The sequence below is a fragment of the Patella vulgata genome, chromosome 5 (genome assembly GCF_932274485.2).
Source record: "Patella vulgata chromosome 5, xgPatVulg1.2, whole genome shotgun sequence".
In the NCBI taxonomy this organism is placed as follows: Eukaryota; Metazoa; Mollusca; class Gastropoda; family Patellidae; genus Patella; species Patella vulgata.
In genome coordinates this window covers 33,549,679-33,685,052 of record NC_065883.2, presented here as the reverse complement: position 1 = coordinate 33,685,052, position 135,374 = coordinate 33,549,679, and the positions used below count along the sequence as shown (strand labels likewise).

The 135,374-nt window shown below is 36.2% G+C and overlaps 2 protein-coding genes across 3 annotated transcripts; both read right to left on the bottom strand.

Moving 5' to 3' along the window:
- Positions 1–25,155: 25,155 nt before the first annotated feature.
- On the bottom strand, positions 25,156–95,737 carry LOC126822520 (transmembrane protein 151B). Its single transcript, XM_050551459.2, has 2 exons — positions 95,604–95,737; positions 25,156–27,200 (listed from the first exon to the last, which is right to left on the bottom strand). The coding sequence occupies exons 1-2, from the start codon at positions 95,634–95,636 to the stop codon at positions 25,476–25,478; spliced, it is 1,758 nt and encodes a 585-aa protein (XP_050407416.1). The 5' UTR covers positions 95,637–95,737; the 3' UTR covers positions 25,156–25,475.
- Positions 95,738–127,068: 31,331 nt separating this feature from the next.
- On the bottom strand, positions 127,069–135,201 carry LOC126821329 (uncharacterized). Of its 2 annotated transcripts, none has more exons than XM_050549734.2 (10): positions 134,820–135,201; positions 134,026–134,138; positions 133,770–133,835; positions 131,821–131,884; positions 131,266–131,357; positions 130,182–130,300; positions 129,628–129,720; positions 129,229–129,341; positions 128,750–128,827; positions 127,069–127,994 (listed from the first exon to the last, which is right to left on the bottom strand). In XM_050549734.2, the coding sequence occupies exons 1-10, from the start codon at positions 134,913–134,915 to the stop codon at positions 127,869–127,871; spliced, it is 960 nt and encodes a 319-aa protein (XP_050405691.1). In that variant the 5' UTR covers positions 134,916–135,201; the 3' UTR covers positions 127,069–127,868. The 2 variants fall into 2 exon arrangements, with proteins under 2 accessions (XP_050405691.1, XP_050405692.1); XM_050549735.2 differs by having other exon boundaries at positions 134,826–135,195.
- Between the last annotated feature and the right edge of the window lie 173 nt (positions 135,202–135,374).

Here is a 135,374-nt window from a genome sequence, read left to right as displayed (position 1 = left end):
TCCACCTCAACAACCAAAATAACAGAATAAAATTCACGATAGAAAAAGAACAGCACCAATCCCTCCCGTTCCTGGATGTCCTAGTTAAGAGATCTGCTGACAAACTAAATACCAGCGTATATAGAAAGCCCACACATACCAACCAGTACATCAATTATAAGTCGAATCATCCGCACAGCGTAAAGAAAGCTACTGTATCCACTTTAGCGCGCAGAGCCGTGAACATCTGCGACAAAGACTACATCAGAGCAGAACTTGATCACATTGAAACATCTCTAACCAACTTCAATAACTACCCCCGACAATTAGTGCAGAAAATCATCAAAGCAACCACCAATCCTCCTACAGATATAAGCCAACCTAAACCAGATAAACCACCAGTGAGAATAACAATACCTTTTCAAGGCAAACTATCGTACCACCTCAGAAGACTCCTAACCCCAACAGGCATCCAGGTAACATTTTCCAAAGGAAGAACTCTCAAAGATCTCCTGAAGGCCAGTGGCAAACTTCCCCCAACCAAACAACTGAACCCAAAAGAATGTGTTTATGAAATAACCTGCACGTGTGACAAAAAATACATTGGAGAAACTAGACAGCCTTTAGACAAGAGAATCAGTCAGCATAAATCTAAATCCTCTACTACCAATTCAGCTGTGGCCCAACACACACAATCCAACCCAGGACACAGAATTAAAATGTATAGAACCCTGGCGGCCAACCTACCGATAGAAAAAACCCGCAAAATTATTGAGGCCATACACATTAAAAGAAACAGTCCAGACCTCAACCGCGACACAGGGATATTCCTGCCTAGTGCTTATGATGAACTTATTAAATATACCTAAATTATGTGTTTTCCATCACCCCCACTCATTCTACAGTACAGTGGATAAGAAACCTTTGAATTTTTATGAGTTTTATTATTTTTCATTTTTCTAATATTATTATCAATTTATCAGTTATATCCACTCTATTTCTTAGAATTATTACACATATAGGTTACTCTAGTCTAATTGTACATTTAATCACACAGACATATAAAGTTAATTACCATTATCTAAACAAACCATGGTATATCATAATTGTATTGTAGGTACTATCCCATTCTGCCGGTAGTAATGTATCTATCATCATAGCTACCTAATTGCTAAACTATACTCAATGGCTACTCTTCACACTTAATTAGTTTTTGTAGAATAAACCCCTTTGATCTTGTTGTTGTCCTGTATGGTTTCGTGAATTGTTGTTACAGTTTTCTGTATATATTGATCTCATTATTCTTGTATTACTGTATTAGCTTGATAACGTTGAGAGAATACTCTTCGAAACGTCGCCCAAATAAATAAGTAGCTGTTTTTCCATAAGTATGTGTTTTTTGTGTATTGCTCTACCCAGTTACTAAATGCCTCTTAAAGATTATGATAGTACTCTTAGGTCATTCTGTTATCTAATTGTATCAGGAAATCAAAAATTTGCCTTCTTCTGCTTTGGTCTGAAATGCTTGGAAAATGGGTTTGCAGTTGACAATTTTCAAAATTTTCCTGGGGAGAGAACACCCCAGATCCCCCTTGGACGCCTTCGGTGCGCACGTGACGCGCCTTCGGCGTGTACTTGTGTGGGACTTGGTCAATGGCCTGACAGATGGGCCGAAGTCCGGCACTGTATGAATCCCAAACAACTAATAAATTGTCGAAGGGTATGGGGGCCTCGCGCTCCCCGAGAAAAATTTGAAAATTTAACCACCGCCCGTGAGTTAAGCAACTTCATAGTTTCCAATCGTTTTGTAACCGAAATCCCAATCTGTGCCGACCTGAATTCCAATCATCCAATCGGACTGTTGCAGCTGCATTCACAAATAATAATCGATGCCCGAAAAATGTCGCACTAATTAGATTGGCTCCAGGCAAAATGTTTTAATCCATAGTCAATCCAGTACAAATTCGTGGTATTCAATTAAAAGAAAAGTAAAATTAGTGTTTTATTAGATTTCGGGCAGATTGCCCGAAAGTTAGGGGGCAGCTGCCCCCCCCACCCTCTCTGCCCCCTGGCTCATACGCCTATGCTGTGTTCACCATTAAACAGAAATAGTTGCTCTGGTGATACAGCACTGCGCCGGTCCACCCGAGACCCATTTTGTGCCCCGGTGCCCGACGACTATATAAAGGGAACAACCGCACAATCCGCACATTTGTCTACGACATCACCTTAGGTAGAAGTGGACGTAAAACTCCAGGAACGAACGTTCGAACTGAACGAAACTTGTCGCTTCATGACAGAAATCTCGGACGGCGACTCGCCACTCATAAGATTTCTAATTTTTGTTTTTTCTTTTATGTTTTGCAGTGTTGGTCTAGAAAAACTCATATGTTCAAGCCTGACTTACCGACAGGGGATGGAATGATAAACCGAGGTCACATGCATATAAACAGTCATGTGGCAGTTGGAAGTTTCCCTGTTACATTGAACATAAATATTCTTTTTTTAAACAATCAAGTGATGGTTATACTCCCTTTATAATTTAGCTTTCGACCAATGGGTCTAACAATATAAGGGTAATTTTACTTGGACAGCGGGACTACGGTCTACTCTTATATCGAATTCCAACTGCCAACGGATCATTTACGTGCACACCAACTTGGTTTTCGTCTCATACAAACGACTAGACAGGTGTCCTTGCCAGGTCCTCCGTCCTGCACACTGACAAGGGGAAACAACGCCGAAAAAATATTGCGGTAAACACCTTTGAATCTCTGTTGGTTGGTCGGTCGGTCTACAAATCTTGCAAACGTTATAAACACTTGCTGGGATAGTTCAGCTCTATATTTCCGTGGTTCAGCTAGTCTTGAGAGAGAGAGAGAGAAATGGGGTTCAACATCCACTCGACACAAACTATCTATATCTTGCAAAATGTGGGCGTATCCTGCCTGGCAGCCGCTGGTTAGGGGCATATTTTTATACGCCCACATTTTCATGTGGACGTATTATGTCATCGCCCCTGTTATGCCGTCGCCCCTTGAAATATAGGTTTAACTCCCTAAGATCTAGGTTCCTTTCGATATTGGCATGTATCGGACCGTAACATCATGGATTAAGGCCCCTGATTGTATGAAAAATCGCGTTTTTAGCTTGTGGACCTTATAGAGGTCACAATTTTTATCCGATTTTGTTGAAACATGAAATGTAAGTTTATTACCCAAAGATCTCAGTCCCTTTCGATATTCGCGCATATCTGACCGTAACTTCCCGAATTATGGCCCCTGATTGTGCGAAAAATCGCGTTTTACCTTGTGGACCCTATAGAGGTCATAATTCTTATCCGATTAAAAACCGTTTCAATATATCACCGTTACACCCTAAGGATGGCAGAATTCGAATTTCGTGAAAATCGGCCCAAAACTGACAGACAAAATGGCCGCCCCTCGTACTCAAATAGCATAAAAATATGGTATATCAAAGTTGTGGAACCTCTAAAGGTCACAATTGTCTTCTGATTTTGATGAAACTTGAAATGTAAGTTTATAACCCAAAGATCTCGATTCCTTTCGATATTCGCGCATATCGGACCACCGTAATTTCCTGAATTATGGACCCTGATTGTACGAAAAATCACGTTTTTAGCTTGATGTCTCTCTAGATGTCACAATTATTATCCGATTTTAAAAAAAAAACCCGTTCAAATATATCACCGTTACACCGAAATGTTTGTTGAGTTCGAATTTCGTGAAAATATGGTCAAAACTGCCGGACAAAATGTCCGCCCCTCGTACGCAAATAGTGCATAACATCTGGTATATCAAGGTTGTGGACCCTATAGAGGTCACAATTTTAATCCTATCAATATTCGCGCATATCGGACCGTAACTTCCTGAATTATGGCCCCTGATTGTACGAAAAATCGCGTTTTTAGCTTGTGGACCCTATAGAGGTCACAATTTTAATCCTATTTTTAAAAAAAAACCTTTGATTATATCACCGTTACACTGTAATGAAGGTTGAGTTCGAATTTCGTGAAAATCGGACCAAAATTGCCGGACAACATGGCCGCCGCTTGTACGCGAATATTGTGAAAATATGATTTATCAAGGTTATGGACTCTGTAGAGGTAACAATTTTAATCCTATTTTGATGAAACTTGAAATGCATGTTTATAACCCAAAGATCTTGGTTCCTTTCGATATTTGCGCATATCGGACCGTAACTTCCTGAATTATGGCCCTTAATTATACGAAAACTTAAAAAAATATTTATATCCCAAAGATCTCAGTCCCTTTTGATAGTTGCGCATTTCAGACCATATTTCTGGATTATTGCCCCTGATTGTACAAAAAATCCTGTTTGTTTTTAGCTTGTTCTCTATCCATCTCTTGCAAAATGTGGGCGTATCCTGCCCGGTAGCCGCTGGTTCTTTTGCCAAGCAGATGCCAACGATTCCATTTTGAAAAGTGGATATTGATTATTTTTTGGTTATCTATTTGAATTAATTAGCCGGTTTCATTAGTAAAAATATAAGTCAAACTGGAAAATCGTCGAGATTGGAAACGGGTACATATTCCTAATGGGTTGCTTTGAGCCAGGGATAGTTTTCACACTGCAGTAATACACACCTTAATAATTCGTCAACTCGCCAATCTTTCGATACGGCTTTTTAAATCGATTATAAATAGCGTAATGTTGCGAGAAGGAAATTAATATTTTGCTTAGTGTCAGTTCATGGTTCCTGCTGTCAATTTCTTCTGGTCTTGTAATATGTCAAAATGATACATTCTTATTGTTTTTCTCTAGTCGGCATTCCAGATTTTTATTTACAAATCATATTTAGTTTTAGCGATTATCAATGATTTTTACCATGACAGAATAAATGATATTCACAAACAAAAATCTACCTTTACATATCTGTTCAAAAAATGATTCAAATCGACTACCCTCTCCCTTTCATTAAACTGACAAAAGTTGTTTCTTTAACTTATATGAGAGAGCGAGAAATGGGGTTTAACGTCCACTCGACACAAACTAGGTCATTTCGGGACTAACACATGGTTCAATTTTATTTCAATCATTCGCTTGCGCGTAGGGGTCTTTAGCAGTGGGGGGGAACCGGATGACCCAGAGAAAACCCACGAGGTTGGACAGGCGACCCTAGTCCTTGTCACGTACAACCGGGGAATCGAAACCCCGCCAGTTGACTCAATGACAGACCGTATGATACAGCGCGCGCGTGCTAACCATTCGGCCATCCAACCCCCCTTAACTTATATGGTCTAGTGTAAGATAAAAGGAATTAAGAAGACTATTATATACTCACGATACCCGTAAGAAATGATTTCAGATTTTATCATAAAATCAGCACAAATTTATTTAATTTCGTTGTAGCATTATTTGACTTATTGACTCCCGATCCAATCAGACATATTGTTGTCTGCGAATAGTGAAATATTGTATGATTTAAACATGTATTTGATTTTCTAGACTGTAAAACCAAATTCCATATAGATATATAAAATATTATTCCATAAAATACAAACTGCACACAATTCTCATTATATGAAAATTGATCGCAGATGATTACGTTGGTTCACGCCAAGTACAATTTGCAAAATAAGTTTTGACATTCTTCCAAAAACATTCGATACACATATAATTTGAATGTATTGTGGCATGGTATGGGTTAAAATTATACAAATAAATCGAATCTGACCAAAACACTGACTTTATTTATGAATTTGTTGTGTCTAGATCATAATTTGGTCGTTACAACCAGGAATCCCAATGAATAACCGAGGAGAACTGATTAGGGGGGATTTCAGTATAGTATAATTATGTTATATTTTGTCCATAAAAGCAAGCGAATTTCCTATGGAAGACCAAACAGATCTTTATTCAGTGTTCTTAATTCGAGTTCTTAATTCATAGTCCTTAATTCTAGTTCTTAATTCACTGTCCTTAATTCTTATTTCTTCATTTGTTGTCGTGTTTGGACATTTGTACACTAAAATTAACATTTGTATCTTAAAATCAACATTTGTTTTACAAATCAGACATTTGTCATATCAGATTTGTAAAATGTATTTTTGTTTAATTTAATTTTATTTTAATATAAAGATAAAATTTATTTTAGTAAATCATAGACATACAATGAAAAACAAATCTCGAACAACAAATTTCTAAATACAAATCTCCAAATACAAATCTTGCAAAACATTTCTTCAAAAACATTTCTTCAATAACATTTCTCCAAAAACATTTCTCGAAATTCATCGAACAACCGGAACTCGACACGGCGAATGTGCACGCTTCAGTGGCTTGTCTCGAAGTGATTTCTGGCTAGTCCCGCTGTACGTTTACATTCGGCGCTAGAGTCTATGAGTCTATAAATAGCCATCGCACTTGAAATTCTCTACACATCTATCAACTATTACAACCGTAAAAAATCGATTATTGACGATTCTGAATAGCAGTAATATTTATCTTTTTTGTTATTACAGCAGCTTTAGAAATTACGTTCGTTTTATTTTTTTAAATTGCTGTATCATTAACTATACCGTTAGGAGCGACATCTTTTGGTTCAGTACAAATAATATCTCTGAAACACTCGGGTTAGGCAAGAACATGATACTAGCAGTAGTTTTATTTTACTTTTACAAGGTTCTTAAAACAATTGTTGAGTTGCCTAACGGGCGTGTTTCTAAATTCAATTTGTTGTTCCAGCTTTCTGTTATGTTTCGTAAAAAAAGTAGTCTTGATTATCCCGACCTGTCAATTAGACGGAGAATGGTCGGTAGACTGGTTTCAAAACGAGAGTGGACCAATTTACTTAAATTTTCAGCAAATACCCTTTACACTATCTAGTTTTTAACTATTATTGTGAGAAATGTCAGCTCTTTATCTAATCTCCCATAATTTATCGCCCGAGCTAGCTAGTGTAACGCCCGATACAGGATATGTTTACGCATTCAAGGACAGTTAATGTCTTTTACATTTAAACCATTGGACTTGTCATGGCTGCCTTTGTGTCTGTGGTTGCCTTCTACCCTGTAGCATTCAGCTTTTGTAATCCACGTCCAAAGCATCGCCCCATTAAGCTATAAGTAGTGACAGCAGGGTATACTTACGTCATGACACCTCTTCTCGTCTGAACAGTTCCGTAATTAACACTCTTTTATTGTACTTTTGCATTTGATCTACCGAAATGGTGACCATATTTTGGTAATCGGATTTTCAGTTTCATTAAAATATATGGACCTTCTGAAATATGAATGAAAGACACAAATGTGCTCGTTCGGTCACCATGTCCATTGGTTTCAATTTGTGGATTATGCTTTTTTCGAAATCAAACGAATGCTGCTGATGAGTATATGTCATGTACTATGCTGAGACACAATATCAAAGGTGAACCCGGTAGCACTTAAAAGTTTGATAAGGAGTCGCAGACAATGGGTGATAATTGAACTAAACCAGTTGAATGATATAAACTGTAGTTAAACTGTAATCCAAGATAAATCCCACTTGTCCATTGATATATAACAGAAGCAATGCGTTTAGAAATTGATATGATTATAAGCTACGTATAATGTTATTATCTTGCTTGCTAGTATCAATTTGTTTAAATAATATATAACACACAGACTAATATCATTATACTAATGTAATTACCTCCCTTCAGCTCGTGTTGATGTATAACAATGTACGTACATGAATGTTGGACTTCATTTATTTATTGGCCAAACCATGGGCGGAGAACAGCTATTTATGTAAACTGGGGTAAATCATAATCGTTCCAGAGTACTCTTAACGGATGCTAATTCTCGGGAAGTCATGTAAGCGTACCACGAATTCTAATTTGTATACGGGACGCACTGATAATCGAGTTTGATAAAAATGACCGCGTATACTCAACCGACCATATACCATCCGTGCTATATATAGACATGATCGAACCCACGCCCCCCCCCCCATCGTCAACGTTACGCCACTCAATACACAGGACTTGCATGACAACCCTGGTTAAAAATGTCACAGTGAAAAGAAGACATATTGTGGTCATTGGCGGTCACACTCACACAAATGCAATTTGTATGTCGGTATCCCAGAAAGCAGATTTATTTGGCATAAACATAATAAATAAAATCACAAAATTATTAACTATATGTTGTATATAATAGTGCAAAGATAACACAACAGTTTGTAAACGGTCAATTTCCACTGTGGTCCCTTTAAATATGGCACAAAAATGTTTTTAGAAATAATTTGGGGGCGCCTTTAATATCAAAGGGCCCCCTTGCTGCCGCCCAGTCAGTGCCCCTCCACCCTTTACTCGGGCCCTGTTCATACACCTGTCCTCCATTATAGTTATGCAACTTTCTAGATCAGGACAGGAGACACTTTATCCAACTACCTACGTCAGGACAGGAGACATTTTATACCAACTCCCTGACAATTCCTCTCACTGAATCTTTTGATGACAACGAAATAGCCTTGACAACAGATCTACCACCTTTTGTATAGTTTATAATATTATGTGACTGCACGTATACCTATGATATTTGACATTTATAACTTAAATATGGCTCCGAATAAAACAATTTCAAATATTATTTTATGCGTTTAGTAACATAAGTTACACATATCTCTGGAGCCTCTGTTATTTTCCCGATTTGTTTGCGTTCGATTCCACTTCTAGAAGAGTATCGTGTGTAAATTGATAATTCGTGCCTTTTTAGCTGTTTTTAAGAATTATCTGTTTAGATTAATGCGTTTGTTATTATATTTCGTGTTCCATATTTGAAACCCAAGTAGACTTATCAATATTGATGCATTGAAAAACTAAATGGAGATACAACATCAAAGCGTTCATGTGTATTTTGAAAGTCAGTTATGAGAAATGGGGTTAAAGGCAACCACACATTGTTTTCGCTAGATTTGCTACCATTTTAGAAATAAACGCTCATTGTGAGAAACGTTAATATATCAAAGCGGGTGATGGATTGTAATAATAAACGATCATCTCCAATCTGATAACCCTTGATTGAAAGTCACAAGGGGGCGGGGCACATAGATAAGTAAAATTTTGGTTTCTTAGGGGTCCACCAACCAACATTATTTTAAGAGTGAAGACAAAAACCTTGATACCGTTTATGTTCTTGGCTTAAAGGTTATTTAAGCACAACAGTAGCTCCCAAGTGCAACACTATATATATAAATCGCTGGATAAAGAACAAAGGCTACAAAGTTGGGAAGTTGATTCCTAGCCAGGAAACTCGTCTCAAATTCCACCGTAAAAATGGATGTTGAAAATGTATCACCAGGTATTTTCATTGAGATATATCTGGGATGCATCCTTTAACAATCTAGAATAACTATTGGATATTGAAAAAACATGCTGAATAGGAAATAGGTTTCTTTTCCCCGAACAATATTGACACCATACAGTTTCTGGTTCACTGTTGGCGCCTTCTAAAGAAAATAGTGCTTAATCTTCGCGATCACAAAATGTTTATAAATATCAATACAGACATCATCATGTACGATAGATTTTATAGCCGTGTAATTAAATATCGTTAATTAAGTCTGTTATCTAATGTAATGTAAGAAAAATAACATCTTGGTTGTGTGACTGATAGGTCAATTAGATATTCAATTTATCTGTATTCACTCCACCCGTAATACAACCATACCCACCTGATCAATCAGCATAAGTAATAGGTTTGTTGGTCTTCTGTTTACTACAGCCATTGTAATTACTGTACTTGAAAATAATTTGGTGGCTTTCCTCCACATTTTCAATTATAAATATTTTCTTTTTGCTTTACCATTAATATTAAATTCTAAAACAAATTGCCGATTTTAAAAATGTAAGTTATTTTGGTTGACCTTATTAGGGGCATTCATGCATCGACTTCTATACGCCAAAGAATCCCACAAAACTGTAATTAAATTTTATGGATAAATTACAAAATATGCCCCTTCCACCTTGCCCCTCCCCGCCCTCCCCCGCCTCCTGGACCTTCTCATCGAGAATAAGTGACCACCGATTTCAAATGTTAATTGAAATTGATCATCACATTTCGTGTAACATCAATGTGATCACAGCATTTCACGTTTTATGGTATCGTACGAATCGAGCCCACGAACGATTTACGTTTTTATAATATCATACGAATCGAGTCCATGGAAGATTTAATGGTACCGTACGAATGTTTAAAATGCAAAAACGAAATCGGACGCTAGTCTCATATTTCATCATTATAGGACAATTTCATACTAATCAACACCCTTGCGTTTTTACTATGTCTTTACCATGTAGTAATTTCTGCTTAATATTCGATTATTCGTGCAGCTTCAAATTAACCGTCACAAACACATCTTAAGACGGAAATAGATGTCACCAGCAACCATTGATCCATCAGTTTGAGAAAGGATGGTGGAATGTTTTTAGGTCTGACGTACTGTCACCTGTCTTATTTATTGTTATTGACACGTCTATTGTTCTTATCTTTGGTCATTTATTAACACAATAGATCTATGTCTAGATGTAGATTAACATGACAGAATACTAATAGCAGATTTAATCCGAACCATATTATTTCGAAGGCCATATTATGGTATTGTTCCTGATGTTTTTGATGTTCCTCCAATTACAGGTCAATTCAGCTTGTTGACCACTCTCTGAGGCCAGTCTAATTTTTCAGTAGAATATACTACACAATAGGCTACAGGATATATACTAATATAAGAAATAATCTAAATCATATTATTTCGAAGGCCATGTAATGGTATTTTCCTTGCAGTTTTTAGAGAACCGCCAATTTCAGACCAATTTTGGCTGCTGATCACTCACTGTAAAAAGACTTCACTGGTAACAAACTGTGTTGTTTACAGAATATCAAACACCATTTCCTATTAACCGCTTAAGTTATTTGTCATTAAAAGTCACCGTCCTTTTTTTTGAACACCTTGAACTTAAATTTCCAAAACAAACAAACATAAACAAAAGTAATCAAATCATTCTTAGAAGTTATTTGTGGGTTAAACACCCGTATTAGGTTAATATTTGATATACCTTTAAGAGTAATTGACAGGAAATAGGGACGCGTTACGCGCTCTGAATTCCAAATCACCATTACCATTATAAAAGTCCTTAGAGACGCGACAACCCATACCTTTAAGTGCAACGAAAATTGCCAATTTTACAGTTGGAATAGCTTATTGTGACCATTAGTACGACCACGGAACGGACTTTTGGTAGAAATATATAGAATAGACATTATTTATGTCATCACGCAGAGTCAGTAAATGCTGATATATTAATCAAGCAAAAGATTCCGATGTGGTGGATTGGTTCGGTACCTGGATTGGGATAGGGTGAAAAGGCACCAGTTAGTTATCTATTTGGTTTCCTGTTTTCATATGGAATCTATTGATAAGAATCGAAATTTGATGTATCATGTTGCTTCACATTTTCCACACTGTCTTTATGAAACACGCCGCTAAAGATTTTTAGCTTTTTCCACAACCCAAATAATGTTTATTATTAATATAAAATCCCTTGATTGGTGCCGTGTTTCTTAAATACTTACATGTATATCTTTTTTAACCGAGATATAGTGTTTTGCACAGTATGCATGCCTACCATACCAAACCGATACCGAGTAATTGAAATAGATTTGAAAGTCCAGTCTACATCAACTGATTCGTGTGCTTTATAATATGTAGTGACCAAGCCAGCTTGGCAAATGAATTTAGATCATCTCATATTCACACAAAGGTATTTCAAACGTGTGTTGTAGGGTTCACATTTAATACCAAATTACTAAATTGCTCGGTGAAACACAATGTTACATGTTACAATAATTCGTTTCTACAGAATTTGTTGGGAAGATGACTCTTTAGATCAACTCAGAAATTCCAAAATCACACATTTCGGCCCATTCATTTCTTCGGCATGTTTATTAAACTGAACATTTCAAGATTGAATCAATACTTTCCTACATAACGTCAGATAAATTTTCATCTACTCTAAGAACAATAATAAATGGAAGTTGATGTCGGGTGTACACATAAACATTCATTGTGACAGGGTCATTAATTGAATTCAATTTACTAGTACCCATCCCCCCAACCGCTAAGTTTTCGTACCAATCCATCAAATCATTCATCTTGAAGGGGAAATAATTGATCAGTGCCCTTTGTTGAATTCTTGGGGTCGTTAAAAGTAAAAATTACACCCTTCGCGAATAACACGACTCTTCTCAAATAATCATGAAACAAGTCAACAGTGAGTCTGATAAATAGATGACACATATTAATTAATCGCACATTCATTTTTTTTTTCAAAAGAATCGTGCAATCAAACTATACACTAAGTTTCATCACTCTCTATCAGATAGAATCAAGATTATCTTGTCCAAAGCATCGGTCAAAGAAATTGCTTAGCTCTGCTTAGCTTTAGCTCGAAATGTTAATCATTGAACTCAGTCAAGACATTCATCTAATGAACATCTACATCAAGTTTAAACATTCTACCTCAATTAAAAGCAGAGTTGTTATGTCCCAAAGTCTTGACCAATCAAATTGCTTATCGCTCCTTAGCATAAGCAGAAAATTCGCACCATCGAACTTAGGTAAGGTAATGATAATAAAATAAAACCAAGTATGAACAATCCAAAACATTAGACAGAATTCGAACTCCTAAAAACGTTATAGGCAAAATAGTTTATTAAAGCGAAATAAATCTATCTTCGGAGTTTCCTCGCTCTCACTTCATTATAAACAAAGTTATCGTGCCCCAAACCCAAAGCATCAACCAATCAGATTGCTTATCTCCGCTTACCATAAGCAGACAATGTTCATCATCGAACTCCGTCAATGCATTCAACTAATGAACGCCTACACCAAGTTTGAACATTCTACCTCAATTAGAAGGAGAGTTATTGTGTTCCAAAGTCTCGACCAATCAAATTGCTTATCGCTCTGCTTACCCTGAGCAGAACATGCTCATTATCATTATCGTGTCCCAAAGCATCAACCAACCAAATTGCTTATCTCTGCTTACCCTAAGCAGAAAATGCTCATCTTCGAACCCCATCAAGGCATTGACCTAATAAACACCTACACCAAGTTTGAACATTCTAGCTCAATTAGAAACAGAGGTATTGTGTCCCAAAAAGTGTGACAGACAGAAAGACAGACGGATGGACGGACGGGCAGACAGACAGACAGACAGACAGACGAACCCATTTTTATAGTCCCCTGTTTTCTTTGAAAGGCGGGGGACAATAATCAGATCAATAGAACATTCAATAAAAAAAAGTGAAATTTATTTCCACACAACACTAAGGCATGCTTTAATATTTTTGACACGCCCACATTTCAATGTTATCGTATATATTCTCTGGTCCTAGGCGCCCGCACTTACTTCTACCCACCCTATAGTAATATTGGAGTAAAGATGACCCCTATCTACAATTTATGCTTATAAATTGCTGTCCCTCGGCTCCTAGATTCGAGACCCAAACCGTCTGTTATGCTTTTTCAAGATGACATGACTCATCTGAGGAGTGCACACACATTAAACACATTTCGTTCGTTCGTTCGTAGGGTTTTACGTTCGCTTCCACCTTGTTTGATATCGCAGACAAAACACATTTTGTTGTACCATTTTATTTATACTTACTGAAACAAATATGAACAGGCAAATAGATTATAATAAATATTGCTATTGAAACCATGGCTAAAAAATAAAACGCAATTTCGTAGAAATGTGCCCTGATTATATCCAGTTCAAGTACTAAATGCCATTATTAAACAGGTTGAACAAACATTCACACCACATTACACGGTTGTTGACTTCACAATCCTGGGTTTTAACTAAGATTTTAAAATAAACTTGATCTTCAGTACGGCAGCATTATTTAGAAATTTACAATGTAATGTTCATATTAGATTTAACTATAAGACCATATCATTTCAACCTGTCATAGCATAATGTCCACGTTCTGAAAGGTAATTGCCTTTAGCACCACGATCCTAAGAACTACAAAAGGATTGTGGTTGTCTTGGGGATATAAGATAATTCTTAAATCCCCTAAAAAATAATGAAAAGAGGCGATTTCAGAATAAATATGGCTTCTAATGTTGGCCATTTACAAAGGAAGATAATGGGGCCATGACATGTGATGGCAAAAAATATTTTTTAAATGACGATTTAATGGAAGTCATTACATGTGTGTCCGCTGAGAGCTGGGTCACGACCAGTAGAGGAAATAATTCTTATAAATATTCATAGACTTTAGAATACGAGAGACATATTTGACAGACATTTTACTGGTGATGTGTTTTGGCCCAAAGGTTTTATGTAATTATACAGCTCCAAGATAAATAACTAGAAAAAAAAATAAAATAAAAGTTGTTGTTTAGAATTTAGCGGGTGCCTCTCAATTGTTCTCAGAGATATATCAAATATAGAAGTTATACGCCTGGTAGTTACATACAAGGCTCGTGTTAGAACAACTGCTACCCAGAGAAGAAACAGATTCCTCTTTTTTGCTCGAATATCAGATCTTTGAGTGAAGAAATGTCTTATTAAAGAAGAAATTGACATATTTTAGGTCGAAATTGACTTACTTTGTCCGAGACGATTGTGAAGAGAATCCAAAGCACTGGGGCATAGGTGGACCCGCCGTGTTGGAAGTGAAGAGGTGGATGTGCATGGAAGCCTATAACTACCATTCCTAATTTCTACTTTTCGCCCCTTCAGAACACGAAAGTAGAAAAGTAGAAGTTACGATAAAATATGAGGCAACAGCACGCTATACAAGCCAAAATCGACTTATATAGCTGCAAGTCGCCAAAAGGAACCATTTCTTACCACATCTGACACAAATTTATAATAATTCAAATGAAATGAAATGAGTTTAATGGCACGTCAGCTCCAACAATCTATATTGTGCCAAAATATAATTAAAAACAAATATCATGATAAAATATATACAATTAAAATTTATTATAAAAATTTGTCTCCTTTAAAAATATTAGCACTTTGTCATATAGCTCTGGTTGAGCAAATAACTGACGCACTGACTGACAACGAGAGATAGATAGAGAGAGAGAGAGAGAGAGAGAGAGAGAGAGACACACACACACACACACACACACAAACCAGGTCATTCCGGGACTAACATATGGTTCAATTTTATTTCAATAATTTGCTTGTGCGTAGGGGTTTTAGCAGTGGGAGGAAACCGAAGGACCCAGAGAAAACCCAAGAGGTTGGACAACTAGGCGACCCTACCCCTTGTCACGTTCAACCGGGGAATCGAAACCACGCCAGTTGACTCAATGACAGACCGACGCAGTACATAACAAATGGCAAATTTTGTCTTGTGGTGTATTTTGTACCATCATCATATTATGGTTCTAAATAGTGCACAAAGCACATTGTCTAGTTGCATGGTGTAGCCTACGAAGTTTATGTAGTTATCTATCTTTTGACTAGTAGAAAGTTGACCAACGTGTCACAAAATGTATAAAATACTCTGCGTTGGTAGTTAGAAATCAACCTCGTCCCACAATGTCATGATTCAACATAGAAGCATTATAATCTCACTTGCTATTCATTGTTTTGGGACGCAAACGCCCTTCACTTTGTTTTACAACTGTTATCAGAGGCGTAGCCGTGAAATATATATTGGGGGGGGGGGGGCGCAAATGAAATTGTATAAAATGTTGACAATCTGTGACGCCGGAGGCACGAGGAGGATCCAAATGAAACAAAACTTGATCACATAACTGTAGTTTATGAGGATGCATATTTGACAATCACCTTGTTAACTACAATACTATATACATATACACATTGACATTTACAAGAAAGTTGTACAGATATTTAAAGTATTTTGTACATTTTGTGTATTATAAATGGATTTCAAAAAGTAAAAATGTGTGACACCCATGACTGTTACTTTCCTTCTGTCAAATATTACCAACAATATCATTGATATTGACATACTGCTTCTTTATCAGTTTACAAAGCAGCAGACAATTATTGTCAGCACTGGGGCATTTGCTCCACTATTTACTATACAAGTAGAAAACAAACACGGTTTCTTTACAAGCATAGTTTACCCTCGCCTTTCGGAGAAAGCAGGGGACTATTCAAATGGGCCCGTTCGTCCGTCAGTCCGTCCTCGGGCGTTTGGCATTGTAGATTAACCCGACTAAACTCAACTTGTGACTTTTGTGTCGTAGCCCTTGAAGTTACTAGGCTGCAGATTTAAAAACAAGTATGGAGCTTCTATTTGTGGACCATGAACTAGCCCAAAGCGCTATCCATCTTGTTGTTGTTAGGGGTGACACTCTTCGACAAAATCCTAAGATTTCACCAATTCAACATGAAATTTGACATGGCTATTCCTTGGAAAATGCGCATCGATTGACGGACTAAGATGGTGGCGATGACGTCATGCTCGGTTACTAGTCTATACAAAAATATCGTACTTGTTTTGTTTTAATTTCTTCGTCAAAAACACGATTATTGTTCCCGACCAATGAGGTGTTGGGGCTATATTATGGTATCAATATGGACATATCTAGGAGGGACAAACTCATTATATAACTGAGTTTTTGCACAATGTCCCTTTTCAATCTCTGCTAAAGAGATATAGATGGATTTTACTTCTGGCGTTTTACAGAATATAACTACGCAGTTTCATTCGAAATTATTCATAAAATATATTCTTTCTAAAAGAGGAGAGGAAAGCTAGCTGAATATATATATAATATCTTTGTCTATAAAAGACTGTCAACAGCAAACACATGTATGATAAACGAGTCTATATTTTATACTCTTGTTTTTATATATGATATTTAATATAATAAAATGGCCAGATAAAATGGCGTCAAGGGAAATTTTACATAATATTTTACTATTAGACTAATTCAATATCCTAAGCAACATATTTCATAGGACCCAAAGCTTCCACCGACATGATATTGGTCGAGCTTGAAATCATCAAAGGCAGGGAATGGATGAAATTGAATCACTGGCAGCCCAGACTCACTAGCGGGAGAATGCCAATGTTGACGACCACCAAGTCATCTAGATTGGCAATTTAATTAAAACCTATAGCCTAATTATCGTTTTATAATCATATTTACCCCTGGATTCCCCGGGCAATGTTTATACGATGTTACAAATCTTAATAACCTTATTTGCGAGACAATAATTCGTTTTTTCTATCTCCTTCTCGATCCCCAATCTCATGTACGACAAGCTTTTAAATAGATGAAAGATGAAAGTCAAGTCAGAGGGAAAGAAAACATTATCTTGATCTACTTTCAATATTTTCTGTTTAAAGAAACCAAACCTCATTTTCGAATGGATCAGCTTATTAGCTGATGTTAGAGTTTTACGCTTTGACTTCATCATGACTTGCTATTTGAAATCTATGATAGTTGTTGATTTAAAAAAACCAATGGTCGTGTGTCTTCTTCAGTAATGTTTTCTTTTGGCTTTTTGTAGTTGTTCAGACACATCTTCACATTGTCAAGTGTAAAAAGAAAGGCCCGCGATGACGAAATATTAAAGTAACAGGTCCATATTTCACAGAGATAGCATATACTGATGCAATGGCTTACCAATCCAGATAAGGAATTCGCTTCCATTGTTAAACTGGATGCCTTGAGAAGCACAGCCATCCTTATTTCTTTCGAGATCGTATTACAAAGCTTCAATTTGTTGCACAAGGCCAATACAATGGTTTCTAAGAGCACATAATAAAACAGCTTTATTTATACTAATACGACGTATTTACCGTTTGTCATAACAAATGTGAAGATGGTTGAAAATATAATAAAGAGTAATCCAAACAAACCGTTGGGCTCAATAACTATAAAATCTTTACCTTTAGCTAATGCGTACAGACCAGACGCGTAAAAATGTCTACCATTGGGAATTCGATGTCCGACATAATTATCTAAAGATCTTCAGATCCCAATAAAGTTATACATGAATTAAGACACAATTATTTCAAGATTCTGAGTTTTAGACTGGGGTTGAGACCACATTATCTCGAGATCAATCTTAATCACAGCAAGATCTGGTTTTCACAATATCGGATCTTGTCATATTTACCTTGAGAACCTGAAATTTCGACATTGATATATCTCATAAATTTCGGAAGTCAGCCTATCGGGATATCGATGGGTTTAAATGGGAAGCTCAGGATTTTAAACTTGGAATATTGAATATTAAGTCAGGACCGGGGATCTGGAGATGTTATGTTAGTATCTCGTATATGAATCAGAATCCCAGATTCTCGAAATGAGGATCACTAGAAAGCGGTCGGGTACTTAATATACGTTCAGTGAGTATATTTTGACCATAGGGACCCAATCTCTGCATTTAACTGGATGACAAGAAAGACAAAACTGCCCTTTGCATCATATAATGTTTAAAACCTAATCCCTGGGTTAAATCATTCCCAGACTTTAAAATAATGTTCTTTCTGGACTACTGGGTCGGGTCATATTAGTCTGTCGTTGACACCACTTAAAGTAAAACCGTGTGACCATGTGTGAATTTATAGAAGAAATTGGCTCAGAATTCAATTTAGTTGAACTGACTATAAATTACGTAGAATTAAAGTCAAGAAAACGATAAATCAGCGGCACTTTAATTGAATTAGACATCAACGGAGAGATAAATTGGCTGAAGTAGAGTTATTACATTAACGGTATATGGCTATAAAGTAAAAAAAAAAAGCCAACTTTAGTCTTTATATAAAAAAACCGAATCGAAATCTCTAATCTAAAGAACCAGCTGATGCTTCTCGACACTTAGCTTAACGAAACACTGGGCAATGTAACCACGTCTTGATGACGTTATACATTTATGGGTACAGAATGGTCTCGTTGAACAACAATGGGGATTGTGATAATCGACCATAAATAACCATTTGATAAATCTACTTGGTTCACAGAAATTATTCCGGTTTATTGAATAAAAGTTTTCAATTTGCAATCTGTTACGGTATTCTGTTTTCTCGCTTGAGATGTCAATACTGTACCAACCTCAAAATACTACAAAACGAAAAACAAACCCAACAGAAATCTAAATAAACTGGAAACAAACAAGATTCTAATGTCAAAGAATTGCATAATATACAATGTTTTCATTATGAAAAAAAATGTAATATATTGCTAGCAAAGAAAATAACCACCTCTGTAAAAACAAAACAAAACAAAAAAAAAAACTCCAAAAAAAAAAAATGTATTTGCAGTTTTTCAGTAATTTCCTATTTCGTCATCATGAACACTGTGACACTGATACACTATTGCAAAATTCATTAATTTGCCGGAACCGTATAAATCTACTAGTTTATTTGTCACCGATAGATCATTCCACTCAGATCTTTTGCACACCCCAACTAATAGAAATTAATTTGATGCATGAAAACAAGCACGACAACAGAGTTATTGCGTAGGGATACATCACATGAATAGTATTTCGCGAATTCTGTTTACGGCCATTTCTTTTGTGGGTCTATAAAGCAATTATATACATGGCCTCCAAGAAAGAATGTTTCGCTGTTGTGCCCGTTTAAAGACATGAGTATTGAGTACTGGGGTCAATAGGAAGAGATAATTATATTATTGCCACAAACAGACTATTCCTGCAGACAAAAACACTCAGAGACGCCAAGGGAACGTGCCGTGATTTCAAAACATGATACAATTACTCAGTTCAGTGATCGTAGAAATTTAATGCAAATTACAATTATGGTTGTGTGTGTGTGTACTTAAATAGACTGGAATAAGATACGGTCATATTAATTTCATTGTTACACGCAACAGTTCGACTGACACTTAACATGTAACACTTTGAGAAAAACGTCCAGAAGATATTCACATTGAACATCTCATGGGATGCACAGTAGGTTATGTATCGTAGAGGATTATCAATGAAACGACGAATTAAATAGGTGGTCACGACGCGTAAGGAAGGACACATGAAAGAAGAACTAAGGTACTTTGACCCCCCCCCCCCCCATGTACAATCCATGGCACCATTTATGCGGTTATATGTTTAAACAGATACTATCAGAATCCATTAGGGACTAAACATATCGCACCCCTTTTCTGCCATGAGATGCCATATTATCATGCTACATATTCGAACTACATTCACATATAGCTTGAATATGGACAATGACCAATCTAGACAATGGTACGAATCCCATTTGCAATCAAGTGCCGTGTTTATATTATAAAGGTGCATAATTTATTTATTTTAGAACATCTTTGCATCCGCATTTGAAGTTATATAACTGAAATGTTTTATTCTGGGGATTCTGTATCTTATATACCACCAACTAGTCTGTTGAACGAAGAGTGAGTAATGTTACCAACATGCTAATTCCGTACAGTTAAATATAACAGAATTTCCCCTTCGCGTGTATTTTATCTCTATATATACTCACTATGTATTCATACAGTTGACGAAATCGACTCATGTCAAAGAAGAATGAATGATTCTAATATACATTTAATGAAAATAAACATTTATCCCAATTTAAAGAAACATATTATAAGCCCTTTGATGTATTTTTACAGCATGGAGCAATAAAGACAATATCGATCATTCTGGAAGTAAGTGAAATTGATAAATTAAAGATAGAATGTTAATGACAATCCAGTTCCTTTTATCAGATACAATTGTCATCATCTTCAACTCAATCAGATAAATCTTGAGCTGGTGTAATATCTTGCTATATATTCCATTCTATGTAATATATTCTAAAGAGAATCATATTTAACCCACGGCATTGGAAAAGGTATTTTATTATAAGAACCGAAGCTCTTGTAGGCCGTGCATACAAATCCAAGCTTCTAACTCTCCTGATCAGCGGTGAATATCCGCTAGGCCGTTACAATCACTGAGAGGAATGACATCGGTGCGGCTTAATGAACTCGCGATATTAACTTTTTTCCATCAGCAAATTAAATTCTAGAACATTTTTTTTTGAGAGAGAGAGAGAGAGAGATAGAGAGAGAGAGAGAGAGAGAGAGAGAAATGGGGTTTAACGTCCACTCGACACAAACTAGGTCATTTCGGGACTAACACATTGTTTAATCTTATTTCAATAATTCGCTTGCGCGTAGGGGTCTTTAGCAGTGGGAGGAAACCGGAGGACCCGGAGAAAACCCACGAGGTTGGACAGGCGACCCTACTCCTTGTCACATTCAACCGGGGATTCGAAACCACGCCAGTTGACTCAATGACAGGCTTTATGATACAGCGCGCACGTGCTAACCATTCGGCCATCCACCCTCATCCCCTTTTTTTTCTTTTTTTTTGAAGTATTAGAAAAATAAATATAGGTGTTTGAAGTATATGTAGAAAAAAAAATCCTCTTTAGTGTAATTGGGTATATAAAATGAGTAAAAAGCTGCACCATTCTGCCCGGACGAGTTAATGCAGCAACGTCTAAGTAAAAAATGCACGCGCCATAGAGCCAATGATGGACGCCTCGTGATATGACGTCAACTGTAGAAGGGAAACTTGAACTTATAAAAGTCAGTCATCTAATACTAGGTATAAGAAGGCTTTCACAATACCCCTGTAAAACAGATTGCGATCAACTATGTCTAAACAACCGGGCGGATTATCTCCAGCAAAATTCCAGCATTATCCAAACTTTCCAAATATTCTGTTTCAGATCACATCGAACGAGCAACTATTTCTAAACCGACAGTGATGGTTGTTATTTCATTATTTTCATTTTTAGGTGATATCCGAAAGGGGGGGGGGGGGCTACACAATTTGATAAACAGTCCCGCATTTTGACTATTTTAATTCAAAACAAGTTAAAACTTGGAGGGACTTTGTTTTGAAATTTAAATATTTAACAGCCCAAATGTGCATGCCCCACATAGCTCGAGAATTAGTAACGGATATTCACTAACCACGTCAGTAGCTTTGTTTTTTCAGTGACGAAACAAATCCAAATCAGTGATCACTGTTTTTATATACACTTACATTTGATGTATTGCGTTCTATCAGGACGCCCTTGACCTTGTTGTTTAGCGGTGTTAACCTTCAGTACCTTTGAATTCAAACCTCTCACGACTTCCTTAGGTCTTCTGAACTCTGCAAGCGACTCTACTATGCTAATTATTGAATTCTGCTGGGTAAAGCACTATTTTTATTACTGTTCCCGATTGGCCTATCAATGTTTTCTAAATTAGATACATAACGGAAAAACCAATCTCCAGGGGGGGTATATTTGCGAGACAGGATAGCGGTCAATTTTATAATATAAATTTAGATCTAAAGCATCAATTCTATTTGTTATTTTAGAACCTTTGCTCATCTTCCCTGATCTTAATTGATCGAAGTGATTCGATAACAAAATAAAAAGAGCATTCTGGAGGAGGGGGTGGATTAGTTTATATATGTAATCGCATTAAAGTAATATACTATTTGCTACCATATACAATCCTGTGTTTTATTAATTAATTTATTTTTGAAACATTCTTAAATCTTTCCCGGGAAGAAGGAATGGTAATGACTTGGTAAGCTGTGCGAGTGCCGATAGGTTGTGTTTTTTTTGGCGTCTTATATCTGCCTAGTACCATATGATATGTCATTGACTATTGTAAAATATCTGAATTTTAAAATAATGCTTAATCTGATAATCAACAATAACTGAAAACAGGGGTTCCTGATTTGTGGTGCTGGAAGTGGAATTATCAAACAGACTTCAGTTGTGTATATCGTGTTTTAATTTTCATTAGTTTGAAACAAATTAACTATATTTTATAGTACAGAGAAAGAGAGAGAGAGAGAGAGAGAGAGAGTGAAAAGGAGAAGCATGTGTTTTTTCTGCGATATAGCTTTAAAACTGATTGTGGTTCCATTTAATATGTTGAGATGCAGGGAAGAGGCACATAAACACGAATGAAATACAAACAATGGACAATTGAAGGGAAAGTTTGTTGTAGAAGACATATTGATTTTTCAAGGATAAAAGTGGGTAATCTAAGATTAAAGTAAAGATTCAAATCAATAAGCTTCTCAAGAAAGGGGGATTAATGTAGTTCACAAACTTGATTTATAAATCTGAAGTCAGGTCAACAGGAGAGTATAATTGTTAAACGTAGCATCTGATAATATAAGTCAAATCTGAATTTCTCTAGCATACTCATGGATAGTTTAGGTGTCGATGAGAAGATGCTAAAACCATTCTACTAAAATGAAATTACCACCCGATTATCGTCCACCGAAAGGAGTATTTCATTTGGTTAGCTGGCAAATATGGAATTTTCTAGGTCCAATTGAAATTTTTTCTCGCCACTAATTATCTCCTGCCTTAGTCTGTTCTACGACCAAGTAAATGGATTATGTTTATTATGTTTTTATGTTTATTCCCCAAAACACCCAATGTCAACAAACATAAACAAGATTACGATGTGCGACAACAATTTTTGAAGTATACATATACAAGTCCTGATGGACACCAAATCCAGGAATGACGGCCATAAGAAACTAGTGACAGCTTAACAAAAATAGAGATTACAGCCAGAGTCAATCGGGGAATACAGCCGGTCTGGGACATCGAATCTTTACCTTATTTTCGGCCTGCCACTACTAGTTGTCATTGGTAAAGATATGATCATTACTGTCGCATAACTAGAAAATTGCGACCAAGCACCATAAGAACTTCCGGTCTAAGTTTGACATCAATCAAATATTAAGTTTTCTTATGTTGTCATTGATACAATAAAAGCACAACCCTTGCTGGTATAACATCAAACAAAACAGAAGAGGAAACTGGAGAACCCAGAGATAACATGAGGCTTGAAATGAGCTCGTACACCTTGTCGTGTGCAACCACGCCATTTGCATGGGTGACATACGTTATGATCTAACGCTCAATTGTTAAACCCCTTGGCCACCCGGACCTTGACTTGGAATCATTATTACTTATTTCAGCTTTCAATGTCTTAGCAGATTCCCACACTAGTCATGCGATTGGTTTCATTTCCTTAAGTATTTTGACAATGCACTGTTTGTAAGAAGACAAAAAAATATTATGTATACATATTCAATTTATCTATCAAATATAATACAAATCATGAAATATTATGCAAATTATATAAATGATAATAACATGATGAATTTTTTATAAAAACAGACAATAGAAATTATTATTATTTAATACTGAATTCTTTTGATTTTTAACTTTATATTAAAGGTGCATTATGTAAAAGCCAAACCTGCCTATTGCAGGTCTTTTTATTCAGGCTTCAAATGTTATATAAATTATAATATACAGTTTATTAACATGCCAAGCCCATAGTCATAATCAACTCTCTGGGAACATCGGATAGCTTAGATAATGAATGGATTAGAACACATTATACATTTCATTTAATATTTTAACGACAAAATGAATAACAGAGACTTTGTTTAATATCGTAACAATGGAGACAACCTTGTCTAAATTTCGCACGGAATAACGTAATTTGACTGAAATTTTCAATATATTCATTTTTGAACTGACAGGAATGGTCAGCTCTTTATCCAAATCTTACACAAATTGCCTACAATTAGCAAATATGAACAAGATAGACGACGATGATTCCCGTTGCTCAGAAAGATGATATTATTTAATAATGTTGATCCCCGTCTAATACAAAAGTGTTAATATAACATACTTTGATTGTAGAAAACATATCTGTTTAAAATTCTATATAAAATGTTTTAGCAAATTATTTATATTTCACAAAATAAGAATGAACCATTCCATTTTGCCTATAATCCAGTTTTCTAAAGATTTTGTTTTGTTATTAAATTTGCTGATGTTTTTGAAGAAGTTATTTCCATAAATATTGGTCTAAATGGTAATTGTATGTTTCCTATAAAATATCGTTTTGTACTGTATACGATTGCCGTATATGCACCTTTAAAGAAAACGCCTACCAAAACCATTAAAGCTTCTAGATCAAAACAAATATACCAATCCCGCCAATAATCATGTACCGGTACCATGGAAAATAATTTAATTTTGGGACCAGCAACATGTTTCTTGGGAATAAGGGTTTAGGTCAAATAGTGTAAATACGTTATACACATATGAAATCTTTGTACTGTTTGTATAACCAACATATAGACACTTGTTTGGACCTGGAGAGTGAATAGACAGCAAATGTAGCCCAAATTCTCAGGTGGATTATAGCAATTCCGCTAACAAAATCGTCCAATCAAATACGTACTGTCGATAGAAACATCAATGAAGTCAGTGGTAGACAAAACATCCCAAGGGTGTATATATATCACAATCATCCAGGCCATCATATAGTCAATCTTTATATAAACAATTACTAACATTTCGTTCACTAACATTTTTATCACTTGATTTCGCCGGAGACGAATAGAACATATTTTCAAATAGTTCAGACATACATAAACACAATTATAACGACGTCTCCATGCATGGGAATGTTAGATATTGTCTAGAACTCGATGCAGCAGGTATTAATTGAGAATGTTCTGTTTCATTCTCGTTTGCTTCCTCCCCGAGTCGCACCGGATCCTGTATCTGGAGATTCGATTCACTGACAACCAGTACCGCGTCTTCATAGCATGGCGGTGCATCTCGTGCTAATGATACGGAAGTTTCACTGTCCTCATGGCGTATTGGAGGCCTAACGGATGGAAGAGGTCGCGGCCTCGTGATATTTGCATAAATATTTTCCGTGGAACGTGGATTATAGATTGTATTTGTTCGTGCTGGAACTCTTGATGACAACGTAGCTGTGGAGGCTGCTGGGTCAATAGTGACGTAATATTCGTCTTGCGAGGTCGGGGAAGTCGTGTTAATGTCATTTCTGGTGCTTGAGGATGACCCTGTTCCCCTTTTTCTACGAACACGCCTTCTCCAACGTTTTGCAAAATTAAATATTTCACTAGTGCCACGATTTTCAGAACGAATATAAGTCCTAGCTATATTTTCACCAAGACCAGAATAGCTATTTGAACGCCGATGAGATGTACCCAGATTGTTCGACGAAAAAAAGCTCCGTAGAAAGCCTGTACTTCGAGATGGAGGGAATGCTGAAAAAGTAAAACTTCTTGGGGTTTCATTGCCCGAACTTGTTCCAGTCACTGTGTCCGACATATACCTTGAACGCGACAAGTCCATTAGAATTGCTTCTGAATAACTTGGAACTAATGCATTATTGTTTCTGATGTTCATTTCAATATCTGTGCTATTAATAGTTACACGAGATATAGGACGAGGCATGGTTCCTGTATTCACGTAATTTACACCAAAGAGTTTATGTACATGATAATGAAGATGCGCCGTTTTGAACTCTATGATAACTCTCAATGGCCATGATAACAAAAGGAAAGATGCTACCCAGAAAATAACATGGGACACGTACCACGGGAGATTATCAGGATCCGCGAAGGCTATCATATATTCTTTAAAATTCACATTTAATAAATCCATACCCTCACGGCCTTCCATATAATCATCTCGTGATTCGTAATCCTGGAAGAATTGAGCGCGTTGGTCCTCGAATTCACACTCCGCTTCAATAGTTGCAAAAGAAAATCCTTTAGAAAAGCGAATCTTAGTAGCCGGATAGTCAGCTAATCCACATAGTTTTTTAGAAATATCTTTTACACCACACTGAGAAAAATTAAAGGCCGAGCCAGCCGTGCATGAATTCACTCGTTCATAATAAATCTGAGTGGAAGTGAAAGCGTCGCCATTACGGTATCTGGTCACTTGACGAGTTCGACGGATGTAATGGTAGCAAATGGCTTTCCACCAAATAATAGGAATTGCTTCTTTCATGCTAGTAACACGATCATATACAGAATTAATATCCACTTTATACTGTAGTTCTATACGTGTATGACTATGCCAGCACTCCACTAGATACACCAAATACAACATGATGACAAAGGCTACAGGGATATAGATGTAGCCGTCGTTACAGGGACTTGTTTTGTCTTGTATATAAGCTGCTGGTAAAGAATAATAATCCACAACCACAGTTTCCACCACAGCAAAACGACACCAAGCAACAGATGCAAGACAACCACAGATGAGCAATGTTAGGATCAGGCACTTCCAATGAGCGTCACGACGCAGAGAGCCACAGAACGACTGTTTGATTGGTCTTTGCTGAAAATAGAAAGAAATTGAATGTTTAAAATGATTGTATTATTGAACAAAAAAGAAAAATATCCCATCAATCTAAAACTATATATTCTCTGAAAATCTTAGTACATAATCATATAACCTACATCATTATAACATTAATTATTCATTCAATATCAATGATTCAGTGTCGAGGTCGTATACTTTTGATCAAAATGAAATCGAATTCTCGGCATCACTACACTCCATGTATTCTTTAATGTTCAAAATTGAGGTATTGGTTGAATAATTAAAAAAAAACCTGATCATTTTATTCTGAACATGGATTGGGGAACAGGCTTATGCATATCTAGCATAGAATTGTGAATTAGTATTAATATGATCGGATTAGGACTTCTATATGGTTTTCTATTCTTACTCTTATCCATATCCAGATAGCCTTAAAGCAGTTAGGCTGGTTACCATTTATTGAACGGTTATAATTTAAACTGTTATGCCTACACTGTATCTTATCTGTGTTTAAAGGATGCCACTAAACCTATATGTCCCTAAGTATATGATCTTTTTATTGTCGTAAATTTCACTTTTAAAGTAATCATAATCCAGCATGGGTTTTAAAACTCCCTTAATTCACGACGTGATCTGAATACCAGCTTCAAAGACAATATGTGAGATATCTGACAGCCCCTTTTGGATACTATATAACCATATAATGTAATACCATATCAAACTAAGTTCTAGAATCGCTCAAGGCCAAATAGAGCAGTATTGCTTTCGAGATTTTAACAAAAAACAGAACGCCTCGGTCGTTACTAAATCAGATTTCTTTGACAGTAGAAACGGAAATCATATTACAATATGTTCTTCTAATCTCTTTATTGGATTTCTACGACCTGCAGTGATGCAGATTTTCTTCTAGGTTTGTGAAGAATAGAATCAATTTAGCAAGCATGCCCAATCCGTTATATGATGATTGCATCGCCTATTCTCTCGTAATATATTGATTGCAATTTCTTTTAAGGGACTTGTACTTTTTTCTCCCTACCAATTTCCACAGATTTATTTCAACCATCCAAAGAGAATACAATACCACCTTCATCGTGACAATTAACACGATTATATCGCATGACTCCTTCTATTCTATGCAGCCGAGATTGGCCTGGTAGTCTTAACAGCGTAAGCTAGATCTTAGAAAACTCATTGAACCATCTTCAATTTACTTTTATGTTTAATGTATTGGTTCGTTACTAGTTCATTAAGCTATAAACCCTTTTTATTGTCACGCTCATATTTCGAAAGACAATGAGCTAAATATACACTAAAATGTATGTATTATATTATTTTATTTGGAATGATAAAATTCTTAATGTCTCATGGTAGCAATTCTGAATAGAAACTAGAAATCATTGACCTTTCTTTTGAATATAAGAAAACATATTTTGGTCAAATTCTCTAGATTGAAAAATCCAAGATTCCTGATAGATACCGAACTTGTAAAAGATATAGATGGCTATACATGTAGGTCCGTTCAATGCAGTGTATGCGTACTCTTTTAGATTACTTTGTCTTGGGAGTCCCAGTTTCTTTGGCACGTTCCTCTGATATACATCAATTTGTATTTTGTTTTCAGGAACATTGAATTTGAATGCCCTTTATAACTGATGATACTATATTATACACATGTTATGACTACGTCCGTTTGGAATATGACTCTGAACACCACTGAGCTTTATGAACACATGTTATAAACTATTGAAATTCAATTCATAGCAGGCAGGAACATCGGCTGTTGAACAAAACTATTTAAAAATACTAGCTTGGTTTTAATAAAAAAAATTTGGAGTAATCTTTATCAAACTTCATTTCAGAGGGTATTTCAATGCTCCAAAATCTATGGCGGGGATCACTATTAAACAAGCCTTAAATACATTTTTTTTGTGTTTGACAGCTTTATTTGCTTTTTTTCGGAATTTGTGTAGCTATTAACTGTTTTCTGAATGTTAATTCGCCAGTCTACGAGCTTTTTGAATTTAAGGGTTTAATTTAGGCTAAATTTGATCCAAATAATATGTATACAATATAAGCTTATGCTGTCATTAATTGGCTCTTAAATACCTGATTACAACCTATATGATGTGTTCTTATTTTCAAAATTATTCGCATATGAGTTGATAGTTTCGCCATGTCAATTGTGCAGGAACAATGTCCCACAAAGAACAACGGCAGTTCAAATTCGACTAAGTTAGGCGAATTTATTCAGGATAGGCTTACGCTGTCGTTTAATTAGCTCTCAAATAGTTCATTACAACCTAAATGATGTGTTCATATTTGCAGAAGTATTCGCATTTAAGTTGATAGTTTCACCAGGTCAGTGATTGTCAGTTGTGCAGGAACAATGTCCCGACAAAGATTAAGTGTAGGCGAAAACGAAGCTGTTCTGGAAAATTTTCCCTCATTGCACACTACATAGCATATGCCGGATTTCATTAGTCCGATGCAGGAAACTAATTTTATTTTTCATTTCATTTTATTTCATAACTTCTACTTTAAATGTCATGTATGCGGTAATCAAACGACCCACTTTCCATAATAGCTTTTACAGTTGTGTTAATAGAAGTCAGTGTAATCATCTGGGAGGGAAATCAATCTGTTACCTAATAACTACACATTCATTTCCATCTAAAGATGAAATAAAAAGTTTCGGAAATTGCAGAACATGTATTTTGTATAATTGGCTTCGAGGGTGAAGATTATTGCTATTTGGTGTTGTTTCTTTTTACTTTTGCAGACTTAAAAATTTAGAATCAATTTAGAATCAAAATTGTTGTCCACCGTGTTTACCACGTTACTGTTCATTTAAACAGAAATTGATACTGTGGGTTGTATTCATCCTGCTTAAGGCTTAGATTGTGCTATTTCTATGATAGTATGTTTGAGTAGGTCATGTTCATGCACTCTTGATGAACGAGGTGGAAGGTGGTTATTAACATTGATAAAATAGCTAATGATATATTCCTTTAAATTGATCTGGGACTTAAGATAGACTATACAATAAAAAGAAATCCCCAAAGAATTATCGCCATTTAATTTTACCTGGAATACATCCATCAGGTACGAGATCAAGCAGACCATTTTTCGGATAAGCAAAGACTATCAGTAAGACTTATCTATTTTAAATCGATGACCCCGATGATGTCGCTGTGGCAGCAATATTTTAAACACAAAATCTCCTGGTACTTAATAACATCAACGAACTTCCTAACACCAACGGAACACTAAACTACCTTAAAACCAAGCCTTAAATTCTGTTACTTTTAACAGATGAAATCGAGTGATGCAAAATATCAACTACAATATTCATCGTGTGTTGTGATCAATATTAAAATCGATCTCCAGCAATCTGTCCTTTTGTACCGGTTGCCCTTTAGGGACTGGGTTGTCTGTCAGACTATCACGTACATAAACAACAACGGGTTCATAAGGTACATAGATATCTAGAAGACGTAGACGATACAAAGTTTCAGATTGTCCATGTTTACGTAAATCTAATATGGCAGGGTTGGTAGCCAGGGTCAAGTGTCGTGGTTTCGATCCCAGGTTGCTAAGATAAAGACAACCACACACAAGCAAATTCTTGAAATAAAATACACTATATACAGTAAGTTCAGGGGGACTGCACCACACAAAATTTACACAAAAACAAATACACGGACAAGCCATCATACTCAGAAAAACACAAACCGACAAACAACTTAAAAAAAGTTAATGGATCCGGGGGCTAGCCGTAAGCATCCACTGCGCTGTACAGTCCCGGGTCTGTAGTGACACAGACTTCACTCAAATTTGAAAACAATCAGCAATACAACCCAAAGAAACCATTGTGCAATGCCAGCACGAGTCATGATCTGCCATATGCTACAAGAAATACGAATGTAAACATATGTAGTAAAATTCAACTATACAAGCAACCACATCGGTGAAACGTATAAAAAAATGTTAGTTCCGAAAGGACTTGTTTAGTGTCAAGTTAGCGGTAAGTCCCACGTCTCTCCCTCACGACTTCGTCACAACTGTGGCTGTAAGTATAGTTTAGGATCATACTAAAATCTTAAAATATTCTTTTTGTTCCCCGCCTTTCGAAGAAAGCAGGGGACTATTAAAATGGGTTCGTCCGTCTGTCTATCTGTCTGCCCGTCTGTGTGTCCGTCCACCCGTATGCCCGTCACACTTTTTGGGGACACAATAACTCTCCTTCTATTTAAGCTAGAATGTTCAAACTTGGCGTAGGTGTTTATTAGGGCAATGCCTTGATAGAGTTCAAAGATGAGCATTGTCTGCTTAGGGTAAGCCGAGATAAGCAATTTGATTGGCTGATGCTTTGGGACACGATAACTTTAGTTCCAATTAAGTGAGAGTAATGAAACTTGGTGTATAGTTTCACTACATCAATACCTTGCCTAAGTTTGATAATGAGCATGTTCTGCTCGGGGTAAGCAGAGCGATAAGCAATTTGATTGGCCGAGACTTTGGAACACAATAACTCTCATTCTAATTGTGTTAGAATGTTCACACTTGGCTTAGGTGTCCATTAGGCGAATGCCTTGATGGAGTTCGAAGATGAACATTGTCTGCTTAAGGTAAGCACAGATAAGCACTCTGACTGGTTGATGCTTTGGGGCACGATAACTTTGGTTATAATTAAGTGAGAGCGATGAAACTCCGAGTATAGATTCATTATATCATTACCTTGACTAAGTTCGATGATGAGAATTTTCTGCTTAGGCTAAGGAGCGATAAGCAATTTGATTGGTCAAGACATTGAAACATAACAACTCTGCTTTTAATTGAGGTAGAATGTTTAAACCTGATGTAGATGTGCATTAGGTGAATGTCTTGACTGAGTTCAATGATTAACATTTCGAGCTAAAGTTAAGCAGAGCTACGCAATTTCATTGGTCGATGCTTTGGGGGTAAGATATCTTTGATTCTACCCGAAAGAAAGTTGTGAAACTGTATAGTTGAGAAACAGTTTGATTGTTCGATACTTTTGAAAAAAATAAATGTGCGATTAATTAATATGTGACATGTATTTATTTGGGGATTTGTAGAATTCATTTACTGGGGAGTATGTTTTGTAGAAGTCATTTACTGGAGGGAGTGTTTTGTAAAATTCATTTACTGGAAGGTGTGTTTTGTAGAAGTCATTTACCGGAGAATGTATTTTGTAGTAGTCATTTAAAGGAGGGGGTGTTTTGTAGAACTAATTTACAGGAGGGTGTTAAGATCGATTGCACATGCCTTCTTTCTGCCATTTAAAAAGGGTTGCATTAAGTCGTCGATAATAGTTTCATATGAGACGATCCACTTCCTAGATGGGCATCAATGAATAATTCTTTAGTGTAATCTCCCTTACCAATCTCGTTATCCAACTGGATTAATATAAATTGATTACTGCAAGTTAAACCATTGTTTATTTAGGGAACAAAAGGATAAGGCAATATCACGTAGTAAAGAAATTTGCTTTATCAATAATGGTCATGATCAATGTTTGACCTGAAATCGTATAAGTTTTTCCCCTTTAATAATTGGATTATCTTGGATGTAATTATTGTAAGTTATAGAATTTTGCTTAGTGGTTCCTGACATTCGCCAAGTTTAGGAAACAAAATGGTCAGCGACTCGCCACACGTCAAACTGGTTGATATATCGACAAACGAGGTGGACAAAGGTCACTTCTCACTTAATACGATCATAATTAAAGAATTTACCGTGCTGGTGTCCCTGACTGATTCGCTCACTCAAACACAATTACCAGCAACTTGTAGACGAATAATTGATGAGCAAACGAATCGTGACTAATGAGTAATCAAAACATGAGTCGATTGTCAATCTATTTGTCAATGACATAACAGGCCAATCTACTTTAGAAAGCAGGCCCACAGAAAAAAATGGTATTAGGGAATTAGTAGAGAGGGTTTGATTTACATGCAATATGTTATTTTGTTATGCACATTGCACACTACGTTAATAAATATTTATTGTACTGTGACACAGATTTCCTGCTGCTTAACAACAAATTAAGATTCAGCACTATGGACGGCAATAGAATTGGAGAGTTGATTCAGCGGTGTTGATTTATTTACATCGTGTTATGCAAGTTTATGAATATTTATTTACGTAACGCAAAACCTTGATTAATGATTATCTTCCGAGAATCAATAGCGACAATATTTACAATGTTATCCAATTTGCTATGGCTGTAACGTGCGTCTTAAGTATGTCAATTATCAGGAATTATGTATTGAATATTAAAGTGGTTCCGGGTATTTAACAGATGACAGTAAATTGGCCAATTATACCGTCTACATTATAGAGATGGCGAAATAAAGGACATGTATTTCGTTCATTACTCCATTGAACTAATAGCAGTCTAACTTCTTTGGAATAAAAAACTTTTGATCTTGACAGAATATACATTAAATAATTTCTTCTCCAGACGGTAAATGTAGATTTTATTTAGATGTAATCAAATTATATATAGTATATGTGTCTACTCAGGGCTAATTTTACTATACTTTATTCATAAAGTAGCCAATGTGATTTATGTCAAAAGAGACTATTTTCAGCAGTATCTAAACTCCGATACACATTTAGGCTCATTACAGAGACGGTAGACTTGTATGTTAAATCCTATGAATTTGACGTCCATACAATTACGATAGTTTTTCTTTATTTTGAGCCCAAATATTCTCGGTAGGGAGAGCACATAAGGCCTTTTTAAATACAAAACTGGTTTAAGTAAAAATATAAACCAGAGATGCAATGTATCAGGTATGTGAAGTGTTATTGAAGAATCTAGAAATAACACATTGCTTCGTCCACGACACCTATCAGTTCTTATAAGTATAACTAAATGTGGCCTTATATTTAGGGGCAATTATTTCATTAATGCCAAAGCACACATCAAAATTTTTGTAGGCCATATGAACAATTCAAACGAACGGTGTAAGTTTCAAAAGTCAATTCAAGTCTTCAGTAAAATATTACAGCCAGGTATAGCAACCATTACTACCAGATCGTTTAATGTAAAGAACATGTTGACACAACAAGAACAATTTCCAATTTTCCAACAATCAAGTGATGAAATGCAAGATACAAATCGAAATCTCATTATTAAAATATCAGACTCAATTCACTTTGCTACATCAAGCTGATGTTTATATTTTTTGCTTTTATTTCTTTTTCCTCGCTCATTTCTCGTAGACAATACAATTAGTATTATTAGTCACGTTATCGTTGGCTGAAGAAGATGTTGTTGAATGAGGGAAGCTTCTAGTCAAAACATGTCAATACAATACTGCACGTGGTATAGTAATTCGTCTTGGTCCAGATGATCACAGGGTCGCTGTGGAATGAAAAGCGGTTCATAACGCAATTTTGCGTTTCCAAGGCGATCAAATCAACTCTAATAATATGAGATGTGTGCCTGATCTGTTGGTCAAAATTGAGCTGGAGATAATTTAGTGACGGCTGAGGAAATCTGCAGAAAACAGCGATACTCTACCAGATTTAGGTGACTGGGCAAGTGATCACATAAATAACGCCGGATTGACCAACGCAATATAACACTGTACGTGTAGGTCTTCCCATAAACAATCTGACTCAAGAACCACGCAATGGTTACAACAGTCAATATTTCAAGATGCGTACACGTAATTACATGGAATTTCTCTTTTAAATCAATGTAATTAAAGACACATTTTTTTTACTTGAAACATTAACCTAAGGTAAAAGATCTTTACTTGATTAGGAAAATAAAGTAAAAACGGTTATGTGGTAATATTTGCAGATACAGTGTTTGTGTGTTAATCTTTTTTTAAAATCTCAGATAAATGAAAGAATAAAACAAATCATCAAACGCCGGTTAAATCCACTTATTGGCAACAAGAATTGTAGAATACAAATGCTTGAAGAAAACAGAAAGGGGCTTCTTCGGCAAGAAATAACATGGCTCTGGTGGGACGAACAACCAGTGTACGCATTGCCTAAACCTAAACAATACGATAACAGTCGGTGAAATTCTCCCCCCTACACGTTCCCAGAATCAAACGTTTTAGTTCCATTCCAGCTCACAAGTTCCTATAAAAAGAGAGGCCATAGAACCGATCACAAGGGCTTTACCTTTTAATTTAAAAAAGGGGATGCTGAATGCATCTGGGTGTCCAAACAATTGAAGTACAATTGAAAAATAATCAGGACACAAACATTAAAAGACAGAAAATAACCAAAGCGCGTGGAAACGCAAACCAATTAGATTTCATCATAAATCCAAGTCTTTTTCAGTTTATAGTCTTTAAGATGCAATGAACCTAATGCTCAAAACTGATACATTATAATGTGTCTACTTTTGATATCGACAAGTAACAAAATGACATTGCGTCTATTCCCATAAAAGCTAAAATTACCAAACATTGTATCAGATGTGGGCATAAAAATCTAATATAGCGTAATGCATCAAATCCATGACTCATTTAAATAAGCAGGGGGTTGAGGGATATGGATTATGTCACCTCGAAATACCCCCAATCATTGGAAAAAGCACCGGGAATTCACACACAGAAGAATATAGAAGACATGATTTAATGTCGGTTTGGGGATTATATGGGATTCAAAGAATGTTTCTTGCGCAAAATTAAACTCAAACTGGACCCTTAAAACCACGCTCATATTCGCGTTTTGGAATCTTCAGAAGTATTAGCTATTGTAAAAAGTAATACGACGATCCGACAAAATGATCGCTTTTTAAATTTGAAACCAATTTTTCGGTATTAATAAGAACCCAATAGTAACAGTAAGTTACCTGATACAATATCTGGCAATGCTACAATTTTTAGGTTTATAATCTGTACTGTCTAGATCGAGACAATAAAACAAATTTATTGCTATATAAATTCTCGACACAAACCGAGAAACTGTTAAAGACACAAATTAATTTGTGTACGTCTTGTGTATGTAGCTAATTGAAATAATTTTAATCGCGAAACGCAGACTTTTTATTGGTCTAGCATGAAGGGGAAGGGAAGTAGGGAATCTATGAGCAGACAATTAATAACGAATGTGGCGGGAAAAGATCATTTACTTTATTAGACCTTCAAAATTGATCCTCTAGAAATGTCTCAAGAAGCTAATTAATTGGGGAAGAGAAATTGAAAAGTATTGGGATTAACCTCAGTCCATCCTTTGGTAGGTCGTAATGTTTGTCACGGAAATAAAAATCTATTTAGTGCCTGTCCCAAGTTAACCATAAATAGTAAAACAGAACTTGTTGGCCATGTGAAATTTAAAAAATGGAAATAATAAACCACTAATGTTTATTAAAAGGACCAGGTTTCAAAGATTGGAATCCATATATAACTTGTTAATGATATATTTCATAGCCAAATTGACAAATTATTCGTAGATAGTTACGTTTTTTTGGAGGGAAATTTATTGGACAGACTATAGTTGCTGAGAGCTGAGAAGTTATGTTTTTGCGACACTGACAACTAGTTTAGTGATTATTTTTTTGTATATCTTATTTGATGAAAATATTATCCCTTCCTTAGACAGGGGATTTAAAAATGTATTCTTTATGCAACGCAAAATACAAGGCTCGTCGCTAGTCAATGTTTATACATGAGCTTTAAAAAAATGTGTGCCGTTTAAGAAGAAAGGTCAAAAAACACATCACTGTTTGCTTTTGGTACATGCAGTTTGTCTCGTGATTAATTCACAGACGATCGTTTTCCAGCAAGACTCAATTCATTAACTTCTCGTTAGTCGCGAATGTTTATTCATCGAGATTTATGAAGCCATGTAAAGAGCGATTAGTAATTTGGAATAATTTATAACCTTTTTCATTCGACGCAACGTAAATATACATCATTTTCCGACGTGGAAATTCATCGGTTGCTTCGTGGACTTAATTACATACACGGTGAAAGTCAGAAGTCGTCTCTTGTCTGGTTCCGATCAGTATCGCTTATAATGAAAGTTAAACAGACCTTCCATAATTACACATCATCGATCCCTGCCCACAAGTTGAACGATGAATTTGAGATGCGTCCTTTCTACTGAGTATAATTACTTGAGTGAGGGAACATCCCTTCCAGTTTGGGGCATTGTGAAAAGTAACAAAACAAGCCATCAAATGATATATAATTAGAGCGACGTTTAGTGGAATGGAAATAGTGGATGTTATTATATGCATTGTCAATACTATCGATGGAAAGATGTGAAGCTACTATTTCATATACTCAACCATGTGATAAATTACACACATCAAGCAGAATTATTATGTACGCACCCTTTTCTATTTTCAGTTACCAACATTGAATATGTCCGTCGGTCATTCTGTTACTTTCTTGTAAGTGTCCCACGGCGCCGAGTTCTATCACCCTATATTTGTAGATTGCAAATTATGCACCCACGTCGGATTCACCCAATCAAATACTTTTATTTGTTTTCGAAGTCAAAGGGGTTCAGCTTCTTTAAACCATCTTGACGCTATGTAGGATTTTAATGTCATTAGCCTCCTAAGACGAAAGAAATAAAAGAAAAATCTATCCCGGCTTTCTTAACAACATTGTTTCTTTACATTCCACTTTCTGGTCGTAGATTTCTCCTCGAAATCAAAATTTCAGTGTTCTTTTTTTGGCATTTAAGCTTATCAAAATGTTTAAAACCAAACCTGTAATAAATAAATCCCAGGTTTTAAAGGTTGATATTCAGCCGGAAGGAACATGATCTATATACAAGCACCCAGCATGTCGACAATGAACTGAAGCAAATAAATTAGATTGATGGATGTTCTTTAAAAATCTCAATTCATAAGATTTTCCCATCACCCGTATTATTTTTTGATGTGTCTGGTAAAAAGTAAAATCAATATCTCCGATATTAAAATCTTTCAGCTACCAAAATATTATGTTTACGTATGATGTTTTATCAGTACCATGTTTAGTTAAAGTAATATCCATTGTATACAAAAGATAGAGAAAACAAATTAAGCAAAATAAAAACATCAACATCAAAAGAGAAATAGATAATTGGATTTGTGGAGTATTTGACTTCACCATTACGCAGAGCATGTTCATTTTAGATTAGAGGTATTTGCGAGATTCGAGACCTGTACATTATAGTTCGTGATTTACTTGTCTTGGCAGTAAATCACTGAAATTAATTACTGATATAGCTATATTAACGTTTATGAATAGTAAATAACGAGAACGTAGTGGTCTACCTTTCTGGATAGTAAACCACAGATGTGTGTCACTGGTATAGCAATATTTGAGTTTCTATAGGGTGTTACAGATATTAGGCAGTGGTTTAGCTATATTTACGTTGCTAGATAGTAAATAGCCTACGACCAGATCATTTAGAATTACGGTCACCAATACAAACAGTAATTTATTTGGTATAATTGTTAACTTATGTACACTCAAAGCCATTAAAAACGCAATGCCAAATTCAAAGTTTATTTACTGCAACAACTTTTAACAAATGTACATAACAATTGACAAAATCGAGATAACAAGCATCTGTGGGTAATTTCATGAAAGAATTCACTACAAATGCACAAAACCGAAACGTCAGACTGGAACCTGTTGCGCAAATGCTGTAGTCGGATGTGGCGATCTTGAGCAGCGGTTGTTACAGGTGGCGTTTCAGGTCGGGGTCCATCGGCAACTCTTCCAGTGGCGTGGAAGAGTTGTCTGGGGCGAGCAATGGTCGATGGGTGGACATTAAAATGTCTGGCGACGGCTACCTGTGAAGCCCCCTGATCCAGCATGCCAATAGCTCTGTTCCTGTTTTCTTGTGTAAGGCGTGACATTTTTCCGAAGTGATGAATGTTGAAATTTTAATCTGTATTTAAAGGGTCAGAGTGCAAGGAATGCACGTGCAAAACGTGTGACAAGGGACTGCTTAAAATCGTGAAAAAAGACAAGTGGTGCGTCTGCAGGAACAAAGTTCATTACCGAGAACTGATATTGGGTTCAAACCCAGAACTCCACAAAAAGAGATCCATCACAAGTTTGACCTATGTGCCATAAGATAGGAAAGTCCAAGAAAACGTTTACTAGAAATATTTCGCGAATTAGGCATTGCGTTTTTAGTGGCTTTGAATATATTCATTTATTTACTCAAACTATAAATGCAATCAAAAATTAATTCTCTAAAACATTAAGATTAAGTCACCACAAATTTAAATTATAGGTTGGTCAAAATATTAAAAAGATATCAAATACTGTAACCATTGTTAAAAATTTTATTATCGAACTCATTATTATATGATTACAACGATTTAAACGTTTTTATATCATTACAATAACTAAAAACTTACTCCAAGTAGACTTATATTCTTATAAAAACTGTAAAGTAATCTTTGTCACCTGTCTATACAGCTCATTAATTAACGATATTGTTGATTGTATATATTTCACCCATGATATGTCTCATTTGTACATTAGGTATTTGCTTGAAAACGACTGGTGAAATCTTGTTGAAACGTTGCAGTATATTGTATCCAAACTAAGTGTTCTAGTATTATATCATAAATCAATTTCTAAATGCCCCTCAAGGATTATAAATAGCAGAACTTACTCACTAGTATGTAGCTATATTTACGTTTTTGAAGGGTAAATCACAGAAATAGCTGTAGTTGTGTTTCTGGAGAGTAATTCATACAAATTGGTCACTGGTATAGATAAATGTACTTTTGTGGATAGCAAATCACAGTGATGAGTCACATAGTTGCCTGATATGTATTTGTATTTGTTTCCCTATTTTTTTTCTTATAAACTTGGCAATGAATTTAGACTTAATAATTCTGCCATTGTAAAAAATCTAAAGATTAATCAATGAACTGTTGATTTCCCTGAATTAAATGTTTGGACCTCCAATGTATAAAAAAAATCCAACCTACTTTATAGATGAAGTATCCTTGGTGTTCGCACTTATTTTTGAAATTAAAACAGAAACATGACTGAGCACAAATGGCCAAGAGCATGTGAAGGATAAATCAATGCCAAGTTAGATTTAAATCGCCTGGAAGTGATCTTGTATGTGGATTGAGGCTGCTTCACTGTCGATTTGAGAGTCCAAAGAGAAAAATCTCTGAATTTAAAAAAAAAAAAAAACCCAAAAAAAACAAACGATTCGTGATCAAGATACAAACGTGACAGCGTCATTTAGCACAGAAATATTTACTGGATGGTAAAATAGGTTTTTTAAACCCAGAATAAGAAAGGGTAGGGTAAAAACAAATTCACCATTCGATTTCCTGAAAAAGGCAAGTGCTTTCGATCCCCCTTTCTTTGATGAATCAAGTGGGATTGTTCATTCGAAGTCCTATTTTAAACTCGACTCTAATATACCTAGAGCCACTAAAATAGCCGTGTCACAGATAAATAGTGGCCAATTATCTGTATTAATTTGCAATGTCAATATTTTACCAGATTCATGGTCAACAGAAAACCTAGAATATTTGGATTAGTGTAGAATAGTCCCCTTTTTTATACATGAATATACAGTGCCCTGTATTTTGAATTATCTGATTGTTTTTTAATCCTTATGGACAGCTTCGTCGCCCGTATGATTGGATTCCGGCTGCCGATGTTCAGTTGATAGCAACGGACGAAAACTAAGGGAATGTGATAATAAAGTAATTAGTAACTTATTGTAAATAATTATCTACTGTGTGACAGCCTTGAACATTGTGCTGTTATTGCGGTAGATTGTGTGCTTAGGGCGTAAAGGGATTGAGAGTAATTGAGAGCCAACTTGTGTACTGGAAAAAAGTTATGGTTTAGTTTAAAGGACAATATTGGTGCCAGCCATTATCACATATGTGATAGAACTTTTTAAATACATTCCAAATATTATTTTATCACAGAGATCATTGCTACGATATAAGCGCAATCAATGCTTCAACAATCGGAAATGACGAACGCAAAAGGAAAACACGAGTTATCCCTCTATATAACTGACTGAAGTGACGAGTGGGCGAATTTCTGCTCACTAATAATTCCTTCGAAGACCAAAAGTTGTTATATAAGACTGTAATAGTATATCTGACAAGTCAAAAAAGTAATTAAATGTCATTAGATAAGAGAACACGAATAAAATAGACACAGTCCGTACATTCATGCGTGTTTATTCATTCTATCCTTATAAAAACATGGTAATGCACGGACTTTTTCTATTTTTCTTATATGTTCTCTTATCTAGTAACATTCAATTTTTTTATGAATTGTCAGATATCCTTTCACAGTCTCACACAACAAGTTTTGATTTTCGAAGGAATTATTAGTGGGCAGAAATTCGCCCATGTACCTGTTATCACCCGTCAATTCAATTAGTTATATAGATGGATAACTCGTGTTTTCCTTTTGCGTTCGTCACTTCCGTTTGTTGAAACATTGATTCCACATCTATCGTAGCAATGATCTCTGTGATAAAATAATATTTGGAACGTGTTTAACCAGTTCTATCATCTATATGATAATGACTGGCGCCAATATTGTCCTTTAAGTAGGTTAGCTGGGAGTAAGCATCTTATTGATGGTTGGTATCTTGGTTTAGATTTTACAAAGACATTGTTGAATACTGTTTTCTTGTTTTTGTGGGTGAGAGTAAAGTTTATGACTGGTGGCAGGTGGACAAGTGTATTTATCTTACTAATAGAATATTCATATTTGGTATAATTATGGTCACGGTGTCGGTAACGTACCACCTTATACCACCTGTATAGAGGAAGTTCTCACATATAATTAACAATTTCTGGTGTCGTTTTTTTATCGAAAATTTAATAGCAAAAACCTCAAGTTTCAGGATCGTTCTTGCATATATGCGATTAGCTTACCTTGTTTTATCTTCAGTACAACTCATTAGATAGTCATCGTTAGACCTGCGGCGAAATCGCCTATCTTTGCAATAAAAAGTTTTCACAATAACAAACCACTTGACGGCAAGTTTGTTTAAACATAATGAAATGAAAAAGACTTTAAAGGCAACGTTGAGATCACAGGAAAAGATCAGAATAGATCAATACTTCCAATTCCTTGAAACTAAATATACAATGGACAATTTGATTACATTTGACATCAAAGAAGATTCAAAGACCTTAAAAAGTGTAATCGGTTCATTAAGGAAGGAAAATTGTCTTCATTTAGATAATGATTTAAACACTTTTGACATGGAGGAATATTATCGAATTATTCTCAGATTACTGATTCTAAATAACTCGTTGTAAAGCAATTGAAATATAGAGAAGATAAAACTCTGAAGAGATATTTCCAGATAAAGAACATTAAACTTTACAGTTAAAACATATTTTTGCTTGATTTAGATATCACAAAAATATAATCTTTAAAAATAGCAAGTCTAATCGATACGCTTATACTCTTTCTATACTATCGTTTCATTTAGTTACCAGAAATGATGGGTGTCGTGTACGAGACAGGGTGTACTTTGGGAGTTCACATAATTCAAACAGGATATGCTATACTGTTTAGTAATACATGTCCTATAAGCGTTATGGGGGGGGGGGGGCTGACATAAACATTATACATGTAGACCTTCCGTTATACCTAACACCCAGAACATATTAATCAATTTCTGAAATGTAATATCTTAAACTAAAGCCTATAAATCTTATATTTCTTTGCTGTAAACATAATGTCTTTTACAATCCCCCAGACATTCATTTACATATAGAAATACTTATACCATTTGATATTAGCATATACAAAGCCAAAGGTAGAGATTTTTTCTAAAATATATAATATTACAAGTTTGTGTTCACGCCGTATATATATATATGTGGGTTTAATTCGTATAACATATAATACATAGATACCAAATTCATAGTTCTGGCATACCAAGATATGACAGTTTATATAGTTTAGTGGCTGTTTGGTTTTAATGGAATGCTGGCTATCTTTGCAGCCATCTTGAATTTCACCCTTCCATTCTATGATTTCACCCAAGATTTGTGTTACTCCCACAAGGGGTCTCCAACATAACACAAGAGTCAAATTGAGGGACATACGGACATAACGGCACACGTCAAACCCCTGAACTAGCGTTGTCGGCGAAACGTCTTGGACGACAATACTCACCTTTATCACAGTTTGTTATTCCAACCTAAGAACATCCTTACTATTTACTTTTAAACAATAATCATACATCTGGAAAGATCAATTCCGAAGGAGACCCCAATATTGAGCAAATGCTTGCTTTATTGGACGGTGTATGACTTGAAATAGCACATGTCATGAATTAACTAAAGTTACTCAATATTGATTGACATTTAATCTGTTTCTATCGAGAGAGGTGTCAAATAACAAACAGTAGACGTCAACAATTCCCATATTTTTTGGCAACTGATGTGTAGAATCAAGTAGGATTTGCTTTAATTTTATGACTGCATCGTCAATTATATGACACAATAATTTAAAACCCCCTTTTTTAAAACCAGATAGTGAAAGCCGTAACTTTGCAAGAAAAACAGTTAAAGGCCATGAAAAATTATCTTATTTCGTTGTCATTTAGTTAAAGCTGAATACAGTTCTTCATGCTGTTCATCCAAAAGTGGAACATAAATATGGAGAAACCTAGAATATTACCACTACAATCATAATGGTCTGTACCGAAATTCATCATCAGACATCTATGGCCTATCCCATCATTTGGGGGTGATCTGGCGATATTACACATCCAATTTACACAAACTCAAGAACAACAGAACTAGCTAATTTTTTGAAGCTTGTATATTTAGAATAATGAGAAATAATAAAAGGTTTTGTGAATAATAAGAAATAAAAAAAAAGACTTTGTGAATAATAAGAAGTAATATAAGATTTTTAGAAGAAAAAGGCGTAATAAAAGGTTTTCTGGAAAAACCCAAGATACTTGCGACGTGTACGACATCGGTTCCTGTGAAAATAAGGACACAGTCTCAAATAATAAGCTATGGTATCCTATCTATTATAACAGTAAGCATACACGTTGTACAACATTTGACAATATGTGTTACATAGCGCTATGTGATCAGTCCCTTAAAATGTAATATCTAGAGTTCTAAGCTTTCTAAGCATCCCGTGCATTAGACAATGTTTAATCCCAAAAGCATATATTTGCAGATACATTCTTAATTTTATTACAGCTATTAATATAAAGCATCGGAGAAACTTTTACAACGAACCATATTTTTTCAACCATATAAAATCTGAATTTCCTGTGGGAGAAAGACAACGTAATATATTGCTCCCTGGGTGATCCCTCAACTTACTTCAACAATGTAAGATTTGCCTATCTAAAAACCCCATACGGTATAAGCCAGATCATTGCTTTCCATATTGATGATCTCAACAATTTATATCCAAATGTCAAAATAAACCTCGCGAGTAGAAGGGGCTTAAATATTATTACGGAACAGAAAATCTCATTTTGCTTAAATAGGAAATAGGATGACTTACGTTATATTATCATCCCCCTTGGTTCGACAAACATGTCTTAATTATACACTTGGTAATGGTATGTTTTATGTGCAGCACTTTCACCGACTTGTTTTATAGCACATGGATGAAGAGATGGCATCCTTTGGGAGCCGAGATGCTATTACAGGGGTATTAATCATAAGATTATCCAACGTTGCTTGGCTTGTGTTCTGATTTCAGCAGTCTACGCTCAATCTCATCTGATAACCAGTGAGGCCAGGAAAGTCAAGTCCTTTAAGAGCAAAAGACCGAATTCTTATTTTATGGTATCTGCTTGTATGTGTTACTTTTCCGAATACACATCTTTGCACTTAGTTTGTTTTCGTGCAGACAACATGTAGAATTTCATAATCGTTTAATAATATTACTTAATGTATCTCATTTCAGCCTTCATCTTAAATATGGCACGTGACGATTGCACAATTATACCATACTCCCAAGAAAATAGAAATTCAAAAGGAAATAACAATAATATTATGTGGTATCTGATCTTAATGCTATTCTAGATCTCTAACGTGGGTCAGATTTGAGGAGTGTGTATTTACATTATCATGTAAACAGTACCATTAAAACGTGACATTTGGAAATTGTATTTCAAGATACTTTTTCAGTAATTATGTCACATTAAAACTGTACAGTAAAAATCTAGAAGAACATGCAACACGCTTCTGACATCCGGTTTTCAAACTACGAAAAATACATTTGTATTTTTCTCCATCAGCTACAAAATATGACAGAAATAATTACTTTACTGAAGAATGTGAAAGGTGTGGGGCTACTTTTCAGGTATAACGATAATATTTAGAATATTTGATAACTCATTGTCCTTATACAGAATGTATCATGCAGTGCACATTCAAAAGTGATTCATCTTGCAGAATTTGTCATCCACCCACACATCGACATAATAAATAAATAATGTATATTGCAAAAAGGTAACTGAAGTACGCTGGGGTTTAGTTTGCAATTCTTTGACATTTCAGTTACCGTCTTATCAACAGATACATCTAATTAGGTTTTTTTTTGATCATAGCAAAACTAATATATGGTTTTGTCAATATAATGAATATCAGGCATTGCTGAACTAGAATAACTGACAAGTCGTTGATGACCATCAGTCTGTCTAGACCAGCACTTTTCATGGATGGTCAAAGAGGTTTGACAAATCCAAGAAATAGAAATAATCTGTTTCGATACGCGAACTTTGGGTCAATCTGTGAGAAGTAGAAGCCTTTGCTTTTTACCATTTGATAGAAAAGACTAGACAGAAAAGCATTAACGGTAAACATCAAATGACGATTTGTCTAGACGAAGAAGTTTTACACAGTTGAATTGTCTGACAGTGATTTTGAAAGTGATATGTAAAATCTTCAAGTTCCGAACTCATTTGGAAGCTACACTAAACAACTGAGTTAGTCACAGTAGTCTGTCGCGATGACTCCTAACATGAGAAAGATGTCTATTTTCTGGAAACATTTCTATAATGCTACAAACATGGGTGAAATGTGTTCAAGATATTTAGTTAAAACCATCAACGTCAATTCTTCTTTTCTACTTCACACGACACAAACTTTATTAAATACATACTTCACTTGTGCGTAAGGGTCCTTAGCAGTGGGAGAAAACAGGAGAACCATCGCTTACTAAAACAAAGCTCATATAAGGCCTGTCATTGAGTCAAATGGCGTGGTTTCGAATCCCCGGTTGTACGTGACAAGGAGTGGGGTCACCTGTCCAACCTCGTGGGTTTTCTTCGGGTCCTCCAGTTTCCTACCACTGCTAAAGACCTCTACGCGCAAGCGAATTATTGAAATAAAATTGAACCATATGTTAGTCCCGAAATGACCTAGTTTGTGTCGAGTGGACGTCAAACCCTATTCTCTCTGTCTCTCTAAAACAAAGCAGCACGCCTTTTGTATACTTTTAGAAAAATATTGAGATATATCTGTAATTACTATAGATCAGCCACAACTAAGTATCAGAATGAGAATTATTATTATTATTAATTTAACCCCCCCCCCCCCAAAAAAAAAACAACAACAAAAGCTTCTTTCCAGCTGATCAGAACTTTCCCAACTATCTATTTTCAATTCCCAATTCAAATATGTCCAAGGTAATATCTAAACAATTACTAAATCTAACTGCTTAAGCAAGTTTTTCCTTTGAACTAATCGTAACAACTTCCTTATTATATATATTTGTATGTTTTATGATATTTCCAGGTTATGTGTATTTTATCACCATATGGTAAATCAATGTCACATCATTTTAAAACACACGAGAATACTAAGTGCGCAGTTAAGATTTATAACAAACACGAATTAAATTCTTTATTTTAAGTTGTCATGGGCAATCTGAGAATATGCCTCGCTAATGATTTCTATTAACGAGTTACGTCTTTTCACGCAAACCAAAGTATTCTACCTTTGACAATAACACAAATTCTAACTGTGATTGTCTTTGACATCGATGAATGGTAGTCAATGGCCTAGACTTGGTGCCCATGGAGCTAATAGTTAAACATTTTTCCCGGAAGACGCCATCAAAAGAGCTAATTACCTCTAATAACAAGCCATAAAGCCGCAGAGAATTACAGTTCTCTGACGTTTAGTTTCCCATGAGTTGTTTCCTAAAGCGGTTATATCATGAAATATATAGATAACAACTTAAAGGCTTTTATCCCATTATTGTTACAACAGTCATAAGTATTATATATATATACACTTGCTTGGACAGACTTCTATCCGTTTTCCTGAGAATAAACTTGACCAAGCAGAACGAATAAAAGATAGAGAGGAAAAAACCTTTTAGCGCGAAAAACCTGGTTGTTCGATCATCGATAAGGCACATGGTGTGATTACTTAGCAAAGGAGAAAGAGAAATGCTCGTAGACAATATAGAAGAGGAAAACAGAGTCTAATGGAGATCTACCTATTCTAATACATGACGCCATTACCCATAATCTATCTAATGGCATATAACATTGATAAAACGTTGACAAATGATCATTGAAGACGTGACTAATGTTATCTCCGGCTCTGCCTATCATCTGCTTAGTAATACAAGTTGACAGAAAGTAGACATGGGTCTGATAATTCAAGTTACGACACGCATATGCAGAATCGATATACACACACTTTGTTATTTCACATTCTGTCACTCGCCGTTATTCAATGGTAAAATACAATGTAATTTAAGTTAAACAATTTTCATGGAATTAAGCATTCATTTCCCTTGTGCCAAACATTGTATTTACACCTATATTAACGGAAATTCTCGAAGATTTCATTGGAAATTAACACTAAAGCTCAAGATTAGGATTTTGCAGATGATCTTTATATCTTATTTTCAAGCCCTCTATAAAATGCTGAAATTAAGATCCATGAATGCCAAATTGGATGAACCATTATGATCCATAAAAACGTTGTACAAGCATTGGACATGTTTCCATATCTGGGTAGTACCCCCCCCCCCCCCCACACACACACACAAACACACATACACGTCTGCCTACAAACACAAAAACACAAAGATCCATGAATGCCAAATTGGATGAACCATTATGATCCATAAAAACGTTGTACAAGCATTGGACATGTTTCCATATCTGGGTAGTACCCCCCCCCCCCCCACACACACACACACAAACACACATACACGTCTGCCTACAAACACAAAAACACAAAGGTTGCCCAAGTTCGAAACATTAACCTGGTTCTACAAATACAAATGACACACAATAAATGATATGATTCTACAAAAGGCAAATGATTTCCAACACAAACGACTAACCCCTTGACATCATTTTACAAACGAAAGATTTCAAACTCAATGACAAGATTCCTCAAACGACTCTAATAGAATGACATGATTTAATCACTTCACTGGTTAGTATTCAACAAATACATTCAACACATACCCAATCAAATTACCAACAGGCACCAATTGGTATCTTATATTATCACAACTAGAGGACATCTTACACAATGGCCGACTCTTAATCCATGTCATTCTTCACATGATTCTTAACTTAAAGGCATTTCCTTTAATTCGTGCACTGTGACATTGTATGAATGGTAACACAGTGCCGTCCCACATGACTAAACAATCTAATCATTAACATCGAGCATGCCTCTAAAATTTGACATTTACACATGACTTAAACACAGTATCCAACATGAATCTTAACACGAAGACCAAATTACACATGATTCTAACCCAATCAATTTTCATATTCTTACCCAGTAATATGTATCTTAATATAGTGACATCACATGTAAATCTTAACCTAATGAAATCAAACATGCTGCTAGTCCAATGATATCTCAGTTGATTCCAGCCCAGATCCTTCACAAGCTATTCTAACTCAATGACACTTTAACACAATGATAGTTCACATGACTCCTAACAAATAACATGTGCGACATTTAACATGATTATAACACAATAATACTACACATGACTCTTAATATAATATTTCACATGACTGTTAATATAACTTTTCACATAACTAGAAAATAATAACAGCGTCTCGGAGATAAAATGTATTATTTAAGGCTGAAATCAATCAGACTTAAATTGTTATTTATAACAAATAGTCTAGATTTTACATCCTTTTTTTTAAAACGTGATTGATGTTTCTTTAAAAAACACTTTTATATTGAATATGCCAACCCGTCTACAACGGTAGATCCGACCTCATTGATCATTTTTTGTGTCAAGTCTCATGGGACCCAGTTTATTAGACGGAAGGTGTTGATGTCATTATTCAACAACTGTAATTGCTGTAATTTCTGTAATTCCTGTCTTATCTATCCATTAAACCATGAATAGCGACCACTTGTTTCCTCTATGCTGTCTGTATAAATGATCGTTCATCATAAACATGTCGGCTGAATGATTTCTTACCCTGCTCTCAGACTTTCTCGGTCCCATCTGGTGCTTTATGAAATGACGGACGTAATCAGATGAGAACCTGGGAATTTGTACACATGTGTTTTCAGGATGACTAATTAATATAACAGCATCGTTTTTATATTATGAGATTTGTTCTTAAGGTCTTTGGAAAATAAATCATAATATTCATTACGCATTAATCTCCATTCGAGAAATCACCATACCGTCCTTCAGGCGCCATTTCTACTGTTTTCAAGCACGTTTGCTACAACTGTATACTCAGGGTATATGTAATTAATTAAAAACATATGAATTCATTTATAGAACGGTGAAATACCTTTTGTTCAGATGGACCAATTTAGACATGAGTATGCCATTACAGTAAAAGACATAAATACTAGATTTTATATTCTAAATAGCAGCTAGAAAATATTATTAAATAATTAAAACATAAATGCACGAATAAAGTAATGGGTCTAAGAAAAGATTTACTCATAAATCAGTCATGAAAAGGAGGTATATTTTGGAAATAAATGTTATCACATGAAAGGTATAAATCCACTTTATTAGTATTCTTAATAAAAGCCAAAAGCGTCTTTTTAGTCAATAATCAAAACATAAAGATTAATGAACGATTAAAATAATGGGTCTAAGAAAAATAAGTGATAATGGAATCATTTTTCGCATTAAGATTTAATCAGGAATTAGTCATGAAGTGGAGAGAATAGATGAAGGAGTTATTTCTAAATATGAACATGTTATTACATTGTTAAAAAAGTACATGTCCCTTTATAAAAAGACAGAACCAACAATAATCTTTCTCGTAACGAAATAATAAAACCATTGAATTTATCGATACACAGACAAAAACTACCAGAAACTATAAGTGACAGATACAAAAAGTGCACGTAATTGGCGTTATTCTACGATCTGAAGCATGTGATAAAAAATATTTCTTGTATAAAAATGATTTGAAGATCAGTTGGGGAAAGTAGACGTTAGGTCGATATAACATCAGTATAGTGGTTAATCCCGTAGTAAAGATCATCGTGTGGAAGCAAAAATTATCCCACTTAAAGAAATCAGCACAATATTTAACGAAGAAGTTAACTTGAAGTGATCGATAGTACGTGGAGAAAATAGCCTTCTTACAGTAGGTAGAAAATTGGGGCTTAAAATAAATATGTTCCATCAGACTTAATTGTGTCAAAAATCAGTATAAAAAGATATCGAGAGCGATTGACAAAACAAGCTTACATTATCATATCATGTATTTTAACATTATAGCGCAATGTTATGCATCACAACATGCCAATGCATCACAACATTCTAGCGCCAAAGCATGCGTTACAACATTCCAGCATCATATCATGCATCACCTAGCGTCATGTCATGCACCACAACATTCCAGTATCATATCATGCATAACAGCATTCCAGCATTCCAGCATCATATCATGCATCACAACATTCCAGTGCCATATCAACATCCATCATGACATTTCAGTATCATATCATGCAATGCATCACAACGTTCCACATTCGAGTGTTCGTGCTTGTCAAAAGTCAGAAAAAATATACCAAATGTAGAACTAACATTCCAATTACCTACCACAAAGTGGCGTAATGCTGTTAATCCTGGTATTTTTAGAATAACAAAGGAAAGGAATACCTTTCACATCCAGCTGGTTTCATTTCGGAACTAAATGTTAAATATTTATTTGTTTATATGTGAAAGGAAACCGAGAAGCACCACTACAAAGCTATGGAACGACGGGGCCGGTGTAAAATGCCTTCCTCGGTGTTGAACATTGTCTTATGTCTACCGATTTGATCACGTCTATGTGTGGCGTGATAGAATAACATAAGGTCTGTATTCAACATTCCAATATTCAGAACTGAACATTACAGATTGAAGCAAAGAAACAGCAGTGGCGCGGCTGTAAATCTTAACGCCCAATTTATCTGTACCGACTAAATATAAAATAAAAATATATATATTACTAAAAATTTGTTGGCTTTCTTTCTGTTCTTTGCCATTTATAAGCAGTAATTACTAGAATTAATTCTGTTAGAAACATTATCACTTTGGACTGCAACAGAAATAATTTCTGTTTAAATTAGCAACCGATTATCAGACACGCACAATCCATCATAGAACATACGACGTATATCACAACAGAGCAATCCAAACCTATGATTCATCTCCCCTTTTCTGGTAATTTAAGAAGTTAAAGCGTTTAGTCCCTAATAACTATAACTTACGTTCGATAATACTAATCTATCCTAAAGGTCCCGTCGCGTAAACAGTGACACTTAATTTCCCACACTCGTGCAATTGCTCTATAAATCACAAGACAAAAATTAATTTCGATTTTCATATTGGTTAATCCATTAGCTAAATCGACTCGATAATTTGTCGAACTTATTTAGGCACCATATGTTATTGAAGTCATAAATCTAGAGCGATTTGTAAACATGGTCGAGTAAATATATTTTCGACGTGTTTATGAATTTATTAGGTTAGTTTATAAGATGAGTAGAAGCACTAATGGAGCAAAAGTCTTCTTGGTTGACATTAAGTGGTTAGAGATCAATATTAAAGCAGATCCACGACAGACTGAACATAAAGGTTTAAAGCCTTACAAGATTACAGATATGTACTGTAAATGCTAAAAATGTTTATATCTCTATAAAGTTTAGTTTTACATTAAAAGGGAAATAGTTCTAGTATTTAAATTGACAGATAGTTAATGTATCTTTTATTTAAAACAAAGATACATTAGCCTCTTAGCGTATGTACTTTATTCAAATTGACAGCTTAATTAAAGTATTATTAAATCTGATAATCCCACGAATGTGATCTTGTCTTAAATAATGGACTCAGTATCACTTACTGACAGTATTTAAGTATTCAAATTAACTCAGTATTAGATTTAACTGTATAAAGCAATGTTCAAACAAAGCAGAATTTAAAGATATTTGATACCATAATACAAATTACTCTACATAATTTGTGCATCATTAACTTATTTTTTTCTTAAAGTGGCATTAGCGAATCCGACTTGTCGTGATTTGACTATACATTTATATCGGGCATTTGAGTCTGGCAAATTATCGCCCAGATATACACGTTTTGTTATCGAGTTACAAAACGTACACAGTAGTTATTATGGAGTTTAGCCAAGACACTTACCCCTTACTCTAAGTTGGCCAGGGCTTGTTTTTCTTTAATTAGGTTAGTCTTAGTTTATTTTGAATATGGTGTCATTCAATTTTTTTTGCAGAAGTGATACTGTCTCCATAAATAATAATATTGCTTTGTTGATCTGTAGTGGTGCTGACACTTCCGTCTCTACAAAGTGATGCGTTGCATTTTGTAAAGGATGTTGGCAGGTACATTCTCTGTTAGGAGTGGTATGAGTTCAGCAGAGAAGTTAACATTCCAGTCCCGTGAAAGGAGTAACGTTTGGATTGAAAGAGAGTTGACACTACGAGGGCTGGCTAAAAGACCTATACAAAGTCGATGGTTTCCATTTATTTTTCTACATAGCCCCCTACACTTTTGCCAACGACGTTGCAGGGCCTGGATGCCAGTCAGAAAGAAATTTTCTTCATCCGCCCTAAAAAAAAGTCGTTCACAGCTGGCATTATTAAGAAAATTACGGCCGGCTAATTCTTTTTACATTTCTGTAAACAGGTTTCATCCACACTTACCAATATGGCCCTAAAATTATCAGGATCTGCTTCAAAACGGCGCAAATTGTCACGGGATGTAGTCAAAGGTTTTGGCATGCATATGTGTTGGGGTTAGTTCTTTCAGTTGCAGGTACTTGATGACGGTCATATATCCAGTTTTGTCTATTTCTGGTGATTTCAATGGGTAGGGTCACAAGATGGTCTGGTACAGCGATCTGCCTTGTTGTGCCTTTAAAATTGGCAAGACTATTCAATGATCATTTCACTTGCATCTTGTGTGCATTTTATGAAAAGAGATCATTAATAAATTTTGTATGATTCGTTCTGACATAAATCTATTCAAATGGAAATATGCCGCGACCAAGTACGGCGACCTATCTCTAAGATCTGTGTTTTATCTTACTAACAGGGCGCCCAGACACCAGGCATTAGAAAAAAGTTGGAATAATCGGTACTTAAAAGGACGACTAGAGAATCGGAAATTGATGGAAAGAGAACGGCACCCAGACAAATTACGGATTATTCATTGAGCGTTAAAAAACTTCCTCTTATAAAATAGTTGTTAATTGCTGGCTTGGATATTTGAATAATACATACGAAGAAATAGCATCTAGGATAATGATTCTTGAACAGATCAAAATTAGGATAATTTAAAGTAACAACCTTCAATATACTTTAAAGAGTAAATTTTCGTCACTGATTTTAATCATGAGGCTTACAGCCATTGAAGAATAACATGAGTTCTAAGAGGTAGTTTGGGGACAATAGCAAAAGTATTACCATATCACTAAACGGCCAATACCCGTCACCCGCAAACGGAAATGAAAGAACTTGATTTAATCTCACGCATGGACATCAGAGACTAATCTAGTAAAACGAAGTCTGGTTATGAAGATACAATTTCCTTCACTGGATCAAGCCAATGTTCTTGTACAATGTGTAAGAACTGTGTCAATCCGAATCCTTCGTCTCTTTTCATGTTGTGTTGTGTTCAATGTAGGATTAATTCAAGTGTACTGAATGATTTATGCACTGTGTCAGATCTGGTCACTGAGAATACATACAGATCTCTAGTGATAGATCGCAGTACATAATAAGAACACGCTTAATATTTATTGAGTTTAACCGTGAATTGGCATGAGTACGAAACTATCGTTGGAAAACTAAATTTCTCCGTAGCGTGTCGCTGTGTTCAGAATGGTAGTTAACAGGTTGGTGTGGATTAACATAGCTTTTTTTTACTTACACAATCTTTTCCACTCAAAACGTCGAGATTTTTTGAGAGTTACTATATTAAATATGAACTTCATGGACTTTTTTTGTAACCAGAGAATTGTACAGATCACATATTCTGCATTTTTCAGATAACCAAACTGGGGTACATAAACTAACGAACGTATTATTTCTGTGAAACAAAATTCGGATTAATTTGAATTCAGGCTATCTGATATAACTATGTCATTCAAGCTTGGTTATTTGTTTTCGTATTTAGTTGATTAATGATTATGCGCTTTGTATATGTTATACAACCATTCTTTGCAATTAAGATAACAAAAGCAAACAAACAAACGATTTTATCATATATTTCAAACAAAGGGAGAACGTTTTTTTTAATGGATTGACATAGTACACACAGACAAAGAAATAAAAGCAGCATACGTTATCACACGACTTTGGGTGTGCACTGCAACATATAAACGCTTGGTGCCATTACCAGCTGTCAATAAAATAAACCCTTTATTCATCATATGGCAAAAGAAAAATATCATAACCTAGTTAAAGATGACATTTTAGACGTCCTCACTAGGGTTCCCTAGAATAAGGCATCGGGTGTACCCATACATCATGGTCAGTCGCCCAGCGAACCATTGTTGTTGGCTGCCAAATTTCATTTTAGCAAGTATGGTTCCAGTTTCACAAGCAGTGTACTTTTACTTCCAACAGTGCATTTCCACACGACTGCCTTGCATGTAGTAAGTGTATTCAGGAACAAGGACATACTCCGTCATTTCATGAACAGATAATATACATCAAGAAAAGACTGATTACAGCATTAATGCCACACGTTTTAACAATTAATAGGTTTTTAACGAGTAAAAAGATAGATGGGTTGACGCAAACAAGGTTATTTAGTGGATGTGCTGCTCATTCATTGTTTCATTAATAAATTATTTAAATTTTAAATGTTTATAATTTTGTAAGGTAATGTATAAGACAGCAGTTAGGATATCAAAATGTCCCGGGTTCGAATGTGGACGTGAACCGGAAAGAAACATCGGGATTCTGAAAATCCGGTTCTCATTTCTGACGAGGAAAATGTGTTGTTCAGTCTCGACGATAAACCTAGTTCCTCGTGTACAAATTGATGGTGCATATAATAAACCTTTGGCAGTTGGAGTCAAACTGATCAGCAGTGAATATTCGGTAAGTCCCTACAATCACTGGGTAAAAAGGTATATAAAATGAGTAAAAAGCATCATTCTGTCCGGACCAGTTTACGGTACAACGTGCACGCGCTTTCGAGCCAATGGTCCACGCTGTGTGATCTGACGTCACATGTAGAAGGCAATTGCACTTATAAAAGTCAGTTATATTATACAGAGTTAGCTAGACATTGAGTCAGAGTTCGCGAAAACGGCGTTGTCTTCTCACATTGCACGCGTTCCCCTTGAAGTAAAGTTACCGTATGTTAGTTTCAATATGTTAGTCGATATAAGTAAATAAATGTCGACGAGACCTTACGTCCCGTTGTAAACAAGTGTTATTTGAAGTGCATACGGTATGTATTAAATTTAGTTATTCGATACTTCAATCTACGACCTTTCCTATGATGAGCACCCAACTGAAAACGTTTTATCCGTAGGCTATGACCTAGTGTACTTTCCACCACTGCATCCGTAGGCTTTGACCCAGTGTACTTGCCACCACCACATTCCTATTTGTATTGTTCCAAACAAAACTTAAGTGCCAAATATTGTGGTAACGTCTTTTACATGCTGGTGTATAAATTAACCTACATGAACAACAAGCATCCATTATAGGGTCGAATATTTGTCGAAGCCTGGTGATTCTATGAGCAGATTTATGAGACTAATAGCCTGTCGATGTACGCCATTCAAACATCTAATTACTCTTCATTTACTCTCTATGGTATGGTATCACGCAATTCCATACTGAAGCGATCCAATATGTTTTTACACGAACATTGCCGTCTCTTGGAATACAAAGACTCGTCTGTCTTCTTCAGTTTTGGGGTAATAATGTCATAATGATCATAATGATAAGGAATCGTGGACAATGTAGAGTGATGCTCCACTGACAGAACAGGTCATTAAGGGGCCCCAAATTTCATAAGCCATGTTTAGAGAGCTTTCTGGTAGTTTGGCGCGTTTTTGTCAATGCATTTACTAGTTAGCCCACATTCTTTTCTTAAAATGACTGGAAGCCAAGATAGATATAGAAATTACATTAAGGAACAAATCGCATTACTTGGTCGTAGTTATTACGATCCTTATTACATGTCGGCTTTTAAGCATTTACATACAAACACCAACTTAATAGTGTAATAAGAATGTGCTACAAGATTAACCTCGGGCGTCTCAGTTTTTATCTTCGGTTTCAGAAAACACAAAAAAGGGTATATAAGTTATCGAGGTTAAGAAAGGTGGCATCTCACTGGAGTCAATAGCCGATCTAAAATTGAGGGCATTGGGGGTTAACGTCATTATTTTTGGTAATAGTTATTTTTTTTTTTGGGGGGGGGGGGGGAGGGGTGTAATTGATTGAATTTTAAACCTAACCAAATCATGCTTTTGATTTAGACTAAACATGTTTTATCGGTTCTAGCGGAATTACTCCTCTTACTAACCCATCTTTGAAAACACAACTAATCAGGCAACTGTGTGCCTTGTACACAGAATTGATTTAAACGCCGATAAATATGGTTCAGATTCAGTGCGAAGACCTGATTCTGGACGAAAGAACAATGACGACTGTCGGGTTTTGATATAGTAATGGATACCAATCACTTCTGGTCGAGATCTCCATACGTACAACAAACAATGGATAGAGGGTAGAATAATTAATTAAAATCACACAAGGATTATTCTGGCGGAGTAACATTTACTTCTAAATTGGTTAATAAGTGATATTAAACTCACCTTATGCCCGACTCTTGCCATGGAAAACATATTATAGTGTTTATTTTGTGATAAAAGAAAATAAAGATGGCTAGACTTTTGGTTTTATACAAAGCCAGACTTAGATTACCAGAATACAGAAGTGGATACTGCATCTAAAGGCTGTCTTTTTTATGTGTCAATTTTAGTTCAAGATGTTGAGACGTTGTCTAAATGGACCTTTGTTCTAAATGAATGTATATATCTACTGTGGCTGGTTTCTCTAGACAGTAAGATGAATTATACTCGTATTGTTCTCCAGTCTGTGTTAGAACAAGTAGATTATTCATATTAAAGTCCTAGACACCCCAATCTAATCAAATGAATATCTTGACAACTCCTTAAAGGTTATTGCAAGACTAATATGAAAGCTCAGAGGAAACAGACTAGGTTGGACAAGCTATCAGAAAAACTCTGATCTTCGTAATATAATACACAAGACCCAGTCAATCAAGACAAAGTCTGTTCTAAAGCCCTACCATAGTTACTCGGATCGGCAAGAGTCTGAAGAACAGTATCTTTATTACAAATGGACATACGATCGGGGTTGTTATATGTGCACGGTATTAGTCAAAAGTGACACTCGTTGTTCATGATTAGACATCTGTGTGATGTTTATCCGAACATTAAGATCTTTTATAACAAAATTATTATTCCAAATAGGATAAGCCCAAGTTGAAACGCCCATTTCCATATTAGGAGTTTTGTAAAATATATTGTCATTAGCATTTATATAGAAACAGTTGGGACAACTTTACTACAAACAACCCCAACACTAAATGGACTCAAACACATGCTACATTTTTCGGGGTGACTTTGAAGAGAGAAAAGGAGAGAAATGGAGAGAAATGGAGTTTAACGTCCACTCGACACAAACCAGGTCATTTCGGGACTAACATATGCGCGTAGGGGTCTTTCACAGCGGGGGGAAACCGGGGGACCCGGCGAAAACCCACGAGGTTGGACAGGCGGCCCTACTCCTTGTCACGTACAAGCGGGGGAACTGAAGCGACGCCACTTGACTCAATGACAGACCCTCTGACCCAATGCGCACGCGTTATCTGTTCGTCGAGGGGTGACACCCCCACCCCAAAAAGGGAAAACATCTCAGCAAATCAACTCGAATCATATTAAGTTAATCCAGATACAACGAATAAATCAGCTCTTAAGGTTAACCAAACTATTTCATAAGTTACTGCCGTACCAAGTTTGAACTTTATATGTATGTCTGTTCTAAATTTATTTGAAATTTCACGTCTCTTGTGTTAGCTACTGTTCCTTTCCTTCAAATAAACAACCTGGTGCTCATCTTGTGCACGTAATTTATCAGCTTTCAGGCGCCTTTCTTGTTCTGTTCTTACCAAATTAAATCCTCCCGATGATGTCTGTTGGATTTATTGTATTATTTGTGCAGGTTTTCAGAAATAAACGTCATTTCTACTAAATCAACTGTCATTTTATATGTTTAACAGAAAGTTGAATAAAGACAGAAATCAATAGTTAGCTGAAATTTGGTAAGAATTTACTTCGACTACAAATAAGTCAATATAAGCTTTTATCGCTTCTATGAGAATGGCATTCTCTAAGGCACTGAATAACGATTGAAATTAGAATCTGTTGAACTGAAAACAAATATATGATATTTTATTTCAATAGCTATCAAATCTCTTGCTGATGTACTTGTATTCTACCATTTGAAGAAAAACTCGCCTTGACACACATTTTGCATAAAAAAAGGGCTTGGGTGGTCCATCATTTTAACGCATGCCTTTAAATCATAAGGTCTCTTTTTGAGTAAAATGGCGTGATTTCGATTACCCAGTTGTACGTGTCTAGATTCCATTTCAGTCCATCCAACCCTCAAACTAATTACTACATCAAAACCAATCGGTAGGTTGAAACCAAACCCTGCACAATCTCAATCACAACGTGCTTGTTCAATATAATACTAGTACAATATACTAGTACACGTATTCTACAAAACCCGAATTTCAGGTTCATTTGTGGTTGTTTCATACTACAAGTATTTTTTTGTATTCCAGATCATTATGAAGTACTGTTGGATTGCAAATAAATCGATAAACAATGCATAAATTTACCCCCAGTAGTTTTAAAAAATACACACATAAAATAAAGTATGACTGATATTACATTCTAACGACAGGCATCTACCATTAATCTCTGACTTTTATAAAATGACAGTACAAAAATTGTCTATAAAGGTGCTGATCGAGATGTCACTTGATATTATACAATGTTACACGTGGATTTAAGTAAACACAAAGATAGGTTGCCAGGCAACAAAACATACGCCCACAGCAGCTAAATCGTCCGAGCGGTCGTCAAGGGTTGTCGCATATTTATTCCTTTGTAGGTAATTGGGGGCCTTTACAAGACAGTTCCATACAGATCAGATTATAAATTTTGTCGTTTGAGGATTTACAAGGTTCTACAAACTGAAACAAGGGTCTCAACTCTGGAAGTAATCTACAAAAATTGTTGAAATTTGACAGGCTTTTTCGTTTTACTAATTTAAATAATGCATATAAATTTCATACAGATCACATGATCACTTTTGTCATTCAAACGTTCACAATCGCCATAACTCTAGAAATTATTGACTGAAATTGCTGAAATTCAATAGACCTATTTCACAAATTTAAATGATGCATATAAATTTCATACATATGGGATGATAACTTTCATCAATCGAGCATAAACAAGGTTTAACAAATTGAAACAAGGACAATAACTCTAGAAGTAATTATTGTAAATTGCTGAAATTCAATAGGCTTTTTCGTTTCACTAATTTAAATCATGCATATGCATTTCACAAAGATCAGGTGATAACTTTTGATGTTAGAGCGTTCACAAGGATCAATAAAGTGAAACAAGGGGCCATAACTCTAGACATAATAAACGGAAATTGCCGAAATTCAATAGGCTTCTTCGTTTCACTAATCTAAATAATGCATATAAATTTCACAAAGATTGTGTGATAACGTTTGGCGTTGGAGCGTTCACAAGGTTCAATAAAGTGAAACAAGGGCCATAACTCTAGACGTAATAAACGGAAATTGCTGAAATTCAATGGGCTTCTTCGTTTCAGTAATCTAAATAATGCATATAAATTTCAGAAAAATCGGATGATAACTTTTGACGTTAGAGTGTTCACAAGGATCATTAAAGTGAAACAAGGGCCTAACTCTAGACGTAATAAACGGAAATCGCTGAAATTCAATAGGCTTCCTCGTTTCAGTAATCTAAATAATGCATATAAATTTCAGAAAGATCGGATGATAACTTTTGGCGTTAGAGCGTTCACAAGGTGCAGTAAAGTGAAACAAGGGCCATAACTCTAGACGTAATGAACGGAAATTTTAAAAATTAAATAGGATTCTTTATCTCACTAATGTAAACAACATATATCAATTTTAAAACAATTGGATGATAACTTCTGGCGTTAGAGCGTTCACAAGAAATTGTGGACGATGGACGGACGGACGGACGGGGGCGACGGCAATATACGTCCACATTTCAATGAACTGCTTATGTTCATGTGTAGACAATAACCCTGTTACTAACATACACTGGTTACCTCTAATAAAAACAGCAGTGCATTTCCGCAGTTTTGTATTGTTTCTGAATATCCCTACTTTTTTTTGAAGAGTATATAAACACCTGTCCGGTTTTCATTAATAATGATATATAATAATTGTTGTTAATAAATACTCATTTAGTATAATTTGGACTTCTATCATTTCGACTACCTACTGGCGAATTCTTGTAGGGGAGCCTTTACGTTTTGCTTACTTTACCCGATGAGAGTTACTCCGTGTTGCCAACTTTCTTGCAATTAACGATTTATGGAATTGTTCGATAACTTGAAAACTTGTCCCCCTTTTAGAACCCGGGGGTTAGTGGAGTAGAGCGGAATGAGACCACTGGGGATACCGGGGATGGAGGTCGTCCTATTGACGCGCCAAAAGGGAGAAAACAACCCGTTTAACGCCTCTTGTGTGACCTGATAATTGCGACTAGCTCTTACCTTTCTAAATCACTTCCCGTTTCTCCCGTAGCAATGTTCTCTGTGTTAAAATTATATTTGGAATGTATTTAACCAGTTCTATCACATATGTAATAATGACTGACACCAATATTGTCCTTTAAGAATGTAGTAAGCGCGTAGAATATATATTTTATTCTCATTAATGATCCACGTTATTCATTGAAATTTTGTTTTAACATCTAAAATATCAAATAATTGCTAGAAATCTTACAAAAAATTGCAGTTGTTGAAATTGAAATTTCATTTTCGATCAATAACATGATTTTATTTGCGTGGTAGTTCTATAATTCAATTACACTACAACTCGTGTAACACTAATATCGTCATTATTCTCATATAAAGATGACAGAAACGCCTCTATTCTATTACACAATAAAAACATATAATAGCCTACGTCAATGGACTGAAAAACCGCTAGTGATTATTTTTAAAACTATAATCTTAAGTATAAACTTCCTAATTCTCTAATCTCAGATTCCGTGGTTAATTTTTCCAATTGATCCTTAGCTACTATGAAACGAGCGCTAACCCAATGCGAAGCATGTATAACTTTTTCGGTTATGGGGCTATCACACATTGACGTACAGCATCAGCGTATGCCGACGTATGAAAAATATAACAAACACGCAGGTGTAAGTTGAATACGTTATGGGTACGTTTTTAACAAGTTACAAGCACGCTGGAATACGATGGTATAAATTGTTGTACGCCGAACGCGGCCCAAAATGTTGTGCATTCATAAAATTTTCAGCGTATGCCGACGTATTGCTTACACGTTAAGCGTAAGTTAGAACTACGCGACAGGTAAGTCATGCACGCGTTTACGCACGTTAAATGTAAGTTACTCATAAGTTGAAATACATCGGCTACCAGCAGGGCAATTGAGCAGCGTACGCGTAACTTATTTCTAACCTATAGGCAACGTACTTCTGACGTCCTTAGAACTTACTGAAAGTGTTTGAAACGTGTGTAGAGCTGAGCCTATGAAAATGTCTACAATCATGGCGGACCCGGAGAGGCTGCGACGAGATGAGCATGTGCAGATGTCTACAATCATGGCGGACTCTGAGAGGCTGCGACGAGAGTACCAAATAGCTTGAGAGGAGGTCGAGGCATGTATGTTGTTAAGGGCTGGAGAGGACCTCAAGGCCTCAGATGCCAGCACAGATACTACTGAGGACGCATTGGATCCTGCACGAGAGCGATATTGGCTATCATCGTCAGAATAGTGGTCAGGGTGGGTGTGGGTAGGCGTGGAGGTGGTAAGGATGAAGATTGCTTAGGTGTCGGCCCCTTCCTGCAACTTTCCTTGACTTTTTAGAGGCATGTTGATTGATCGACATCCAGTTCAATAATGACTTGTGGTTCTGATGATGAGTTAGTTGTATTTTACGTCCGCTTCCACCGAAGTGATATCGCAGACAATCACGTGTTATATATTTTTTTAGTCGTCGAATGTGCTATTGTTGCTGATTATACTGTGGATATTAATATCAAAACTTGTGTCGCGAGGTGTTGACGTAGAGGGATGGTAGCTGCATTCTTGTATTTCAATATTACTTTCGTTTATCTTTAATGGAAGGGGTCTTGGTTTAGTAAATTCAAAGTCTGATTTTTCTGATGTTGATCTGGCTCCATCCTCTCTTCTTCTTTTTGGAGCTTTTGGTTCGACTGGTGGAGACTGGGTTACTGGTGGTTTATTTTCTGGAACTGTTGGCTTGCTGTTTTGTACTGTCTTTACTGTGGTTGGTGGGACTGTTGGGACTATTGGAGCTGTCTTCTTTTTCTTGTCTTTTTCAGGGGCCCGGAGAGGGCATTCTCTTCGTGAATGGCCAAACTTCTCGCATCTGAAGCATGGAGAAGGTTGGCCTGGTGTTACTACTCGTACTTTGGCATCTCCGTAATGTGCTTTTAATACTATTACTTGGGGTATATCTTTGAATTTCTTGTTCTGGATCTCTATTTCCACTTCTCTTATTCTTTTGTAGACATGGGTGCCCGGGAGTTGTTGGTCTTGGAAGGTTCTCACATGTCCGATGTCACCCATAATTTCGAGGAAGTAATCATCGGAGTATGATACAGGGAAGTCGTAGACTGTAAGGGTGACTACTTTGGTAAAACGTTTGTGGAACTGATATGTTATCCCCATGTGCGTGTGTTTCCCTTTATCGAGGAGTTTACTTTTTACTTCTTTCGTTCTTACATGGACGTGCCACTCGTCTTCTTTTAGGTAGATTGTTAATATATCTTCCCACTTGCCGAGTAGGTCGATCAGGCACTTCAAGATTCCCCTGTCGGTTAATCTCTCCGTGCTGCTGACCGCCACGTGGTATGATATGCGGCTTGTCTCTTCTTCTGGCACTTGGTAGGTTTTTACTATCGGGTCCATGGTGAATGGGCAACTGAAAGACTGGAAAAACTGGAACACTGGATAACTGGAACACTGGATCACTGGATAACTGGAACACTGGATAACTGGAACACTGGATCACTGGAGCAGCAGGTGTTAACAGGGCGAACGCTAGTAAATTATGATGTTGTGGTTCTCGTTCGTTCGTTCTTGGTGTTTAACGTCTGCTTCCACATAAGTGATATCGCAGACAAGACATAGGAGAGCCGAAGCTGATTCCTGTTTTTTAGAAAATGATTTTGCAATCTTTCCATTTGGCCTTAGGCCATGGATTTGGTTTAGTGGGAAGTTCTTCCCTTTATTTAATATAAAACATATCGTTTGGTAGATGATCTCGTCTGCTTCTGGATTGGTAGATGTCATCGTTTGGGGTTAGTGTTTAGGTGCCAGGCCCGTCTTATCGTGGCCTCCCCTTACTCCACTATCCCACTCTCTGGGTTTGGTATCAGTTTTATTTGCGGAATAGTGTTTAGGTGCCAAGTTCGTCTGACCGTAACTCCCCCTTACTCCACTATCCTGCTAGTTTGGTAGATGTCATCTTTGTGGGGTTTGTGTTTAGGTGCCAGGCCCGTCTTATCGTGACCTCCCCTTACTCCACTATCCCACTCTGTAGGTTTGGTGTCTGTTTTTGGTGGAATAGTGTTTAGATGCCGAGTCCGTCTGATCGTGACTCCCCCTTACTCCACTATCCTGCCAGTTTGGTATAAATCCCCTATGTAGTTTAGTGTTTAGATGCCGGGCCCGTCTAACCGTGACCCCCTCTTACTTCACTATTCTACTTAGTCCAACTGTGTCCATTAGGGCGTGGATTTGTTCGAAATTTGCAGTTTCAGATCTGGTCTCGGGAAGAGTAGGTTCTTAGTGTTGAATGGTATGTTGTTGGTCTCCATTGTTCTCACTAGTTCCCTTATCTCCTCCTTGTATACCAGGACATGGTTGGTGGTACATTCTTCTCCGCACTCACAGATGATGACTTGGTGTTTGTAGTCTCGCAGCCGCTCTTTCACCCTTAGCTTCGATATAAGTCTACAAATATCTCTTCTAGGGTGATTGAGTGTTGTCTTTGTGTGGATCTTGTCATCCAGCCGGAATCTGTATGTGTCAAGTTCAACGAGATTTAATTCCCAGATTGAATTGACGTGACTTTTGACCATACTGTAGATTTCCGTGGTGCTGTAGTCTATGGTGCGGAGTGGTGCTGTGTCCTTGAGGCCTTCATTGGCGAGTCGATCTGCCTCCTCGTTTCCTCTAATGTTGACATGTGGTGGAATCCACACGAGTTCTACTTTGCTTCCCTTCTCTAAAACCCGCTGGTACAGCTGCCTGATTTCCAAAATGACTTCTGGTCTTGAGTCCGAGTTGTCATTTTGGATTGAAATCAGACTGCTCAGAGAGTCGCTTGGAATGACGAACTTACTAGTCTTTTGATGGGAAATCCATGATATAGCGTCACGAATGGCCACAAGCTCTGCAGTGTACACCAAACAGTTATTGGGCAGTTTCCTGCTTATTCTCTGTTCCCCGTTTGGCAGGTATATTCCAAACGAGCTGGTGCCCCTTTCAGGATTGCGTGAGCCATCCGTGTACACCTGGTCCCAGTCATCAGACGGCCAGTTGTCTTCTAGGTGTTCTAGAGAGAAAGCACGTGCAGCAGTGGGGTTGTTTTTCTTGTCGGTTTTCTGTAGTAGATCTAGATTAACCGGCGGTATAAGGAGCGTCCAAGGGCCGATCACTGGGGGTCGTGTTCATTTATCACGAGCTCCCCCAGTCGCAGTTCCTTGATTGTTTCCCTGATACCCTGGCCGAAGCTTTTCTTTCTAGGATCTCTCACATATCTTGTATTTTGTAGACTGACAAAGGTTGGGGATCTTTCGCCCAGTTGTGAGATCTTAGCCCAGTACCTTGTCGCTAGTTCTTTTCTTCTTAGGGATAGGGGCAACTCACCGACTTCCTGCAGTAGTGCCTCTCTCCCAGTCCCTTGCCCTACGCCAGTCGCAATACACAGAGCTTTGTATTGGATGGTGTCAAGCTTCCTTAAGAGTAATGGCGCGCAGTTCATGAAGGCCAGAGAGCCGTAGTCTAATACAGATCGTATTAGAGCACGATACACAATCATTAGTGTGACTCTGTTGGCCCCCCAAGTGCTGCCCGTTATTTTCCTCATTAAGTTTAGGATTTTGGTGCATCTATCTACAGTCTCGTCGATGTGCGGTTTCCAGGTCAGCCTTCGGTCAAAGATTACGCCAAGGAACTTGGTTTGGTCTTTAAACTCGATGGTTTTCCCGTTCATACACAGAGTCATTCTGCTTATCCCTCTATCCCTGCTTACAAGCATGCCGACTGTTTTCTTCTCCGAAACTTTGAATCCCTAATCGTTTGCCCATGCCATGAATTTGTCTAAGGCCTTCTGCATTTTCTTTTGTAGTTCACAGAAGTTCCTCCCTTTCCTCCATATTGTACTGTCATCAGCAAATTTAGCTAACTCAGTTTTGGCGTCGAGGTAGGAAGATTTCTGTATGTCGTTGATCATGATATTGAAGAGAGTGGGACTGATAACCGACCCCTGAGGCGTGCCATTTTCTAATGTTTGCTCGGCACTCAGGAATCTGCCAACATTCACCTGTATCCTTCTATCGCTCAGAAAGCTTTTGATCCACCGAACATTATGCCCGTTATACCAATACGTCCTAACTTGAAGAGCAGCCCGTCTAGCCAGACTAAATCGAAAGCCTTAGTTAAATCTACGAACACGACACATAACAGGTTCCCAGAGAGGAGTGCCTGCGAAATGACTTGCTGTAGTCTCACCAAGTGGTCCGTTGTTGAACGCCCTTTCCTGAACCCGCTTTGATTTTCATCGATCAGTCGGTTGCTCTCCAGATAGAACTGTAGTCGTATGTCAACCATTGTTTCCAAGGTTTTGCACAGTGTGGATGTCAAACTTACTGGTCGATAGGACTCTGCCTTTGTTCTCTCTTTACCTGGTTTTGGAAGAGGGATAACGTTGGTTTTTCGCCATTCTTTAGGTACCTCTCCTGCCAGCCAGGATGTGTTGAAGAAGTTTAGTAGTATCCTTTTGGCATTTCTAGGCAGATGTTTGAGCATCGAGTACTTTACTTTGTCCTCACCAGCCGCACTATCCTTCTTGAGGGAAAGAGCCTTATTGAACTCCTCCTCAGAGAAGGGTAGATTGATTGGTTTAGCCCCTTCATTAGGTTCAATTTCTAATGAAGGTTGCTGTGAGTAAAAGATTTCCTTTCTCTTCAGAAACTCTGGTGATTGGTTTTCGTCCCTGCTTGCGTCAGCGAAAGCTTTTGCAAGTAGATCTGCCTTTTCATTGCCGTTGGTAAAGTACTCATCTCCATTCTTTAGGTTTGGTATGTTGAATGATCTGCGCTTCCCGTTCATGGCGTTCAGCTTCTTCGAGACGGCACCTGTTTGCGTGTTTTGATTCAACGCATTACAGAATGTCATCCAGTGTCCGCTTTGTGCCTTCCGGATGGTATCTCTTGCGGCGTATTTCAACTTCAGGTAGTTTTGGTGATTGACTTCATTGTAGTGGCGTTTCCGTAGGCGTAGTGCCTTCTTTCTTTCGTTAACCGCCTTCTGACATTCTGGTGACCACCAAGGTTTTCTAATCCTTGATTGCCCTCCAGAAGTCTTGGGAAAGTAGTCGTCTGCGGCACCTATAATAGCACTCGTGATGTTGGCTGCGTACACGTCGATGTTGGCATCGATGATGTCTTCTTCTTTCCACCCAAGGCAGCCTACACGGAAGTTAGCCCAATCAGCCTCTTTTATTTTCCAATTGGGTTTCCCGTTATAGACTTCCCTGGTTGTTTCACATTGGATGCAGAGTTCTATCTGTAGATGGTCGCTGCCAAGTGTTTCATCTTCGTGTACTTGCCAGTCGCAGCGGTTTGCCATACCAAGCGTACAGAGCGTGAGATCCAGGTGTGAAGGTGGGGCATTTCCTCCAACAAAAGTAGGGCTCTCGTCGTTCAGTACGCATAGGTCCTTCTCTTCTATTATTGAGCATAGGCTAATCCCCCGACAGTCATTCCTCGGTGACCCCCACAGGACGTGTTTTGCGTTGAAATCCCCGCAAAACACAAATTCGCCCTGCGGAAGGTGGTCGAGAAGTGACTGGAAGTCAACTGGTTTTCTCGTGACATCTGTGGGTACATAGACATTCACTATTGTCAATTTTGTATTATTGCTCAATGTGATGGCTATGCCCATTGTCCTCTACGTCCAGCGAAACAGAAATATAATTTAAGTTATCACTGACGTAGATGGCAAGACCGCCGCCACGTGTCGTGCTGCCCGGTCTGTCCCTTCTCTGACAAGTGTATCCGGGCAAGTAGATGTCGTTCTTGGTTGGTAGTAGCTTGGTTTATTGGAGGCATATTACATCTTTGGGGTTGCGGGTGATGTATTTTCTCAGCTCAGCACATCTGGGGGCCAGTCCATTAACGTTTAGTTGTAGAACTTTTACCTGGCCCGCCATGATGACTGTCCGGATGGATGTCTCTCTGTCTTGTCTATTTATTGGTCAATTGGCGTTTCACATTCCATAGGAGGTACCTCATTAGTGTTCGTCTTTGGTGTTAAAACTGGCAAGCAACTGGGCATATCGCCAGTGCTGTAGTGACGAACATGAGATATCCTTCTACGGAGTGCGAGGTTTGCCGTTTGATCGCCTTTTGTGGTTTCTTCGTCGTCTTCTTCTTCTCTTGATCTTTTTTTTTACCGTGTTGATTGAATTAATCATGACACACAGGACATCGGGGTTGACCATGTGTGTCCTTATTTTGCCGAGTAGGTTTGTCATCTTGGTAGTTTGGTCCTCATTGGACACGGCCACCCTGAGGAACTCGATCATGAAGTTCATGAAGCCACTTTCCGTTTTAAATTTAGGAATGAAGTGTGCTTCATGAACATTCGTTTTCGGTTCTAGAGGGCCCCTGCTTTTATATCTGACGTCACGTGGTCGTCGAAGTACGCCCCAACACGCTATACATAAGTTAGGCATACGTTAGACTAACGTTGTGCTTAAGTTCCGCATAAGTCAAGGACGCTAAAAATTCGCTGGGCACACGCTGTCATATGCTTGTATAAGTTATATTTACATTGGGGATAAGTTATGAGTAAGTTACTCATACATTAAACATAGGTTATATATTCATTCAGCGCGTTAGAAGTACGTTATATATGCGTCCAAAAAGAGCGTCCTCTTGATTTTTAAATTCAGCTTCAGCGTATGCCGGCGTATTGGATAATTATTTCATACGTCGGAATTATGTCAAATATTAACCAATTAAACTCAGGGAAATTGCTATTAGATGGTCGAATATATATTGATCTACCAGATGTAAATTGATGTCAAAGTATATGACTCTTTTGCTGTCTAATAACGTTTGTTCTATACTACATTATTTTCAATTTCCAGCCTGAAACACGGACCCTGTCCTTCGAGATTAAATTTTAATTTCAGAAGCTGGGACAATTTGGATGGGAAGTAATCTTGAAGTAAATGACAAACAGTCTATCCCACCTCGGACGAACGCATCACACATAAACAATTACACAAGACAAACCCACGGACTATGGAAGAACAAACGGCTCTTTGTTCAGTTTTCTTAATTCTTGGTTCTTAATTTATAGTCCTTAATTCTTATTTCTTCATTTGTTGTCGTATTTCGACATTTGTATACTGAAATTAACATGTGTATCTTAAAATCAATATTTGATGAAATGTAAATGTAATTTTCTGATTTTCTAAATTAAATTTTATCATTATATGAAAATACAATTAAATTAAACAGAGACACAATTTACAAATCTGATATGACAAATGTCTGATTTGTAAAACAAATATGGATCTTTACATACAAATGTTAATTTTAGTAGATGTTAATTTTTGTATACAAATGTCGAAATACGACAACAAATAATGAAATAACAATAAAGAACTATAATTTAATAACCAAGAATCAAGAACAGCGAATAAAGAGCTGTTTGGTCTTCCATAACGGACAGACCAAAATATACACAGACATTTCAACAATAAACAGCAAACGTATATGAGATCAAGTGAATAGACCCGGGGCTAGGTTTTAAGTCCCTGGCTTATGGGGTAAGCTAACATTAACGTCTATAGATATATTCACTTAATTATGTATAGTTCTTTAATACATTGTTTCATTTTCAATACACCACGGTTTCATGTAACAGACTTTGTCCATTCTAGATTAAAGTTAATATTATAAATGAAGTAGTGGATTGAACTTGACAATCCTCCCATCATAGATACTTATAAATCCATTAGACTACCAAGCTCACGATTAAAAATAAAACTCATTTTAACATTGGTCTGGAAACACAATGCCATTGTGAACCTCGATTTTGAGATTGGGAATTGTTTTGCGGTTGTATTACATGTTTTCGTAATAATTACAAGCAGTCAGACCACTTTAAAATACATCAGCAAAAAACAATTAAACAGACACCCTATGAAATTCCAAACTATTACCCAGAGCACGGTTACAAAGAGCGGTACAACGATATCCCTGACAGTAGATGTCAGACAAAGAACCGATCAACTAAAACATTAAACGAAGTAATAAAACGAACAATTGGAACAAGCGACAAATAATTTGTCTTTGAAGCCGCGAGCATGTTAATTGATCAGTTGTGTAGAATATGGTTATAGACATTACATCTATAAATAACATCACAATAAATGACTTTTACTTGGAGATATAAATATGTCATCACGAACATACCCAATCACTTTTTGAAATGACAAATTCCATATTTCACAAAACAAATCTTATGAGACGTTTACTGTTTCCAGAAAACCTAGCATCCCTTTCTGTTATGGGAGTTCTCAAGTTTGACATTTTACCGGTTACCCCAAATCGTATACTTGTCTATGCCTTTATACCATGAGTTATCTATTTATTTAAGAACTATGTATCCTCTACTCTACACGCCGTATTACGACCATCAGATTGAGCGCATTTATTTGAATTGCTGATAACCTAGTGATCCTTTAGTTATGATGTCTGGAGATTAAAAGACAAGACGAACATCATAACCACAGACCTTTTTGAAGAAACATTCAACACTGACTTATAGCTGTACATGTAGCTGAATACGGTGTCAATCCAGGGTTGTTTGCGTCCGGCACCTATACTATATATACGTTTTCAAATTTAACGATATTAAACTATATTTAGCTATATCAAAACGGTCAGTAATCATTTCTGGTGTGTTTTAGACGGTTGTAGTCCAAACTCAAATAAATGATTAAGTTATATTCTCTCTTTTCTTTTGTTTACAAGCACTATGTTAACATCGACAGAACAAATCCAAAGACTGACATCCATGGATATTATGTGGTGATAGGGTTCTGGATATTTCCTTGATTAATAAAAAGAAATTGAGATAGAAAGCCAATGTTATCATTTTTAAATGAGATTTTGTGTTAGCATTTCGTCTTGCTCGCTATCTTTACGAATCAATCAATACAATAAATGTTTTATTTCGCGAAAGATATTTTGTTGTAAGCTAAAAACACATATTTCATACGGTCATTTACAAATAGTGTTGTAGTTTATAAGCAGCAAAAAAAAAAATACTGCGTGTAACAAAGTCGCGGTGCTGACATTCATCCACAACAATTTATCACCTAAGTTGATAAATACTACTTATAGAGAAAATACGACCCCAGTAACACGAACTTGCGCTTATTAAAATGTATTATTGTGTGTTGAAGGTTTTCTGTCCTAAATGCCAATTTCTTATCAGATAGTAAAAGAAATTCAAGTACCCTGCAGAAACAATTACGAGGAGCAAGCTGTCCAAATAATTGGCTTGATAGGAATAATCAAGTTAAGTCATATCATGTTTATAATTTGCTGATAAGATTGCATGTATATCGTTTTATGAGTGTGTCCTGGGGCTGTCTGTTCTATATATTCCGAAAGCCGATGATACAAGAGTTCAGAATATCCGATAGTCCGAAAGAGTTTGAACTAGCATGAAAATGTTCTGTCCAGTGAATCCAGAAAGCGCACACTTGTCTTTCCAGTTTTATTAGCTCTAAACTTCACGCGATGAACACTTTATTTATTATTCACTCTGCTTCGTTAATTGCTCTGTTTTATAAGGAATGCACAATATTACCTCCCTTGAGACAACATGGTTTATTTTTTTGTTTATTTAACAAGAAGAGTATCATTTCAGTTAATTAAAAATAAATGTTTACAATTTTGTCTAACTTGAAACTAAATGCAAATGGGAATACAATAAATCGATATTCTTTTAAAACTATTCTTGTTCCCATGTTATGGAATCCAATTTCCTAATGCAATATTTAGAGGGCGATATCAAATTGCAATTATCGATAATGTCGTGGATATCACAGGGGATTGCAGATATATGATTATAGTTGTCGACAAAGGGCGGAACCGACTTATGAACCATCATGCTATGTTATTTAATATTTGACACTTTATTGTTACATATTGTTTTGTCTCTGGTTTCATTGTCTATTTTGACACGCGTCACAATACATGACACAATCTTAAACATACAGACCTGCTAGACATACAATTACATAACTGTGATAGTTCTGTTTAATTGATCCAGCCAAACCCATACGATTAATCGCGGATTCCCTTTTACATTTCCAAGAACTGGTTTTATACGAAGGGGACAGGACCGACATGGCAATGTGTATTGCAATAATTTAAGACTACAGAGCAGGAAAGTATTTATCTCTGGTTTTCAGAAACGGTGTTACTATTTGATTAGGCATACGGTTTGGCTAGAATATTGTTCATGGTAACACCAGTTAGTTAAATCTATTTAGTTTTTTGTTGTTTTTTTTGGGAGGGGGGGGGGCGACTTATAATGACCTAGAATTGATTCACCGTGTTGCTACACTTCCTTTCTTATATTCTTTATAAATCTTTGTTTAAGACTTTTACTTCTTATTCATTCTAAAAAGGATTTTCACGTTCATGGTTCTTCTCTCTCCTAAATATAAACCCTTTTCTCTGTTTTAGAACATATGTTCGCCTTTACTAAGTAATATTGCTACATCAAAGAGAAAAAGATGTCTTTCTTCAACCAAGAAAATGAATGATTTGTTGGGGTTTTTTTTTGGTTAATAGAACAACGAACTTGTTGAGTTTTGTGATGACATTTACAATGACATTTGTCTTATTTGCTTTTTATCTTCAGTATGTTCGTTGAACTACATAACATGCAGCTGGTTAGATCATTACACAAGGGAAAAGAAATTATTCAATTAGAAACTGCCAGTTCTTGCCTTATCGTTTCAAATTTTTTTCTCCAACCAAGAAACAGAACAAAGCGGACACAATAAGTTAATCTTACATTGACATTGTGGTACTTGATTAATACAAGAGGTTTGCAAAGAAAACTTTGTCTTTAGAATTAAGCTCAAAGAGTTGGTCGATCAATGGAACTTGTTGAACAAACATTCTAACAAAGCTGTAACCAATAGCTCTTCCAATCTTTCCATTGACAGCATTCGCAATGAGTTACAGACATTTTCCCCTTCTCCTTTCTGTTTGGCGTTATCTATCTCCAGGCAAATTGGCTAGTTTTTGTGTCAACACGAAGAGGTTAAAGCAGTACTAAGCATATTTACATAAGAAAATCAAGTTCATGTTTTCATTTTAAATAACGCTGCTAGATATGTTCCCTACAGCGCCATATCCGAACTTGAAAGAAACCATATTGCATTTACAAATATCTCAATCAATTGCTATGCACTGTGCAGACCTCTTGCGCCAAATACTCAAAAACCAAAATAGAAACGGCCCTTTCAATCCCTTGTTTTTATTCATTATCTACTTAATAAAAACATGGTAATGCACAAACGTTTTCCCTTATCTAGTGACAGTCAATTTTTTTATGGATTGTCAGATATCCTCTCACAGTTTCATATAACAACTTTTCGTCTTCAACGGACATATCAGTGAAATGAAATTTGACCGTGTATCTGTTAGCGCTGGTGACTTCAGTCAGATATATAGAAGGATAACTCCTGTTTTCACTATTTTGCGTCACTTCCTGTTTCTTCAAATCTTCCCTACGCAATTACTGTAACAATGATCTCTGTATAAAAAATAAATTTGGAATGCGTTCAACCAGTTCTATCACATACATGTATGTGGTAATGACTGACACCATCCTCTTATTACGTTCATAACGGGGAGTTCTGCATGATGTAGTGACATAAATAACAAGATTTGGATTGATCAACAAAAATTGTAGCGATTTCCAACTATAATGACTTATGTCGAGTAGAAAAGTTCCCATGATATTTTTTTGTCAATTGTAGTAATATGGCGTAGCATGGGAATCGCTATCTGAAAGCAGAACCATGTCGATACCATAAAATGGAAGCTAATACGACTATCGCGGGTATGTCACTTGTGCAATCGTATGGACCTCCTGCGAAACCAAGCAAAAAGTTGAATGTATTAGACAATTATGTAAATTACACATTTCCCCATACCGTATTCTATTATATATTTGTCTTTGATTTTGTTTTATAATAAGCGATTCTTCGTGTCAACATACCCTGGTTGTTGCACGTTTTAATTATGTATATTATGTATTTTATTATGTATGTAGAATAATAGACCTTAATATATTTTATGTATAGTGTAGAGTATCTTACAGTACATTGTTTTTACTAAGTCTTAGTATGTCCGGACATTTTACACTAACATATAGTATTTAACTGCAGTGTCTCGTAGGCCAATATTGGCCGGAAATCTTAATGCACCATGTACAGAATTTTATATATTGATATATTTTATGATTTGTGACACTTTAATAAATAAATAAATAAAAAAAATCTAAACTATCAGTAGTGCCGATGAAATTCATTATTACCTTTTCTACCTATTCTCAAAATTTTGACCCGTGAAGTTCAGTGTATACCATGTTTTTGTATTAAAGATGCATTATGTAAGATTTAGATAAAGAGCAGGCCGTTCTTGCTATAATAGTTCAAATATAAATAATTCAAAATTAACATATTGAAAAAATTGCATTCAAATTACTTTATTCTGAGCCATGTAACATTGTTTCAAGTTTTGACATAGATTGTTTATTATTGTAGCAACGCTGCTTGTTAATCATTAAATGGCTATCGTATTTTAATCCGTTTACATCTGCGCCATTCTATTTTCTACAGAGTTGATCATAGGCTTCTCATGTAAACACCTGTTATATGAAGTGTTTGCTCTTACATAATGCATCTTTAAACAATGAGAATAATTGGAAATTTGACAAAATACTTGAAAAATATCTATGAATGTCCAGTTGGATCATTTGACCGCAACAAGTGCTACCACGCAATGAAAACGCTTCATCGGAATGGATATGAGAAATTTACATATGAATTGGAACGTCTACACTTTCGAATATTGTTTCTTATTATGATTATTACCATAGATTTATATAGCGCCCTTTTCATAAAAATGTTCAAGGGCGCTTTACAATAAAATGATTATTAGTATAAATACATAAATATGTAATCTAAAATGTAACTGTACATCGAACATAACTTAAAAAATATTAAAATAAAGATAAGCCTAGGCCTAGAATAAGTCTAAATAAATATGATATAGATATAAAACAAAATACAAAACAATTATTTAAAAGCAATATTAAATAAATATGTCTTCAAGTGTGTTTTAAAAATAGATAATGAAGCGCTGTTTCTGATGAAATAGGGGATCTTATTCCACAACTTACGAGAAGCCACTGAGAAAGCCTTTTCTCCATATGTCTTTAATAAAACTGTAATATAATTATGTCGTGCCCTTTGATGATTTGTCTTAGGTAGAATTAACTTTTAGAAATTTTTAGGTAAATGTCAAAAATATCAACCAGAATTGTGTTCTTCCTTCTATTACAATTTTTCTTTTGCTTCAATTATTGGCGTTTTCCCTTTTTACTTAACAATTATATAATCCAGGCGACATTCTTCTGTCAGTTTCATTTGGATAACAACGATGCAGACGTCATTCGAACATCATGAGAGGAAATGCCTTTTAACCAATTGAAAGAGTTCCGCAGTAAAGATGGCAATTTATTTTTGTTTTATTCTACTAAATGATGTAATTCTGATAAATGTGCCGTGGAAAAAAATATAGGACAGGAGATCACTAGTTCAAATGAAGTACAAGAATTACGCTCCTGGGTTCTGTAGTGTGATTCTTCAATAATTTACTAGAGGAAGACATGTACTGAGATATAATGCCAAACCAAAGATGAAATAGGTACTAAAAGGTCACATAAATCATATTAAGATATATAGGGGGATTTTCCGAATTTTAACAACATTTTCTCGAGATGGTAGATCTCCGGTTTAGATGGAAAGCTCTGAAATAATTCTAACAGTCCTATGATTAAAATCTCAGTAGCTTGCACATTTACATTTTGTTTTGTGTTTTATCATAATAATACCACAAAAATTAGAAAAACTCAGGACTATATGTGGTGCCGTAGAATTTTATACGAGGAAACGGATTTTATCACATACTACGGGAGAGGCGAAGGCGTTATAAACTTATACTCTTTTACAAAATTATGAATCATGTCACACCGCCATGTCTTCATGAATTGCTATTTTTTCCAGAAAAGCTGCTTTTCCAGAAAAGCCTTATAACAAAACTAATTTATCAGAGTACTTTTGTAAGGCATCTTCATTTTCAAAATCATTTATACCATCTACGATTAAGGAATGGAACCGACCTTCTCACTGTGTAAGATCATCTCCCGCTATTAGTCTTTTTAAAAGTAAATTGAAACAAGTTGACAAAGAAGCGCCATCATTCTTTAGTTCCGGAAAAGGAAAAAAATCAGATTTTACATTGTCGAATTCGCCTTTCCTGTAGTGACTTAATTGGTCACAGCCCTGCAATCGCTTACAGTCATGATTTTTAAGATGCCAAACATTACCTTTTAACCTGTCCTCTATATTCCGATGCACGTAAACATTCAATTTTTATCTTAACCAAAAACCCAAGTTCAATATAGACATTATTAAAAAGCACTGACGATACTATTATTTCATTATGATCTTTCAACTATTTGTCTGTCTGATTTGATCATAATTTGGTTATATAGTTGTTTTGTATTTCTGTAATATAGGAGATGTGTAATATAGGCCTAGGCTGTTCCTCGATCCTTTTCTAAGAATAAAATATTGCTTAGAAAAAAAACCCCACAAAACCACCAAATTGTGTTTACTTTTTGAAACCATGGGAACTAATCCGACTTCAAATCATTTTCGAGTATTCTATAAAATGAAAATATGAAACAAAAATTATCGGGTGGAAGGGGGAAGGACCTCCTGGATAAAAAAGGGTCTTTATATTATGACAAGAGCATTATAGGATCATTGTAGAATTCAGTAATCATGAGCTATTTTACAGTTGATTTCAGGCTCTACAATACAGTAAAAGTTAATAATCTCCTTACCATACCTTGTTCTACCCAGTGGCTGCCAGGCAGGATAAGCCCACATTTTGCAAGAGATGGATAGAGAACAAGCTAAAAACAAACGCGATTTGTTGTACAATCAGGGACAATAATCCAGAAAGTTATGGTCTGAAATGTGCAAATATCAAAAGGGACTGAGATCTTTGGGATATAGATATATGTTTTAAGTTTCATCAAAATTGTGACCTCTAGAGGGTCCACAACCTTCGTATTACACACTTCTACACGATTTGCGTACAAAGAGTGGCCATTTTGTCGGGTAGTTTCATTTCGATTTTCCCGAAATTCGAATTCAACCTTCATTATGGTGGAATGGTGATGTATTTAAACGGTTTTTAAAATCGGGAAAAAAATGTGACCTCTAGAGAATCCGCAAGCTAAAAATGCGATTTTTCGAACAATCAGGGTCCATAATCCAGGAAGTTAAGTTCGGATATCCGCGATTATCAAAAGGAACTTAGTGTGTAATGGTGATATATTCACACGGTTTCTTTTTTAAATCTATTAAAAATTGTTACCTCCACAGGGACCACAAGCTAAAAAGGTGATTTTTTGTTCAATCAAGGACCATAATTCAGGAAGTTACGATCCGATATGTACAAAAATGGACAGGAACCAAGATATTTGGGTTATAAACATGCATTTCAAGTGTAATCAAAATCAGGTGAAAATTGTGACCTCCGGAGGGTCCACAACCCTGATACACAATATTTTGACACTATTTGCGAACGAGGGGCGGCCATTTTGTCCGTCCGTTTCGGTCCGATTTTTACGAAATTCGAACTCAACCACCCTTAGGGTGTAAAGGTGATATATTCAAACGGGTTTTTTTTTAAATCGGATAAAAATTGTGACCTCTATTTGGTCCACAAGCTAAAAACGCGATTTTTCGTACAATCAGGGGCCATAATTCAGGAACTTATGGTCCGATATGCGCGAATATCGAAAGGAACCGAGATCTGTGGGTTATTTTCAAGTTTAAACCAAATTGGATAAAAAAAAATGTGACCTCTACAGTGTTCACAAGCTAAAAACGTGATTTTTCGTACAATCAGGGGCCATGCTCCATGAAGTTACAGTCCGATACATGCCAATATCGAAAGGAAACGAGATCTTAGGGTGACAAACCTATATTTCAAGTTTCATTGAAATCGGATAAAAATTGTGACCTGTAGAGTGTTCACAAACAATTGAGGACCGACGTCCGGACGGACGGGCAGGGGCGACGACAATATACGTCCACATGAAAATGTGGGCGTATAAAAACATGTGTCTAATAAATATTTGGTGAAAATACTGAAAATCATCTCCCTACCCTATAAATTTGGGTTTCAAATATACCTCGTTCGAAAGATATGGGTCCAAGAAGTATTTGGCGTTAACATGCGACTAATTAGGGCTACATTTTCGCGTGTCCCAGAATTAGTGAAGTCGTCGGAGAATTTACCTCAAATAACCATATATGCTGTGACTGACGGACATCTCGGAAGGCATTCTCTCTTGAGTCCCCTTTAGGTTACTGCCCTGAAGCTAGGTATAATATTATATTCCTTTAAGGAATCTATAGTTGGTCTAATTGAATGATGTTAGGAAATAAATGAGAGAATATTATTTATATGACTCGCCAATCCTTCCTTAAATATAGACTATGTTGTGCTAGCATTGCAGCGGTTAATCACGCAAGATTGTTCTAGAAACCTCATTTCTATTCAATTAGTCCTCAAGCTATATCGTTTGTCGTTTAGATTTTTTTTCCTTTGAATACAAGAGAAATCTATTTGAGTTTGACAAATTGTTCAATTGCGTTATTCCATGTTATAGTTTTGTGGTTGATTCGTGGTTGTCTAACCGATTTATCTAGTTATGAATATATTATTGAAGTCAGTCTAAACCTAATTATGTCACGGTGTACGTTAAAACAAAATAGCTGTTTGTTTTTTTGTTTTTGGGGTTTTTTTTTTTGGGGGGGGGGGGGTGATTTGGGTTGGTTTCTGGAGCTATGGAGCGCCAAATTAACACATATTCAATTAATTGATCCATTCATAATATTGAAACTATGCTAGTTTGGCCTTCGGCAGTCTTAAACCAAACACCAGATCATTCTAACATAAACACATGGCCTACTGTATTACAAAGTTATAGAGCGGCGAATGCACGGCATAATTGTAAATCTGAACATCTTTCTTACATATATTAAATTGTCTGTTTGCATATAACGTATGGAAGTATAACGTTGCCAATATTATTTCATTGTTCACGGTACAAACTGCAAATGTCAGTAGTTCAAAATACGTATTTTAGTTTTACAATTTGCAATTTCCATTGCTCAACAATACCAATGCCACGGTGTTAAAATACAGAATACACTTTTCAATAATACAAAATACAGTAGAATAGTTATTTTGCACATTACACTTCTGCATTCTGCATAATAGACAAATGCATAATAGAACCTTGCATAGTAGAACATATACCTTATATGGGATCTACGACGAACGTCATTTGCATACGGAAAAAAGTCCGGACTATGACGGAAATTAATGATTTACGCGGTAAAGCCATCAGGTCAATAACTTATAAAGTAACTTGGTGCCTCCAAGATCTTTATTTCACCAAATCAACAGATGGATAAGATATGAACAGGCCAATTTTCATTTACTTTCTATGTTGGCGTATCGAGTTATACCACCGCAAAGTTCCCAGCATCTGGATTCGAGGCGGGGTTCGCGGGTGCAATAAACAAGGGGTACGTCCACACTGCACCAAAAAGCACTCCAAACTGGCTTTGGTGGCAAAATGTTATGTATTTCACGGAGTCAAGGGATGAATTAACTACTAGAATACAAAAATCCAGAAGCCTCCTATGCTGGCTTTTAGAGATATATGTTGGCGTATCGAGATATACCACCGCAAAGTACCTAGCACCCGGATTCGAGACGGGGTTCGTGGGTTCAATAAATAAGGGGTACGTCCACGCTGCATCAAAAAGCACCCAAACCTGCTTTGGTGGCAAACTGTTTTGTATTTCACAGAGTCAAGGGTTGAATAAACTACTAGAATACAAAAATCCAGAAGCCTCGTATGCTGGCTTTTTGAGATATATTACCGTAAACATACTAAAAATATGGGGGAAGCGTGTTAGGGTAGACTCACTGCGCACACAATAACGTCTTAACTAGCTTTGGTGGCTCCAGGATCTTTATTTCACCCAATTGACAGGTGCATAAGGTATGAACATGCCAAATTTCATTAACTTTCTATGTTGGCGTATCGAGTTATACCACCAAAAAGTCCCTAGCATCATTATTCGAGGCCCACGCTGCATCAAAAAGCCCCCAAACCAGCTTTAGTGGCAAAATGTGTTTTGTTTCACAAAATCAAGGGATGAATAAACTACTAGACTGCACAATTTCAGAAGCCTCCTACGTTGGCTTTTCGAGATATATTACCGTAAACGTACTAAATATGTGAGGGAATCGGGATAGGGTAGGCTCGCTGCGCACACAAAACTTCTAAATTAACTTTGGTGGCTCCAAGATCTTTATTTCACCAAATCGACAGATGCATAAGGTGTGAACATGCCAAATTTCATTAACTTTCTATGTTGGGGTATCGAAAAGTTCTCAGCACCGGATTCGAGGCGGGGTTCGTGGGTACAATAAACAAGGGGTACGCCCACGTTTCATCAAAAAGCACCCGAACCAACTTTGGTGGCAACATGTTTTGTATTTCACAGAGTCAAGGGATGGATAAACTACGAGAATACAAAAATCCAAAAGCCTTCTATGCTGGCTTTTGATGATATATTACCGTAAACTTACTAAATATGTGGGGAATCGAGTTAGGGTAGGCTCACTGCGCACCCAATAGCTTCTAAACTAGCTTTGGTGGCTCATCACCATCATCATCATCATCGGTGAGGCCTTTAGATAGGTCAGCGACCTTTTGGCCGATCAGATTTTCTAAACAGGAATTCACGGCATTTATTAGATCTTTATTTCAGCAAATTTCTTTGGGGGGGGGGGGGGGTCTATTACACATTATTATATACTTTGCATTAATATGTCTTAAAATGCTATTTTCTAACATAAAGGTAACAATTATTTTCCTGATAGTTATATCGAGGTTTTTATTGGCGCTAGGAATATGTGTGCTAACTTCATTTCGAATCCGGGTGCTGGAATACGGGTGAGAGATTCCGCTCGGTTACTATAAGATTCTTTAACCTTACCCCATAAAAAGGGTTTTAGAGACCTGTCAATTAAATAAGATATTCAATTTAATTTTTAACAAGAAATTGATTCACTTGAAATATCTGTTTTTTTACCGATGAGAACAAATAAGAATAGTCTCGTTAAACCAGACTATTATCTTTCAGAATCCTCTAATCGTCGAACTGATTACATTATAGAGCCTGGACGTTGAAGACTAACAAAATCGAGTACTGCCCCCCCCCCCCCCACTTCTAATAACCTCGGTCTTATGGCTTTATCGCGTAAATCATTAATTTCCATCATAGTCCGGATTTTTTTCCGTATGTAAATGACGTACGTCGTACATCCCATATAAGGTATATGTTCTACTTTGCAAGGTTCTATTATGCATTTGTCTATTATGCAAAATGCAGAATGCAGAAGTGTAATGTGCAAAATAACTATTATACTGTATTATTGAAAAGTGTATTCTGTATTTTAACACCGTGACATTGGTATTGTTGAGCAATGGAAATTGTAAATTGTAAAACTAAAATACGTATTTTGAACTACTGACATTTGCAGTTTGCACCGTGAACAATGAAATAATATTGGCAACGTTATACTTCCATAATAACGTACCTAAAAGTTCAGTAATTTTAGACTAGTATAGCAATAGCTAGATGATGCAAAACTGACTGTCGTTGCTTCACAGTCTGATTAAAACACAAATCCTATTTCGGTTCGTTTTTTATAGTTCAAAATTTCGTTTTACTTGTCTTTACTGCACTAGGATCTGGAAGAGTTGTTTTATAACCCGCGTTCTGGTTGATGCGAGGGAATTAGAGAATGAAACGGTCTGTTGCAGTGAGTTTCTTGGCGTGCGATGCACGGAACTGTTCATATCCTACTAGAAACATCAACTCTGATTGGTTAATCAAATGTCATATGACCTCTAACGCGACCTCCCACTACAACTGGCCAGATCTTCATGTAGTAGATGCCATCGAAAGTATGGAAAATCGAAACGAAATAGAGATCTGTATTTTAATCAGATTGTTTGCTTCAGGAACGTGACGAAAATGTGGCGAAAGCAATGAGAATATTGTTTTCTGTCGAACTTTAGGAGCATGTTCCTAATATTCAGAACATCCCATGAATGACCGCGAATGCTCACGAACACCGACATATGGCAGACTACCATCATGTTGTCATTGCGAATTGGTGGCAAATTGCATTCGTAAACCCATTCGCCACCATATCGCCACTGTGTGAGACCAGTACATAATACATAAGTTCAACTTACTCCAATACGGAAATTGTATAGCGCTAAAATAATACGTGATACAAAATTAAGATTAGTACAAAAACATAACACAATATACATAAATAGGGTCGTTAGCGATAACAAAAATACAATATTACATTTTTCATGTAATTAGGAAATACATGTAATATGCTCCGTGGCATTAATTCTACGTTATAAGTTGACTAGAGCTCTGAACTAAGACGAAAGTGCGTACAGCTCATTGATTTAACGTCAATTAGACTCAAGTCAGCTTTTGATTTTAACTATAAAAGGGTCAGCAAAATGAGCAAAGGGTATAAAACGGCGTCTTAACTCAGCTGTCAGACTTTTAAGAGGAATGTAAGACATTTATTTTAGTCGGGGTTAACAAGTGTGGCTGAAATCCTAGATTTAAAAATGAATAAGAATCTATTTAATCTAGTCGCAGTTAACAGATGAAGTTTAATCCATGCGTTTAATGATGAACTTGATTCTACGAAGTAAAGAGAAATGAACGTGACTATTAGTAACCAGCAGAATTACTTCAAAAAAAATAATACAGGTTGTTCATAGTTACATGTTTAATTAAATGTTATTATCTCTATATTTGTCAAAAATTCAAAGTTTAAATTATCACGATTTGGCACAAAGAAGTTCACCTCACTTTTTCTATTTGTTTCGTCTTTTTAAAAGACATAACGAATACTGTGTATTTGACAAATCTTGTTAACGTTAGATATTTATTTCATATCCATGATCTACTTATTTTTTCGGATTTGTAGAGCCAATAGTGTTGCGCAAGACGAATTATCTCTTCCTGTTGCTTCAGCTCAAGTCATTTTAACACAACATTTTAAAATTTATATTGTATTGTAAGACGGTATTGTAAATGTTAACAACATAAAAAAAGGGAAAAAAGATTTAATTAGGCTCGCTGTTTTGTTGCATTGTCTAGTAGATATACAAAAAATGTTAGATGAATGTACATCTAGACGTTTGTAAACAGATTTCCTTAATTCAGTAGCAGTAATTAATTGCAGTTTGTGACATCACATACACAGAAGAGTTTCATTAAAGCAGAGATAAATTGGTTTTGTTCAGAAACGATCAGTTTGAATAATAACTATAGGCTTTGTACCTTGTTGCGGCTTATTTCAGTGGGGAACTAACGTGTATCAGCTATAGATATGCGGATTAGTTTCTATTTTAAATAAGTCAATTTGACGCACATCAGGATACTGTCCTTCGTTGACATTCTGATGAATATGATTAAGATTTGATCTCAAGTCCCAGAAGGCCAATCAGAAAAAAGCCTCTAATCTAAGAAATGCCAAGTAAGGTATATTAATGACTGTCAAGATGAGTTCAGATATAGGCTTTAATTGTACTATACTTTCTATAATATTATTTGCAAGATGTCGTACTGGAAACTGAAATCGATATTTTTAAAACGGTGTCTTATTTTCAAAAAACCTAACCTTGTTCCTCCCAAAGTTAAATTAGGGTTAAAAACAACCAAACAATATGGTCGTTTGAGATTAAGTTCTAGGTCCACAATAGAAGGGTCATGGGGATGGGATTTTGTTAAGGAAACCCCGTTGTAAATGAAGTACAAATGAACAGCGTGTATAAACTAAATATGGAAGAACAATGGATTAAAAAGATACGTCAAGTCTCGTCAACGATAATAGAGAGGTTCCGAGGTGATTCGCTTCTTGCATGCTAAGTCACCAGTTCTCGAGGACTTCCCCCACAGCGGTAGACGAACTCGCTCCTGAAAACGTCTTGCACCCTCTTAAGTCGTAAGCGAATTCCGTGGTGGTTTATTTCTATTTTAGACATTTTCATAATTATACTGAAACACCCCTTTCAAATATACCAGCCTTTGTTATACACTATTTGACTGGTCGAATAAAAAGCAAAATGATAGAACGAATCGCCACTTTCAAACAGTGCACCTTTTGCTCTCTTCAATTTTCAGGAAACGTGTTTTATGGTGTACTTATTTCGTTTATACGGATTTTTCTGAATCGTGCGTCACGTCTTCCAATAACGACGAATAATTCACCTCGTTCTCGGAACGCATCTGATCCTCTCTATTGTGGAAAACGCTGCGCTGTTACTGCAGCTAATGAAAAATGGTATAATTCGTTATGTTCTGTACAATAAAATCTCGTTAACTACAATAAATACATATATCCAAAAAGCTGAAACTACTTTGTTTCACGCATGAAAAGATAAAAAGTATGCCAAAACAAATTGATTTCAACACTGGTTTAAGAACATTTTAACATTTTAAAGTACTTTTCGTCTGTCTTTGGACTATTCATAAATAATGTCATTGCATAGAGATGGACACCATATAGTATATAATACATATTTACATAGTAGCGCTGTTTTAATTGGCTATAGTTACCATTGTCTATGGTTACGTATATACTAACAGAAAACAGGTATACACGCGTGTTAGTTAATCTGTTGTATATGGGTACAATTTAGGAAGGGGGGTTGGATGGCCGAATGGTTAGCACGTTCGCGCTGTTAAGAGCATGATCTTTTGTCTCCATGACATACTATTTACCGTCAGCAGTAATATAATTATGTGAATATCCCTTTAAAGTTACAATTTCATATTTTTAAGTTATATTTCTAAAATGTATTAAAACGACGCCTTAAAGTCGATGCTATGTAAAGAATAGTCCTATTAATCCTATAATTCACTATTGCCAGTTGAGAAATTGGCAAATATACCATGTTCAACTTCAAATTCAAACGTTTTAAGAAAGCTATTCCATGGTAGGGAATAGAAAAACAAGGGAGGTAATTAGGAGGTGATTGTGTTATTATTTCCGGTGTGAAACATGTTTGAGTGTAAGAATGATAACTATGATCGTATAATAGTGAGTTGACAACCTATTGAGAAAAAGACATAGAAATAATTATGTTTTGACTTTCTTAGAAAATATGAAATTCTCGCTTTAACCATAAAATGTCTTTTTTGTTCATTTCGAATTTCCAGCTATAATTTACTTTAATTTAATGTTAAACATACATTATGCAAGAGCTAAATATGCCTATTGTGGGTCTTTCTTTAGGCCTGAAGTGTTATCTAAATTATTAATTAGACATTAATTAACTTATCCAGACCATAATCAAACCTCGATGCCATCGCTAGCCTGTGATGTTTGCTGGATTTGAATACATTTTGTGATGGATAATTTAACGTCAAATTGGATAATTGTGTTATATCGCAGACTTTGATCGAGACTTTGTTTTTTTATAGTACCGACTTTAGTAATGATGATCGAGGCTAGGCCTAAAATTCAATCGCTAATATCTCGGTTCAAAGTGGAGCAATGTGACTGAAATTTTCAGCATACTCTATTTACGCAATCTACTCTTTAACTATTATAGCGAGAACTGTCAGCTCTTTATCTAATCTCCCATAATGCCCATTTAAGAGAATATAGTAAGAATAATTCACATCTGGTGTACCTTAGAATACGATGAATCGCTGGTAATTCTGTTACCATCCATACGTAAAAATAGTATCGATCAAACCTCTTAATTCTAGTGGGAACATCGACATGGTTTATAATAAGGGCAAATGATTCTTACTCTTGGTGTTATATATGTTCTATCGAGAAAATTAACGATGGCTATCGATTGGGTGATATTGAGTTTAACACTCTATGTGTACGATTCTTATATAATATACAAAGAAATCTCAATACATCTAATTAGAACTTGTAAAGAACCTCACACAGGCCTTTTTGTTACATCATACATATCAAAACAAGTCGAAAGATAAAGAGCTCGACGACCATTGATAACAAGAGGCGCATATTACGATTTTATTACAATTCAACGGTCGCAAAAAATCATAACATTTCTCGGTATACTTTAATGTAGAAATACATTTAATTGTTTTTTGTGTTATATATCCCTGGAGAACGGCGTCTTCGTTAGTCCGGTAGGTGCAGAAAAATAGGAAGTTAAGAACCATTTCATTCATTCATTCTTTCCGAAGAGAGCTCTATCTACAGCCTAATAATGTGTACCACGTGTGACCTATCCCAGAATCATACCATATAGATAAATATACACATTTACTGAACGACGTTTTCCAAATCCATTTCTAATTGCCAAGGAAATGAAATAAGGTTTAACGAATTACAACTATAAAGTTTTCTTTTACGTGTATACCACGGTTTTTCGTCCCATTTCGAACTTTCTCGGTCAACACCTGGATCAATCCCAGGACCTCCTGATTAGCGACCCGTGCGTACTCACTGTGTCACCGCGGCTCTTAACTGCCATTGAAACGATTCATGTAAAATATAGGATTCCTTTATCTGTCAACATTATACATAACTACTTTCATTTCACTGTTTCAAATTGTACAGTGATGATACATACATATGACAAAGAAACAGAAATCGGTGTATAACCATTTCAATATATACTATTCAAAAAAAGTAGGGGATATTTGATTTTGGGGGCATAATACTAAAATATGCAAATGACTACGAAAAAAGTCACTATATAACCTAATAGAAGAAACATTTCCAGTTACATGTGACGCCCAAACGCACCAATAGCTACCGCATGGAATGCAGGTGATGCTTGGGATCATAATGGGGGTCCAACCCAACGTCCTCGCGTGATCCCTTGTTTGAGATATCATCACATTCAGGCAAGACGTCGTTGGTGTAGGGATCGTCAACACTGGGATAATCGACGCTGGAGCAATGTGATGTTTTCAGATGAGTCAAGGTTCACTGTTGATTTTTTGGACAGACGTAGGAGGGTGTGGCGTCGTCGAAACGAGCGCTTCCAAGACGTTAACGTCATCAGACATGATCGATTTGGGGGTGGTTCTGTTATGGTGTGGGGAGGCATCACTGTTGCTGGAAGAACGGCTTAACATGTTGTTGCAGGGCGTGTTACAGGCCAGTACTACCGGGACAACATCTTGGCAGTCCATGTTGTGCCGTTCGCACGACGTCATGGCCGCCGTTTCATCTTCCAGGATGACAACGCAAGATGTCACAGGGCCAGGATCGTTACAGGTTACCTCCAACAACAGAACATCACCACATTACCTTGGCCAGCACTGAGTCCCGACCTCTCCCCCATCGAGCATGTCTGGGACATGCTTGGACAGAGGTTACGTCAACGTCAACAACGTCCTGCCAATGTCCAAGAACTTGCTGCTGCGTTGCAACAGGAATGGGACAATCTGGACCAAAATGACCTTAGACGTCTCATTAGGAGTATGCCACGTCGGATCAATGCTTGTTTGGCAAACAGAGGAGGATTTACCCGTTACTGACTTGGTTGTGATGCTGTGGTAACTTTGCTGTTTGACCCCGGGTATCATTTTTACCCTTATAATGGTCAGTCTGTGCCTTACTTAGTCTAACGATCATTTGGAATAAATCGATGAATGTGAACTTCATTTCATTTTGTCATTTGTTTCTTCGTCAGTTTCATTAGGTGACTTTAATAACACTTAAAAATCAAATATCCCCTACTTTTTTTTAATAGTATATGTTGAACCGAAACCTTCAGTGTAAAGTCAGAAAGTATAACATTTATACCAGTCAATCGATGTCACCATTGGAAATCATTATTGGGAGATGAATTTTAATATTGTATAATACATACACCAAATAATCAGTCTACCATCAATTTCTGAAAATATTTACTCTGGTAGTTCTGATCCCAAGGCTTTCGTATCTCCGCTGTGGTGAATTGGTATTAAATCATGGCCAGTTTGTAGAAAATGCCGATAGACTTTCTAATACATTACCAGTTTCAAGAAGGTGTATGTTTTTACCCGGTGTCACGGTTTAACTCGGTACCTGGTTTAGCTGGGCACTGCCCTTTTAGCCATGATATTTTGCAGGTGCTCTTGCAGCCATACATGCTATGCAGGATAGTACACAATAGACCCACGAACGTCTGATAATCGCTGGTAAGAAAAAAGATATTTAAATAAGAAATACAACACGAAGTCAAAGATTTAAACAACTAATATATGGTGAGTCGAAGAAATGCTCTCTTGTAGAGTGTTTCATAAAGACATGGGACAATAAATAGAAGTTATATGATAAATCCCTGATGCGGTTTTAAGCCAAATCAAGCCAAATCGGGTACAGATTCCAACCCCGTCTTATCAATAAGAAAGATTTACCTTGTTTACTAATACCAAGGATTCGTTAGAATTCCTAACCAGTTAAAAGGCTTATATCAAAAAAGATTGACTATTGATAAGGTTTGATTGAGTTTGGACTTTAGTTTCGTTCACCTTGATTGATCTAGCTATAATTGCCAGTAAACTGATTACAGCAAGCGAATCCTATTTAAAAGCAATGAATTACAGGGCTATACTATATACCGGAAAACACCGAAAAACACCGGAAAACAGAGTCAATTTATAATATAAGGCATGTATATAAGCACATATTTCTACGGAAAAATAACCTCTTGTTAAAGTAGCTAAGTCTCTAACTCAATATCATCCAAAATCTTCAACATTGAAAACACGATTTATTTGTCAAATTCAATCAACATTCATGTTGTGATCTTACCGGAAAAAGATGGGCTTTTGATATCCAATATTTAAGACAAAATAAACATTTTACCATTGGTACTCGAATCGTGTACCATAATGCGCTTCAGCCCCAGTTGTATCAAGAGACTCGAGGGACGAGGCTAGACACATTGCACCAAATCAAACGGCATATGTAGACTGGAATAACCAGACGCTAGAAATTTGCACTCGCTTGAGACTGCTGGCTTATTTCGCCGAACATAACTGATTTGAAATTGGAGTAAAAACGGAAACGATTGAATGTAAATCAGTTTATATACATTCATATTACATTATTATATGCGTTGCGACCCACTTTTGTCAATTTCTAGGTCCCAAATGTTAGCGATTTAGCTCCTTTAAATATATGTCCAAATTTCATTAGCTAAAAGTCCAATAAAAACTTCACAAAGACAAAGATAAATGAATTTACGCAGATAGTAAATTAAAAAATATTTGCCATAGCATGTAATATAAGGTTATTTTGTACCAATGTAGAAATATTTTTAGAAGGGATGAAAACAATGCAATTACCTTTATTCCCTTTCTTCTTTACGGTTCTTATATACTATTCAAAAAAAGTAGGGGATATTTGATTTTTAAGTGTTATTAAAGTCACCTAATGAAACTGACGAAGAAACAAATGACAAAATGAAATGAAGTTCACATTCATCGATTTATTCCAAATGATCGTTAGACTAAGTAAGGCACAGACTGACCATTATAAGGGTAAAATGATACCCGGGGTCAAACAGCAAAGTTACCACAGCATCACAACCAAGTCAGTAACGGGTAAATCCTCCTCTGTTTGCCAAACAAGCATTGATCCGACGTGGCATACTCCTAATGAGACGTCTAAGGTCATTTTGGTCCAGATTGTCCCATTCCTGTTGCAACGCAGCAGCAAGTTCTTGGACATTGGCAGGACGTTGTTGACGTTGACGTAACCTCTGTCCAAGCATGTCCCAGACATGCTCGATGGGGGAGAGGTCGGGACTCAGTGCTGGCCAAGGTAATGTGGTGATGTTCTGTTGTTGGAGGTAACCTGTAACGATCCTGGCCCTGTGACATCTTGCGTTGTCATCCTGGAAGATGAAACGGCGGCCATGACGTCGTGCGAACGGCACAACATGGACTGCCAAGATGTTGTCCCGGTAGTACTGGCCTGTAACACGCCCTGCAACAACATGTAAAGCCGTTCTTCCAGCAACAGTGATGCCTCCCCACACCATAACAGAACCACCCCCAAATCGATCATGTCTGATGACGTTAACGTCTTGGAAGCGCTCGTTTCGACGACGCCACACCCTCCTACGTCTGTCCAAAAAATCAACAGTGAACCTTGACTCATCTGAAAACATCACATTGCTCCAGCGTCGATTATCCTAGTGTTGACGATCCCTACACCAACGACGTCTTGCCTGAATGTGATGATCTCTCAAACAAGGGATCACGCGAGGACGTCGGGCGCGAAGGTGACCCCTATGCAGTCGATTCCGAATCGTCTGGCCACTCACTCTCACATCAGTGTCTGTTTGAAGACGAGCGCTGATCTGATTTGCTGTGATGACACGATTTCTCAAGGCCAAGGTACGGATAAATCGATCCTGGGCTTGAGTTGTCGCCCTTGGTCGACCTGAGCGTGGTCTGTCCTGTACAGATTGTGTATCACGGTATCTGGACCATAGCCTGCTTATGACAGACTGAGAAACATTCATCGTCCGCGCCACAACCGCCTGTGTTGTGCCTATCTGTAGCATGCCAAGGGCACGTAACCTTTCATTTTGGGTAAGCCGACGCATATCACAATTTGTTTTCTGGTCACTAAAACAATTAAACTGATGTTTCCACCCTGGAATTCAATGCCACAATGACTGTAACATTCAAAGTCAGAGTCGTGCAAATCTTGGGTTGGACCCCCATGATGATCCCAAGCATCACCTGCATTCCATGCGGTAGCTATTGGTGGAAATGTTTCTTCTGTTAGGTTCTATAGAGACTTTTTTCGTAGTCATTTGCATATTTTAGTATTATGCCCCCAAAATCAAATATCCCCTACTTTTTTTGAATAGTATATTTAACAATACATAATAGCTGACATTTATAGATAGCTGGTAACAGCCGAGTTATGCACGAGATTTCAATGTGTTTATTAATAGAGCAGTGGGTGATGTCTTGGGTGGTTATAGTACACACGCAGAAAATAAACAATGACCAAAAACAGTAAAGTAATGCTGATTGTTGAGTATATCAATATATAAAATACGGATTATAAAAAGGAAGAAAACGAACACCGACTTGAGAAACAACTGATTGAATCAGATTGCGATGAAAGAAATATTGAGATAGATCCGATACAGAAAAAAATGTATCTAATGAGGTACTTTTTAGATTTTCTTAAGATACAAATGCACTGTCAAAAATGAGTGCAATTAAAAACTATAAACAGTGTTAATAAGTGTAAAGTTTACACCACAGCTAGTAACACTTTCCCAGGGGCAACCAACTAAAAGAGCTACACCCAACAAGTGTAACCGATGACCACTGAACACCTGGACAGGTGTAATTGTGGGGTGTTTTTGATGAGCTACACCACTACCAGTATTATACTGCAGTTACACCAAAGGGTGTAACTATTATTGGGGAATAATTCCCACAACCGTGTTAATTTTAAACCGTTTATTGGGTTACAAATGTGTAATTGATATTGTTTTTAAAATGAAATCATATATAGTTGCAGTTGGTTTCGGACCTTAATTTCAGCATTTCGACACATTGGGGATTCAAGAATACTTTCAAACTATAAAACTTTCCATATAATATTAGGATTGCTTTAAACAATTGACGTGTTTGCGCCCAGTAGCTGTCGGTCTTCTAGTCTTTCAGTATAGCGCTCTCAAGTTTTAACTTTATCAATATCTCTTTTATTTTACATTGGCTCAATTCATTAGTTTTTGTTTTCACTGATAATAATAGTTTTTTTTATTAGCTAATATTTCTTTATTTCGAGGGTATTTACCAAATCGATTGTAATTGGCCGAGAAATTTTGATGTGAACCTTTGTTATAACATCAATTGCCTTTAAATATTCCGACAACTATTTTTGTAAATCTATAGGTATAATTGTATGTAGATACTAAGTTCTGTTAACTATCAAGTGGTTAACCCCATGGCAATATGATTTCTATATACAACTCAACATAAGCAATCTATTCAATACAATAAACAGACTCCACAATACCGCATACACTGTATTATTTAAAACCCTCGAGATTCGTCCTGCTTATATTGTGAGTAGAGAAGACTTGTAATAAAAAGTTAAAATACTCTATTAGATAAAGTTATATCATTTACATAATGCCGTGTTGGGACTATTGACTTTTTTATATACCCAATTAAATGTGCTTGTATTAAAACCATTTTGGTCCAAAACTATTCAAATAGGTCAAATATAATATATGACCGATTACAGTTTACATTGGTTTCATTGATTGTGTCTTACGTAAAAAAAGTAATAACAATTCCATCATATTCGTACAAGCTACAGTTTTTATTTATACTCCGATATGCGTAATTACAATAATATTTACATCAGAAAACAATACATTTTCCATTTTTGGGATATATATGTTTAAGTGTATTAGATATAAAATATTAATAATTTTCGTATAACCCAGCCCAATTTTATATCTGTATGCGCCTAATTAATTATAGTCTTTAAATTGACAATTTGAGATATTTGTGAATGATCTGTGTCTTCAATCGTCTAACCTATTTAACATCTTTGATAAAATCTAAAAAACCTTATAATGTCTTCTTCTGAAATAAGAAATGTATTATATTCGTTCCTGGGACGTAGCGATGTCCCTAGAAACAGTTTTCATTTTTCTATATTCCGCCAACAAAGAGATAACTACGGTACCTAACAAAATCAAGTTTTAAAACATTTTTAGAAGTCTCCAAGACTGAAAACAGTGGATCAACTTGGCATTTCTAGTTCGGCTATGCCATATTAAACAATCTGGCATTTTGAAGACGTTACAAATACAATTAATAAAAATGGTGATTGCAATGGGCTCCGAGAAGTTTTCTAAAATTGATTGTCATTATTTATCTTTTTCTTTAGAATACAGAAACAATTGATCCTTTAACAATTGCGTCTCTAATTGTAGGCACGCTCATTCTACACCGACGTTTACAAGAATGGGGTTTATAGTCCAGCAGACTACGTCAATTGAGTGTATATAACACGCGGGGTATACTAATGTTATTAAAATGTGTTCAAAATTTGAATAACTGGTTTATACTGAACTGCAGCTCGTTGGGTGACGTATCTATTGTTTAGGTGATCCGCCCACACTACTTCCGGTGTTCATTTTATTGGCCTAAATATTAAACTTTCAAAACAATGGTTTTTTTTCTGTAATGTAAATTCTTTATAGAAAAATAACAACGAAAAACACATATACATTTTAAGAATCGGCACCACCCAGTGTCTGTAAACATGTTGACTCCTGTAGGCAATTGACGTCTCAACAATATACGTACATGAAGAATATTAATCACAGACCATTGATTCCTATAATATTATAACCGTACTATTTAGTATGCTTGGTGAAACATTGCCATAGCCAAACTGATTAAGCTTTTGACACCAATCATTCGGTGCAACCGTTATAAGAACAATGGCTTGAACTTTGACCTCTACTCACAGAATCAATCGGGTAACCTTTAACCTGGATGGGTAGAAATTAAACGGCATGATATTCGATTACTAAGCACCATGTACGTATGTAGCCATTAGTGCCAAACAATCTGAGAATTGTTGGGAACGGTTGAGAATGTAGACGATCATTCTTCTGTAACCCAGTTAACAAATTGGGCTAAACCCTAATACGCGATTTTTTCTTATATTAGATCATCTCTTAATGCCAATTAGGCTGTGTGTAATTGGGAGTTGTCATGTCTACATCTGCATTGGACATTTGTAAAAAAAAGCAAAGACCAAATAAAAGAACAGATACTTCAAAATTATAAAAAAAAGATAAATAAATAAAAAAATCCGCTTTTCCCATCCATTTTTTTTCTGATTTTGGCGATTGCTTTTATAATCCGGTATATACCAAATTTATACAAGGAATGAAAATTATATTGTTTTATATCTCCATTGTACATCAAAGCTATTAAAAACTAATTCAATTTGTTTCTATACCCGCAATGATCTTTAAATACATGTATATAAGGGTAGAGAAGTAAGAAACCTTTATATCCTGTTGTTCCAATACCTTACCTTATTCAGTAATTAGGAGATTATTTCAACTATGATATATCTAAAAATTAATTACATTTATTTTTTCGGTAGGAGTGATATTGCCTCTTTAATTCATGCAAGATCGAATGTAATTATAATTGACTTCATTCAACTAAAAATTTGTAATCTTAAACCATCACATATATAATTTAAAATAACATCAAACTCGTCTAAATATCCAAATTGCTTCTCTTCACCAATAAATCACAACACTGACCTACTTAGATGGGAAAATTACCCAAACATTATTTTAGTTCCGTAAATGGGAACTTAAAACGTTTATGTCCCAGCTGATTCACAGATTTAGCAGAAAGTTTGAACATAATTTCAATAGCCAAAACAAACTAAACAATCATTATAACCAGTCAGAGAACATCGCTCCGGGCTAGTATATCTTTAAATATAAACTGTACATTTCATACGAGTCATCTTTTCTACCAGAAAGGTAAAATTAAGAGTATCCCTTTGAATATATAGACATTAAATGATCCAGAAAATAAATATCAAGAATACCCTTTGTATTGGGTACACTTTATCATGTCTTCTCTCATCTAAAACTTGTAAATGATGAATGAAAACTGATGTGTGGAGAATAGACATTTATGTCAAAAGCATTTCATGGTCTTTAAACCCAGTTAAGAAACACATTTCGGACAAATTTCTTTTTAAAAAAACAGGCTTACCTCTGTTTCTGTGGCCGAGTCGTCTGTCTGCATACTGGACTGCCTCCATTAAATCATGTTTGCAATGTGATTCTCTTCTGTGAGTTAATCAATAGACAACTAGCACGGCTTTCATCTCTACATTTCCCCCATGCAACGTGTTCCAGCATTCGTCGACTTATAATGGTGACACTTGCCCGATTCTCTCCTCTGCCATTCACCAAGAATTATCCTCTATTATAGCGTGCAATTATATCAATACCGCCGTGCTATTCAACTTGTCAATGTATGTACACAATGCATGTTTACCTTTAAGTCATCTTGATGGAAAAGGGAAAAGACGCATCACCGGCAAGATATTTAAAGGCATAACATGGCAGCAAGGCCGATATGATTTCAACTTTCCTTATTTTTCTTTTCATAAGTTTTAAGTGGACATTTTACTCTCATAAGATGGGATATTGGGTAGCTAAAATGACTCAGTAAAACGAAACCAAATATGCGTTTGCTTTCTCAAAATGTACTTACAAAACTACTTTAAAAGTGTCAAACACGATATAGCAATGAAAGACTGAATGATGAACAACAAACCAAGCATCCAAAACAATGAATAGCCTTCAATTGTAACATCTAAAATTTCCCTTGGCAACAAACGTCAGAAAACCATTTTCTCTCTGACTGGAGAAGTGGGTGGCGAATTGACCAACGGCTGTGTTTTACATTGGAATACATGATTGAATTCTCTCCGTTATTCTACTTGAAAGCATGTCTTCCTAGAAATATGCTCTTCAAGAGTTAATCAAGTTTAAGTTCATATCCGAGGAAGGTCGCTTTAATATCCATTTCGCTATTGTGCATTGAAAAATTCATAACTTCAATAAAGGATTATGTAGGTAATAGTTTTGTATTAATCTTGATATTAAAGTTAAATTTTCGTACATAATGCATTGTTTTACTTTGCGAGTCAATTTGATGTTTTCTTGATTTTGGACTGTGTTATATTCATGTGCTGTGTGTCGTGATTTATTAGTAGTTGCCTATATGCTTACACTTTATAGAAATCGTGAGACCATGGTATCTTAGGAGTTTTACCAGGAAAAAAAATGTTAACATCTCACAGACATCTTTTAGCGTGCATTCTTATGATTATTTTCTCGGTTGTAGGTCCCATCCTTTCTCGTGATTTGCAATCGATGAGTAATAATAACGTGCGCTGTTAAACCAATCTCTCTAACCTCATCTGTATAACTTTTACTGATTCATTTCGATGAATTTGGAGAGCAGAAAGTTATACCTGCTGCGTTGGACATATACTCTAGTATTTCGAGTTAAAACAACAAACACAAATGTAAGTTATGGATTGAGAAATTTAGCATACGTGTTCAAGTGAAACAAAATGGATCATATTTATAATGTTAGATAATGCACATAAATATCGATTGATTACCATAGGCTTGAAGAATGTTACATTTTGATTCACACAAGTCTTATAAGTTTGAAAGTCAATTGCCCACTTTTTATACATCTCAAACAGGGAGAATAATTCGTCGTATTGCATCCCACAGCTTTGTTCAGTTTGGCCTCTTTAGAATAGTATCCCGCCCCCACGCCCCAATTAAATAAAAGAAAATACAACAAATACAAAACAACAGCTATACGTGTTTTGGCAGTTGTTCAAAGAGAGAGAGAGTGGAGGTTTAATGCCCACTCGACACAAACTAGGTCATTTAGGGACTAACGTATGGTTCAATTTCATTTCACTAATTCGCTTTCGCGATGCAGAATTGTGTTCAAATAAGAAGTATGCCAATTTTCATGTCGATCGGACATGAATTGACAGAGCCTGGGCTTTTTCGAAGAGCGTCACGCCAAGAAGAAGAAGAACAAGATGACTAGTTCCTGGTCCAAAAATCCAACGATAAAGATAACTTCATTTTTGACCCATATCAAAGAGATTTATTCATAGAACTGGCCCATATCGTTTCACGAGCCATAGAATTAAATAAAAACTGCCTAATCACAGATTGACAGGTTGTGTTAGTGGTTTTATTCCAGTTCTACAGTAATATACGAATCGGTTTTAATCATGTGTAGTTTTTGAGATTATTATCTATAAATTCAGTACTAAATGTTAATTCCTTTGGCTTTGATTTATACAGTAATTGCAGTCGATTAGTCTCGCTGTCTTCAAGAGATTGAGAAGATAGTAACTGATTATATATATTTTCTTGATGTTAGTATCTAGAAGTAATTATTCCGAATTAACAACCAATATCAACTTTTACAATTTCTGTATACATGTACCATGTTCCTGAAGCAAGGACTGCGAGTTTTACAACATCTAGTCGTTGCTAGCGTAGTTCGATATTCTCAAACTTTTAGGTAAGTTATCTCCCTTTACCACAGATATATGATACAAACACCTAACGGAATAGATTCGTTTATTGATAAAATTGTTAAATCGTGATGTTGAGAAAAAGGTGAATTATGGGTGTATTTGTAAGTATCTAGTTGTTCGGGTGTACAAAAACATCGACGTGCACGTAAACGAAACCGTAACAGTTGGAATTCGATATAAGAATTTCATCAAACTTCCTGTTGGTAGGGTATGAATAAAAAATATATTGATTAACTTAGAATCATATGGAATGTCAAAGTAATCTTCATTTTTTTCCCGGACAATATTGTAAACTCATTTTCAGACAGACGAAAAACACTATCCTTTAAATCTGTTTTAACTGTAAAAGACCTGGACTTCTCCCTACATATAAGGAAGATTCGCTATATTTAGCTTCATAAAGCCTCTTACAAAGTTAAATAAGTGGGGATTTAAAACATTTAATTATACCTTTGAGCATCTTTAAAACATTCTCAAAAGGAAAGGAGGAAATTTCATTAAGAGATACATCTTCGTGTATCTGCAGGAGAGACTGCACACTGAGGTATAGAAGTGTTTACATTATAAAAGTTGACATTGTTGCACAAAATACCTAATAATATCTCTGGCAAATGGTAAAAGTTCATTTACAGGATGTAAAAATATAATCCACATTGAGAAAGTAATCCTTATACGGCATTTAGTAACTGAACATATGATATAAAACACAAATTTATATGGAAAGCAATCACTGGGTTTATTTCACACTACGTTTCAACAAGTTCCTCTTGTCGTTGAGAAAGTACTGATACACATGTAGATTATCAGAAATAATATCTTTTATAGTAATCCTTTAAAGTAAATAATGAAAACATCCTATATTCGATGGCTTTCCATCGCTCCAAGTCATTTAATCCCATAGGTTGTCTTGTAAAATCTCAGAGATGCTAGTTTTTCCGGAAATTGACTGATCTGGCCTTGTGACAATCGACACGTTTATTTTTACTAATTGTTCCAGTTAGGAAATGCAACAACCGTTTGACAACACCCGGGTACACTAAATGCATGTAGTCTAATAGAAATCCTGTCACACAATTAATACCAACGTTAATCAAAGTTTATTTATTTTTTTGATGAACCTTATATGCAAATCTATTAAACATTTCATCACTTCTTAGCGTCGGTGTTTGAACAGTATTAAATACAACCCTCCCCTCCCAACTTCCTTTTATGCTGCATCTTTGACATGAAAAGTAAGAATTATGACCTACGGTATACTTAAGAAATGCCCTTGCAGGAGCATCACATACAAATGTTTTGATAACAACAGCAAAATGTTTATCTGAGAAGAATAAACCATTCTCTTTCAAGGTAAAATACTCTGCCAAAAATTCTTTAAGAAAGTCATTGACATTATTGGGCTTTGTATCTCCAATCCAGAGAGCAATTATAAAAGGCGCCAAGTTAGAGAAGCAAGCAGGAATTGACCAAAATTGCTTTTTGCTTAACTTATACAATAGTATACCATCAACATTTATTAGTAAAGAAATCTCATTTTCACAGTGAAAATCCTGGTTTTCAGATAGTCAATCAATAATACCATTCTCAATTTCAAAGTATTTCAATAGTATCAATTGGCCTTTTTAACAATGGTCTACGACTAGAGAGCTGTCTTTGCCAGACCCTCCTTCCTGCAACACTGACAAGAGGACACCACACCGGAAAATACCGAGAGAATTCATAAGTTAAAAACGTGATTTTTCGTACAACCAGGGGTCATAATCCAGGAATGCGCGAATATGCGCGAATATTGACAGGAACCGAGATCGTTGGGTTGTAAACATACAGTTAAAGTTTTATCAAAATCGGATAAACATTGTGACCTCTAGAGACTAAAGTGTCCACAAGCTTAAAACGTGATTTTTCGTATTATCAGGGGCCATAATTCATGAAGTTATGGTCCGATACATGCCAATATCGAAAGGAACCGGGATCTTTGGGAGATAAAAATATATTTTAAGCTTCGAATAAAACATTTGTGACCTATAGAGTGTCCAGAAACAAGTTGTGGACGGACGTCCGCACAGATGGAGTCCGCACAGATGGACGGACAGGGGCGACAACAATATACGTCTAGAGGGCCCACAACCTTGGGATAAAATACTTTTACACTATTTGCGTACGAGGTCCGGCCATTTTGTCGGGCAGTTTTGGTTCGATTATTATGGAATCGAATTCAACCGCCACTAGGGTCTAATGGTGATATATTTGAATGGTTTTTAAAATCGGGTAAAATTATGACCTCTAGAGAGACCACAAGCTAAAGTCGCGATTTTTCTTACAATCAGGGGCCATAATCCGGGAAGTTACAGTTCGATATGCGAGAATATCGCCAGGACCCGAGATCTTTGGGTTGTAAACATACATTTTAGGTTTCATCAAAATCAGATAAAATTTGTGATTTTTCGTACAACCAGGGGGATTAATTCATGAAGTTAAGGTCCAATATAATCTAATATCGAAAGGAACCGAGATATTTGGGAGATAAACCTATATTTTACGTTTCGTCAAAATCGGATAGAAAACCGTGACCTGTAGAGTGTCCACATACAAATTGTGGGCGGGCGGGCAGGGGCGACGACAATATACAGGCAAAACAAGAATTAGGCGCCAACTATATGGCGATAGGTGTTGCTCTGGTGTCCAACACAATACTAGACCACTGGGTGGGGTATATTGCTATGTTGTTTGTTTACGGATACAGCACAGACAAACCATAACTCCGAAGTAAATCAAAATGAAATTTAACGTCCTACTGGGCCAATGAAGACGGGCGTATGCCATGCAGTGAGTTATGAGGGAAATTCCATCTGTCAATGGTTCTATTTCGGTTTGTCGTACTGCCCGAACGACTAAACACCAGCCCTCGAATTTAGTTATTGTGATATGCTCTAAATAAAGTGAGATGACTCTTATTTAATAACTCCATAAACCCTTTATTGTTTATCCCAGATCTATTGTTGAGAATGACAAAGATTTTTTCAGACAATTATTGTAAACCCTTCCTGTATTGCTACACCCCCTATTTCGGAGCATAGAAATGTCTGAATGAAATGTCTGACCCTTCGTTGTCATATTTAGTAACAATTCTTATCAATCGAAGTACATAAGATTTTTTAGGCGCACTTTCAACTTGCTCTACGGACAACGGTTATTACTCGAATATCTTACACAAACATACTTTCACCATAGCTGCTGCTGCATCTGACAAACGGAAACCATATTTGTGACTGTCGTTTGTCTGTCTGTCTGTCTGTTTGGGGTTGGCGGCTACACTAGGTCTGCCCCGAGTCTGAAATTTGGGGTATAGGGCTAGCTCGGACCGGGGAGTAACATAGGCCAGGTGGCGTTAGTCTACCAGTTCCGGTTCCGGAGTTATGACCCACGAGCGAAGTCTGTCTGTTCGGGGTCAGCGGCTACACTAGGTCTGCCCCGAGTCTGAAATTTGGGGTATAGGGGTAGCTCGGACCGGGGAGTAACATAGGCCAGGTGGCGTTAGTCTACCACTTCCGGTTTCAGGGTTATGACCCGCGAGCGAAGCCGGTCCATTCGGGGTTGGCGGCTACACTAGGTCTGCCCCGAGTCTGGAATTTGGGGTATTGGGGTAGCTCGGACCGGGGAGTAACATAGGCCCGGTGGCGTTATTCTACCACTTCCGGTTTCGGAGTTATGACCCCCGAGCGAAACCGGGTAACCTGCTAGTAAAACATAAAAACCACCAAACATAAAAACAAACAAGATTTTAAAAAATATATCTTTATGTACCAGTACTTCAACAATATAAATATTTACTAAATCTGTAACTAAATAAATATGCTATATCGATAACAATATAAATATTAACTATATCTAAGAATATAATTTACTATATCTAGGTTCTAAATCTAAGTAAAAGTAATATTCTATTCTATTATTCAACAGAACAAAATGTGTTTGGGGAATAAATTTATTTTTTATTTGAGGAAAACATGCCTTCGGGCGGGGTTGTTAAAATGTCCCGGATTCGAAATTCGGCGTGGACTGAAAAGAACCTTCGGGATTCTTCAAGCCTGCGACTCACTTGCCGAGGGCTAAGCATGCGGAACTGACAAGGAAAGTGTTCCTAGTCGCTGGAATGGGACGATAAATCGACATCCACCCGTGTACACTAGCGTGCACGTAGAAGAACCTTGTAAGTTGAAACAAAAGATGAGTGGGTTGAGATACTAGTCAGTACGAAATTACCCAAACTCACATTTCACACATAGCCATAGTAAAAACAAACAAAGACTTTATGTTAGTCCCAAAATAACATGAGTGAAGTAACAATGAGACGTTAAAGGCCATATGTGGGAAATACACTCACACAGCAGCTATGTCTCAACTATAGCTTATCTGATATTTGATGCTAGAATCCCTCCTCTGATGACCCCATGCCTCACGTCAAATCATAAACAAGCGGGTCTACAACCTTGGTATTATATACTTTTACACTATTCGCGTACAAGGGGCGGACACTTTTGTTCCGATTTTCATAAAATTCGAACTCAACCGTCATTAGGTTATAACACTGATATGTTTAAACGTTTTTTTTTAAAATAGGATAAAACTTGTGACATGAAATCAGAAACAATGTGCGCACAACAGAAACAATTTAAACCAACATAAGAAAGGTCTGTACTATAGTGCGAATCACTAGTAAATCTCTAAGAAGTAATCAAACAACAATACTACAAACAACATTGTCATAAACCTCATCTTCTGTTATCTATCTGGTTGTAAGCTGTAACTGACAAATGTTGATCTTCACACCCTACAACTTACCCTTTAAGATAAACTAGAGACGTAGATTGCGAGAATATCAGAATAAAACAAGCGGAGACGTGGATCGCAAAACAAACAACCTCAACAAATCAACATTGTCACATACATCTTCTGTTTGGTCACATGTTTCAATCTGTCGATTATAAACAAATCAGACAGAAAGTGGATGGTCTCTAATGCAATCTGGACTGCAAGAATGACGTTTCATAATGCCAATAAACTCATCTGGTATATAGCATGCCGGATGGTAGTATAGTTAGTAAATTAGTATGTTACCAGTAGTGACCTATATACAAAATACAAAAGCATTTATTTACACCTGTTTCAGCTTGTGACCGGAATAGAAATCTTCACAAAAAGTCAATGTATATCGGAATCAAATCATCACACCCATTCTTTTAAGTGGAATGGGGTTTAATGTTTAGTAGATATTTAATCAAGTCATTTTGAGACTAACACATGCTCATATTTTGTTCACTTATGGTTCCGCATAAAATTTGAGGGTGGAGAATTTAGCCGAGTGGTGGCATTTCCGCTTACTCTAATTTCGACTGTCAAGAGTTCGGTTACATACTCGTCAATGTGACATTGATGGACCCCGGATCTTTGTCACATCCAAACGACCAGACACTCGTGTCCCTTGTCAGCTACACGGGCGCTACTCATGACAAGTGGGTACTGGGCTTTTATCCACCTCCCCAGTATTAGGAGCCGAGACATGCTAATCACGAGTACAATTCTCCCGAAATTCCCAAGATTCCAGGGTCCATAATCAAAGGAAATCTTAAGCCTAAGTTAGTCACTTAAATTATATTTGACTTGTCTAAGATTTAGATACAGAGCTGATCATATAGTTCCAAAAAGATAATTCAAAACTAATATATTGAAAATGTCATTCAAATTAATTTATTCTAAGCCAAGTTATCAATGCTTGAAGTTTTGACAAGATTTGGCAAATATTGTTTATTGCTTGTTAATCGAGACACAACCTCGCTTCTACATTTTTAAATTAAATCATTAAATGGCGATCGCATTTCAATCGGTTTAAATCACTGTTATACAATTGTCTAGGGAGTTCATTATAGGCTTGTCATATGAATAAAGTTTAATGTCAAAATAATAATTTATAATACAATTTAAGCCAAAATAAAAACGTGCAATAGGAAGATTTAATCGAGACACAACCTCGCTTCTACATTTTTAAATTAAATCATTAAATGGCGATCGCATTTCAATCGGTTTAAATCTCTGTTATACAATTGTCTAGGGAGTTCATTATAGGCTTGTCATATGAATAAAGTTTAATGTCAAAATAATAATTTATAATACAATTTAAGCCAAAATAAAAACGTGCAATAGGAAGATTTAGCTTTTGATTAGTGCATCTTTAAATATATATATGTAACTTCCTGTGAGTTGCAGGCAAGTGGTAAGTTTCAAATATTCCATTAAGCGATTCAAATACCAGTTTAAGTGAGAAATATCCACTTAACTTTAAGTGATATTGTAATGACTTCATTTGACCGGAGTAGTCAGTACACAATGTTGCAACGATCCTATAAGGACGGTTTTAAAAGTATGGCGAGTATAAGACTGAAACAAAGACAATATTGCCAAGCGTAGCTGATCTCATTGTTTTTCATCACCAGCTTGGATGTTATAGTGCCATAATAATAACAGTACATAAGGATACATTATTTTCCGATACTTTATCATGATCGTATCGCTTATTCATGTTTTCAACGGTTGAATAATGTGTTAAATTATTTTTAAAAATTGACAATGTGATGACATTTCATTGTAGGTTTCAGCAGAAATTTATACTACAAGATTTATTTTCTTCTTTTTTCTACAATTCATTCCCATATATACATATTTGTCTTCGTTTGTAAATAAATATACAAATACATGTATATGATGAATGCTGACCGAAGCGTAACACCAATGTTTTACATTTAATTACCATTATTACTTACTAGCAGGATACCCGGCTTCGCTCGGGGGTCATAACTCCGAAACCGGAAGTGGTAGACTAACGCCACCTGGCCTATGTTACTCCCCGGTCCGAGCTACCCCTATACCCCAAATTTCAGACTCGGGGCAGATGTAGCCGCCAACCCCGAACAGACAGACTTCGCTCGGGGGTCATAACTCCGAAATCGGAAGTGGTAGACTAACGCCACCTGGCCTATGTTACTTCCCGGTCGGAGCTACCCCTATACCCCAAATTTCAGACTCGGGGCAGACCTAGTGTAGCCGCCAACCCCGAACAGACCGGCTTCGCTCGGGGGTCATAACTCCGAAACCGGAAGTGGTAGACTAACGCCACCTGGCCTATGTTACTCCCCGGTCCGAGCTACCCCTATACCCCAAATTTCAGACTCGGGACAGACCTAGTGTAGCTGCCAACCCCGAACAGACAGACAGACAGACAGAAAGACAGACAGACAAACGACAGACAGACAAACGACAGTCACAAATATATATATAGATTGCGTTTTAATCGGTAGTATTTATTTAGGAGAAAAACAACGGCACATACATCTTTCGTCCTTATTTAGTACATGTCATGTACTCAACAAAAGGCCTATGGATTTCTAAAGTGTAGGCACTGAAAGAATTCCTATGAGTTTCCCAAATATTAGATCGATAACTGAATGATCGGTTCAATCTAACTTAAAGCGTGGTGAAGTAGAAGATTTGGTCATCTATTCGTTTAAAATAATAAAGTTTACAATATCCAACATTATACCGGGTACTACAATGATTCAATAACTGCAATTGAAATCTATTAAAATTTAAAAAAAAAGTTAAATCTCGAAATACTGTATTTAAAACAAATATAATTTATATTATTACAAATATTAGAACCACTTCCATAAAAAGCATGTTTACTCCAAGTCCTGATGCAAAGGTTATTGTTGTTAACTGATGTTTTAAAGAATTTTACAAATCTTGAGTGCAGCTGATTTTCAACAGGACAATCTTGACATAAATGAGGTAGTAATTTATTATGAGTGCGATAAGGCAGATTAAGTAGTTGACGAATACATTTACGCCAGGTACAGTAAAAGTTGTTAATAGACTTGTGCTCTAAGTCCCACAATACACTTCCATATAAAGGCATACAATAAGTTTTAAAAAGCTGATATTTTGTGTCTGATAATGCAAACTTAAATTGATTAAAAGTAACATTGAATTTAGCAATATTCCCTTCTGGATTGTATGTTCTTTACTATCACAAAGTAGAGAGTTGCCTAGATGCGATTCAGAATGTACACCATTAATACATTTACCGTTAAAATAAATATCTTTAAAATTGCTATCGTTCTGCTTATCATGACTTAACAAGAGCAGTTTAGATTTGTCAGGGTTAAATTGAACATTATATTCCTCTGACTGGGGGGGGGGGGGGCGGTGGTGGTTGGTGCCCCAAAAATGTAGTTAGGTTCTTAGTATGTTACATAATAATCATAATATCTCTTTTGCGATGAATAAGTTCTTAATTTCTAAATCACCAATAAAAGAGAACTAAATTTTATTTACTTGTAATATACACAACTAAAAACAGTTGTTTATGTAACTGTAATTCGTGGCTTACTGTACTCCAAACAATAGAGGGTTCGAGTCTTAAGATTTCTATTTAATTGCCTAACTATAGACACTCTGAATTTAAATTCGCTGTTAAATTGGACGCATTCAAGAACACAATATTTTTTTATACAACTTTTACAAAGTACAATTGTGTGCCCAAAATGGGGGGGCGTCGCCCCCCCCCCCCCAGCCCCCCAGCTCGTACGCCTATGCCTCTGAGAACCTGGCACATATATCTAGTAGTGACACAAGAGATTGTCTTGTTGGAGTGACGAGGGTGATGACGTCAGCGTAAGCAAGGGCACCCACACAGACATGTCCAATATGGCAACCCAGTTTACTGTCAAACAATTTTCTTAAAAACTTGTCTAAGTATACAGTGAACAATACAGGGGAGAGAACTCCACCTTGTTTAACTCCATTTGACACATTAAATGACTCTGATGTGCAAGTCGACCATTTTACTCTAACTTTTTGCGAGACATAATTATTGAGTAAGAATCGGGCTAGTAAAGGGCAGATTCCACAGTCAATAAGTATCCTGAATAGCTTTATAAAATGGATCCGGTCAAAGGCCCGGCTTGCATCTAGCAGGCACACATAAACATCTGACTTGTTATGGTGATAATAGCTTATGGTTTCATTTATTACATAGGAACAATGAGTGGTTGAGTGATCAGCCTTGAAACCAAATTGTAAGTCAGACGATTTCAGCACATCACTGTTCTTATTTAATATAACCCAGTCTACCAGTTTACCAGTGATGCTACTCAGGGCAATACCTCTATAATTCTCAGAATCGTTTAAAGATTTCTTTCTGTTTCTCGGAATAGAGATTATAGTGGATATTATAAAATTTTGTGGATTAAATCCATGACGTAGCATAGCTGATAAGACAAGCGACAAGTGGCAATAATATGAATGGGGAGCATGAATTATATGATCGGAAAGTTGACCGATATTACCATCGTTTTTACAGTGATTTAACTTTTTGACAGCTTTTAAAATAACTGAAACAGAGATTTCAGGGTTATCATGACAGTTACCATGTTGGCAGTATTCCGTAACATTTGACTCTAATGTTCATATGTTACAATATAACATTTTATCAAACATTTCCCTACCAGTGACAACTAAGATTTTAATAGAGAAGTGGTGCTCTTAAGGGGACATAACTTGCCTTCGCAATTAGAAATTCATAATGTTTAGTTGTATAGGGTATTCCGTAAGTTAGAAATTCATGGTTTTTGACAATCTTGGGCGTTCCATAAGTTAAGTGTGAAGTTAAGTTTTTCACATGGCCAAGAATATGGACTACAGAAAAACAGACCTGGTCCCTGTCAGGTCTCGCTGTACATTTACAAATTAGGACAATTTAATGGAACAGAATGTACCAATTAACACATTACTGCAATGAAATGGCGAGCGGGTTAGTTATTGTTTTAAAAAACATCCTTGTTATTGCAGATCTGTTATTTTCCAACTCAGGTAGAATCTATAACTAAATAATTGCCGAATTCCAGGAACTCTCATATCTCTTACGTTCTTTTGACTACAAATACGTCGAACTGCAAATACACCTGGAAAAAGATACAAAAAATATGAAAATTAAAATGTTCTACCTACAACATGGTATTATTAATGCTGAAATTTACTTTTGGCTATTTCGGTATTTATTAGAGGTTTAATAGCAAACAGTGGGGGCTACAACCAACTCGCGTTTATACACCAACCAGCAACAAATGAACAATGGCACGCAAGCAGCTACCAACCACACATAAGACCTGTTGAGAACAGCAGCGCTTTTTAAAAAATAAATATTCACCTTTTTAATTACTAAATAAAAAGGAATATTATAAAACATAGACTGGTTTAGACATTTCTGGCATTGGTTATATCCAGGACTTGTATTTTAAGATTACCTGATCCATGATATAAGACTGGTCATCATCTCTACCACCTACATACACCCAATCACATCTCTGTCACTGATCTCTTATTATATAAAAGAACAAAAATAAGTATTTGTAAACTCGCCCATATGAAATATGGCATGAAGGTTTTCAGAAATATTTTTAAGTACTCACTATTTAAAATATTTATACTGTAAACATACAAAAAAATAGCAAGTTAATGCCAGTAGGGCAGGGTAAGTTGGCGCCAGATATCCTTACTACAAGCATATGTTCCCATCCCCAAAAAATATAATCAACCTGACGTCAATTCATTTTTCAAAAGAATCATTTATTCATTTATAAGGACAGCCCAGAATAAGATAAATATATAACGTACATGGACATCTTGTTTAAACAAAAATATTTCTTTCAGCAATAAGGTAAGCTGAAATCATGGTCCATGCTGAAATCAAGAACAAAATAATTTCATAAGAGTCTCTGTTGTATAAATATGTACGTTTTTTTTCTGTGGATCGTTTTATTGGTCTTGACTATATTATTAAATTGACTATATTATGAAATTGATATGAAATACCTTATGGGCTTGAAATGCATATAACACGTGACACCCACTCCTCTAGGTGTTAAAAAATTTAATTTGTCAGACAAAACAAACTACCTGGTCCGTGAATCTGTTTCAGATGAGTTATTTCCCCTGAATTAGAAAATCGGGATCAGACCAGCCAGTTATTTGATATTTTCGCTTACGCTATACGGCCACGGACTTCAATAACTTTACTTAGTCACAGCTTACAGGTGTCTATGATGGGGTTACTCTTTATGACCACTGACCAGCCAAATAATCCTAGCAAGTATTGAAAAGAATTTTGAAAAAAAAGAACCTGTAGAGTGTTTACAAGATATGTGAATGGACATGGGTGACAACAATGTGGGTGTATAAGTAGAGAAATCGTTCTTCTAGATAAAAGGACGTTTAAATATATATTCAAACACTTCTAGAAAAGCTCACCCGTAATTTATTATTCTAGATTTTGTCTTCTTCCAATCTCCATTACAATGGTCTTTAATTACCACCAACTTTTGTTTGTTGAATGAGATTATTCTCGAGACTAGAATGAATAATTGGTTGAATTTGACATTGTCTATTAAAAACAAATGATCAAAGCATTCACTTATTATACTGTCTGTTTACTATGTGGAGAATTTGATGGGGCAATACAACGAGATAAAAACTGCGGCGCCATCATACATTTTGTTTCAAGCCATGAAACAGAGAGTCTATTACAATTCTTTCCCATACATGTACACGACAACACTTAGTTAATGCTGACCAACCAGAGATACCTCTTCTAATTACATGACACCTAAAGGGAATGTAATCTAATTAAGGATTATAAAGTCTAATGCTTATAACAACATTCAATACGATCACGCCCTAGTCGAAACCCCTTCTCTTGGTCAGCTAATTTTAAACTGAATTTATTCACGTGATCTGGCCCCTCTGTTACATAGGCGCTTACGGTGTATATCTCTTTCATAGTGCGTCTGGATAAAAGAACCATGATAATCTGTGGCAGAATTCTCTGCTCAGTGAGGTAACCCCCCATTCCCTTATCTTCGAACAGACTATGCGCAGTCCGGGTTAAATGCGGAGATTTTGACATGATCCTGTGCAACGTGTACATGCCTTGTGATGGCGCAAATCTGGCTGAGTTTGATAAAACACTAAATGATATCAAAGAAATTGTTGACGGAACTACGTGTGACAATTTTGTCATAGGTGGCGATTTTAACACAGACATTTCCCGAATCTCATCAACTCAAACTATCAGGACTCAGACTAGCAATTATTTGCCCATTGACTTCAATGTTAAATGGCTGTAACATCACAGGCTGTAGCTTTTTTCTCAACATTCCGTTGGTTCCAATCTTTATAGGCACAATGGGGACAACATTTGGCAATCTCCTCATCATAATTTTGTAGGGGGTTGACCATTTAGATTTTTTGCTACACGGATTTGAAGTTGACTGGGGTGAAAATCTCACTTCCGACACAATGACTGCTCTGCAGAAAGACACTTTACACCCCCTATCCCTCCGCTGTAATATCATCAGTATTACCCAAAACTGCTATGAAATTGCAAATTTGATCCCTTTTCTCCAATTCTAGACCAAAAAGTCAGCCCAAAAATGCAGGAAGAGTGGAGAAAAAAATTAAGGGAAAAATTGTCTATTTATAACTCGCACTACATTCGTCTTAGTCCATAAGGCTGAATAGATTTATCTCCCTTAATACTTTGAGAGGTGCTTGGAACTTTAAATGAAATGAAATGAAATGGAGTTTAACGTCCTACTGTTCTGCTCCTAACCTGGGCTAATGAAGACGGGCATACGCCATACAGTGTGCTATGAGGGAAATTTTGCCCGGACAGCGGCACTACGGCCTACTCTTATATCGAATTCCAACTGCCAAGGGATCTTTTACGTGCACGCCAATGTGTACACGGGACCTCGGTTTTTCGTCCCATCCGAACGACTAGACAGCTTTCCTTGTCCTGCATCACTGACAAGGGAGAACCACGCCGGAAAATCTGGATGAACTTTCTCGGCGAATGCAGGGATCGAACACCCGACCTCCAGGCTAGCGAGCTAGCGTCTTGCCCACTTAGCCACGTGATCCCCCTTGGAACTTTAAAGACAGTGACATTCACTTCACATTTGAAAGCAAAATAAACTATGAAAGATATACTATAGATCACTTTATTGTATCAGAAAATTTGTTTAATAGTATCCTTACCTACAAATCTATACATGATGGTGATAATTTATCTAATCACTCTGCGGTATCCATTAATCTAGATATTCCAGTGGAATATTATGAGAATTTCCAGTCGTATCAATCTCCCGGGGTACTCAAATGGCAGGAAGCAACGAGTGAACAGATTAAAAATTACCAATCATTGTTAGATGAACTTGTATCAAATATATGTGTTCCAACTGAAGTTTTATATTCTAACAACGCTTCTTGTACCGAACATCAATCATTGCTAGATCGTTATTTTGAAGATCTTATTCAAGCAAGTCTAGTAGCCTCAAAAAAACTGTATCCCGTCTTTTGATGTTAAAAAGAAACAAAACGTAATTCCCGGCTGGAATGAATTTGTTAAAGATGTCCGTAACAAATCCCTTTTTTGGCACAATGTCTGGAAAGATATTGGTCGTCCAAAATCAGGGCATGTTGCATGCATTAGACGCCAGACAAGGGCAAAAAATCACCAGGTGCTCAAATGTGTCCAAAAGAATAAAGATAAGATACGCTCTAACAAGATAGCTGAAAACTTACTGACTAATAGAACCAGAGACTTCTGGAGAGAAATTAACAAAATCAGTAACACATCTCACTCTTTGCCAAACAATATTGACGGCCATATTGGTTGCGAAAATATTGGAAATATGTTTGCACATAAATACGAACGTTTGTTTAACTGTGTTTCATTTGATAATAATGATTTAAAATGTCTAAAAGGTTACATTGAATCTGAAATAAGTCATAAATGTTGTAATAATAATTGTAGTGACACTCATGTAATAACAACCTGCCAGGTTATTAAAGCGGTAAAACATCTTAGACATGGAAAGAAAGATGGTGGAATTGGACAATCCTCAGAGCACATTATGCATCTAATTCCTATCTTGTTCACCTGTCTTTGATATTAACTGCCCTAATTACACATGGTTATTCACCTCATAACTTTGTATTGTCTACTATTATATCTATTCCGAAAAACAAAAAACGGTCCTTAAATTCCTCGGATAATTACCGTGGTATAGCCCTCAGCAGTATAGTTGGCAAGCTTTTTGACTGGATAATCCTTGAGAACAACTGTAACATACTAAAGAGCTCTGACTTGCAGTACGGTTTTAAGCCAAATCATTCCACAACACATTGCACTTTCATTATAAATGAAACCATACAGTACTACAACAGAAGAAACTCTTCTGTCTTTGTCACTCTTTTAGACGCCAGTCGCGCATTTGACCGTGTGAATTACATAAAACTGTTTAAATTGCTTCTGAATCGAGGACTATGTCCGATAATTACTAGATTTCTATTGTTTATGTACATTAATCAAAAAATACGAGTTAGATGGGGTAACTATATAACTGATTCATTTAATGTCACAAATGGTGTTAAGCAAGGAGGGGTTTTGTCACCCATTTTATTCACCATCTACATAGACGAGCTTTTAAATAGGTGTAAGAGTAGCAACTCTGGTTGTAAGATTGGGACTGTTTACGTAGGGGCTATAGCGTATGCAGATGATGTAACTTTCATAACGCCGAGTAGGCAGGCATTATTAAACCTTATAGATATAGCAAGTAGTTTTTCAAATGAATATAATGTAAAATTTAACCCCGAGAAGTGCAAGTTAGTGGTTTTTAATCCTAAATCTTGTGGTAATGATGTAATTAAAGATATTTGTCTTGATGATAAACTCATTGAACATGTCAATTCCGAAAAACACTTAGGAAATGCACTCAGCAATGTATTTAGATCTGAGATTATTGAATCTTTTATTCACCATTTCCAGACAAAAGTAAATGTAATGCTTAAGAATTTTAAAGTTGTTTATCCATGGATTCTATATAAGTTATTTAAGTCTTACTGTATGTCCCTGTATGGGTGTCAGTTATGGGATTACTCCCATAAAAGCGTTGCTGTTTTCTTTTGTGGATGGCGAAAAGCCATTCGAAAAATATGGAATATACCACAACGGACACACTGCAATTTATTGAATCTAATCTGTTCTGGTTATCCCATTGAAGCACAGCTTCATAAAAGGTTTTTAAAATTTGTCAAAAGTACTGTCAATAGTAAAAATATATGTACAAACATTTGTGCTAAGTTAGCTGTACACGGCAATCAGTCAACTTTGGGTAACAGTTTAAACTATATTTGTCATAGATATGGTTTATCAAAATATGAACTGACAAATATGTCTCTTAGTAAAATTTTATCTGCAGTAAATAAAATCGACATCAATTCAAAATCAGAGAATGATAAAATTAAGGCAGGCGCCATCAGGGATTTTATATCTTTAAGAGAAAACGATGACAATTTAAATGATATAATTAATGAACTTTGTACAAACTGAATTTAAAATTATGTATTTATTAAGGTCAGATTTATGTCTGTATTAATACTTTTGTAATTGTACATATTTTTGTACGAATAAATTATTATTATTATTATTATTATAATACTTACGTCACAAAAACTGAACTGTAATCTGTGGTTGGCTAAAACAATGAACAATGTCGGTGATTGGATAGCTTGGGGTTTGTGGGCTCACTTTATATCACTCAACACTAAACACTTCCTTGCGAACATTAAATTTACAGGACGGAATGAAATGAAATAAAATGGTATGAAATGGGGTTTAACGTCCTACTGTTCTGCCCCTTACTAGGCTAATGAAGAAGGGCTTGCGCTATACAGTTTCCTATGAGGGAAATTTTGACCAGACATCAGCATCATGACCTACTCTTACATCGAATTCAAACAGATCAGGGTTCTTTTTCGTACACGCCAACTTGTACACGTGACCTCGGTTTTTGTATCATCCGAACGACTACACAGCTTTCGTAGCAAGTTTTCCGTCCTGCACCACTGTCACGGAGAAACCATGTGCGTTTTACTATGTGGTGAATCTTGTTCCGCTGATGGCGTTTTGGACTCTTTTCAAGCGAAAATCTTTACGATGGAATGGACTTGATAAGTTCCAACGTGTTCATGGCAATGTCAGTTGAGAAAAGGGACCAAAGGGTCACGCATGCATAGCTGTTGACTCTTAATGGTTTCATCAATCATTTCGCCATTTGGGATTCTGACTGGTAATGACTTCCATGAGCAGCATTTTTTTTAACATTCAAGTGAACTTTATAATGACAGAGTCTAACGTGTCACAAAATTGTCTCATAAAAATTTAGATGGGGGTTGACGATCTCAATATTTTTCAAAGGCTGTTTACAAGTTTACGGCGTTAGGGAACCAGATTCGCAAATAGAATGTCCCTGGTTCGAATCCCGTTGTTGGACTAGAAGAACAACGGGAATTTGTCAGTCCCAGTCAATTGTTATATTCGGTACGTGACTAACATTTTACACACTATCGTTTCAGCTAACAAATATAATATTTCGCCAGTGATGAAGAAGTTGTGAACTCCGGTTTTCTAAAACGAGTAAGGAAACTTTCCCTGTTAGAATAAAATGGGGATAACAAATAGAAGTCAGCCGACGTAATGTGTAAAATACAGAATAAAATAAAGTTATGCTGCATTAACGTCGAAAGGGTCCGACCGGAAGTTGTCATGAACATGCAGCATAGTTGAAGGTATTATTCAGTTAAATTGTTTTTTATTCTGATTTTTAAATATTATCAGAAAGGAGAAGAAAAATTATGGCACTATTAAGAAAATAAAAACAAAACAGTTTGGGGCAAGCGAACCTATTTGAGTTCGAGGGAGGTGTGTGTGTGGGGGGGGGGGGGGTGGGGGGTCGAGTTAGATTCAAATATGCCAAAAGCCTAAAGTGGGTTTACCATTTACCGACCACTCCCGAAAAATGTCAGTTCGTGGATTTTCGAGCAGTCTTGGGTGTTTTTGTAAACGATATTATGTACGAAATTAATTATTTATTCTCCTGTCGTCTGTCGAAATTTACCATCCTTCTTTAATATAAAGATGACAATAAAGTAATCAGTCCTCCTGCACTCACTACTGGAGAAATATTTTGAAACAAAAACTACAACCAGATAGTCATATCATTATTTACATTATTCTCTTAGGTCTAAAATTTATAGCATGATAGTTCGTAAAAGTTCCTGGTGTTCTGATCTAGAAATAGCTCGTGACAAAATCTACATATTTGAAGCTGGTTCTATTATAATACTATAATATATTCAAAATGGCTGATTTCTTGAGCTTCGCTCGTTTATTTTGAAACCAAATTTTTATTTGCGATTCGTTTAATTCCAGTTCCTCTGCGAGTTCCTTTCGTTTAGGATCAGTTAAATATCTGTTTTCCCCAAATTCGTGTTGAAGTTTGGACAGTTGTTTGGCGCTAAAAGCTGTTCGTGGTCTTTTTTCTTCCGATTTTTTCTCAGTCTTCCGAATATCTTTTCTAGTTCTGGATCCTGGAAAATAAAATACTGCGTACTTATTTTAAATTGTTAAATGTTGATGTTCAGTAGGCGTATATCCACTTCTGTATGTTAATGTGTAATTATAGTCCAAATGGCTCCAAATAAGGACTTGCATGCATATTGAACTCAGAATTTGCCAAGCGTGAAGCCAAGAGGGTAACGAGCTGGATCACTAACCAGGCCGTCAGCGGTTCGATCCCGGGATTTCCAGCGTGGTTACCTCTTGTGGATTGGACGAAAAACCCTAGGTCCTGTGTACACGTTGGCGTGCACGTAAAAGAGCCTTGACAGTTAGAATTCAATTGCTGTCAGGGCAAAATTTCCTACAAAGCACACTGTGTGGCGTATGCCCCATCCCATTGCCAGGGGGAAGGGGGGGGGGGGCTAACACGAGTGCTTCATTGCATCAACTATCTATCAAAACTATCCTGTTTTTGGACGAGAAAAATGACAAGACCTAGTCGTTCCCGGGTGGAATATATTACCTTACAATTGAAACGTTTCGAATATTTACGCATTTATTCCTTTCCAATATATTAGTCTTAACGAGATATAGAAAGCTGCGTGTGTATCTTATCTAAACTTATCTAAATTCCTTCTGTCAACTTGAGTTTAAGATTGTGTTAAGTTTTGTAAGATTAGTAGAAAATGTGTTGGGAGGGATATATAAAGTAAAGTGGGATGTAGGCTTTCAGTAATTAAAATAGCGTACTGATTTGTTGGGCGATAAGCCGTGTATGAAGCTGTTATTGGGGATCAACTGAACATATCTGACATATTTTCTATTAACTTATCTCTTATCAGTATAATAGTAACTGTTGGGTAATTACAGTTTCTGGTTTATGACATACAGAACCTGACACAGCCATTGAACAAACTTCTCCTCCCTAAGAAAGGGTGTGGCCGAAATATTGTTTTAGAAATCTGGGTTATATGCTTCAGGGCTTTCAAAAATTTCTAAAAGCAGTTAAATCTCTTTGATTTGATTGATACCCACTTGTTTACTACTTTTATTTTTGTTTTTGGTTTAGGCTACTGTGTCGACAGTGAAATACAAAAACGGCAAAAATCCAACACTGGCTTTATATATAGGCGTATTCTTTTTTAACGGCAACATATTGTAATCCCATAAAATTTATCCACATAAGATGTATCAATTGAAATCGACAATTTTATTTTTGATCCATATCATTTATCTAGGTAGAAATCAATGTAAGATATATTAAAGGGCGTTCTAGGTTTACAACGTTTAACTTTACAAGCCAGGATTGAGAAATATATAATATGTAATGACATAATACTTTATTGAAATGTGGCCTATATAGTGTTTACATTGCATTCACTTGTAGGTCCGTATGTACAGTAATTTTATCCAAATCAAACTGCTCCAAAAGCATTAAAATCGACAAATTATTCCTATTATACGAGAGAGAGAGAGAGAGAGAGAGAGAGAGAGAGATGGGATTTATCGTCCACTCGACACAGACCAGGTCATTTCGGAACTAAATGGTTCAATTTTATTTCAATAATTCGCTTAGAAGTGGGAGGAAACCGGAAGACACAGAGAAACCCCACGAGGTTGGACAGGCGACCCTACCCCTTGTCACGTACAAAAGGGGAATCGAAACCACATCAGTTGACTCAACGCGCACAACCCCAACGTAAAATCTGTAGTCTTCTAAATTATCACTTTTTGGTCCCTTTTCTCTAAAATTTCCATAAATAACCCTCTGTCATTTCGCTTCTTTGATAAATTTAAACCGGTATTTCATCCAGATTTAGACATTCATTCATGGGTTTATCGCCCTTGCCGAACATCCTGATATGAAAATCGACTCTAATTATAATATCAAAGATTTTATGGAAAGGGTTAGGCTATGTCGTTTCTTTAAATAAAACATGAATTTATAATAATGTGTCTCCACATAACATGGCAGATGTAAAATTTATATCAGCCATATCAAATATCAAACAAATTTACAGTTCATCAGTTTATTCTATGTATTTAAATTAAGTAGTTAGAAATATGACCCTGTTTACTTTCCATAAATGTTTTCTGCAGTAAACGTGATGTCTTATACTGTAGCGATCAGTTTACCATTAGTGATTTATTTACAGCTAATTGAATTATAAGTGATGACAACTCTGTCTATCTCAAGCTGTTTACTAAAGCCGAATCTACACCATGCAATTTATATTTCTCTTGAAGTAGATACAACAGGAATTGATTTATCGTAGGATTTGAACTGTTGTATTTTAACAAATATTGTAGACATCAGGCGCGATGAAAAACAGCACCATAGCTTATATTATGTAAGCCACTTTCAAATCCGGAAATTCTTAAATCATACAAAATAATAGATCAAAGGACAGTTTATCACATTGGGATTTTACATTATTAAATGTTTTGTTTGGAGATGCATAATACTTAAAAATAGATACTGAAAAGGGAATAAATATGTTGAAAATTTTAGTCAAATTACTTCATTCTGAGCGAAGTTATCATCGTTTGCAGAACAGCGTAGTCTCGATTGTCATTACTACCGTTGTTACGATAATAAACAAAGTCTCGATTATCCAGTTTTTAATTAAATCATAAATTGCCAATGGTATTTAAACCTATTGAAAATCAAAACCATCCGAAGTTCTAGAGAGTTGATATAAATAATGTCCAATGATTTATGGCAGATTTAGCTCTTCTATAATACATCTTTAAGTTATTGAAAGAATATAAAATAAAGTAACATACGGTGTAAGTATTGTCCGAAACAATATGTACGACCAAATTTAAGAATCTGAAATATTTTTAAACTAAAGTAATTTAACGCTAACAGAAAAACGGTTACCGGTTAATATTATGTAAGAATTGCATACTCAAATAATTATTATATGACGTTATTAATGTCTTCTAGTTACATCTAGAGATTAATTAAGTTTTGGTGTCGCCCATCTACCCGAGCGTCGACTGACATCCTCCCGCTCATTATTACACTATCAATGGTTATAAAAGAGGTTGGCATCCACGATTAATTTAGCGGAACGAGGTCTATTTCATATGTCATTGACACAGACAGGACACACGTCTCTGTTAGTTAACATTAACTACTTTATTCAAATATTCATTAACACTTTAAAAAATAACCATTGTCAATGTTACATTTAAATTTGTCTTTTATAGCATATTGACGTTAACTCTTTAACGGTCCATTATTTTGGTATAAAACTATCTCAGCATGGTAACAGACGATACGCCGCCCCTTTAACCTATTCAATAATATTAATAGTACATTTGGAGCTCATTTACGTTGTCAGTTATTTACAATAGGTGACATATGACTTATTGATTTGGACAATATCGATGTTTGTTATTTTTTCTTCTGATATATCCTGCTTTAACTCAAAAGAGAATTCTAATTGTTTAGATTATTTTCGCAAACGTTGGTCTACATTCTAAAAATAAACATTAAAATCTGTAATAGACAATCCATCCGTCGCTGCTCCATTTTCAGAATCACTGACGCCATTTCAACAAAATTTTAGATCTATATATTTAGCATTTTTGAGGGAGATAACATTTTTTTAATTTGAAGAATTTTCGTAAATTTATAAATTTGCATAATCAAGATGAATCATAAAATCAGACACGTAGTCTTAGTAAGACTATTAATAATAAAATGAACATCCCTAGTCCAAGCTCTGCGTTCACAACGCATTCTCAGACTTAAGTTAAGAATTTACTTAACTTTCAATCACTGTTTATGAGACATCGTTGATCCAAAAACACAAAACTTTGCACATAGTTTCTTATTGATGTATTTGATACATTAAAATAACAAAAGTTTTATAAAGGTCTATATTTTAGTTAAAATAAGGCGAACATTTTTAAGTAAATTCTTACCTTAAGTCTGAGAATGCTTTGTGAAATTGGAGCCAGGTAAATAAGAAGGTGCAGTATTACCCAGTCCTCAATCAGGTTTAAATAAGTACAACTTTTTAAATTGTACATGTATATTATAGTCCTTTCTTCTTATTTGTTAAGTTCATGCTTTTCAATAAATTGTAAATAAAAACAAAACACAAATAAAGAGATTATTATTATTATTATTATTATTATTACCCCCCCCCCCAAAAAAAAAAAACCAAAAAAAAAACAACAAAAAACAACAATCCAAAAAAGCATATATCTACCTGAAGATGGTCTGTCGGAATATCGTGTACAATAAACCCAAGATGGCCATACGTTTCTGTCGTCTGTTTTCTTGTACGAGTCATCTTCAACAACTTCTAGAGATTTTTTGTCTTTTGTGGTTCTTCTTTTACCAATGCAGTTCATATTTCTATTGTTCTGTGAAACAGATCTATCACATAAAGTCTTTGATTCACATGCAAACGTGATATTATTAACATGACCGATTCCTGATTTTGTATGAATTTGACCAAATCCTGGACTAAGAATATCTTTGATAAAAAATCCTTTATTCTTGTTTGTTAACATGTTTGAATAAATGTTTCGTTAAATAATTAACAATATGTTTTAAACTATAATGTTTTTGTACGTAAACCAATGATTATAACAACAGACAGCTTCACGTGAACATAAATCTCCTCCTCTATATGATGAAGATGTATGTTTTAAAATTAACAAGGTTCTTCAAATGTTTCACGTATTATTAACCACTTAAAACCGCGAACACCTCTGAAATTGAGAAGTGATAACAGACACAGAAAGTAGACTTGAAATTACTTGAAAAACTCTCGTTTCTTGAGTGATATATGGCTTATACACATGCTTAGAAATTTGGCGTAAGTGACTCGGAACAAGTTGTTGTCAATCAAAGAATAACATCCGCCAATCAGCGAGTATTTAATATAGTTGTCTGAATTTACTTCGTTTAACACATCAGCTTTTATTATGGTGCGCATCGCTTCAAAAGACTTCATTATCGTCTTCGAGCATTTTAACTAAGGTATAATATGACACGGACCAACACACCGCTTGTCCCTTTCTTGATATTAATCTTAACTAAGGGACAAAGCGTGCCTTAAAGATGATGAATTTGCCCCTGGGGTGCTGGGACAATGTGGTAACTTAAACCGAGACGAAAGAACAGTGGGTCTGACGCCGTGCAAGTTCGGTAGTGTCGAGATGTTGGACCCTGTTTGTCTCTATCATATCGTTGGATCACTTCCCGCTGATAATTAAACTATGTACAAAACAGGTAAAAAAAAAATGAGCAGTCTCTATCTGGATTCATAATTAGCATTTGCCGTAAATCTCCGACCTAAGTAACAGAAATGAAATGGGATTCAAAGTGCATTTGTTCTGTTGCGACTGGGCTAATGTAGACGTTCCCTCCTAAGAGAATAAAAATTAAATATGGAGTTTGATGTAATTTTATTAAGGAAAATATTGGTAAAAAATATTCAAATCGATCGATTCTAACTTAAGTTATAGAGATTTGGAGTTTATATTCGCTTCCACACATTTCACACTGCAATCTTTATCTGTCTTAGACAAATAAAATAATAATAATTCTGTCATCTTTTTCATTCAATCCAGCCTATTTTTATTGGGTCCTTTTTTTGTACCGAGTTGTGCTTAATTTCATAATATACAACAACAGCGCTTGCTTAAAAATTATACGGAAGCGTATTAGGACCAAATAAATAAATACAAAATTCTGGCTAAGTGGGTAAGACGCTGGCTCGCTAGCCTGGAGGTCGGGTGTTCGATCCCTACATTGGCCGAGAAAGTTCATCCAGATTTTCCGGCGTGGTTTCCCCTTGTCAGTGATGCAGGACGGAGGGCCTGACAACGACAGCTGTCTAGTCGTTCGGATGGGCGAAAAATCGAGGCCCCGTGTACAAATTGGCGTGCACGTTAAAGATCCCTTGGCAGTTGGAATTCGATATAAGAGTAGGCCGTAGCGCCGCTGCCCGGGCAAAATTTCCCTCATAGCACACTGTATGGCGTATGCCCGTCTTCATTAGCCCAGTTTAGGAGCAAAACAGTAGGACGTTAAACCCCATTTCATTTCTTTTCTTATTAAGCCGGAATTCGGATAGGGGTTGGATGGCTGAATGGTTAGCACGTGTGCGCTGTATCATGAGGTCTGTCATTGAGTCAACTTGCGTGGTTTCGATTCCCCGGTTGTACGTGACAAGGAGTAGGGTCGCCTGTCCTACCTCCCACTGCTAAAGACCCCTACGCAGGCGAATTATTGAAATAAAATTGAACCATGTGTTAGTACCGAAATGACCTAGTCTGTGTCGAGTGGACGTTAAACCCCTCTCTCTCTCTCTCTCTCTCTCTCTCTGAGATTTTTTTTATTTTTACAATTATTTTTTTACCTTTGAGATAATATTATGTGAACAATAGGCCTACCGCTTATTGTGCCTTTAAAGCAGAGGCGACTATGCCGAGTACCACAACCAGTAAGCGGAAGCCACGTTGCCTCTGTGAGTAAGACGTTGGCTCGCTAAACTGGCGTTCCCGTATTTGACCCCGGTGTTGGCTGAAGAAAATAATCGCGAATTTCAGCGGTAAAGGACGGGGGGGGGGGGGCTGGCAAGGGACAACGTATATTCGTTCGGATGGAACGTAAAAATAAACCCTTGACAGTTGGAATAAGAGTAGGCCGTAGTTCCGCTGTCCGGGCAAAATTTCCTTCATAGCACACTGTATAGATGTCCGTCTTCATGAACCCAATCGGGGGAGAACAGTAGGACGCTAAACCCCATTTCATTTCATTTTTTTAAAACCAGTAATATCCGAGCACTTGCATGTAAAACATGGTATTTAAAGCCGCCTAAATGAAACTGCTTAAAAGTAATATTGCCAAGTTTTTCCAGACACTCATAATTTTTGATTAAACACAACTTTCTGCCAATTTTTGAAGGCAAATTTATATTTGGGGCTATGTGGCTGGGTTCTGTATTTCCCGTTTATCGGTTGATTTATTATGGTAGAACAAAAAGGGGTGAGGGTAAATTTACTTTCAAAAAGTTGCCAGGGCTATACGGGATGAAAGGGGGTTGCCAGCTGTATAGCTGCAGCCGATAGCTCAATTAAATCAACCTATTCACTGGGATCAGCCCACTAAACCAACCAGACATTAATCTGACAACTAGGAATTGAGTTTCAACGGAGATTAGTTGCAAGGTCTCTTCACCGAAACTATACACCATTAAGAAATGATTTTAAATTCTTCATTTCTGGAAAGATATAAACTACATCAAAGGGTTAATTCAATAATAGAATACATTATTTTGGTGAGTGTCGTATTTTAAGCATTGCAAGTATCTGATTGACCACAAGATGGCAATATAAATAAAGAGAGAGAGAGAAATGGGGTTTAACGTCCACTCGACACAAACTAGGTCATTTCGGGACTAACATATGGTTTAATTTTATTTCAATAATTCGCTTGCGCGTAGTGGTCTTTAGCTGTGGGAGGAAACCGGAGGACCCGGAGAAGACCCACGAGGTTGGACAGGCAACCCTACTCCTTGTCACGTACAACCGGGGATTCGAAACCACGCCAGTCGACTCAATGACAGACTTTATGATACAGCGCGCGCACGCAAACCATTCAGCCATCCAACCCCCCGGCAATAATCATTAATACTGCAATATAATTATTTTTCATTTATCTAGATTTAAATAATATATATTTTTATAAAGGAAAATTTGCGGCCGACAAGAAATAAAATTCTTCATGAGTAATTATACATGTCTGAATTTTGCAAAATATGATCATTTAGCTACCAAAACAGAATATATTTCAATGTGAATTGGGTATGTATAAGTCTCGCCACCCTTCCTGTTTTCGGAGTATCATTTAAAAGGTTCTTCATTCGAACTAAATCACTACTTGATTATTCGGCGAGTATCAAGTAAATATTTGAATAATATTCGAATGGTTTGTGATGAAAATACGAGAAACCAGAACTTCAAATGAATACAAGTTTAACGAGACACTGATGAGATTGGAACATTATGACTATATTATTCATTACGTCTTTCATTACATACAAAGGGCTAATTGTGAGAATGGAACCTGGGAAAACATCTATGTTTGCGTATTCCGAAACCTTCAGTAACGTTAAGCAGCAGAATGTAAGACTTGTGCACACACAATTGTTAGTTTATAAATTATAATGTACAGGGACCGCTTGCTCAAAGCTCCGTTAACTTATAATGGCTCGTCAACATGAAGCTAACGGATCGTTATCTTTAAAGGAGAGAAAGCCTGTCGCTGGAAGCCCCGTTAACTTTAACATGTCGCTACCTTGCCGCTATATTTAATGAAGGTGTTTGGCTCCTTTATTAGTCGGATGTCAGTCGAAGTATACCATTAGCAAAGATAGGTTGCCTGGCAACGAAACATACGCTCACAGCAGCTAAATCATCCGGGCTGTCAACAACAGTGGTCGCATATTTTTACTTTTGTCGGTAATGAAACATTTATAATACACTAAAATCTGATTAAGAGTAACAACTCATTAAGTATACGAAAATGTAGTCGTGAGGGTGTGGTGGGTGAAATGTTATAAGATTTTTTGCGTGCAACCGCATTACTTCTATACCGACAGATTTTAAAATATTGTTTAATGTGGGCTAACTGATAATTGATCAGTTGAAATAGATTATATTGTTTCTTAATCAATTAATACTTATAGATACAGTTAATAAGTGTTTACAAATAAAATATTTCACCATTCGTTGTTTTTACTGAATGTGCGCTAGCCTTGTACTTTTGCTATGAAACAAACGTTGAGTGCATTCAATTCGAAAAGCGAAATTTTTTAACTTGAGTCTAGACTTCTCTGAAATTCCAGCTGCGACGAAGTTTTTGTTCAACCCGCCGAATTACGCACATTTTCCATATCGGTCTCACAGGTACTACAGACGTAGGATCCCCTCTGCCAATTTTGGAATGCATAGCCCAGGTTTTGTTGTATTGATGACCAATTACTCAGGCGCAATTTCAAAACTCTTACTGCTCCTAGGATTTTCTATACTTATACTAAACCCATTGCATCCAAAATTTTTAATTACCGAAACGCATTATCTGACATCAATGCAAAAGACATGTAACCCTGTTCTTGCTCTACTTCGTCCTTCTTTTACCAACCTGCTGGACATGTGGTCACTGGTGATTTGAACATAGTCCAGAATTATAAGTTACGTGAGATTTTGTCCAAAAGACCCAAATTCCGGGAACCGCAGCCATTTTCATAGGATCAAAATTTCAAACCTATTATGGATGCAGTAGAGGACTATGCTAGATCATGGGCCAAGAGGTAAGATGCCATCTCCGATACTCTCTCGGATTGGACTAAGTCTATCAGTCGTTTACTAAAACGAAGAACTTACATGCAACGTTCGTTTGTTGACACTAGGCCTAAATATATTTTCAATGATGTTAGCATTGTTGAAAATCTCAACGCCTCACATGATAAGCATACCATTAGTCCAATAACATAGTGTTTATATGTGAACGATATTATTATGACTGTCTGTTCAAAGAACTTAGTTTCGGGAAATCAATCGACAGTGCTACTTATAAAAGCTCTACTCTTAGTAAGGATAAAATTATATCCAATCACAGATCTGTACTCACTTCATTTTGTACTCCGTGTGGAGATACCTATATAGATCTGCCTTTGTTATATTGGATACCCAAACTACATAAAAATCCCTACAAACAACATTTTATAGCAGGTTCATCCCGTTGTTCCACAAAACCACTTTCAAAAGTATTGACATCTATACTAACGGCAGTTAAAGAGGGTTCAAACATACTGTGGCAAAATATACTCTCGTAGTGGTATTAATCAAATGTGAATATTAAAAAATTCCAAAGAATTACTTGATGGTTTGCAATCTAGATCACTTGCCTCAGTCTCATACTCAATGCCACTCACCCCCTCAATGGGGTAATCTATGGTGTTCTGGGGCCTCGGGGGTTTCAGAAAGGAAAAGTGCAATAAACAGAGCCAGGGAAGGGAGACTACCGCTTAACGATATGCAACAAGTATCTTTTGGTGTTTTTGGTTTTGACTGATAATAATCTAGCTAGTTTGATACAATGGCATTAAAGATGTATTAAGTAAGATTTAGATAAAGAGCTGGTCATTCTTGCCATAATAGTTCAAAATAAGATAATGAAAAATAAATATATTGAAATATTTATTCAAATTGCTTTTTTCTGAGCGAAGTTATGGCTGTTTGACTGTAGCGTTTATCATCACAGCAACAAACATTCAGTTTATCGTTAAATTTTTAAACCTCGCGATTTAAACCACAGCCACCCAATGGTGGGGGAGTTGATTATAGGCCTTGCGACCCATTTGTGTCCTTTTCTAGGTGCCAAAGAATAGTGATATACACATTCCAAATATCATTTTAACACAAGAGATTTTTTCTATACGTTGATCCATATCTCGGAAATAACGGCTCCAAATATTCTACAGTTTCTGTAGGCAAATTCTATAATTTTTCCTACAGATTTAAGCCAAGATTTCTATAGGAAAATACTATAGTATTCTACAGATTTTTTATAGTGTTTTCTGTAGGAAATTCTACAGTTATCTTTTTGTCTATAATCAAGTTTTGTGAACAGACTGCACAGTTGTCCATATTTCTTCAGTTTCTTGTTAATACTAACTTCTATGAAGTTGCTATACATGTACACTGAATTTATAAATTTAAAATTCAGCCAATGGCAGACTTCTCTTGTATTACCTATAATCAGCTAACGGATAATGAAATTGAGTTTCCAGCAACATAAATGTATCAAACGACAGCACGTTAGTAAGATAACTGAGTTTTGAGCAACCGGTCCCAGATCAATATAACTATAAAACACAGTCAAATAATTCTGAAAATGTAGATTATTATAGGCGAATCAAAGTTTAAATCGCCTTTTATTATATCGGGTAGAACTTTTGGGAACGGGGGATCACGTGGCTAAGTGGGTAAGACTGGAGGTCGGGTGTTCGATCCCTGCATTGGCCGAGAAAGTGCATCCAGATTTTCCGGCGTATTCTCCCTTGTCAGTGATGCAGGACGGAGGGGCTGACAAGGTAAGCTGTCTAGTCGTTCGGATGGGACGAAAAACCGAGGTCCCGTGTACACATTGGCGTGCACGTAAAAGATCCCTTGGCAGTTGGAATTCGATATAAGAGTAGGCCGTAGTGCCGCTGTCCGGGCAAAATTTCCCTCATAGCACACTGTATGGCGTATGCCCGTCTTCATTAGCCCAGGTTAGGAGCAGAACAGTAGGACGTTAAACCTCATTTCATTTCATTTCTTTTGGGAACGGTACGGTAGGCTACGCCCCTGGCAATGCATATATAAAACAGATCGGACGTTCATTTTACAAGGGCACTAACTTATCATAAATCGCCTTAATTATCTTCGTATTTATGTCAAGGTCGGACCTGATTAAGATCGTTAGAGGCCTTAATCACCGAAAAGAGCATGCCCCCACCCACCCTATGTAATTTAAAATAAAGAAAAGACACTAAACCATAAAATACGTTTTATCTTTGCCTTGGAAATAAACAAAACATATATGTATGCTGAAATTGTTTTTTTTTTATATAGAAATTTTATACAAAATCATAGATCATTTCATTCAACTGGAGATTAACGAAATTATTATTATCAATATAACTGCTGTATATGTTTGCAAATATGTTATTTTTTGTAATTTACTGCGTGTGGGTGCGGGGGGGGGGGGGCTGTGTGTGGTACCTGGTTCAGTCGCAACATTTGGTAAATCCAGCAGTGGGGAAAAAACATCAGGATTTTTCAAGACCGGTTCCCATTTATCAGAGATATCGTCCGTGGGGCGGACACTCTGCCTTATACAATTCATTATAGGAATATGGCGGTATGTAAAATACTGTAAATTAAAGCCTAAGTTTCAAGGGTGGTAACTCCAGTAAAGCCCGTTTAAGTAGTGAAACTAATATATTATATATAAACATTTCTCATTCAGCTAAATGGCAGGTCAGATCAATGTAGACTTTACTCACGTTTTTGCAGTGACAATGTTCACAACACAAAAACGAAACGAAGTAACAGTCTAATTAAAATTATGGTACAAAAGGAGAGATTATCACATGAGATTCCACATAATCTATCTTTGCCAATGCTGGTTCAACAGTGTTTGTGGGATTCCAAATAGTTCACACACAAACAACATTTTTCCGCACGAAGCTAAACTGAATGATGGATAATTGTGTGCTGGTTCTTTAATCTAATTCACAGTCAATGTGCAGCTGTTTTATACAGCGTATCTTTAACGAAAAGATGCTGTTCATTTTCCGGGATCATAAGGGTTAAAATCATCTGGTTTCATAGAAGCCAATGTATGGTTAACCACTCTGTGATGAGCTTCATCAGCTCTTATAACTAATATAACATCTTTCATTGTGGCATCTTTCTGCAATACAAGATGACGTAAAATATAAAGAAATAAAGCAAAAAGGTGAAATAATGGGTTTACCGGTAATTTCTTAATCCCAACACAAAGGTTCAGTAACCACCAAAGCCTTTTTCATTATTCCTTTGTAGTTCCTGATTTAACCAAGACAATATTGCAACTTTAACACCCATATCGAGAAATTGCGTTCTATTGTTATATTTTATTACATTTACTCACTGTGTTTTTCATGCGCGACATATATCGTGATTATTTGGTATACTGTGGACCTTCACTGGCCAGCACAGTTTGCTCGCCAACCAATCAGCAGTTAAAGGGTTCATTGGGGGAGTTCAATTCACCATGGCATAGGACATGCTTTAACCCAAGAACAAAATAAAAATTCTATTCCACTATGGTACGTTACGATTACCGCCAGTGAACATATTCAAGATGTGAACTCAGGACTTTAAAAAAAAAACCCATTCATACTCATGGACAAACCTAACGTATATTTCAATAAATTTGGTTTTGGATGGGCGGAAAGCGATAGGACAGTACATGAGAATTATGTATATTGTTCGAGAGGAGACTTCTAATGGGAGTCAATGAGCTGAACGATACTTCAATGATACGTTTTACATTTACATGCTATTCTTTGAAAGTATAATTAAAACTTAATCAAATCACCCGTGTACTGGCTGTGGATCATTAAACAAGCATCGGCAGACAGCAAATAAAATACGTGTATTAATTGCAGTAATTATAAAACTTACTGGTAAACTCCAATAACGTATAGCTAAATCTGTCGCCGGTCGTTTTTTCCAATGTTGCATCGGTCCATGTTCAATATCCTGTAATTAATAGACGTCGAGATTATTGTATATTGAAGAGAGAAAATAACCTGAAGGATTTGTTCAATAGGATGAAGATATTCAAAATGCACTGATTATTTTGGTAATATTGAGCCAAACAATCGCTTCGTTTCGCCGCGTTGTTTATACAAGTTGATGCCACTGATTGCATGAGTTCGATCCCGGGTTCGTAGTGACTGGGGTAGGGTCGCCGGCTTAATCCCGTGGATTTTTACTGTGGTCTCCCTTTCAATGATCCTCGATAACATATTATGTTAGTCCCGAGAAATGACCCGATTAGTATCGAATAGACTTCCAAACTCTTTTCTCTATATATACCTATATAAAACACATATACTACAACAATTAAACTGAATATTAATAGTATAATATATATTTACCTCTAAACATTTAGTATATGTTTTAACAGCTTCTTCTTCTAAATAACCAACAAATCTATGACAGAATTTGGGGCTGACAATATAGGCTCCAGTAAACAACGTCACAAATATACCTACATTAAAAAGAAAAGTACATAAAATTATATAACTTAGCAATACAATACGTAGATAGCGGCATGGGATGGTCGATTTGCCTAATAAAGATGTTTTTCTCGCGAACACGTCTATGGTTCCAATTGCATAAATCTACATGCATTGTGGCTGAATTTGAGCCAAGTTGAAAGTGGCCATTGACTCTCGTCCACGGCCGGTGACCAATCTTTAAGGAAGCTATGAGGACCTTTAACTGATATTACTTACATTGAATCTGAAGAGTTAACAAAGAAATATGCCTCTCACCTTGAGAACCAATAACAGCTAATTTAAAAAATAAAGATGGCTGTTTTAATTCTAGAGCGGTTAACAAATGCATTCTTTCATTTTCAGCTTCCTCTACATGAATAAGACAAAAAAAGATTAAAACAATCTGAACAAATTAGGATGTTTGATGTGGTGGGTTGATTTGTTACCCGGTCAGTTTTTTATTTAGTGCATGCAAGGTAACGTGCCAAATAAGGCAGCTATAGTCAATCCGCAAAATCGGGTAGACCATATATTGATAAAAGTGGGTTTAGAATATAGTCAATCTTATTAGTGAGGCATCCAGATCACACACAGAGCTGACCGTTTGTGTGTTCTTTGTGCAAAACTATCGAACCTTATTCCAAAAAGCAACCTGGACAAGAGATAATCAATACTAAACCACAATTTACGACCAATCGTTTTGCTTAAAGTTCGTATTCTAGCGGATGTCGACATAAACATTTGTGTGAATTGAAATTCCACGTAACATTGTGGGTGGGTGTGCTTTGTGTGCGGGTGTGTGTGGGGGTGGGGGTAACAATATACCATACCTAGTAAAGTATGAATCCATCCATAGTCTCTCTGTAATCGCCTGATTGATTTCATATGTCTAGCCATTGCAGCAACCATACCTGGTACTCCGGCTACTGTTTCCAGAAAACAAATACGACTGAAAAAAATGGTATATTATTACCACAAGATATTATTCCAGTTAAAGATACATTATGGGAGATTAGATAGAGAGCTGGCAGTTCTCACTACAACAGTTAAAAATCTAGATAATGTAAAGGGAATTTGCTGAAAATTTCAGACAAATTAAACCGAGAATTCAGCGATTGAATTTTAAGCCTAGCCTCGATCATCATTACTAAAGTCGGTACGATTATCCATTTTTTTTATTTAATCATCAATGAGCGTTGAGCAGAAGATCAGATTCCAATCCAGTAAAGATTCCAATCCAGTAAAGACCTGTAATAGGCAGATTTAACTCTTGCATAACGTATGTTTAACACTAACTGTTCTATATACTCGTCTTCGAAGTAAAGTATACCCTTTGCCAAATTATGGCTCTACAGTGTTCTTTAAATGGGTAGTACTAGCAGAATTTTGTACTTAAGTTGTATTCTTGACATCTTACTCTGCATTAAAAAAGTGAAAATTACCAATTCCTGATACGGTATTTTAGGATATACATTTAATTTTAATTGATTTTGTCGTGTTTGTAAACACGTGTACAATACATTATGACTTTAGGGCCTGTTTGATAGGACCCCATCCAAATGAAAATATTTGGTGTTTCTCATCTTGGTTGCAGGGTTAGAAATTCTATTTATACGTTATACGGTGTTTGGATTTAAAATTTGACGGAAACGAAAATGTTTCTATCTTAATATAACTCTTTAATGCATTTGCTGAAAATTCAATTGGGGATTGGTCAATAAGAATGGGTCTCCGTTTATTAATTGAAAATGGAACTTTTTTTGTTAACTGTGATCGCCATCAAAATATATATTTAGTCTTTTCAACCGGAAAGTGAATTGGCGGAATTGTAATCGAGTGAGACGGCATTGGTTCCTGTCACCGTTGCGATAAAACAGGGCAAAGTGCTCTTATTCATATAAACTGATAACTCACTTTAACCATTTCTTTTCATTTCGTTCACCGAATACAAAACCAGAACATATATCAAAACCTTTTCTTATACCTTGAACAGAATAATAGGCCATCTGGAAATACAAAAACAAGTAATAACAGTGTGTAGCAATGCAAACAGTTCAACAGTTGGAAGTCTGTTTTTATCAACGTAAACCAACTTAGGAAAAGTCCCACACAACATAATGTACCAAGCAAGTTACTGAGCTAAGACAGGTACATATAATAAAGTTATCTTGGCATATATATATCGTACGTAAAATAGCATAACCTAAACCTTCTCTAAAATATTATAACCTAAACAATAATTATTTAATATGATCGAGATGAGCGGAATATCGATCGGGATTTTTTGATGATACTTCATCAACGTTTGCGTTTATACCCCGTTGAGTTGTGGTGTCGGGTTTGATGTGAACCGAATGGACAGGCAGAATAAACCATACGACAAAATAAGCCAGAATTCAGGTACCTTGTGGCGATTCAAGTCGTGTATATAAGAGATGTAAAATACAAATGGTGTGTGTGATACTTTACCTTATCTACTTTGCCCTCTGGTTGTTTAGAAGTTATTTTTACATTCATCAGCTGCTCTTTTGTCCTACAATATATTTCCATTAACATATTAATATGTTTATTTACAATTTCTTCAATAATACATGAATATAATAACATGCATACAATAAATACCATGAATTTAAAGAGAAATTTCATCAATCACAACACATTAATGCTTATTGAGTTGGCTTAATAAACATATCACAATGGTTCAACTCAAAAGCCCATAAATGACTAATTCAGTGTAATAATTGACTCTACTGTAACCTGTCTTGTTGATACTCACGCTTCAAAAGGAAAGTACATGTAAGTACAGGAAATAGTTAGCATACTTTACATTATGTACACGACATCTGTGCGGCATTTCGGATACAAACTTTTCGGTTGAAACGCATAAGATAAAATTAAGCAATAAACATTATGTCGTGTGGCAACAAGATAGGTTTCCAGGCAAGGAAACATACGCCGAGAAGTTAACAAGGGTAGTCGCAATTTTTTTCTTTTGCCAGTAATCAAAACATTTACAACACATTAAAATCTGAGTACGAGTAACAACTTATTAAGTAATTATCAGAAATCATTCGAATTTATTTGGCTACAAGTTCATCCCTATAATAATGTATAAAAAAACATTTAATATGAAGGCCAATAACTCTGGAAGTAATTAATGGAAACACTTAGTATAAATTTAATCGGATATTTAAATCGTTGAAAATGGATAGGCTTCCTCATCCCACGACCTTAAGGATACCTTCCCGCGTACAAACTGTGTGATTTGATGGTATATGTGGACTAAAACATATTCAAATTAATTAAAGATACATTATAAGATATTAGATAAAGAGCTGGCAGTTCTCACTATAATAGTTAAAAACTAGATAATGTAAAGGGAATTTGCTGAAAATCTCAGTCAAAGTGATTCATCCTGAACCGAGAATTTAGCAATTGAATTTTAGGCCTAGTACGATACAAAACATAGTCTCGATTATCAATTTTTTGATTTAATCATCAATGAGCGTTGAGCAGAAGATCGGATTCCAATCCTGTAAATATCACAGGCTAGCGATGACATCGTGATTATGGTCTGGATAAGTTAGTCTGATTAATAATTTGGATAACATTTCAGGCCTAAAGAAAGACCTGCAAATGGGCAGATTTAGCTCTTGCATAATGTATTAAATCCAAAGGACCTATTTTTACAGAATGTATTTGTCATTACTTACTGTTCATTTACCATGCATATTGAGGCCTAAGTAAATTCTTCGATTACTTTCTGCCAACTTCTTTTTCCACCGTTTAATTTCAAAGCCTGTTATACTTTTACTACACCCCTCAATATTCCAAGAACGGACGAGGACGACCACTATATACGACCACATTGAAATGTGGGCGTATAAAAATGACTTAAAGCTTTTATAACGTCATATAAGCGTTTTCTTCGTTTCTTTCTTTTAAAAGTCGCCCATGGCCTTACGACTTTTACCTCGTATACTGTATTAAGTTTACAAATTTATTTGCAATGCACTTATTAAACGACTACAGTTCTAATTTTATTTTGTTGTTTTGTTTAGGCCAGTTTATCCTCTCTGACAAACATACAGTGTGCTATGAGATAAACTCTGTCCGGAAAGTGGCGCTACGGTATACTCTTATTTCGAATTCCAACTGTCAAGGGTTCTTCCCCGTACACGCCAATCAGTACCCGGGACCTCGGTTTTTAGCCCCATTCGAACAACTATGCGATGTCTTTGCCAGGAATTTGGCCTTCACCACTGACAAGTTGAAACCGCGTCGGAAAATTCCGGAATCGAACCAGAGACCTACTGGTTAGCGAACCAGCGTTTTACCCTGGCATCGAAACACAAATGACAAAGTCAGTTAAAAACGTCATCTCCTGCAAAAGTAAAATAATCATAAGAAATAATTACCATATTGGATGAGGCAGGGTATGTGTGCCCGGTGGTGGTTTTCCAACAATGGATGACGTTTTACTTCTGAAATTAAGGGAATCTAATTATTATAAACTTACAACAGATCATTCACGTAAGGAAACTAGACGGGTTCCAAGTTATGATGACTGCAGAGACAACATCCACGGAAACGTCGAAATCAAACCTACCTCAGTCCCCCCTTTACGGGATTTCGGAGCAAATATAATTTTAGACTAATATAATTCACACTTACTTGAAGTGATCAAGTTGTTTAGGGTCGGGGATTTGATCAAATTTACCATCTTTATATTCTTCATAAGCAGTTTCTATCTCTTTCTTGGTGGATAACTTATTAAAACACAACTTCTGAAAAATTTAAAAATAGAAATTAAAATACGTATTAGTATTCAATTGAATTGTATCAATAATTAACTTTGTTATGTAATTTATCTTTATTAATAGACCAATGTATACATCGTGTTTAAATAATATAAATTAATACAGTTTTTTCGCTGCCTCTCGGTTGAACAGGAACAGGATGAATACACTATTTATTGTGCTCCAAAAATGTTTCTTTTCACGACACAAATCAGACGTTTCTGTCCTTTACTGTGATCGGGCGTGCCCCCCCCCCACCAATCAGTGGTATCGTCGTTAGGATGGTCCGATAAGCTGAGGTCCCAATATGTACACATTGGCGTGCACGTAAAAGAACCCTTGACAGTTGGATTGGAATTTGAAATAAGAGTAGGCCGTGGCGCCGTTATCCCATGGCAACATTTCACTCAAAGCACACTGTGTGGCGTACGCCTGTCTTCATTATCCCAGTCGTAGCAGGAAAGTGGGACGTTAAACAGCATTTCATTCCCTTTCATTTGCTGTGTTCGAAGTTCGATAGTGTTAGACACATGTGCTGACCTTAGAGGGTATCCAAATATAACCTTTCCAGAACTCTATGCGTCAATAGGCCTATAATAAACAATCTCTATCAAGCCGGTCTTTAGCCTAATATAAACACTTAGTTAATTGTCATTGAAAAACACTTACACTTACCGTTACATTAGAATCCAATGTGCCCCAGTTGTTATTGAGAGATGTCCGAGTACTAATAAACCCTTGTTGTAATCTTAGCAAACTTTTCATGATAACAGAAATTTGAATTTCACTATACTGAAATTATACTGTAAAAGTCTGTATGTTTTTCTTGACAGTTAGTGAATGATATCGTTGCAATATATATATATCTCGCACAGCAAATAGTGCGCACGCGTATTGAAGCATTTTCATCACGTACTTGTTACTAAATATAGAATAGTCGGTCCCGTTAAAATTGTGTTATCTGGCAATAATAAACGGTTTTTATCGATTATTCGATTTATTGTCAATTTGTTTTAACGTTTTATTGTAGATATTATCATTCACGTTAATGGTTATTTTGATTAAACGATTGTTTAGTTGATAAATGTAATAGTATTGTATGATGAAATAGGACTGGGATATTTCACTATTATATTAGAATTTACGGGAACAACTGGTAAAAACCGGGTCCTTAAAAATGTACTTTATGAAATCCCGGACAAGAGTTTTGTAAGGAAAGCGTGT

Excerpts from the sequence above, each read along its gene's own strand:
- LOC126822520 (XM_050551459.2), bottom strand. The coding sequence starts at position 95,636 with ATGCAGACAGACGACTCGGCCACAGAAACAGAG. Across the intron at positions 27,201-95,603 it reads ACTCGGCCACAGAAACAGAG|CAAAGACCAATCAAACAGTC; the intron begins GTAAGCCTGTTT and ends TTCTATTTTCAG.
- LOC126821329 (XM_050549734.2), bottom strand. The coding sequence starts at position 134,915 with ATGAAAAGTTTGCTAAGATTACAACAAGGGTTTATTAGTACTCGGACA. Across the intron at positions 134,139-134,819 it reads ATTCTAATGTAACGGTAAGT|AAGTTGTGTTTTAATAAGTT; the intron begins GTAAGTGTTTTT and ends TAAATTTTTCAG. Across the intron at positions 131,885-133,769 it reads ACCCTGCCTCATCCAATATG|GACAAAAGAGCAGCTGATGA; the intron begins GTAATTATTTCT and ends AATATATTGTAG.